A 144,179-nucleotide genomic window follows, 5' to 3' on the forward strand; every position below is an offset into this window, starting at 1 on the left:
CACTACGGTGGACAATAAAGTCTTTCTATTCTATTTTATTCTTCTTCGTTTAGACAACTTTCACATTAAAACCTTCTACACAGACAATAGAGACTTGGTTGCATGATCTAATGAGACGGCTCTATCAGCTCTTATTGGACGTGAGATCGTCACACTTGTTACGTCTCAAACCTCGGCCGTTATAAAACCTCGGTCGATTCGTTATAAAAGCCGTTTGTTGAGCAGAAATGAGATTTAATTAAACCTCCAGCTGCTAAGATGTCTTTAGTTTGAATCATATCTTGTATAAACTTTGAGTTTTTGAGCTGTTGGTCAAACATATGAATGATCTGAAGGTGTTGATATTGATCAGTTCTTCTGGTTCTTCCACAGGTTCCTCCAGCGTTCCCCTTTTTGTTTAGACAACTTTCACATTAAAACCTTCTACACAGACAATAGACACAAATCAATCTGTGATTGGACGAGTTGTCACACTGGTTACGTCTCAAACCTCGGGCGTGTTTGTTATGAAAGTTGTTTGTTGAGCAGAAATGAGAGTTAATTAAACCTCCAGCTGCTCAAATGTCTTTGATTTGAATCATATCTTATATAAACTTTGAGTTTTTGAGCTGTTGGTCAAACATATGAATGATCTGAAGGTGTTGATATTGATCAGTTCTTTGGAAGAATATTGGACAAATCATTCATTCATTCATTCAAACCTTTATTTACCCTCGAAAGGACATTGAGGTTTCACCCTCATTTGCAATGTCGTCGAGATCACAGCAATATTCAAAGCGAAACACAATGCACAGCACGAGTCACATATAGTTAGGATAAAACACAGTTACAAAAATTGAATACATCTGATTCATTTCAAGATTTAAAAACAGTTACAGACTGTGGTAAAGAGGTTTGAGATGATATTTTTGTAATGTTGATAGGATCAATCAGGATATCAGGGTTTGTTGTGTCTCAGAGACAAACTGCTGGAGACTGAAGTTGTGACATCGTGTGACAGGTTCCTCCAGCGTTCCTCTTCATTTAGAGAACACATCACATTAAAACGAACCTTCTACACATAATAGACACTGATTATCTGTGGTATCTTTCATTATCGATCTGCATGTGTTCGCTGGTTTCACCTCGGCAGCGCGTCCCTGGGGTTTAAACCCACAGGAATCCTCCACAGACCCGGGTCGGCCTCAGGTCCAGCAGGGTCGGGAGGATTTAAACTGGATTTGTGTCCATCTATGAGCAGGAACATTGTTACTACAATCCCCCCGCCCCCGCCCTCTGCCCCCCCACTGAGCAGAGAGTGATAATCCCCTCACATTCAGACCTGGATGCTTCACAGGTCTTTGAGATGATCTCCGACCGTCAGAGCAGGAATGTTGATCTGGTCTCAGACTTTGAAGGAACATCTAACAGGAGAAAAGATCAAATGGTTTTAACATTTTCTCCATTAATACGATGGTAAACTGAGGATCTGTGAGTTTTGGACTGTTGATACACTGTGAGAAAGGTGATAAATTCAGTGACTGTAAATTGCAAAACATTTAGAAGATCAGTGAACTGTGACACTTCAGGATGTTCAGATCCCATCATAAACACAGTCCTGCACTGTTTGCACAGTCAGAGAAGAAAATAAAGGACGAGCTCTTCTCCCAGAGAAATCTGGACTCTCTAAATGTTGCCCCGGGAGTTTTTCTTTTTTTCTTTTTTTTTTCTGCTGAACAAAATCTCATTTTGTATTTTCTGGGTATTGAAGTCCAGTTTCTCTCCTGCTGCTGCTCAGACCTGCTGAAGTCTATTGACTGTATGTAACTGTAAAGACATGGTTGGTTACTAGTCATTGATTTAAAGGGATAGTTCAACATTTTGGCAAATTGGCCCATTGCCATAATCCCTATAGTCATAGCAGTAGGTTCATTACCTTTAATTGTCGGTGCAAGCTATTTTTAGAACGGGCGGAGCAGAGCCGTGAGCTGCTCAGAGCTACGCTACAGAGGCTCGTGGGATTTCTTGGTTTCCCTCATCAAACTCATCAAATACACAATCCAACAACTCCACAACGCTCTGGTGGACAAGTTGTGACCTGCACATTCACCACGCTATGAGATAATAACACAACGTTACCACACAGAGTTGTGTTAGAGGGAAATTCAAGCAAAACCGCTGATGCACGTTGCCGTCGGAGGCAGTTTTTCATCAAGCAGTCTCTGCATTTCCCTCTAAAACAACTCTGTGTGGTAACGTTGTGTTATTATCTCATAGCGTGGTGAATGTGCAGGTCACAACTTGTCCACCAGAGCGTTGTGGAGTTGTTGGATTGTGTATTTGATGAGTTTGATGAGGGAAACCAAGAAATCCCATGAGCCTCCGTAGCGTAGCTCTGAGCAGCTCACGGCTCTGCTCCGCCGTTCTAAAAACAGCTTGCACCGACAATTAAAGGTAACGAACCTACTGCTATGACTATAGGGAGTATGGCAATGGGCCAATTTGCCAAAATGTTGAACTATCCCTTTAACCAGCATTACCACCACAAGTCATTGATTTAACCAGCACTAGGACTCTGGAGTAGAAATATAATGTAGAATAGTTCAGGTGAAAATCCTGCAGTTCCTCTTGAAATGATGATTTAGTTGCAGCTTATTGAGATATAGAAGAAGACATGAGTGAAGCATCTTGAAGCAGCTCATCCTGAGTTTGGTCATCTTTCCCTGTTTGTCTTTTCAAACCCCCCTCGGTTCCCAACCCCCCCCCCCCCGCGGAGCTGAGTAACACGCCCCCTTTTGTCCTGCTGAATGCCCTCCAGAAAGCTGAGGCTTTTAACACGGAGGTTGAGGCTGAGTTTTGAGTTTTGCCCCTCTGGTCTTTGTTGCGTCGCCCCTGCAGAGGCCTGAGGCCGACTCCTCTGCCCCTGGATGCTGATTTACATCCCTGAGCTGTTGGACTCAAAGACACAAACTCCCAGAGAGCAGAACGTAATGGTTTCATGCACATCAACTGATACAATGAGCTATTGACTGCACTGCAAAAACTCAAAATCTTACCAAGAATATTTGTCTCATTTCAAGTCAAAAATGTCATTTCTAGTCAAAACAAATCTCATTCTACTTAAAATAAGACTCATCACATAAAAAGTAGCTTGTTTTTAGACACTTTTTTACTTCTTTCAAGCAGATTTTCACTTGAAATAAGTAGAAAAATCTGATAGTGGAGCAAGTTTTTCTTTCTTATTACAAGCACAAAAAAACCTGCTTTCACTGGCAGATTTGTCTACTTATTTCAAGTGAAAATTAGTTTGAAACAAGTGAAAATTATCTCAAAACAAGTTAATTTTTAGGCGATGAGTCTTTTTTTAAGTGAAAAGAGTTGAGTTTTGACTAGAAATGAGACATTTTGACAAGCAGTGTGCAAAAAAGTGACAAAAAGACAATGTGTTTGATTTGATTCTATAGTTTGGTCGGTTTGAGTTTTTCATTCACTTTTTTTGCAGTTTAGATTCATTCACAGCTAAAATGCAGAACGGAAGAGTCAGAATGAACCTTTCAAAGACAGAAAAAAAACGCTGTGAAAGAAGTTTGTCTTTTTTTTGTCCGTCACATCAACAGGAGAAACAAAATGCCACAGTGTGAAACTTCTCCTGGTGGGAAAACAAATGTAGAAAAGGAGAATTTTTGATTCAATGAGTTGAGTGAGACAACTGTGTGAGGTTTCCAGACAAAATCAAAAGAGAGAGAAATCGTCCAAAAGGAGCGGAGGTTGACGTCCCAGAAGAGAGAGAAAGAAAAAAAAAAGAGGAAATGATGGAGATAGAAAACAGGGGTGGGCAAAGGGCAGCTTCCTGACACCACTCGGCTTTGTGGCGCTGCAGCTCCGTCCGTATGCAAATGAGCGTTATGCTAATGAGCTCTGCTCCGCGGCCGGTGGCTGTTAAAGGGCGCCATTCAAAAAGATCTGCTGGTTGAACTGGGCTCCGTTCATCTCAGCAGCTCCAACGGGCCATCAACGGGCCATCGGGGCAGACGGGGCAGAATAAAGAGGGCATTACAGCGGGGTATGAAAGCGCCCTCTTATTCCCTGCCCCCCCCCACCCCCCCCACCCCGACGCCCACTGAGGTTATAGGGTGAGAAGGCTCTTCTGTAAGTAATAATGGTATCTCAATGCCAAGTGTGTTTTTCGGTGGGGTTTGATTTGTTGCTGTCGTGCGGCGCATCTCCTGAATGAGTGGTATGCAGTTTGACGTGAAGTGATGGACGTCATCGGAGGATTTTTTTACGCACATATTTTGCATCTTTTGTTTCAGAGTTCTGGTGATGTGAGGACAAGAGACAAGTAGAAGCAGCAGCAGATACATGTGGCTCTGGAAGAGACTGATAATCAAGATGGTTGAGACCTAAACAAAGCTTAAAAGAAAGTAGAGATGTACCGAATCCAGATTTTTGGGGTTCGACTGAATACTGAATCCCCTGCTTAAAGTGATAGTTCAACATTTTGGCAAATTGGTCCATTGCCATAATCCAGTAGGCAGTAGGTTTGTTACCTTTAATTGTCGGTGCAAGCTATTTTTAGAACGGCGGAGCAGAGCCGTGAGCTGCTCAGAGCTACGCTACAGAGGCTCATGGGATTTCTTGGTTTCCCTCATCAAACTCATCAAATACACAATCCAACAACTCCAAAACGCTCTGGTGGACAAGTTGTGACCTGCACATTCACCACGCTATGAGATAATAACACAACGTTACCAGACAGAGTTGTTTTAGAGGGAAATTCATGCAAAACCGCTGATGCACGTTGCCTTCAGGGACAGTTTTTCATCAAGCAGTCTCTGTATTTACCTCTAAAACAACTCTGTCTGGTAACGTTGTGTTATTATCTCATAGCGTGGTGAATGTGCAGGTCACAACTTGTCCACCAGAGCGTTGTGGAGTTGTTGGATTGTGTATTTGATGAGTTTGATGAGGGAAACCAAGAAATCCCATTAGCCTCCGTAGCGTAGCTCTGAGCAGCTCACGGCTCTGCTCCGCTGTTCTAAAGACAGCTTGCACCGACAATTAAAGGTAACGAACCTACTGCTATGACTATAGGGATTATGGCAATGGACCAATTTGCCAGAATGTTGAACTATCCCTTTAAAGCTTCAGCTGAATCCTTGTCCCATCTTCGGCCTATACAATAAACATATTATAAATGCAGTGTGAGACTGCTTTGAGAGTTGATGCTCTATGGTAGGAACCAAACCCCATTGAAAAGCCCAAAATATGATCTAATCCGAAACCCAATCCTGGATGAGAAGTGAATATCGGTTTAAACTGTTTACCAACACACTCATCCACAGTGACCACGATCACACCACAGAAACCTGCTGGTGCTATGAATGCAAACACATGACGCTCTGAGCTGTCCAGAGTCCAGAATCAATCACCACAGCTGTGAAGGAAATTACACCTACATCAGATGATGATGATGATGGGATTTCATTGTGCGCTGGCGTGTTAGATTGTCAATACTGTTGTAATAGTGTTGTGAGAGCAGCCGACTGCACAGGAACACTGATAGAAATGTCCTGCGGAGCTGAAACATCCTGTCGATGCAGACTGAGGATCAGCAGCCGGTCGTTTTCCAGAGATGTTTTAGAATCAAAACGTCAACGTGATGATTTTTATTTGAACATGAAACCAGATCAATATGTTTTATTGGCTGCAGATATTTAACTTAACTACTGCAATGTTCATTATCAGTTATTTAAAGTAGTAGTTTTCCGTCTCCTCTCTTTCAGCTTCTCTCTGGAGCTCTAGTAACAACAGGTCTGTGACAGCCAATCAGAAGAGAAGAGGAGGCTCTGAGTCTCTCTTCTGATTGGCTGACTGTTTTCTGAAACCATCCAATAATAAAAACAGAGCAGATTTCAGAATAAAACACTCAGAGAAAGCAAAACATGCAAGTTGTTGGATGGTGGGTCCAGGTGGTGAGGGGGCGGGGCTTTGTTGTGACATCACAAAGTGACAGGAAGTCCTGACGGCTGGTTTTAAGGCTCAGTTTCTGAATACAGGCTGTGTGCATTTCTCTGTGGACTGAGGCTTTGATACTTTCACAGTATTAATATAGAACCTAGAGCTGCTTTATAATCACACTACACATGGACATCTACCTTTATACTGTATGGAGCTTTAACACAAACATCTACCATACTGTATGGAGCTTTAATACAAACATCTACCTTTATACTGTATGGAGCTTTAACACAAACATCTACCTTTATACTGTATGGAGCTTTAACACAAACATCTACCTTTATACTGTATGGAGCTTTAATACAAACATCTACCTTTATACTGTATGGAGCTTTAACACAAACATCTACCTTTATACTGTATGGAGCTTTAACACAAACATCTACCTTTATACTGTATGGAGCTTTAATACAAACATCTACCTTTATACTGTATGGAGCTTTAACACAAACATCTACCTTTATACTGTATGGAGCTTTAACACAAACATCTACCTTTATACTGTATGGAGCTTTAACACAAACATCTACCTTCAATATAAAACCAGTGAAAATGTTTTTCAGCCTGATCTTTTGTCTTAATTCCCATTACCCCCCTCCTCTGCCTCCAGATGCCTGACCAGTTCGACCAGACTGTGGTTCTGAACCAGCTCAGATACTCCGGCATGTTGGAAACGGTGAAGATTCGACGCACCGGCTTCCCCGTACGGAGACCGTTCCAGGACTTCTGCTCCAGGTTTGTCTCGACCATGATCCATCCCATAATAAACCAGGACACAAATCCTGCAAATTGTAATCTTCATCTGTCCTCACTTCCTTCTTCTTCATCTTCTCCTTCTTCTCCTCCTTCCTCTTCAGGTACAAGGTGTTGATGCGGGGTGTGTTGGTGCCAGATGAGCCCAGGGGGCGCTGCATCCAGCTGCTGCAGCACTACGACAGCGCAGACTGGCAGCTGGGCAAGACCAAGGTGAGGCCCAGATGTTTGACTGTATTCTGTCCTCACTCTTGCGTATCTGTACAAGGCTAGACAGATAGCGTACAAAAACTCAGCCAAACCGTCTTCAGTTGTATGGTTTTTTACTGATGCGGTTTCTGTAAAACTGAACAGTACAGAACAGAATTTACTTACATGCAATACATAAAGATACATAAAATACTGACACTGTAAACATGTGCAGAATCACTTTTTACAAACAATACTAACGGACAAATCTACTCCAAGGCTGAACGTAAAGGAAAACTCTGCACACTGCACACTGCTAGCTGCTAGCTTTTGACTGTAGCACATGGAGAGGGGGAAATGAAACTTAAGGAAAATTAAAGGGATAGTTCACCCTAGAATGATATTTCGCTCATTATCTACTCACCCTCATGTTGACTAAGGGCTGGAAGAAGTTTCAGAGTCCTCCGTCCCTTCTCTGAGTTACAGGGGGTCTTAGTGTAGCAGTGCATTTCAAGGCAACGGTTGTAAAGGGACACCAGAGCTCTTCGTAAAAAAACACACACAAAAAAACATCCAAATACCTCCATGATGCTCGTATGTAATGTCCGTCTTGTGCTGAAGCCCCAAATTGCGTAATTGTCCCGAAAAAAATTAAATAAGTCCACATTCCAAGCATGTTTGTAGCATTAGCTCTGTGTCTGTTGTCCGGTCTTCCGCTGCCAGCGCGCATGCGCAAGGTTCGCACTGAGACCGACTCGAGTCTCAGTCTGGTTGCGCATGCGCGCTGGCAGCGGAAGACCGGACAACAGACACAGAGCTAATGCTACAAACATGCTTGGAATGTGGACTTATTTAATTTTTTTCGGGACAATTACGCAATTTGGGGCTTCAGCACAAGACGGACATTACATACGAGCATCATGGAGGTATTTGGATGTTTTTTTGTGTGTGTTTTTTTACGAAGAGCTCTGGTGTCCCTTTACAACCGTTGCCTTGAAATGCACTGCTACACTAAGACCCCCTGTAACTCAGAGAAGGGACGGAGGACTCTGAGAATTCTTCCAGCCCTTAGTCAACATGAGGGTGAGTAGATAATGAGCGAAATATCATTCTAGGGTGAACTATCCCTTTAAACTTAAAGAAGTGACCAATACCAAAAATCACCAGTAGGTGGCAACAAGGTCAGGGGCTCAGCACAGACTGCGTCTCACCTTAGAGAAATCAACACTGAGGTGTTCAGTGGAGACCTGAACCAGGGCCTCGTCGTTATACATATTTTAACCAACCAGCAGAGAGCCGATGCAGATGTGCGTGGAGCCGAGGTGTTGTATAATTGGATGCTTCGCTGCAGCACCGACACGTTTCCTGTCAATCAGCCGTGAAGTGTTTCCTCTCCGCTTCAGGTCTCTGTGGTGTAATTGACTTTTTCCTGTCAAATCTTGAGCTCCTGAACGTCCCGCCGCCTCCGGCTCGCCACCGGTTGATCCTCGTTCTCCTCGTTGACATGGAATAAGATTGGATGTGGACTTACCAGGCCAATAATCCATTTAGACCGCTGCTCCCCTTCTCCCTCCAGCCTTCATTTGGCTCCTCGTGTCCCGCAAATCCTGCTCGATGAAACCGTTTCAGAGCCCAGGTACCTGTGTGACCGCAGGCCCCGGTGTGTGTGTGTGTGTGTGTGTGTGTGTGAGAACATGAATAATTGAAGTCCAGAGCACCTGAAGCCTGGAATCTGACAGTTATTGGATCTCATCTCCATCCTCTTCTCTCACTTCCACCACAACGGATCAGGAAGAATATACCTATAGTGTGTGTGTGTGTGTGTGTGTGTGTGTGTGTGTGTGTGTGTTTTCTGTGGGGAAATGACAGATGGTCAACACAGATCCCCAATCACAGCGTGACCGTGTGACGCTGCGGGAGCTGACAGCAGTGGAGGACGTGTGTGTGTGTGTGTGTGTGTTGTTGGATGAATGGTCATTAGTGTGTAGTGTATCTGTGTACCAATAGCACACAGAAAGCAAATGGAGACAAGATCAACCTCATTGATCCCAGGCTGGGAAATGACTGTTGCAGCTGCAGGCACAACAACACAACACACAATACAGATAGAAACAAAAGAGAAAGAATAAAATATACTTTTTAAAATATATATTACATTATGTAAATAATAGTATATACATATGATACATTATATGTTATATAAGTTATGTTGTAAGAGTGGGCGCAGCAGCACTGAGGTGGAATGAGCCTCAGGTTTCAATGGATTTGCATGTTAAGAAAAAACTCCCTGAATGGAAAAACAGGTGTTTGACCAAAAAAAGAAAAAAGAAAAAACCTTTAAATTTAAAATAGTAAACGAAAAATCTAATTGTTGTTGTAGCGACAAAAAGGGACATGAAACGTCCAGTGACCTGGTGATGACATGAACCAGGTAGTTAGTTATTTTATTGACACAAACTATTAAAAATAATATACAACAAATAGTATACAATAAACGCACCAATATTAAAAAGAAAAAGAAACATAATACGTGACATTTTACATTTTTTACATTTATTTGTTTACTTGAATGGGACAGTGCACATTGGACATAAGAACATGTAAATATACCAAATTATAGCAGGAGTCTAGGATGTTTCTTCTTCTCAGACAAATGTCTAAAGTGTTGGATGTCAGACGTCCAGCCCTTAGAGACCCCAGTCACACATGTATCTGTGTTGACTTAATGAGAAACTTAGATCTGTGAAGCACTTGACAGACGTTAAAAGAAAAACAACCCTAATGTAAGAAATCTTTTATGCAGACGACACTCAAATGTATTTATCCATAATAGTCCAGTCATTTTATGAGAAAAGGTTAAACAAATTGCAACAGAAGCAAACTCAACTGATTTTGTATCCTCAACATGTCCTGAGTGAGGGAAAAAAAGCCCCGAAGAATCCCATTAGGGGAAAGTTTCGAAAAACACCCGAACATATCCCATTTATACCCATATAAAAAAAAAATTTCACGTGTATAGGGTAAAATTTTTAACCTTTAGATATCTCCATGAAAATTACTGAGTTGATTACTTACATTAAGACGAACAAAAAATGTATTACAAGTTTTTTCAAATTCTTTGTTAACATGAGCAAATTTGCATAAATGTGTATAAATTTGCATAAATCCCACCGTTTTGACGGCACATGTATATGAAGTTGCTGTGGTGGTACCGGCATGAAAATTGGAATGAGTTGACTCCATCGGTCAACCGACAAGTTGACCACTTTAAATTTCAAGATGACTGCAGTTTTTCAAGACAGCCACATCCTTAGTATAGCAGGTATGACATGAGCCAACAGTGCATAATCCAATTACGTATGGCTAATTTGCATACATACAGCATCTGATCTAAACATTGGGTAGAGCAGGTGAAAATGTCTTGTTCAATCTTGTTAACATATAATATGTTAACAAGATTGAACAAGACATTTTTTAACTGTAATATGATATTACAGTTAAAAAAGGAATGGAACCAATTTAGGCCCATGAGCATTAATAGAGACGGAGCATGTCATACCTGCTCTACTAAGGATGTAGCTGTCTTGAAAAATTGCAGTCATCTTGAAATTTAAAGTGGTCAACTTGTAGGTTGACCGATGGAGTCAACTCATTCCAGTTTTCATGCCGGTACCACCACAGCAACTTCATATCAAAACGGTGGAATTTATGCAAATTTATACACATTTATGCAAATTTGCTCATGTTAACAAAGATTTCAAAAAACTTGTAATACATTTTTTGTTTGTCTTAATGTAAGTAATCAACTCAGTAATTTTCATGGAGATAGCTAAAGGTTAAAAATTTTACCCTATACACGTGAAAAAATTTTTTTATATGCGTATAAATGGGATATGTTCGGGTGTTTTTCGAAACTTTCCCCTAATGGGATTCTTCGGGGCTTTTTTTCCCTCACTCAGGACATGTTGAGGATACAAAATCAGTTGAGTTTGCTTCTGTTGCAATTTGTTTAACGTTGACCCCTTTTTTGGCCTAAAATTACTGGACTATAAATCCATCAGACCTGAACTCAGTCAGATGATCGGCTTAAGTTCTTCACAACCTCCTGCTGTGATAGAAACTTTTATTATTCATTGGTTTGAGCTTCACTCACAGATTTTTCTGAATTGTTCTTAAGAGCGTCCTGTATGGTCCCGACAGTGTCCCCCGATCCCGACAGTGTCCCCCGATCCTGACAGTGTCCCCATGCACCTCTGAGCCATAAACCTGCTGCTGCTGCACCTCTGAGCCATAAACCTGCTGCTGCTGCTGCAAAGCATTAAATCAATTCTATCTCCCTCACTGGGATTCACTGACTTTGTCCCGCTGCCTCCCGCGCTGAGATTTACACGGAGCGGCTCTCCGGCTCCTTTCAGGCAGCACATGTCCTCACTATTGTCTGGGACTTCTTTTTTTTTTACAGCCTCAAACTTAATTTCGTGGAAGTGATGTGGTTCTGCTCGCGTCTCCCTCCACGGGCCTGACCCGTCACAGCGGGCGGCGCTCCCAGAAGCAGGAATCAAAAGTGCACCGAGGCTTAACGGGACTTTTGTTGCGCTAATTAGCATAATGATTAAAGGGGGATTAGTTGTTGGGATTGTTTGGCGTGCAAATGTGTGCACTCGTACACAAGGCTGCACGTTTTGTGCGTGTGTGACTCGTGTGACGCTGGGCCTGTGTTGTGTGTGTGTGTTTGTGTGTGTGTGTGTGTGTGTGTTGCACAGTTGCAAACTTGGCTAGGCTTTATTTAAACTTCCTACACCAACAGGGATTCAGAGTCAGACACCAACACAACATTATAATGTGAGTTTGAACAGGGTGAAACATGCAGAACATTTCCATTTGATTTTACAATTATTCAAAAAAATCGAGTGGAGACAGAATGACTTATGTTGCTTTTTATCATTCAGCTTCCTCCTGTCATTCAGATTAAATGATCCCATTAAAACACATTTTCTCATATCAATCTTTCACTGTGTTTCTGTTTAATACGACTAATAATGATAATATAAGACGCTGCTCCTGTTCTTTAAATGTTGTTAGAGAAGCAGCTGAATCCAGGAGGAGAATGTTTCCATTAACCCCTATAAATGCACAAAACCTAAATATCACAATAAAAAACAGCTAATGAAACGCCTACATTTCGAAAAACCTCTAAAAAATACAGTTTTACTTTCTCATGAGGTGGTTTTTCAGACGTATCGATATAAAAGTGTAGCGCAAAAGTGTTATGGAAACACTTTGAGAACATCACACAGCTGAAATGTTGTCTCCATAGTTGGTCTGTGAAATCCTCGTTCACAGTCGTCTCCCAGAAATCCCTTATTTATGGCCACTGCCACACATAATATATATAATAAATAATATAATATTATATTATTTGCTGCCTTCGTCTTCTGTTAAAAACAATAACAGCAGCAGCTGAGATCACTGTCCCATCACCATTGAAACACAAGACGCTTACGTTACATTTTCCCCAAAGTGAAGTCTTGCTGGACGATATTTTAAAAGAATTATGGGATATCGCGAGACTAGACTTTACGAGAGTTACGGCTCATTCTATGAGGGGCCGTCAGGGACATAATTCAGAATTACCACTCACACACACATGTAAAACAAAACACATTCACACACAATAGTAAAAACTTCACACACTTACAAGTGAAATGCTTCCACACACACAACTGAAACGCTTTCACACACACAACTGAAATGCTGTGCTCTCATACACACAACTGAAACGCTCTCATACACACAACTGAAATGCTTCCACACACACAACTGAAACGCTTTCACACACACAACTGAAATGCTGTGCTCTCATACACACAACTGAAACGCTCTCATACACACAACTGAAATGCTTCCACACACACAACTGAAACGCTTTCACACACACACACAACTGAAACGCTTTCACACACACAACTGAAATGTTGTGCTCTCACACACACAACTGAAATGCTTTTATACACACAACTGAAATGTTGTGCTCTCATACACACAACTGAAATGCTTCCACACACACAACTGAAACGCTTTCACACACACAACTGAAATGTTGTGTTCTCACACACACAACTGAAATGCTTTTATACACACAACTGAAATGTTGTGCTCTCATACATACAACTGAAATGCTTCCACACACACAACTGAAACGCTTTCACACACACAACTGAAATGTTGTGCTCTCATACACACAACTGAAATGCTTCCACACACACAACTGAAACGCTTTCACACACACAACTGAAATGTTGTGCTCTCACACACACAACTGAAATGTTGTGCTCTCATACACACAACTGAAATGTTGTGCTCTCATACACACAACTGAAACGCTTTCACACACACAACTGAAATGTTGTGCTCTCACACACACAACTGAAATGTTGTGCTCTCATACACACAACTGAAATGCTTCCACACACACAACTGAAATGTTGTGCTCTCATACACACAACTGAAATGTTGTGCTCTCATACACACAACTGAAATGCTTTCACACACACAACTGAAATGCTCTCAAGATTTCAGTGTAACAGGAAGGCGTTTCAGTGTAACAGGAAGGCGTTTCACTGTAACAGGAAGGCAGCTAAAAAGAGGAAGTGTGGGCTATTTTTCTTCTTTGGAGCATTCTGAGGAGGCACATGCGGCCTACATGTAGCCTACCACGTTTACATGATGTTTTTTAATTCGGAATTAATTATTCTGAATGAAATAGTTCGGAATTAAAATATTCTCCTTCGAGTTTACATGGAAATAATAATTCCGAATTGGGGTTTACATGGAAAACACATTAAATCGCCTTTATTTAATTCTGCTTAACGTCTGGGGGTCGGGAAGCGTTCTGATTGGACAGGGGGTACACGTGTTTATTTTACGTCTACTGGAAGAAAACAAACTCCATTCTCAGTGTGTGAAGTGAACAGCTGCAGTCGCGAGCCGCTCCGCTGCTCCTAAACTTAACAACAACTTAGAAGCAGAAAGTTTCTCCACTGCCAGGATCGCCAAAGCTCACTGATCGCCAAAGCTCACTGATAGCCTTCCCCGCCTGGCCGCCCCCAGCGGCGGCGGCGGCCAGGCTCACACACCCTCACTGCCAGGATCGCCTGCCCCGGGTGTGTGAGCCTGGCCGCCGCCGCTGCTCCGGCGGGGATCCTGGCAGTGAGCTTCGCCTTCCCCGCCGGAGCAGCGGCAGCGGCGGCAGCCGGGCACCGGGGTCTGTGAAGCGGGTTTATGAAGCCTGGTTGTCCCGACATGACTCACTCACTGCGGCTGTAACGTTGTGTTGTAGCCGCCGCCACTGCTGCTGCTCCGGCGGGGAAGGCGAAGCTCACTGCCAGGATCCCCGCCGGAGCATGGCGGTGGCCAGGCTCACACACCGGGGAAGGCGATCCTGGCAGTTAAGAGGAGAAACTTTCTGCTTAAGTTGTTGTTAAGTTTAGGAGCAGCGGAGCGGCTCACGGCTGCAGCTCTCTGAGCTCGGTTCACTTCACACACTGAGAATGGAGTTTGTTTTCTTCCGGTAGACGTAAACAGGGTGCGATTTGCCGGGGGGGATGGTGGGGATTCCCCCCCCTCTGTTTTCGATGTCCCCCCCTCTGGTCATTTATTATTATCCCCGGTGGGGAAACGTGTTGTCCCCCCCTCTGGTCAGACAGAGCCTACTTTAGATCAAGTCTACATCATTTGAACCGTGAGCCTTCTCATCCCCCCTACAGTAGCGCACAGCGTCTCCCAGACCGTAACCCAGGCTACTGTCAATTCTGGAAAAGAAAAAAGGCGAGAGATGCCGGTTGCACTGGGTCGGGTCTGTCTCCAGGTTTGAGCAAATAAAAGCCGGTCTCAAGCCGGGTCGGTTCTCTATGCTTAATGTTTGGGTGCAACAAAGTCACTGTTAACAAAATCAACATAATCTGTCCCTTCAAAATAAAGTTAGTGACGTGTCTGTTTGGAGCAGCTACTGACAGATGGGCAGCTGACAGTGACAGTTTCCTCATCACTAAACCTGGGCCACCATCCGATCCTTCCTTGGGACAAAGTCTCTTGGACATATAGGCTATTGTTCTGTGTTTTTCCTCTCTTTAACCGTCTCATTTCAGTTTTTGTCGGTTGGCAAGCTGGTGCACCCGCTGTTTCTCTCCGCGCTCGCTCACTCACTCACTCACTCTCGATGCGCATATAAATGTTATAAAACAAAATAAAAAGGAAAAAAAACACAGATGCGCAAATTGAAATGACCTATAGGCTACTGTAGTCTATTCAATGACCAGCTGATCACCATGCTTGTTACGTCTCTATGAACACAACTACAGGCTTTCTTTTATTTAGGCCTATTTATTTTTGCCGTGGTCCGACCGCATCGGGTCCAGGGTCAACACGGTCGGACCTGGTCGGGTCTCTGCTCTTTTGCTCAAACTCGGAGCCAGACCCGGTCCACTAGGAGACCAGAGTCTGTTTGAGAACGGTAGTTGTCAGGTGCGGAGGTACGGGGGGGGGGGTGACTATAGTATAGTATAACCCCACCCACCGCAAACTATCCCCCCCTCTGTTTTTTTCACAAATCGCACCCTGGACGTAAATACATAAACACGTGTACCCTCTGTCCAATCAGAACGCTTCCCGACCCCCAGACGTTAGGCAGAATTAAATAAAGGCGATTTAATGTGTTTTCCATGTAAACCCCAATTCAGAACTAAAGCCGCAAGCGGCTATGACGCTCCACGCCACTCGGCGTCGCGCTCCCACGCCCCCGGTCCCCGCCACCCCCGGGGCGCTCTTCGAAACCCCACGCACCACCGGACGTGGGCAGCTAGTTAAGGGTCGTTCCCTCATCAAACACGTGAAGCTTCGAGCAAATCGGACAATGTACGATGGAGTTATGGCAAGTTTACGGTTCATCCACCAGGGGGCAGTAACGGGATGTGTGCCGTTGCGTTCAGGGTCGTTACCTCATCACACATGTGAAGTTTCGAGCAAATCGGACAATGTCGATGTAAAATATGGCATTTCCTGTGTCCACAAGGGGGCGACTTGAGCGAGCTTGCGTATGATCAAATGGAGGTCACGTACATAAATTCTGAAGCAGTTCGGACGAAGTACGTGGGAGATAGAGCAGCTCGTGTATGCATGGCGAGGCCTCAGAAATGGCGGCAGCCACAGTGGCCACGCCCTTTGACCGACCGACCTGCAGAGCACAAGCTGTAATCAGGGCGGTCTGAGGATGATGTGTAGCGAATATGAAGCCGATCGGGCGAAACCCCTAGGAGGAGTTCGTTTTCGATGGACCGCAATTCCTGTCGCCGCCACACGGGGGCCATTAGCCGTAGCCTCAAAGCGTTCGTAATGTAGCTTCACTGACTTGTTTTGCATGTATGAGAAGTGGAACGAAGTTGCTGGGGTGAACTATGTAGTATTAATTCATGTTAGCATAATTAATGTCGACTTCCTGTTACCACCGGGGGGCGCTATGAGTAAGGTCGGAAGTTAATAGGTCAGATTGTACAGGAAGGAGTCATCATCATGTCTAGCAAGTTTGAAGCGGCTACGATCAAGTATGTCGGCGTGAGAGCCGTTGAAGTGAAATGGCGCCGAACACGAAAGTCGCCAAAATGTGTGGCATCATAGCAGCCACGCCCTTTGACCTATAGACACGCAGAGCACAAGATAAGATCAGCATGGCTTCTACATGGTCCATAGCCAATTTGAAGTCAATCGGATGAAATCTCTAGGAGGAGTTCGTTCAAATAGGAAAAAACTACAAATCAAGATGGCGGACTTCCGGTTGGGTTTAGGGCATGGCTCCAAGAGGATTTCTTGTGTGTCTCCCCATGTTCTATAACCCCACCAGATTTCATGCATGTAGGTGAAACACAGAAGTGGGGCTCGCCGTTTCCAACTTTCTAGGGGGCGCTATTTAGCCATTTTGGCACGTCCATTTTTAACGACTTTATCAGACAAAACTTTTTGCGTATCTCATGTGCGTGCCAAAAATCGTCCGTTTTTGAGCATGTTCAGGGGTCCGTATTTCTCGTTGATTATTTTGGATTTCGAATTTCAATAGGGTCCTCCCTGTGACGTTGTCACTGGCTCGGGTCCTAATTATTATTTCCATGTAAACTCGAAGGAGAATATTTTAATTCCGAACTATTTCATTCAGAATAATTAATTCCGAATTAAAAAACATCATGTAAACGTGGTAGGCTACATGTAGGCCGCATGTGCCTCCTCAGAATGCTCCAAAGAAGAAAAATAGCCCACACTTCCTCTTTTTAGCTGCCTTCCTGTTACAGTGAAACGCCTTCCTGTTACACTGAAACGCCTTCCTGTTACACTGAAATCTTGAGAGCATTTCAGTTGTGTGTGTGAAAGCGTTTCAGTTGTGTGTGTGAGAGCACAACATTTCAGTTGTGTGTATGAGAGCACAACATTTCAGTTGTGTGTATGAGAGCACAACATTTCAGTTGTGTGTATGAGAGCACAACATTTCAGTTGTGTGTGTGGAAGCATTTCAGTTGTGTGTATGAGAGCACAACATTTCAGTTGTGTGTATGAGAGCACAACATTTCAGTTGTGTGTGTGAAAGCGTTTCAGTTGTGTGTGTGGAAGCATTTCAGTTGTGTGTATGAGAGCACAACATTTCAGTTGTGTGTGTGAAAGCGTTTCAGTTGTGTGTGTGGAAGCATTTCAGTTGTATGTATGAGAGCATAACATTTCAGTTGTGTGTATAAAAGCATTTCAGTTGTGTGTGTGAGAACACAACATTTCAGTTGTGTGTGTGAAAGCGTTTCAGTTGTGTGTGTGAAAGTGTTTCAGTTGTGTGTGTGGAAGCATTTCAGTTGTATGTATGAGAGCACAACATTTCAGTTGTGTGTATAAAAGCATTTCAGTTGTGTGTGTGAGAACACAACATTTCAATTGTGTGTGTGAAAGCGTTTCAGTTGTGTGTGTGGAAGCATTTCAGTTGTGTGTATGAGAGCACAACATTTCAGTTGTGTGTGTGGAAGCTTTTCAGTTGTGTGTGTGGAAGCATTTCAGTTGTGTGTGTGGAAGCATTTCAGTTGTGTGTGTGAGAGCACAACATTTCAGTTGTGTGTGTGAAAGCGTTTCAGTTGTGTATGTGAAAGTGTTTCAATTGTGTGTGTGGAAGCATTTCAGTTGTGTGTATGAGAGCACAACATTTCAGTTGTGTGTGTGAAAGTGTCTCAGTTGTGTTTATGAAAGCATTTCACTTGTAAGTGTGTGAAGTTTTTACTATTGTGTGTGAATGTGTTTTGTTTTACATGTGTGTGTGAGTGGTAATTCTGAATTATGTCCCTGACGGCCCCTCATATCATTCCAGGGTTCCTACGCAAGTATGGAAAGTATGGAAATGTATGGAATTTGATTTTATACATTTCCAGGTCTGAAAAAGTATGGGAAATGGAAATTATTGTATGGAAATATATTTATCTTAATACTTATCTGGGTTTGGCCTTATCTGAAGTTATCTGGGTTAATTATTTTTGTATGCGCTATTGTACCTACGGTATAGCTACAATCTCCTGGAAATGATTTGGTGACATAATGGCATACACATTCAGAATAATGAAAACAAATGATTAATTGCATGATTTTTTTTATATAATGCACAACTATTTACTCAAATGGCACAAATTATTTGCATTTTTTACGGAGAAGTCTGGAAATTCGCGTCTGTAAAAAGTATGGAATTTGGACATTTCAAATGTGTAGGAACCCTGTCATTCATAAAAACACCTTTCAATGTCAACACCTGCAAATAGCAATTGAACTTCTTTTAAATTTCAGAAATGTTGCTTTTATTTAGCTAAAACCTGTGATGGAAACACAGCTAGTGGGGGCTTTTGTCTTTTTTTTTTGTCTCTGTGTGTGTGTGTTTGTAGGTGCACGTGCCTGACTGTGCACTGCATGTTTCCCTGTTAATTAACCGACGTCCAAATCACCTCGACCAGTTTACATTTCCCCCTGAAAATCTCATTAGTGTTCACTGCTGAGGATTCAACACACACACACACACACACACACACACACACATACACACATATACGGTACATTATTCTGCTCCTGTCTCCATGCAGCACTGTGACATTTCCCCACTGTTCCTGTCGCCCGAGTCCACGTCCCATATCTAATTTTCCTCCCTCCCTAATCGGATTAACCCCCGCCGCTCCGCCCCGGCTCTCCGTCAATGGGCGACAGGCTGGCTGCAGCAGCAGCTGCACTAAGTGGCTGTAAAACGCCTCTTTTCACAGAGACATGTCCCTGAAATCAGCCGCTCCGCCGTAATCTGTGGCGTTTTAGCGGAGCGGGACAAAAGGGAGAGGAGGGTCCTGGGTTTGATTCCCTGTCGGCTGCTTTGTTCCTCTGTCTGTTAAAGTCTGATGTGGGACAGGAGACGACGCTTTGAGGCTTTTATTCATCATGTGTGTCTAACATGTAACGACCGTGCTGCGTTCGGCTGCAGCTGGGAGTTTACTGTGTCCCAGCGTTTTGTTCTTCACGTGCTACTGAAAAGTACAAAGAGAGTACAAATATCTGAAAGCAGGTGAAGCAGCTTTTACTTCCTCTGCTCTTCACCTGTGGGAGGAGCTTCCTGAACACTGAGACTCACAGTGAATCACACGTTGCATTGGTTTCATCTTGTGCATTAGTCTGTTGTCAATGTGTTTTATCACCAAATCACTGCTTTGTAATGGTATCCTCAGCTTCATGCCTCATCTTATACATTTAGATACATTTATTTCTATTTTCTGTTGTTTTAAAATGTTATTTTAATGTTGTCTTAATGCTCTAATTAAATATGTCATCATGGTTTTGTAACGCTCTGAATCAACAGACCTTCCTTACTGTACATTCCTGTGTGTGTTGATTGATTGATTGTTTTTATTTCGTATGAATGACAGACATACATACATACGAAAAGGATACGTAAGAAGCCAAAGGCTTATGAGGAACCTACCCCCTTGCAACTGTTACATTTACAATCAATCATGGTGTAGAGACAATATCACTAAGGTACTTACTTACATATAATACAGAGACAAGTTTGAAGACATGATTCAGTAAGCAAACATTGTTAAATAAGAAAATCAGACGATGAGTATGGGTTGCTCTTGCAAAATTCATACATAATTCATACCTCACACTTTATGAGAAATGAGGAATAGCTTTCTTATAACTTATTAAAGCAATTTCATAAACAAGGAAGAACAATGATTAACTTAATTTCACCGATTTCTATAATAACTGTGAATACAGTAAATTTACATGAACACATTTGATTCAATCATCATATACAAAACACACAAAGCCTTAAAGCTACGGGCCAACATCAAAACCTGTTCCCTTCACTGACAGCAGCTTTTCTAAATGTGGCGTCTCACAGCTCCCTCTAGTGGTCGCCTCGGGTTATTAAAGTTTTACACATTATATGAACATAAGAAATAATGACTTTCTGACCTGCAGCCTGTGTTTGAGACACTTTTATAACTTCACTCGACTCAACTCACAGTCTGAATTGTCAATAAATCGATCAGTCGATCCGTTAATTCAGGTCTTTTATTGACCCAGACTCTCAGGCCGTCTGGTTCCAGCTCCACAATGTGAAGAATTTCGGTAGTAGTTCGGAAGTACACACTATTAAGCATTAGTGAAATAATTGAATGTTTTATGTTGATGTTGTTTGACCCCTTTACCCTCCACCCAGGACTGTTTATGATGATGTAAACACTGACCCGTCCTCTCCTCCTCTCTCAGGTCTTTCTCCGAGAGTCTCTGGAGCATCGTCTGGAGAAGCAGAGGGAGGTGGAGGTGCTGAAAGCCGCCATGACCATCCAGGCTCACGTCATGGGCTACATGGCCAGGTACGACTCAAACACACACGCTCCGACATCACATCACGAAACCTGCTTACGCATACGCTTCAGTCTGACCGACACTCTTGTCCACTGGTGGATGCAGGAAGCAGTACAGGAAGCTGCTGCAGTGCATCGTGGTCATCCAGAAGAACTACCGGGCTTTCTACTGGAGGAGGAAGTTCCTGCTCCTCCGCTGGGCAGCGCTCACCTTCCAGAAACAGCTGCGGGGCCAGCTGGCCCGCCGGGCCTACGGCCAGCTGCTGGAGGAGAGGAGGATGAGGGAGAGGCAGAGGGAGAGGGAGAGGGAGGAGGAGGAGCAGCGCCGGAGGAGGGAGGAGGAGACAGAGAGGTGAGCTGATGGAGGAATCTGTGAATCATAATAGTCATAATTAGTTTGTAATATGAATAATGATAATTACAACGATTAATGAGGCAAAGACGCCACCGACAGAAACAGCGTCCACTCATAGTTAACATGTTTTCAGAATTAGAATCAGATTAACTGGCCATGTTGTGTACATACAAGGAATGCGACGCCGGTTTGCACATAAAGGACGTATAACAACAACAACTGATCAATAACATTTTGGCAAATTGGCCCATTGCCATAATCCCTATAGTCATAGCAGTAGGTTCATCACCTTTAATTGTCGGTGCAAGCTGTTTTTAGATCAGCGGGGCAGAGACGCAAGCTGCTCAGCTAACACAATGGAGGCGCACGGTACTTTCGCATTTCCCTCATCAAACTCATCAAATACACAATCCAACAACTCCACAACGCTCTGGTGGACAAGTTGTGACCTGCACATTCACCACGCTATGAAATAATCACGTATAATTTATGTAACATTACGACACATGAAGTAAATACTCTGAACTAGCCGTGTCTAGAATGTAGTTCCGGCTGTATTTCCCTCTAAAACAACTCTGTCTGGTAATGTTGTGTTATTATCTCATAGCGTGGTGAATGTGCAGGTCACAACTTGTCCACCAGAGCGTTTTGGAGTTGTTGGATTGTGTATTTGATGAGTTTGATGAGGGACAGGTGTGCAGAGCTCATGTCTCTGCCCCGCTGATCCAAAAACAGCTTGCACCGATAATTAAAGGTAATGAACCTACTCCTGAAACTATAGGGATTATGGCAATAGGCAAATTTGCCAAAATGTTGAACTATCCCTTTAAGAATAATAAGAATACAAAAAAAAATGTTAAACAAGATAAGATAAATAAGGTTAAGTGGTCAGATTGTACTGTACAGTCACATGTAGTGCAAATAGACAATGAGGTAGTTTTCTGATTCAGTCCTCCAACCCTAAACCCTTGGAAAGGGAAATGTACGTAGTGAGTGGAGTGAACACAGATTATAATCAGTGCAGTTACACCATCATACTCCTCTATATAAAAGCTTGATGTGTTTGTTTTTTTTCTGTTCTGGCTGATAATGTATATTTTCTGTCTGTTCCTGTGCATCTGCACGCTCTAAATGGCTGTAATGGGATTTTAATGCTGTGACGAGACGGGAAATGTAATTTCTCATGTGTTGGTAAATCCCGTCTCTTACCGTCTGTCTGTCTGTTTGTCCGTCTGTGTCTGTGCAGAGAGAGACGGAGGCTGGAGGCCGAGAGACTTGCCAGAGAGGTGAGATGATGGGTCCGGTCTCTGGTGGATTATTTAGACATAGTAGATGAAGTTTGGTTCCACCATAGTCCAGTCATTTTATGAAAAAAGGTTGAACAAATTGCAACAGAAGCAAACTCAACTGATTTTGTATCCTCAACATGTCCTGAGTGAGGGAAAAAAAGCCCAGAAGAATCCCATTAGGGGAAAGTTTAGAAAAAGACCCAAATATAGCCCATTCATACGCCTATTCATTATTTTTCTCACGTGAATAGGGTAACATTTTTAACCTTTAAATATCTCCATGAAAATTACTGAGTTGATTACTTACATTAAGACAAACAAAAAATGTATTACAAGTTTTTTGAAATTCTTTGTTAACATGAGCAGATTTGCATAAATTTGCATAAATTCCACCGTTTTGACGGCACATGTGTATATACGTATATAAAGGTGCTGTGGTGGTACCAGCTTGAAAATTGGAATGAGTTGACTCCAGAGGTTCATAAAGGGACCTGTGTATTGTCTTGAAATTTTGGACCAAGTCACGGAGTTTACTTTCACTTTCGTCAGCTTTATACCAACTGTAGCTTTAATGAGCTAGGGCGCTCAGGCTACCATGTAAAACGAGTGCTTCCCACAGCGACGGATTCTTGAAAAATTGCAGTCATCTTGAAATTTAAAGTGGTTTCTTGTCGGTTGACCGATGGAGTCAATACAATTTTCATTTTGGTACCAGCACAGCACCTTTTATATATATAAATGTGCCGTCAAAACGGTGGAATGTATGCAAATTTGCTCATGTTAACAAAGAATTTCAAAAAAACTTGTAATACATTTTTTGTTTGTCTTAATGTAATTAATCAACTCAGTAATTTTCATGGAGATATCTAAAGGTTAAAAATGTTACCCTATTCACGTGAGAAAAATAATGAATAGGCGTATGAATGGGCTATATTTGGGTCTTTTTCTAAACTTTCCCCTAATGGGATTCTTCTGGGCTTTTTTTCCCTCACTCAGGACATGTTGAGGATACAAAATCAGTTGAGTTTGCTTCTGTTGCAATTTGTTCAATGTTGACCCCTTTTTTGGCTTAAAATTACTGGACCACCAGTGTTTGGCAATGAATCCAAAGACAGTGTCCATTAGACAGTTAATAGTTTTTGTCTTCCTCCTGTCCTGTCCTCAGGCGGAGGAGAGCCGGCGGCGGCTGGAGGAGCTGCAGTCTGCCGAGGACTTCACCTCTCCGGTTCTGGCCGAGTCTCAGTCGGCCGTAGCGGTCGCAGCTCCGGCAGAAACACCGGATGAACCGGAGGAGTCGGAGGAGCCGGAGTCGGCGGAGGCTCTGGAGGAGGCGATGCGTCCTCACGAGGCGTCTCAGGTGGAGGAGATCCTGCGACTGGAGCGGGAGATCCAGGCGCTGCAGAGGCAGAAGGAGCGGCAGGAGCTCTCGCTGACCGAGGCCTCGCTCAACCGGCTGCAGCTGCTCCGGGACGCCGAGCTGCGGCGGCTGGAGGACGAGGCCTGCAAGGCCGCGCAGCAGTTCCTCGACTCGCTCAACTTCGACGAGATCGACGAGTGCGTGAGGAACATCGAGAGCTCGCTGGGGGTCTCCGAGGGCGAGGAGGAGAAGGACAAGGACAAGGACGGCCGGCGGAGGAGGGGCAACGACGAAGAGGAGGTGGACGAAGGGTTCGGGGCCGACGACGAGGCCTTCAAGGTTCGACACAGTATCCAACTTTCAAAGCAGAATTTAGGGCAGAGTTTTCAAAATCACTCTACACTTGGTTTGACAGGAGGAGAGTTTTTGCGTGCGTTGTTGTGATTCATTTATTAACAACCAGAGAGAGGAAAGATTAGTACAAAAGACAGCCACAGTCACTCACATTGAATCACAAAGAAGGGAAACAGACTGAAGCAAAGCTCAACTCAAATGATCTTGTTATTAAATCAAAATCAAAACCCCTTCCCACTCTCCCCAGCATTTTGTACAATGTTCATAACAGTCCCTAGTAGTAGTAGCACAAGCATTTCCCAATTTTCTTCCACATGTATTTAGTAAATATATTTTTTTTGTTCCTGTCCTACTCCATTTGACTCCCTGATGAAGGCTAGATGCCGAAACGCGTCAGAGTTTTCATTTCAATTGTTTAAATTTTCATTTCGACCATCCCATAATTCAATAAAGGCATTTTATAGTTAAGAGAGTGCCTTGGAATTTTTCTTTTGTTTTCCTACATCCTCGATCCCTTTCCAAAGAGCACCTCTATTTTAAACGAGTCTTTATTATATTTTTTTTGTATTTAGTAAATCTAATTTTTGGATTTCTATCAATGTTTAGCCTACATACAGCATATTATGAAGACACAATCACATTATAACCCAAATGTAACAGAAAAAACAGTCCAAAAACTCGAGATGCACATAGAACAGTTCATGACACCTTGCCCTTTATTGTTTCGTGCAAATGCTATGTTAAAGGTTGACCAGCAGATGTCGCCATGTTTAATTGTAACACATTGCTTCATATTGACTCAGTGGTTCAGATTACAGCTTCTGTTTCTCCATCCCTCCTCCCAGGACTCTCCCAACCCCAGCGAGCACGGCCACTCTGACGGCCAGCGCACCAGCGGGATCCGAACCAGCGACGACTCGTCCGAAGAAGACCCGTACGCCAACGACGGCGTGACCCCGCCCCCGGCGACCGCCCTGCTCCACCAGCCGCTGCCGTTGCCCCCGGCGCCCCCACCGCCGCTCTGCCACAGCGCCTCGTCCAGCGGCGACTCCTCGGCCTACCGCCGTCCTCCTCAGGCCGCGTCCGAGGCTCCGTCCGACGACCTGGTGGAGCTCATCCCCCCGGACGAGGACTCGGACTACGACCAGGACGACTACGACGAGGGCGCCATCGTGTCCAGCGGCAGCGTGGCCTTCTCCAACCCCCGCAGCGGGCAGTGGTCGCCCGACTACCGCGGCTCCGTGGGCACCTACAACAGCTCGGGGGCGTACCGCTTCAGCTCCGAGGGGGCGCAGTCCTCGGTGAGTATCAGGAATGATCAAGGTCTCCTACAGTAATCTGTTTGTTGCTATGGACAACAACGAGCTGAGCCGGTCCATTAGTCCTGCAGAACTCATTTGTCTTCAGACACTGTGACAGGACACGACGGGAATAAATCTTTTATCAGATTTGGTCAGTATGGGATGTACAGAAGTAGTTTAAAGGAATAGTTCACCGAAAATTGAAATTTCACTCATTATCTACTCACCCTCATGTGGACTAAGGGCTGGGAGAAGTTTCAGAGTCCTCCGTGGTTTCTCTGAGTTACGGGGGGGTCTCGGCGTAGCAGTGCATGTCCATATAACGGTTGCAAATGGATACCAACTGTCTTCGTAACAAAAAGACACACCAAAAAACATCCAAACACCTCCATGCTGCTTGTATGTAATGTCCGTCTTGAATTGAAGCCCCGAAATGCGAAATTGTCCCAAAAAAAATTAAATAAGTCTATTTTTCAAGCTTGTTTTGTAGCGGAAGCTTCTCTAAGTTCCTCTTCCCGGTTCGTCAAATTAGGAGCTTGAAATATAGACTTTTTTTTTTTTTTTTTTTTCACCCAAAAATTCAATTTTGGGTGAACTATCCCTTTAAAGCTTCAGTTGGTAACAATTATTCAGTCATATTAGCTGGAACTGTCATTATATTCTGATAGTCGGACATTAAATGGGTAATTTAGGACAAAATCCAACTCCTCTGGCTCCGCCTACAGCCTGTAATCATATTTGCCAAAATCCACCGACGATTCTCCACCAGTCAGGTGGGAGCAGGAGGAGCAGCCAATCGCAGCTCCTCGACTTGACGGAGTATTGTCTTGAAATTTCCGACCAAGTCGCGGACTTTACTTTCACTTTCGTCAACTTACCAACTGGAGCTTTAATGCTTCTCCAAAACACTTCAGCAGTCAGAAAAACAAGCTACTTAATCCTATAAATTCATCCAGTGTCCTCACTTCTTTATAAAACACCACAGTAAATGGTTCTTTATGTTTTCAGCCCCTGACAAACGTTGTTTTTATTCCAGTTCGAGGACAGCGAGGATGACTTTGACAGGTTCGACACCGACGACGAGCTGTCGTATCGGCGGGACTCGGTCTACAGCTGCGTCACCCTCCCATACTTCCACAGCTTCCTCTTCATCAAAGGTAACTCCTTCATCACAGCTTCTGTAAGAAGATCTGTGAACGGTCGGTCACAGATGTCCCAGGAAAAGTTGAGGACGTTTTCACCTCTCGTTCAAGACAATTCTAAAAATCTGTGAAGACAGTCATCTATATAGTAGTCAATAAATGATCTTCAACCATAAAGTTTTTCCTTAAAGGGATAGTTCAACATTTTGGCAAATTGGCCCATTGCCATAATCCCTATAGTCATAGCAGTAGGTTTGTTACCTGTAATTGTTGGTGCAAGATATTTTTAGAACGGTGGAGCAGAGCCGTGAGCTAAGCTACGGAGGCTCATGGGATTTCTTGGTTTCCCTCATCAAACTCATCAAATACACAATCCAACAACTCCACAACGCTCTGGTGGACAAGTTGTGACCTGCACATTCACCACGCTATGAGATAATAACACAACGTTACCAGACAGAGTTGTTTTAGAGGGAAATTCACGCAAAAACACTGATGCGCGTTGCCTTCAGGGACAGTTTTTCATCAAGCAGTCTCTGTATTTCCCTCTAAAACAACTCTGTCTGGTAACATTGTGTTATTATCTCATAGTGTGGTGAATGTGCAGGTCACAACTTGTCCACCAGAGCGTTGTGGAGTTGTTAGATTGTGTATTTGATGAGTTTGATGAGGGAAACCAAGAAATCCCGTGAGCCTCTGTAGCGTAGCTCTGAGCAGCTCACGGCTCTGCTCCGGCATTCTAAAAATAGCTTGCACCGACAATTAAAGGTAACGAACCTGCTGCTATGACTATAGGGATTATGGCAATGGGCCAATTTGCCAAAATGTTGAACTATCCCTTTAAATACAGATACAGGATAGTATCAAAGAACTACCCTACGCTCTTCTCCACTGTTTCCTTCCCAGCAAGTCTAAGAGATCTTATGCTAAGACAGCGATAGAATTAGGAAGTTCATAAATGTGCAGATATGATATCATTCTTAGAATAAATGAAGAATATTAGAACAAAGGAGTGTGTATAGTAACTGAATCATTGCCAACAGAGATGCAGGGTTTTTTCAAAATGGCAGCCTTTGTGTCAACCTCATTTGTGCTAATAGTCGGTTTCTGGCCTTAAGCATCGAACAGCCTTTGATAATCTCCCCTTCTTTCTCTGCAGGAGGTCTGATGAACACGTGGAAGCGGCGCTGGTGCGTCCTGAAGGACGAGACCTTCCTGTGGTTCCGGGCCAAGCAGGAGGCTCTGAAGCAGGGCTGGCTGCACAAGAAGGGCGGCGGCTCGTCCACGCTGTCCCGTCGCAACTGGAAACGCCGCTGGTTCGTGCTGCGGCAGAGCAAGCTCATGTACTTCGAGAACGACGGCGAGGAGAAGATGAAGGGGGTGCTGGACATGCACACCGCCAAGTAAGGACCAATCAGACGCAAGCAACCGCCTTTGGAGCGGCGGGGGCAATACATGTTTGAGCCGAATGAGAGCTAAAGGTGGTAGCATTTAAGCTAAAGGGGCAGTGAGGAGATGGAGCTTTAACCAGAGACACAGCGTTGGTGCACACTGACAAACCAGATTAAATGTTCAACACAGTGATGGGAAACAATTGCAATTGGACGCAAAGTTAGAGAGAGACATCCTCGAGTACAGAATGAGTCATCAAAGGCCTTAAAGGGATAGTTCACCCATAATTCAAATTTCATTCATTATCTACTCACCCTCATGGTGATCATCAACTAAGAGCTTTGAGAAGTTTCAGAGTCCTCCGTTCCTTCTCTGAGTTACGGGGGGGGGGGGGTCCGTGCAGCAGTATTTGTCCATATAATGGTTGTGAATGGATACCAACTTTCTTCGTCCAAAAAGACACACCAAAAAACATCCAAATACCTCCATGCTGCTCGTCTGTAATGTCCCTCTTGTATTGAAGCCCCGACATGAGAAATTGTTCCGAAAAAAATTAAATAAGTCTATATTTCAAGCTTGTTTGTAGTGGAAGCTCCCAGTGTCTCGATTCACTGCTCTTCCTGTGTCTGTGAAAATCTCGCGTGATTTGCACTGACCGGCGGAACAATTTCTCATGTCGGGGCTTCAATACAAGAGGGACATTACAGACGAGCAGCATGGAGGTATTTGAATGTTTTTTGGTGTGTCTTTTTGGACGAAGAAAGTTGGTATCCATTCACAACCATTATATGGACAAATACTGCTGCACGGACCCCCCCGTAACTCAGAGAAGGAACGGAGGACTCTGAAAATTCTCACAGCTCTTAGTCGACATGAGGGTGAGTAGATAATGAGTGAAATTTGAATTTTGGGTGAACTATCCCTTTAATAAACCATTTACAGAAACAGAAAATACATGGAATTGGATGGAAAAATACTTCAATAATGTATTTGGGACATGAATATGAGAAATATCACAAGTTAAAATGCACTTCTTGAGGCCGTTAAAGTGCCAATACAGCAACATGTTCATGTTCTCAATAATAAACCAGTTGCAGTTCCTATTAACTACCACTAGATGGCGGCAAAGATCTCAAGTCAGACATTTTCCTTTTCCAGGAAAGTTGTTGTTTTATCTTTTGTGTTTATAATCTGTATTTACATCATTTAGTCATGAGTTTTTTTTTTGTGTTGTGCAGAGAAATCATCGATAACACGGGGAAGGAGAATGGAATCGACATCGTGATGCCAGAGAGGACTTACCACCTGATCGCTGAGTCGGCCGAGGACGCCAGGTGAGTCACACCAACACATCATCAGTAGCTTTTTAATGAGACTGGAACATCAGTGACGTGTGCAGAGCGGCCACGATGATGTCAGTGAACACACCACTCGATGAACTCACTCACATGACATCGTGTTATAATTATTGGTAAATGAAATGAGACGTCGTTAATGCTGCTCCTGCAGACACACACACACACACACTTACACACACACACACTCACACATTGTCAGTCACAGACAGACAGTATATAATGAGGAGGAGGTATTGTCACTAGGGGGGTTGCTGTGCCGGTTGCCCCTAGCAACACATTGATTTCCACTCAGAGGGACAGTCCACTTCCTCCATATATCTGCCCTGACAGGAGGACGAAGTGTGTGTGTGTGTTGGCAGCAGGTTTACAGCTCCACAGAACTTCCCTCATCCCAAATGTTTAAGTCCTTCTGGGTCAAATTGACCCAATCTGTTCCCTTCCTCCATCCTCCCTTCTTTCTTACCTTCTTTCCACAATCCCTTACTTCTTCCTTCCTCTTTTGATCCAATTGACCTGATCTGTTCCCTCCCTCCATCTTTCTTTCCTTCCCCTTTCCCCTCCTTCTTTCCCTTCCTCCTTCCTTCTTTTTCCTTCATTGAACAAATCTGCTCCTTCCTTGTTCCCTTCCTTCTTTCCACAATCCTTTTTCCCTCCCTTCCTTCCTTTTTTCCCTTCTTCCTTCCTTCTTCTTATTCCTTCCTTGAACGAATCTGTTCCCTCCCTCCCTCCATCTGTCTTTCCTTTCTTTATCCCTTCCTTCTTTCTACAATCCTTTCCCCTCCCTTCCTTCCTTTTTGACCCAATTGGCCCAACCTGTTCCCTCCCTCCTTCTATCTTTCCTTCTTTTTTCCCTTCCTTCTTTCCTCCCATCATCGTTCCCTTTGTCCTTCTTTCCTTCCTTCCTTCCTTCCTTCCTTCCCTTCGTCCTTCCTTCCTTGACTCAGGAGGACAACAGGAGGGTTAAAGGCCTAAAATATAAAATATACAGGATAGTTTTTACCAATTTTACCAATTTACCATGATGATGATGCTGATGCTGATGCTGATGATGGTGTCTCCGTGGTTACAGCCAGTGGTTCAGTGTGCTGAGTCAGGTCCACGGCTCCACGGAGCAGGAGATCAGAGAGATGCACGACGAGCAGGCCAACCCCCAGAACGCCGTGGTGAGTTCACTGTCTGAGTCTGTATGTGGGAGATAACGATTGTTGTTTTCCACAACGCTGAAGAACGATGTCCCTGAACGCATCGTCTCCTTGTCTCTTCAGGGAACGTTGGACGTGGGGATGATCGACTCGGTGTGTGCGTCAGATAATCCAGAGAGGTGAGTGGAGACTGGGATTTAATAAAATAGAAATAAAAAGTTTTTGTTTTCAGCTTCAGCCACTAGAGGGTGCGTTTGTTTTAAAGGGATAGTATCATTTTTTTTAAAGTGGGGTTGTATGATCTACAAATAGCCCCTAAGTGCTTTAATTGCAGTAGAAGACTCTCTACACTCTTCCCGTTAGCAACGCCAGCCCATAATAGCCCTGCCCAGAGATTTACAACATACATTGTTGTGAATGGACCCAAAGAAACGGCCTATTTTCACGGCCTAAAAGAGGTTTTACGTGAAAAAAAATACACAGTTCCATTGTTCGCTATAATATAATTTTTTCCAGCCCCTCAAACTGTGTTTTTCCTGCACTGTGAAGGGCTGGAAAAAATTATATTATAGCAACAACACTGTACGTATGTATCTCTGGGCAGGGCTATGGGCTGGCGTTGCTAACTGGAGGAGTGCAGAGAGTTTTCTACTGCAATTAAAGTACTTAGGGGCTATTTGTAGATCATACAACCCCACTTTAAAAAAATGATACTATCCCTTTAAGCATCCTCAAAACTCAAGTAACATCTCGGATTAACATCCTGCTTCATTTCAGCCTCTAGTATAAAAATCAAAGTCGTGTTTATTCCCTCTGCTGTCGACCACGTGACTGATGCGTCTTCTCGTCTCCACTAACCCTCCCTGAACCTCCGCAGGCCGAACTCCTTCGTCATGATCACGGCGAACCGCGTGCTGCACTGCAACGCCGACACGCCCGAGGAGATGCACCACTGGATCACTCTGCTGCAGCGCTCCAAGGGAGACACGCGCGTCGACGGGCAGGAGTTCATCATCCGAGGTGAAGACACGACACGACACGCAATCACTTAACGTCCTGCAGCCAGCGGGCCGGAGTCTCTCCCAGAATGCATTTAGGCAGATAAAGGGAAACTCAATCAGAGGAGGCTGCAGATTCATTCTGAGCTTTTTGTTTTAACTTTTTTAGCCCTTCGGGGTCGCTTCATTTTGTGCACCTCCTGTGTCCCTGGGCACAAAAAAATGCTCTTTTCAAGATTGCAATATAAATGTTATGTTTAAAAGAAATCAAATTTTTTTCATTATGAACTTCCGTCCTCACCATACATAGCAAAAATTCATGAATTTTCTACATTTTTGACCCCTTAAATACCCGTTTTAGTGATTAAGATACCTCTTTTTTTTTAGAGAGAGAACAATTTTTTTGAAAAATTTCAAAACAAAACATGAAATTTTGAAGGGACTTTAACACCAGGGAATGAAAAGAGCTAAGTAATAAACTACTGAAGTAACTACTAAAAATCAAATTGCAATGGTAGTGTATTAAAAAAAATGAATTTTGAATGGGAGTCAATGGTGCAAAATACGCCGAAGGGACACAGAAGTTTGTGTTTAGGTTAAAAAGTTAAAGGAAAAAAGAACTTACAGTAAACTTAAAATTCAACCCAAAATACACAACCTGACCAAATTTTTAATCATTTACATCGACACAGCCAGAGTTATACACAAATAAATATTTTAAAAAGCACAAAAAATGCAGAGGGACCAGGAGGGTTCAACTTAGAAAGATTCAAGTAAGTGCAGATAAACTGGAGCCGTCAGCTCTCTAACAGCACCGTGTAATGAGGTGTGTGTGTGTGTGTGTGTTTCCTGTGTTGTCCTGCAGGCTGGCTGCACAAAGAGATGAAGAACAGCACCAAGGCCTCTCTGAAGCTGAAGAAGCGCTGGTTCCTGCTCACACACAACTCCCTGGACTACTACAAGAGCTCGGAGCGCAACGCCCTGAAGCTGGGAACGCTGGTGCTCAACAGCCTCTGCTCCGTGGTGCAGCCGGACGAGAAGATCTTCAAAGAGACGGGTGAGAGGAGGAGGAGGAGGAGGAGGAGGAGGAGGAGGAGCTGTGGGTTCTGTTGGGTTCAGCCCTGTTTGTCCTCTTGTGTCTGATCGTCTCTCTGTCTCTGTCTGTCTCAGGCTACTGGAACGTGATCGTGTACGGCCGTAAACACTCGTACCGTCTGTACTGTAAGCTGCTGAACGAGGCCACGCGCTGGGCCAACTCCATCCAGAACGTCATCGACACCAAGGCGCCCATCGACACGCCCACACAGCAGCTCATCCAGGACATCAAGGTGGGAAACCAGGAGTTGATTAATGAGTTAGATATGGCTTTTTTTCACAAAGGACAGATCATTTAAGGAGGAACTATGCAGGTCTGGTCACTTTTCTGCTGATTTGCTAACCTTAGTCCTGGCCATGTGCATTTGTTTACGACGAAGCCGGTGAGAAATCAATCCATGGAGCGGTGGATAACGTCATTTATCATCTACCATGTTACCATGTGTATATCTGTGTAGTCTTATCTACACAAGAGGGTTTTTCAGCCGAGAGACGCTAGGTGGAAGGCAGAGAGCCTCCATTCTCCCTGCAACTAGTTATAAGTCATTTATTAAACCATCACAATTACTCCGAAGCTGGTTAGTTAAAGGTATATTATGTAAGAATTCCTCCCATCTAGCGTTGTGGTTGTATATCGCAAGCAACTCAGTCGTATTTTTCATGCTGCATTCACCTGAAATTGGGCAGACGGCAGATGGACGACAGCCGCTGCACGTAACGGCATAAACAAGCCTCTATGTAAACAAGTGGTCCGTCAGCACGAGGCAAAACAATACACATACACACAATATGTTGTCATGGCGATGTCGTATTGTTGACCTGATCCACGTTTTACCTGCTTTCTCTGGACTTCTGTGACTAAAATGACATCTGGTTTGTTACCGACGGCCGTTTTTCCGACTGCACCTGAATGCAGCATTAACGTGCAGTCCTCACAGTCCTCACTGCGTTACCGCGGTGACTTTTCACAGACGCCACCTCGACCTGAGCCGACGGCTCCGATGTCTCCGCTGAGTTTCCGTGGTTTCCTACCGTCACGCTGCCACTGAACGTAAAAACATGGCGACACCACATGGCAGCAGCACCGAGCTTACCCGCTCCATGGAGATATGAATGATATGAACGGCTCATTCAGAGCTGAAAGGAACACTTCACTTTGTTGATGGGGGGATTACTGATCAATGAAAAACAGACTTTTGAATGAAATAATCGATTTTCGTGAATAGATAACAGGGGAAGTTACACAATGTCCCTTTAAGGTAAAAATGTAGCATAGTTAAACTACAAATCCTGCGTAGTTCCTCTTTAAAGGCAGCTTCAGTCTGAAACCACTGAGCGTTCCTCCCACGCTGACGTCAGACTGCTCTTCTCTCTGCAGGAGAACTGTCTCAACTCGGAGGTGGTGGAGCAGATCTACAAGAGGAACCCCATCCTCCGCTACAGCCACCACCCGCTGCACTCGCCGCTGCTGCCGCTGCCCTACGGAGACATCCACGCCAGCGGTGAGTCTCCTCCCACTGAGTCACAGCAGCAGGAAAACTCTGATTCTGACTGTTTGAGCTTCATTTCTTTATGCGTTACATGGATATTTATGTCAAAGTTTAGATTTTAGATTCAGTTTTCTTGTTGTTTTTAACAGTATCACCAGAGATCCACCTCTGTTTGAGCCTGGACCTTAATGCTTTTTCAACATTTCTCTGATTTGTGTCACATTAAATATCTTCTAACTTCTAGAACAGTGGTTCTCAACGTGGGGTCCGGGGACCCCCAAGGGTCCTTGAGAGGGTTCAAGGGGGTCCCCAACTTTTTCTCTGAATTTTACCCCTTTTTTTGTCTCTTTTTGGAGACATTTTACTACTTACTACTTTACTTTTACTCTACTACTTTTTTTTTCTTGACATTTTTAAACGTTTCTTTTTTTTTTTTTGAGAAATTGTATCACTTTTTTTAATAGAATTTTTACTTTTTTTTTTAATTTCATCATTTTTTCTAGACTTTTTAAAACTTTTTTGATAAATTACACCAGCTTTTTTTTTTTTTTTTTACTTTTTTTAAAGAGAAATTTTACCCTTTTTTTCTAGAATTTTTAAAACTTTTTTCGATAAATTTCACCAGCTTTTTATAATTTAAATATTTTAAAACTTTTTTAGAGAGAAATTTTACCATTTTTTTCTTTTTTCTTTTTTTTACTTTCTTTTTGAGAAATGTTACCACTTTTTTCCAGAAATTTCACTAAAATATATATTTTTTAAAAACCCGCAAATGGTCCTAATCTGAACGTACATTTACTAAGAAAGTAACATTATTCAGTCTCAGAACAAATATTTGTCTATTTCTGGTGTTTGTTTCAAAACTTTGTCCAATGGGGTCCATGGTCTTCAGTTTATAGGTCCTTGATATAAAAAGGTTTGAGAATCACTGTTCTGTTCTAGAAGATACAAATAGCATATTGTATATATTTTTAAAAAACATTTCATAAGTTACGTATCGTTTGCCAATAGCGAGGTAAAACAGACCGTCTCTAACCTCGTCTCCTCGTCCCGGTGCAGCTCAGAGACACCGGAGCTACACGACGCTGCAGGACGAAGCCCTGAAGGTGTTTGGCTCGCTGCAGCACCTGGAGGGCGTGGCCGACCCGGTGCCCATCATCCAGGGCATCCTGCAGACGGGCCAGGAGCTCAGACCGCTGCGGGACGAGCTCTACTGTCAGCTGGTCAAGCAGACGACACGGCCGCCGCAGCCGGGGAGCCCGGGGAACCTGTGCAGCTGGAAGATCCTGGCCTCCATGTCCTGCACCTTCGTCCCCACCAGGAGCGTCCTCAGATACCTCAAGTTCCACCTCAAGAGGTACAAACTCACCCTTTCTCCACAGAACCACCCCAGGGGCGTAACACCAAATTCTCGTAATCAGTCAGTGGGCCCCTATCCATGCCAGTGCACGAAGCGCAGAGTTGTTTTTGAGGTAAATTTATACAAAGCGCGTTTCTGTCGGGGGCAGTTTTTCGGCAAGCAATCTCTTTTCGGCACTATACCGGCTTTGCATTTATCTCGAAAACAACTTGTAACTTTCCGTTATTATGTCATATCATATCTCCGCCGATCTAAAAATAGCTTGACAATTAAAGGTAACAGATCTACTCCTAAAACTATAGGGATTATGGCATTGGGCCAATTTGCCAAAATGTTGAACTATCCCTTTAACAGTTGTTTCCCCTAATTCTGCCTTCTTTCTTTTTCTGATACCCCGATTTATGTTTTTTGGGTGGCATGATGAAAGCTAGCCTCATTCAATCTGGGCTTACTGACGTTACACTTGTCGCTGGCTGCTGTCTATGGGCGGACTAAACCATTTTACACCTCCAAGAGGGGGCCCCCAGAATGTCCAATATGTTGGGAGGACTTTGACACAGAGTTCATTCTCTTGTGATGTTATCAATATATTTGAAATAAATTATGACACCAATTAATTGGGGGGGCCAATTCATTCGAAATAAAAATATAAAAAAAATAGTAATTTCAGGATTTTCACCCACACATGTTTCATTTCATCGCATCTTGGGCTCTGACTCGGTCTCAACGCGCTCTCTCCTCTCCTCTCCTCTCCTCTCCTCTCCTCTCCTCTCCTCTCCTCTCCTCTCCTCTCCTCTCCTCTCCTCTCCTCAGGACTCGGGAGCTGTTCCCCGGCTCGGAGATGGACCGTTACGCTGCCTTCGCCCTGGACTCCCTGAGGAAGACTCGAGCCCGGGAGAACGTCCCGTCGCAGGAGGAGATCCGCTCCATCGTGGCGCGACAGGACATGAGCACCACGGTCCACTGCCACGGAGGAGGCTCCTGCAAGATCACCATCAACTCTCACACCACGGCCGGAGAGGTGGGAGCTCGCCGGGGCTGATGGGATACGGGAGGAGGGGGGAAGGGGGGGGGTTACCAGCAGTGTTGATTTTGACAACAAATTCTAATTTAGTTTGGTAACACTTTACTTGAATTGGTTATTCATAAGATTGACATAAAACTGTCATAACCATGACATGACACCTGTCATAAACATCAATGAATACTTATGACAGCTGTCGTTAAGTGTCATTCGCTAAGTTGTCACTTTTGATGCAAAGTTGACATTGTTTGAGATGTCCTTGTTATGAGAACTTGACATAATTTTTAAAGTTTGGCAATTAGGTCTGCTATGACAGTTTAAATTGTCTTTATGTCAAGTTGTCAGAACAAAAACATCTCAAATAATGTCAACTTTGCATTAAAAGTGACATAACTTACCGAATGACACTTAACAACAGCTGTCATAAGTATTCATTGGTGTTTATGACAGCTGTTATGTCAATCTTATGAATACCCATTCAAGTAAAGTGTTACCTTTAGTTTTAGTCTTAGTCTTTTGACTAAAATACTATTTAGTTTTAGTCATATTTTAGTCATCTCAAATATTTTAGTTTTAGTCGACGAAATATCTTTAGAGTTTTAGTCAGTTAAAATTACGGTGGACTTAGTCGACGAAATGTTTCTCCAGAATACCCGGTCACTGGAATTATCCATGGTATTAAGGTTTGAGTCTACAATACAGGCACGGAAACAGTTGTTATATGGTACATGCATTTTGTTTTATTTAACTTTCATTTGTTCATACTGAGTTTCAATCAAATTGCTGATTGGACCTCTTCTCCATTTGTCGCTCCCTAACATTTTCGTCTCATTTTTATTCGTTGACTAAATTGTTAATTATATTTGTCATCGTCTTCGTCATCATAGCTGACTTTTTATTTTGTTTTTATTTAGTTTTCGTCTGTGAAAAAGGTTCGTTGACGAATATTTTTCGTCATAGTCTTCGTCAACGAAATAAACACTGGTTACCAGCGACTCTTAAACTTATGGTTTAATGTGTGTGTGTGTGTGTGTCAGGTGGTGGAGAAGCTGATCCGAGGTCTGGCCATGGAGGACAGCAGGAACATGTTCGCTCTGTTTGAACACAACGACAGCACAGAGAAAGCCATCGAGAGCCGCATGGTGGTCGCCGACGTGCTCGCCAAGTTCGAAAAGTGAGTGTCGCTCCGTGTGTGTGACTGAATGTGTGTTTGTATAGGATTGCAAAGGGGCGGAAAATTTCCAGTAAATTTCCAGTTTTGGAAATATTCCAAATTGGAAACTTTCCATGGGAATTATGGGAATTTATAGGAATTATTGGGAATTTATGGGAATTAACTGGAAATTGGGGGTAATTTAAACAAACTGTATCATATCCAAACATAAATGTAAATTTTGTTTTGTCATAAGCAGACATCCATGCAAAATAATACAATTAAAAAAACATGACATTTCAACAGATTTCAAGTTTTAATTCTTGTATGAACAATCAATTCTTTTACTGAACAACAAAAACATGAATGTTGAGTAAAATATTACTAATTACTGGCCAACCTTCAATATTGTAAATTTCGGATTTATTGCCGTTTATTCCCATATATTCCTGTTAATTCCCATATATTCCCGTTAATTCCCATGGAAAGTTTCCAACTTTGAAAATTCCCGATATTTTGCAACCCTAGTGTTTGTGTATGTGTATGTTTATTGTGGGTGGTAACATGTGGCGCTCCGGCCTGCAGGCTCTCAGCCAGCCCAGACGAACACAACACCGGCTGGAAGTTTTACTTCAAGCTCTACTGCTTCCTGGACACGGACAACGTTCCCAAAGACAGCGTGGAGTTCGCCTTCATGTTCGAACAGGTGAGAAGGCTCGTGTTGCGTTGTTTAGTTACTAGTTACTTTAGTAAGTAGTTGTAACTGACATGTTAAAAACAATTAACTTTTTATAAAATGCTCAAATATGTATGTATATACTTCCTTGGACTTCCCTCCCTAACCGCCGTTTATCTGGACCCGCTGTATCACTCCACCACTGATCTAAACAGCTGATAGGCGGAGTGATACAGCGCGTCATGGAGCCTTCCCGTGTGCAGGAACACTAAGGGAGGTCCAGATAAATGGCATTTTTTCCGACCAGTTGATGAACTGAAAATAATTATATAATATTTTTTAACGGGACTTCCTGAGTCAACGAATGGCGTAACGGTGCATTTTATTGTAACGGGGGAAACAGTAACTTTTGTGATAACTCATTACTGAAAAAAGTAGTGCCATTAGTAACGCCGATATTACCATCACTGATTGTTTGTGATGCAAATAAACATAAATCATTATAAAAATCTGATTGTTCCTTATTTACGATACACGGTGACTGTAATTCAGCAGCGCTGTGTTAAGACAAGTAAAGAAACAATCAAGTTTGTTCGGTTCATTTCATGTAGTCATTTAAGCAATATATCACGACAGGCCGTGGTATATGCTCATTATACCACGGCTAAGAGGCGTTGTTCGGCCCAACGCGAAGCGGACTGGAGTGATATATTGCTTTTATAAAACGGTTATGACAATATGAAAGAGGGATACGCAATCAATTTCATGTAGTTTTATTCAACCAGAAATACATATTATCCAATAAAATAGCCTCACTGTGAAAAAAAATAGTCCCACCTCTCCAGACGTTAGCTACAAGTAGCTCTGCATGTCGTCTTTTCCTCGTCTTTTTTTTCAGGTGAAAGTCACTGCTCAGTCCCCTCTACCATTGTTAACCCTCTGGAGGTGAAAGTTCACCTTAAACATGTGAATTCAACTACTTTAGTCTATTTGTTAACATCGTAAAAACATCAACTGTCTTTTGCTACGGACTGCAACAGTCCGTTGTCATGGATACATGACAACAACTTCCATTCATACCAGTCATACGTGCCTGACGCGGAGTGATAGCCTACGCTGTGATAAGGTTTTAGAATAGTAGCCGTGGTATATGCTCATTATACCAACCAATCAGATCGCCGGATTTCACCTTTCCATTTTATATTGTCTCATTTATTTGTGTGTCTTCCGTCCACAGGCCCACGAGGCGGTGATCCGGGGTCAGTATCCGGCCCCTGAGGAGACGCTCCAGTTCCTGGCCGCCCTGAGGCTCCAGTACCTGCAGGGCGACCACAGCTCCCAGACCAGCAACCTCCCCGAGATGTCCCAGGTGTTCCCCATGGCGCGGTTACGGGCCCGGGTGCAGAACTCGGCCAAGACGTTCGCTCCGGGCTCCAGCTCCGGCTCTGGCTCGGTGGCGGAGCGCTCGGGAACGGCGGAGAGGAAGCGCTCGAGCTTCCTGGAGGGAACGCTGAGGCGGAGCTTCAGGAGCGGATCGCTGAGCCGGCAGAAGCTGGAGGAGGAGAACAGCCTGGAGGCGTGGATGAGGGAGGAGGCGGCGGCGGTGAAGACCAGCGTCATGGACAAGTGGAAGAAGCTGCAGGGGATGAACCAGGAGCAGGCCATGGTCAAGTACATGGCGCTGGTGAAGGAGTGGCAGGGATACGGATCCACGCTGTTCAACGTCGAGGTGAGGAAGCAGAGCGGCATTCACCTTACCTTAAAGGGATAGTTCAGCATTTTGGCAAATTGGCCCATTGCCATAATCCCTATAGTCATAGCAGTAGGTTTGTTACCTTTAATTGTCGGTGCAAGCTATTTTTAGAACGGCGGAGCAGAGCCGTGAGCTGCTCAGAGCTACGCTACGGAGGCTCATGGGATTTCTTGGTTTCTCTCATCAAACTCATCAAATACACAATCCAACAACTCCACAACGCTCTGGTGGACAAGTTGTGACCTGCACATTCACCACGCTATGAGATAATAACACAACGTTACCAGACAGAGTTGTTTTAGAGGGAAATTCATGCAAAACCGCTGATGCGTGTTGCCTTCAGGGACAGTTTTTCATCAAGCAGTCTCTGTATTTCCCTCTAAAACAACTCTGTCTGGTAACGTTGTGTTATTATCTCATAGCGTGGTGAATGTGCAGGTCACAACTTGTCCACCAGAGCGTTGTGGAGTTGTTGGATTGTGTATTTGATGAGTTTGATGAGGGAAACCAAGAAATCCCATGAGCCTCCGCGTAGCTCTGAGCAGCTCACGGCTCTGCTCCGCCGTTCTAAAAACAGCTTGCACCAACAATTAAAGGTAACAAACCTACTGCTATGACTATAGGGATTATGGCAATGGAGCAATTTGCCATAATGTTGAACTATCGCTTTATCCTTTTAGAGGTTATTTCATTTAATTCACAAACAGTGTTTTTGTATCCTAATGAAACAAACCGTGTCTTTGTCTCCTCAGTGTCGGGACGGGTCGTTCCCCTGCGAGCTGTGGCTGGGCGTGAGCCGCGAGGCCATATCTGTGTACAAGCGAGGGGAGCCGTGGCCCCTGGAGGTTTTCCCCTACGAGCAGATCCTCTCCTTCGGAGCGCCGCTGCCCAACTCCTACAAGATCGCCGTGGAGGGCCGAGAGCTGGTGTTCGAAACCCAAATGGTTCGTAACGCTCCTTTAAAACTGTCAAAAAACAAACTAAACCTTAAAGGGATAGTAGCATTTTTTTAAAGTGGGGTTGTATGATCTACAAATAGCCCCTAAGTACTTTAATTGCAGTAGCAGACTCTCTACACTCCTCCCGTTAGCAACGCCAGCCCATAGCCCTGCCCAGAGATTTACAACATACAGTGTTTTGAACAGACCCAAAGAAACGGCCTATTTTCACGGCCTAAAAGAGGTTTTACCTGAAAAATATACACAGTTCCATTGTTCACTATAATATAATTTTTTCCAGTCAAAACTCAGTTTTTATTTGGACCTAACCAACTGCTGATTGGCGGGCGCTAACCCTGGGCGGAGGGATACGTGAGTTGGTTAGGTCCAAATAAAAACTGAGTTGTGCAGGAAAAACTGAGGTTTTCCTGAAGGGCTGGAAACAATTATATTATAGCGAACAATGGAACTGTGTATTTTTTTAGGTCGTGAAAATAGGCCGTTTCTTTGGGTCTGTTCACAACAATGTATGTTGTAAATCTCTGGGCAGGGCTATGGGCTGGCGTTGCTAACGGGAGGAGTGCAGAGAGTCTTCTACTGCAATTAAAGTACTTAGGGGCTATTTGTAGATCATACAACCCCACTTTAAAAAAAAATGCTATTATCCCTTTAACCAACAAAACCTCAGCGTTGATATTTGTGTCAGTGACCAAACATCACCATGTGCTCCTCTTCCTCCCCCCTGCAGGTCATGGACATCGCCAAGCTGATGAAGGCCTACATCAGCATGATCGTCAAGAAGCGCTACAGCAACTGTCAGTCGGTCAGCAGCCACGGCAGCCAGTGCAGCGCCTGGTGAAGCCCCGCCCCCTTTTTACTTAGTGACCTTACGGCCGAGGAGTCGTCGTCGGGCGGCCGCTGTCCGTGCAGAGACGCCCGTCCTCAGCGCTGTGGACAGAGCAGCAGCTCCGACATCGGACTCTGTGAATGCTGGAGACAAAAACCAACCGCGACGCTCTTAATGTTAAAACTCAGATGATTCTTTTTATTCGTAGGACTGTTGTTTTGTTTTGTTTTGTTTTTTTGTTTTTTTTATCAAAACACAACACAGCCACAGCCAACAGTTAGTGCTCGCTTCAAACTGGAGCGAGTCGACACGGTGGAAACAGTGAGGGATCTGCTGCCATGACACAAAAGAAACAGCCCAAAAACACAAATTACTAATCAATCATCAAACGTCAGCATGCAAAACTTCAATCAAAATCATAGACAAACTTAGCTGACAGAGGAGACCTGCAACCTGCAGTACCTGGTCGCTGCCAACAGGGGGAAACAGTTTGATGGATAGTTCCTTTAAAGTGGTCGTTTGTGGCCTCGACGTCCTTTGGATGATTTATTCCCCCCAAAGAAGTTTATATCTTCATATAATTTAAAATGTGCAGCCATATTGCCTTATTTTCCCACATGACATTCCTGGTAAAACTTCAAATGAAGGTTTAGTGAAGTGAAAGTGACTAAACAGTCAAAACTGTCCCTTAAACACAACACTGTGTTGAATGAAATCCAGAGGCTTGTTGCACAAAACACCTCAAGTTTTCTACTTAAGACTGACACTTGAATGTCTCCTGAGCTCTTTATCCGTTTCCTTAGTTAAGAAGTAAAAAATGTCTGTTTCCATGGAGACAGATAATTCACTTCAGTTAGCACTTGTCATATCTGTTAAAGTGATATCTGTTATCACTACACTGCCCCTCCTTCCTGAACTTCACCATGGTGAACTTCTAAATCTTCTCAGGTGACTCTTGGAGTTTAAGACCCTAAGTCCAAGATTAAAACAGCAACAATAGTAATGATGAATCTTATTTATAGAGCACTTTTCATAGAGGAGATGAAGCTGAAAGTGTTTTATAGTTTTTTTTAAATATATACGAACGTAGATGAGATGAAAAGTACAAGAGACGCCAAGTTTAATCAACAGAGTGTCTCTTTAACTCTTGGCTCCACAGGTTGGAGCATGCTTTAAAAAAAAGCTGCAAGGATTATCAAATGAGTGTACCTGCAGTGTAGGTCGACACCGTAAAATTATCAACAAACTAAATCTAGAGAACCTTAAAAAGACGCCAAATGATGCAAGGGCACAGATTAATTCCAACCAATAGGTAATGAAATCTATAAAAATCCCCTGAAAAGGCACATTTTTCCTCCTGACGCCAAAATACAGAAATGCACCAACTGTTTCTCAGACCAAAGAAAATCAGCATCGTTTCCTCCTGACATGTGGTTGTGTTGTGTTGTGTTTTGGATAAGTTCATTTCTCCCCGACGCTAACGCGCTGCAGCGCTACAGGGACTGTTGTTACAGGATTAGTCGTGTTTGTCACTGAGGTTTTTTTGTTCATGTGTGTGTGTATATAAGAGAGAGAGTGTGTGTTTTTAGAGAGGTGTGTCCGAATGTGAGAAGATTAAATGAAAAAAAAAAAAAAAAGCAGAGGCGATGGAGAAGAGACACTGAGTGAGGACTTCCCGCCTTCTTCCCTCTCTGCTGTGATGAACTCTGGGACTGGACCGTCCTCCAGGATGATCTGTTCACTGTAAATAATGTGCAGCTGCGCTCGTCTCAAACATTTCAAGCGATTGGTCGTCTCGAGTCGTTCGCCGGCTAAAACGAAGGTCACACAAGTGCCTGTTCAAACTGCGGCAGGAAGGACGACGTCCAATCAGATCTCGTCGCATCAACGCCACTCCTCTTCTTCTTTCTGTGTAACCACAATCTGAAGGGAGGTCCCTCCATCCCTTTACCTTTAACTACCGACGCTCTTTGTTCACTGCAGCATCCGACCGGCGCAAATCATTCAAGCTCAGAGGTTGTTGTGACATCACAAAGTGACAGGAAGTCCTGACGGCTGGTTTTAAGGCTCAGTTTTCTGAATACAGGCTGTGTGCATTTCTCTGTGGACTGAGGCTTTGATTCTTTCACAGTATTAAAGGGATAGTTCACCCAAAATTCAAATTTCACTCATGATCTACTACCCCTCATGTGGACTAAGGGCTGGGAGAAGTTTCAGAGTCCTCCGTGGCTTCTCTGAGTTACAGGGGGTCTCGGCGTAGCAGTGCATGTCCATATAACGGTTGCAAATGGATACCAACTGACGTAACAAAAAGACACACCAAAAAACATCCAAATACCTCCATGCTGCTCGTATGTAATGTCCGTCTTGTATTGAAGCCCCGAAATGCAAAATTGTTCTGAAAAAAATTAAATAAGTCTATATTTCAAGCTTGTTTGAAGCGGAAGCTCGGAAGTTCGTCCAAATTGGACGGACCAGGAAGTGGAGCTTCCGTTACATACAAGCTTGAAATATAGACTTATTTAATTTTTTTCAGAACAATTTCGCATTTCGGGGCTTCAGTACAAGACGGACATTACATACGAGCAGCATGGAGGTATTTGGATGTTTTTTGGTGTGTCTTTTTGTTACGAAGACAGTTGGTATCCATTTGCAACCGTTATATGGGCATGCACTGCTACGCCGAGACTCCCTGTAACTCAGAGAAGCCACGGAGGACTCTGAAACTTCTCCCAGCCCTTAGTCCACATGAGGGTGAGTAGATGAGTGCAATTTGAATTTTGGGTGAACTATCCCTTTAATATAGTAGAACCTAGAGCTGCTTTATAATCACACTACACATGGACATCTATCTACCTTTAGACTGTGGGACCTTTAAAGTCACAGTGCTGTAGAGTTTTAAAAAAAAGTTTTAAAAGTTGGTTGCATCAGTTTCTGATTGAGGAACTGAGAGCAGACGACCACATTCACCAGATTGATGGGATTTATTGTACAGCTTTGAAATTTCATGCTGTTTTTCCCCTCCTCGGTGTTGAGCGTGTTATCTCTCTGCAGCAGCAGCGTAGCACTTAGAACAGACCATTGAATATGACGCGCGGACGTTTTTTTAACCGAGGTCAGTCACACAGCATCACATAGAGCGACTGGAGCTGCCGTCACCCAGACTCCTCTCTCTGTGGGTTAAAGGGTGGATTCTGGTGCAGTAACTAACTAACTCAGGTCTTGGTTTGAACGGTTGGTCCAGTCAGGCCGTTTGCAGTGTGACACCCCCCACTACTTTTCATTCATTCAGTGTAACATTTCACTGGAGCTCCGCGGGCGGCAGATCCATCCAAAGACGCGTGTGCAGGTTTCCTCTACAGTGCCTTGTTGTATATTATTGTACACTTAACTTTGTGTGGTTTCCATTTTTGATATTATGTGCAATGTTATATAAATATATATATATAAATATTATATATTATATAATCATGTGGCTGTACATTTTATACTGTAAGTCTCTGCCTTCTGTTGTTTTTCCTGAATGATGGTGATTTTTCTTAAGACAGAAATCTTGTATTTTTCTCTACGCAACCATCCAGCTGTCAGTGGATCTTCCACACAATACTGGTATCTGTTGGTTTTTTTTAATCTGTATTAGTTGTGTTATGTATTGAAAAGGATGATTCTAACAATAAACGGTGACACATTTGGTTTGCAGACACATTCACTGACATTTCTTTATTTAATGCTGGTTTTAAATAGTTTCTGCATGTTTTAGCCAGTTGCACTTTCTGGTAACTGACCTCAGTTTGTTTCTATATTTCCATCCACACAGACGTGGTCGGTTGTTGTGATGGCAGCGATTTCAATCTGGGAAAAGAATGTGACATCATGATAGTCTGTGACATCATTGTCTTTGATGTCAGATCACAGGTAGAAAAACATCTGAAGCATCCCAAAAAAAAAAAAAATCCATTTATAGTGAGAGTGATTGATTAATTTGCAACGTTATTTAAATATTATGGTGCTATTGATGATGTCACAGCTCCAGTTGGACAATCAGCGACATAATTGGAGGAGCTCGATGGTTCTTTAACAAGGTGGGCTCAAACATCAAAGGCATCAGGACCTTGTGAATTATCCGGACCAAAATTGCATCAGTCTCTGAGAATGGTTTACCCCCCCTGAGGTGGTAAACCACTCGGACCAATGCAGACAAAAAAAAAAAACAGACCAAAAGGTCCAAAAGAGCACAGGGAAAAGTAGGAAACAGGGCAAAGCAAGGAGGAAGGGAGAAAGGGAGAAGACGAGAGAGCTGGGAACCGAAGAAAATTTAGTCCCATCTCAAGGAGTTGAGACGGGTGTTACACTAAGTTACAATAAACATGTCATGCTACTACATGTTTACCTAATCTAAGGGGAGAACAAAATTTTAAGTAACAATAAACATGTCATGCTACTACATGTTTACCTAATCTAAGGGGAGAACTAAATTTTAAGAAACCGAAAGTCCGAACAAACATGAAAAGTATGTGCGTCTCGAGCTGTGGAGTGAATTTGTGGAACAGTCTGGGGACAGAAATAAAACAAAGTGCAAATATAAATCTGTTTAAAAAAAGGTACAAAAAATTTCTTTTACACAAGTATATGGAAGAGGAAGCATGTTAATAGAGGATGATAAGGGTTAAATTTATATACACTGTAGAATAGCATTGATTGATATATTGTAACTAACTTAGTATATGGTATAGAGGGTAAAGATTTAGTTATGGAGATAGCTTATATATTTATATTTATATTAATGATGATATGTATGTAGTATGTATTTATTTTGGTTATATAGATATTTATATAGAATATATTTTTGTAATTATATACTTATATGGATAATGATGTAGCATATATTTAATTTTGTAATTATATATTTATATAGATATTTATTAAGGTTACACATGGTATATACTTATATAGGTCTATTATGTACTGTAGTTAGGATGTATAGTTGCAAACCAAAGAGCAGATAAAAGGGGTGGGAAATTAAAATAAGTATTGTACTTCTTCCCACTTCCTTTTTCGAACAATGTGCGGTGTTTTGTTATGTCTTAGCTCTTTATTTTTAATATTTTGTTTGGTTTTTTCTCTTTTTTTTCTATCTATTGTATGTACAATAGTTACATACAATTTCTTTTATTTTTATTTTTATACATGTTCGAAAATAAAATACATTCATTCATTCATTACCGGGTTTCTAAGAAACAAAGCTCACAAAATAAAGGATCAAATACTGCGTTCCATGCAGGCTTTTGAACCCGTAAGTTACGACTTCAAGTCACGACTTACGACGTTGTAGCGTTCCAGGCAACCCGTAACTCGTGTTTTTCCGACTTGTTACCCGTGAAGGTGCACTATAACGGCAGTCAAACTCGTAACTTCCCACCTGTGAACTCGTACCAGATCGAACTGGTACGAGTTCACAGGTCGGAAAAACACAAGTTATGGGTTGCCTGGAACGCTACAAAGTCGTAAGTCGTGACTTGAAATACGGGTTCAAAAGCCTGACTGGAACGCACCAAAAGTCACAACTGACTGAAAAAAAACAAAAAAAAACAGCCCAAATAGTCCAAAGGACCACAGGCAAAGGTATCGAACAGGGCAAAGCAAGAACAGGGTGCTATAGACCTTTTCAGAGAGTATAAACAAATACAGGTGTTACCAAGGATACTAATTAAGGCTCCATTCCATTTAGTGTACCAGAGCGTTTTCTAATGAGCCACACCTGTCTTTGTTTATACTCTCTGAAAAGGTCTATTGATGATGTCACAGCTCCAGCTGGACAATCAACGACATAACTGGAGGAGCTTGATGGTTCTTTAACAAGGTGGGCTCAAACATCAAAGGCATTTTGAACCTGTAAGTTACGACTTCAAGTCACGACTTACGACGTTGTAGCGTTCCAGGCAACCCGTAACTCGTGTTTTTCCGACCTGTTACCCGTGAATTATCCAGACCAAAATTGCATCAGTCTCTGAAAATGGTTTACCCCCCCTGAGGTGGTAAACCACTCGGACCAATGCAGACCAAAAAAAAAAAAAAAAAACAGACCAAAAGGTCCAAAAGAGCACAGGGAAAAGTAGGAAACAGGGCAAAGCAAGGAGGAAGGGAGAAAGGGAGAAGACGAGAGAGCTGGGAACCGAAGAAAATTTAGTCCCGTCTCAAGGAGTTGAGACGGGTGTTACACTAAGTTACAATAAACATGTCATGCTACTACATGTTTACCGGGTTTCTAAGAAACAAAGCTCTTTGACGTGATGGGTCCTATTTACAAACTCTGTTTGCAAGGTAGTGATGTCACTGATGATGTCATAATTACACAGGAGAGTTGATGTGTCCGTGATGTCATCAAGGCTCCTGATGCTTTTGATGTTTGACTCTTCAGGTAGACGGTGTGATCTCAACACATGTGGTCGACCTTTAACTTAGCGGCGTGTTGCTGAGGACGTGAGGAGGTGCAGACCTCAAACCCCACAACAGACACGGAAGGTTGATCTGTCTGTTCCTGGTGGAGGACCAGAGGACGTTTGGTCTCAGCAGGGAGACCACATGAGCTGTGATGTCATCAGTGACATCACAAAATAAAGGATCAAATGCTGCGTTCCAGGCAGGCTTTTGAACCTGTAAGTTACGACTTCAAGTCACGACTTACGACGTTGTAGCGTTCCAGGCAACCCGTAACTCGTGTTTTTCGGACTTGTTACCCGTGAAGGTGCACTATAACGGCAGTTAAACTCGTAACTTCCCACCTGCGAACTCGTACCAGATCGAACTGGTATGACGTACGAGTTCACAGGTCGGAAAAACACAAGTTACGGGTTGCCTGGAACGCTACAAAGTCGTAAGTCGTGACTTGAAGTTGTAACTTACGGGTTCAAAAGCCTGCCTGGAATGCACCAAAAGTCACAACTGACTGAAAAAAAAACAGCCCAAATAGTCCAAAGGACCACAGGCAAAGGTATCGAACAGGGCAAATCAAGAACAGGGTGCTATTGATGATGTCACAGCTCCAGTTGGACAATCAACGACATAACTGGAGGAGCTTGATGGTGGAACAAGGTGGGCTCAAACATCAAAGGCATCAGGACCTTGTGAATTATCCAGACCAAAATTGCATCAGTCTCTGAAAATGGTTTACCCCCCCTGAGGTGGTAAACCACTCGGACCAATGCAGACCAAAAAAAAAAAAAAAAAAACAGACCAAAAGGTCCAAAAGAGCACAGGGAAAAGTAGGAAACAGGGCAAAGCAAGGAGGAAGGGAGAGAGGGAGAAGACGAGAGAGCTGGGAACCGAAGAAAATTTAGTCCCGTCTCAAGGAGTTGAGACGGGTGTTACACTAAGTTACAATAAACATGTCATGCTACTACATGTTTACCGGGTTTCTAAGAAACAAAGCTCTTTGACGTGATGGGTCCTATTTACAAACTCTGTTTGCAAGGTAGTGATGTCACTGATGATGTCATAATTACACAGGAGCGTTGATGTGTCCTTGATGTCATCAAGGCTCCTGATGCTTTTGATGTTTGACTCTTCAGGTGGACGGTGTGATCTCAACACATGTGGTCGACCTTTAACTTAGCGGCGTGTTGCTGAGGACGTGAGGAGGTGCAGACCTCAAACCCCACAACAGACACAGATCACATCTTCCACCACTGGAACCAAACATCAAAGGCACATCAACTCTCTCAGTAATTATGACATCATCAGTGACATCACAACCCTGCAAATAGAGTCTGTAAATAGGACCCATCACATCAAGAAACTTTGTTTCTTAAAAACCCAGTAAACATGTTTATTGTAGCTTAGTGTAACACCCGGTTAATCCTCGTTCATAGTGCGTTAGGGGTTAAGGTTAATGTACAACGGGGTCGACTTTGGCCAAATTTCTGAGAGGGACCTGTGTGCAGGGACATGGGCGCCGCCATTTGCCCAGCTGATCCATACCGGAAGTCACGACCGGAAGTTGCTCTTCTTCGTCTCTCTCTGGCCTGTCTAGCCTCTACCTGCTCTTTTTACTAAACTTAACCAACTCCTTTCTTCATTGCCTAACCCTAACCAAAGCACCCACCAACGACATTTCATTTATTTTTTCTCTCTCTCTCCTGGTCTGCTGCTGCTGTCAGCAGGAGCGGCGCTAGCCGTTAGCCGTTAGCCGCTAGCCTTTCGGCGCTAGCCGTTAGCCGTTAGCAGCGTTTTTTAAATAACTCAATAACTTAATAAACGATCCATGCAAAAAAATATTTTATAGCTCAATCATGTTGTAACTAAGATATCCGCTGGAAACAATATTTTATTATGGACCATTGAGTTACTGAGTTATTTTTTTTATCTACATAGAAATGATACACATGAAGAAGAGCAACTTCCGGTCGTGACTTCCGGTATGGATCTGGGCTAATGGCGGCGCCCATGTCCCTGCATACGGGTACTCTTGAAATTTCTTCATTCATAATGCGTTAGGGGTTAAGGTTAATGTACAACAGGTTCGACTTCAGTTAAATTTCTTCGTTCATACGCGTTAGGGGTTAAGATTAATGTACAACGGGCTCGACTTCGGTTAAATTTCTTCATTCATAATGTGTTGGAGGGTTAAGGGGGCTAAAGCCTGCCACACACATAAAGATAATCGGGCTGATTTTGCCCCGATTTTCCCCCTTCTGACCACGGACAGACATTGCCCGATTATCTTAAACTCTTAAGATTATCTTATAAGATTCTCTTGTAGTGTGTGGTGTGTTAAGAGTCAAAATTCCCCCGACAATCGGCTCGGAAAACGTTCGGCGCCGATAATCGTAAGTATTAAACATGTTCAATATTTACGATTATCGGGGCCGACAACCGTGGCCGTTTCAATCAAAAGTCATCTTGTGTGTGGAAAGCAGGTGTTGTGCGGAGAAGCGCCTGCTTGCCGAGCTCTGCTTGCTGAGCTCTGCATGCTGCTCGCAGCAACAAGCCACTTCTCCACACAGCACCGACAACCTCACAGAGAGCCACGGTGCAGCCCTGGTGTTACATGAGGTTCACACAGACATTCACGCATACACAGGAGGTTTCCTGATAGCCGATAGCAAAGACAGTAGCGCTCGTAGCCGGCAACAGCCGGCAATACAGCAGCCATGTTTAAACGATCATGTGACCGCTGCTCACAGCCCGTCATGTGACAGCGCACGGCTCCCTATTGGACAGCCGCTTGACTGCTCGGTGTCCGGAGCCACAGACACACAGACACACACAGATGGGATCGTTGTAAAGGCTGAAGTGTCCCGCTTTCATAAAAAAAAAAATTACGTCGCTCTCATTGTTCATTCCGGAAATAGACCCGAAAGAGTAGCTACAACGACACCCCTGGTATCGCTGGTGATGCTGCGGATCTCTTTCTGAGTTTTCTGACAGGAGGGTCAAGATTCTGAAAAATCTTCATGTGTGTGGTGAGCTGTGTTTGGAATATCGCAGGACACCACACACAATACGATCAAAACTGTTCAATCACAGATGTTTTATCTTCATGTGTGGGGTCTCTCACAGATAAAAAAGTCGGTTGAGATTTATAAAAGCCTGCCCAAATCACAGCTCCAGTTGGACAATCAACGACATAACTGGAGGAGCTTGATGGTGGAACAAGGTGGGCTCAAACATTAAAGGCGTCAAGAACTTGTGAATCATCCAGACCAAAATTGCATCAGTCTCTGAAAATGGTTTACCCCCCCTGAGGTGGTAAACCACTCGGACCAACGCAGACCAAAAAAAAAAAAAACAATCAGACCAAAAGGTCCAAAAGATCACAGGGAAAAGTAGGAAACAGGGCAAAGCAAGGAGGAAGGGAGAAAGGGAGAAGACGAGAGAGCTGGGAACCGAAGAAAATTTAGTCCCATCTCAAGGAGTTGAGACGGGTGTTACACTAAGTTACAATAAACATGTCATGCTACTACATGTTTACCGGGTTTCTAAGAAACAAAGCTCTTTGACGTGATGGGTCCTATTTACAAACTCTGTTTGCAAGGTAGTGATGTCACTGATGATGTCATAATTACACAGGAGAGTTGATGTGTCCGTGATGTCATCAAGGCTCCTGATGCTTTTGATGTTTGACTCTTCAGGTAGACGGTGTGATCTCAACACATGTGGTCGACCTTTAACTTAGCGGCGTGTTGCTGAGGACGTGAGGAGGTGCAGACCTCAAACCCCACAACAGACACGGAAGGTTGATCTGTCTGTTCCTGGTGGAGGACCAGAGGACGTTTGGTCTCAGCAGGGAGACCACATGAGCTGTGATGTCATCAGTGACATCACAAAATAAAGGATCAAATGCTGCGTTCCAGGCAGGCTTTTGAACCTGTAAGTTACGACTTCAAGTCACGACTTACGACGTTGTAGCGTTCCAGGCAACCCGTAACTCGTGTTTTTCCGACTTGTTACCCGTGAAGGTGCACTATAACGGCAGTCAAACTCGTAACTTCCCACCTGCGGACTCGTACCAGATCGAACTGGTATGACGTACGAGTTCACAGGTCGGAAAAACACAAGTTACGGGTTGCCTGGAACGCTACAAAGTCGTAAGTCGTGACTTGAAGTTGTAACTTATGGGTTCAAAAGCCTGCCTGGAACGCACCAAAAGTCACAACTGACTGAAAAAAAAACAGCCCAAATAGTCCAAAGGACCACAGGCAAAGGTATCGAACAGGGCAAATCAAGAACAGGGTGCTATTGATGATGTCACAGCTCCAGTTGGACAATCAACGACATAACTGGAGGAGCTTGATGGTGGAACAAGGTGGGCTCAAACATCAAAGGCATCAGGACCTTGTGAATTATCCAGACCAAAATTGCATCAGTCTCTGAAAATGGTTTACCCCCCTGAGGTGGTAAACCACTCGGACCAACGCAGACCAAAAAAAAAAAAAAACAATCAGACCAAAAGGTCCAAAAGAGCACAGGGAAAAGTAGGAAACAGGGCAAAGCAAGGAGGAAGGGAGAAAGGGAGAAGACGAGAGAGCTGGGAACCGAAGAAAATTTAGTCCCGTCTCAAGGAGTTGAGACGGGTGTTACACTAAGTTACAATAAACATGTCATGCTACTACATGTTTACCGGGTTTCTAAGAAACAAAGCTCTTTGACGTGATGGGTCCTATTTACAAACTCTGTTTGCAAGGTAGTGATGTCACTGATGATGTCATAATTACACAGGAGAGTTGATGTGTCCGTGATGTCATCAAGGCTCCTAATACTTTTGATGTTTGACTCTTCAGGTAGACGGTGTGATCTCAACACATGTGGTCGACCTTTAACTTAGCGGCGTGTTGCTGAGGACGTGAGGAGGTGCAGACCTCAAACCCCACAACAGACACGGAAGGTTGATCTGTCTGTTCCTGGTGGAGGACCAGAGGACGTTTGGTCTCAGCAGGGAGACCACATGAGCTGTGATGTCATCAGTGACATCACAAAATAAAGGATCAAATGCTGCGTTCCAGGCAGGCTTTTGAACCTGTAAGTTACGACTTCAAGTCACGACTTACGACGTTGTAGCGTTCCAGGCAACCCGTAACTCGTGTTTTTCGGACTTGTTACCCGTGAAGGTGCACTATAACGGCAGTTAAACTCGTAACTTCCCACCTGCGAACTCGTACCAGATCGAACTGGTATGACGTACGAGTTCACAGGTCGGAAAAACACAAGTTACGGGTTGCCTGGAACGCTACAAAGTCGTAAGGCGTGACTTGAAGTTGTAACTTACGGGTTCAAAAGCCTGCCTGGAACGCACCAAAAGTCACAACTGATTGAAAAAAAAACAGCCCAAATAGTCCAAAGGACCACAGGCAAAGGTATCGAACAGGGCAAAGCAAGAACAGGGTGCTATTGATGATGTCACAGCTCCAGTTGGACAATCAACGACATAACTGGAGGAGCTCGATGGTGGAACAAGGTTGGCTCAAACATCAAAGGCATCAGGACCTTGTGAATTATCCAGACCAAAACTGCATCAGTCTCTGAGAATGGTTTACCCCCCTGAGGTGGTAAACCACTCGGACCAATGCAGACCAAAAAAAAAAAAAAAAAAACAGACCAAAAGGTCCAAAAGAGCACAGGGAAAAGTAGGAAACAGGGCAAAGCAAGGAGGAAGGGAGAGAGGGAGAAGACGAGAGAGCTGGGAACCGAAGGAAATTTAGCCCCGTCTCAAGGAGTTGAGACGGGTGTTACACTAAGTTACAATAAACATGTCATGCTACTACATGTTTACCGGGTTTCTAAGAAACAAAGCTCTTTGACGTGATGGGTCCTATTTACAAACTCTGTTTGCAAGGTAGTGATGTCACTGATGATGTCATAATTACACAGGAGCGTTGATGTGTCCGTGATGTCATCAACGCTCCTGGTGCTTTTGATGTTTGACTCTTCAGGTGGACGGTGTGATCTCAACACATGTGGTCGACCTTTAACTTAGCGGCGTGTTGCTGAGGACGTGAGGAGGTGCAGACCTCAAACCCCACAACAGACACAGATCACAATCTTCCACCACTGGAACCAAACATCAAAGGCACATCAACTCTCTCAGTAATTATGACATCATCAGTGACATCACAACCCTGCAAACAGAGTCTGTAAATAGGACCCATCACATCAAGAAACTTTGTTTCTTAAAAACCCAGTAAACATGTTTATTGTAGCGTAGTGTAACACCCGGTTAATCCTCGTTCATAGTGCGTTAGGGGTTAAGGTTAATGTACAACGGGGTCGACTTTGGCCAAATTTCTTCATTCATAATGCGTTAGGGGTTAAGGTTAATGTACAACAGGTTCGACTTCGGTTAAATTTCTTCGTTCATACGCGTTAGGGGTTAAGGTTAAAGCGGAACTATGCAGGATTTGGGCTGTAATTATTGTGGCTCAGAGTCACTGTGATGGTAGAGCGACCTGTTATGAAGTGAATGGGGTCTAGGCCAATGCGCTCACCCCCCCCACTGGCTGAAAACCGCACTTGCAAGATCAGTCGTCCGTCTCGGTGTTACAAATCTCGTCAATGGATAGAAGTATCGCGAGAAACTGCCTTACGGCAGTACGAGATAAGAACGCATATGACGTCATGCATGTCACGAATCGTGATTGGTTTGAGTTCGGAAAGTCGGAGGAAACCATGGAAACATGAAATGTTTGTACTGAGGAAGTTCAGCTTGTGGCTAACGGGGAGCTAATGCTAACACAGACACACACACCATGGGTCTTTTATAAGATAATGTAATACATCATGACACACACACACACACCTTCGCGTTTTGGAACCTTTATTCATGTGTGTGTATGTCTGTGTCTTTGTGTCTGTGTGTGGCCCTATTAGCGTTAGCTCTGTGCTAGCGTTAGCTCCGTGTTAGCATTAGCTCCGTTAGCTCCGTGTTAGCATTAGCTCGGTGTTAGCAGGGCTTAGCAAACAGCAGTAAACACAAGCACGTGTAGGGGGCGGAGGTGGTGGAGGCGAGTTTTTTTTTTTTTTTTACGACAGTGACATGTGCCTACCAGAACTGTGGGGGAGCTCCGGAGAGGGAAAAAAAGAGAAACCAACGAAGGAGCGAGCTATTTCCGGCCGACTTGCAAAGTTCTGCTTTAATGTACAACGGGCTCGACTTCGGTTAAATTTCTTCATTCATAATGTGTTGGAGGGTTAAGGGGGCTAAAGCCTGCCACACACATAAAGATAATCGGGCTGATTTTGCCCCGATTTTCCCCCTTCTGACCACGGACAGACATCGCCCGATTATCTTAAACTCTTAAGATTATCTTATAAGATTCTCTTGTAGTGTGTGGTGTGTTAAGAGTCAAAATTCCCCCGACAATCGGCTCGGAAAACGTTCGGCGCCGATAATCGTAAGTATTAAACATGTTCAATATTTACGATTATCGGGGCCGACAACCGTGGCCGTTTCAATCAAAAGTCATCTTGTGTGTGGAAAGCAGGTGTTGTGCGGAGAAGCGCCTGCTTGCCGAGCTCTGCTTGCTGAGCTCTGCATGCTGCTCGCAGCAACAAGCCACTTCTCCACACAGCACCGACAACCTCACAGAGAGCCACAGTGCAGCCCTGGTGTTACATGAGGTTCACACAGACATTCACGCATACACAGGAGATTTCCTGAAGCCGATAGCAAAGACAGTAGCTCTCGTAGCCGGCAACAGCCGGCAATACAGCAGCCATGTTTAAACGATCATGTGACCGCTGCTCACAGCCCGTCATGTGACAGCGCACGGCTCCCTATTGGACAGCCGCTTGACTGCTCGGTGTCCAGAGCCACAGACACACAGACACACACAGATGGGATCGTTGTAAAGGCTGAAGTGTCCCGCTTTCATAAAAAAAAAAATTACGTCGCTCTCATTGTCCATTCCGGAAATAGACCCGAAAGAGTAGCTACAACGACACCCCTGGTATCGCTGGTGATGCTGCGGATCTCTTTCTGAGTTTTCTGACAGGAGGGTCAAGATTCTGAAGAATCTTCATGTGTGTGGTGTGCTGTGTTTGGAATATCGCAGGACACCACACACAATACGATCAAAACTGTTCAGTCACAGATGTTTTATCTTCATGTGTGGGGTCTCTCACAGATAAAAAAGTCGGTTGAGATTTATAAAAGCCTGCCCAAATCACAGCTTCAGTTGGACAATCAACGACATAACTGGAGGAGCTTGATGGTGGAACAAGGTGGGCTCAAACATCAAAGGCATCAAGAACTTGTGAATCATCCAGACCAAAATTGCATCAGTCTCTGAAAATGGTTTACCCCCCTGAGGTGGTAAACCACTCGGACCAATGCAGACCAAAAAAAAAAAAAACAATCAGACCAAAAGGTCCAAAAGAGCACAGGGAAAAGTAGGAAACAGGGCAAAGCAAGGAAGAAGGGAGAAAGGGAGAAGACGAGAGAGCTGGGAACCGAAGAAAATTTAGCCCCGTCTCAAGGAGTTGAGACGGGTGTTACACTAAGTTACAATAAACATGTCATGCTACTACATGTTTACCGGGTTTCTAAGAAACAAAGCTCTTTGACGTGATGGGTCCTATTTACAAACTCTGTTTGCAAGGTAGTGATGTCACTGATGATGTCATAATTACACAGGAGCGTTGATGTGTCCGTGATGTCATCAAGGCTCCTGATGCTTTTGATGTTTGACTCTTCAGGTGGACGATGTGATCTCAACACGTGTGGTCGACCTTTAACTTAGCGGCGTGTTGCTGAGGACGTGAGGAGGTGCAGACCTCAAACCCCACAACAGACACAGATCACAATCTTCCACCACTGGAACCAAACATCAAAGGCACATCAACTCTCTCAGTAATTATGACATCATCAGTGACATCACAACCCTGCAAACAGAGTCTGTAAATAGGACCCATCACATCAAGAAACTTTGTTTCTTAAAAACCCAGTAAACATGTTTATTGTAGCGTAGTGTAACACCCGGTTAATCCTCGTTCATAGTGCGTTAGGGGTTAAGGTTAATGTACAACGGGGTCGACTTTGGCCAAATTTCTTCATTCATAATGCGTTAGGGGTTAAGGTTAATGTACAACAGGTTCGACTTCGGTTAAATTTCTTCGTTCATACGCGTTAGGGGTTAAGATTAATGTACAACGGGCTCGACTTCGGTTAAATTTCTTCATTCATAATGTGTTGGAGGGTTAAGGGGGCTAAAGCCTGCCACACACATAAAGATAATCGGGCTGATTTTGCCCCGATTTTCCCCCTTCTGACCACGGACAGACATCGCCCGATTATCTTGAACTCTTAAGATTATCTTATAAGATTCTCTTGTAGTGTGTGGTGTGTTAAGAGTCAAAATTCCCCCGACAATCGGCTCGGAAAACGTTCGGCGCCGATAATCGTAAGTATTAAACATGTTCAATATTTACGATTATCGGGGCCGACAACCGTGGCCGTTTCAATCAAAAGTCATCTTGTGTGTGGAAAGCAGGTGTTGTGCGGAGAAGCGCCTGCTTGCCGAGCTCTGCTGGCCGAGCTCTGCTTGCTGCTCGCAGCAACAAGCCACTTCTCCACACAGCACCGACAACCTCACAGAGAGCCACGGTGCAGCCCTGGTGTTACATGAGGTTCACACAGACATTCACGCATACACAGGAGGTTTCCTGAAGCCGATAGCAAAGACAGTAGCTCTCGTAGCCGGCAACAGCCGGCAATACAGCAGCCATGTTTAAACGATCATGTGACCGCTGCTCACAGCCCGTCATGTGACAGCGCACGGCTCCCTATTGGACAGCCGCTTGACTGCTCGGCGTCCAGAGCCACAGACACACAGAGACACACAGATGGGATCGTTGTAAAGGCTTAAGTGTCCCGCTTTTATTAAAAAAAAAATTACGTCGCTCTCATTGTCCATTCCGGAAATAGACCCGAAAGAGTAGCTACAACGACACCCCTGGTATCGCTGGTGATGCTGCGGATCTCTTTCTGAGTTTTCTGACAGGAGGGTCAAGATTCTGAAGAATCTTCATGTGTGTGGTGTGCTGTGTTTGGAATATCGCAGGACACCACACACAATACGATCAAAACTGTTCAGTCACAGATGTTTTATCTTCATGTGTGGGGTCTCTCACAGATAAAAAAGTCGGTTGAGATTTATAAAAGCCTGCCCAAATCACAGCTTCAGTTGGACAATCAACGACATAACTGGAGGAGCTCGATGGTGGAACAAGGTGGGCTCAAACATCAAAGGCATCAAGAACTTGTGAATCATCCAGACCAAAATTGCATCAGTCTCTGAAAATGGTTTACCCCCCTGAGGTGGTAAACCACTCGGACCAATGCAGACCAAAAAAAAAAAAAACAATCAGACCAAAAGGTCCAAAAGAGCACAGGGAAAAGTAGGAAACAGGGCAAAGCAAGGAGGAAGGGAGAAAGGGAGAAGACGAGAGAGCTGGGAACCGAAGAAAATTTAGTCCCGTCTCAAGGAGTTGAGACGGGTGTTACACTAAGTTACAATAAACATGTCATGCTACTACATGTTTACCGGGTTTCTAAGAAACAAAGCTCTTTGACGTGATGGGTCCTATTTACAAACTCTGTTTGCAAGGTAGTGATGTCACTGATGATGTCATAATTACAAGGGAGAGTTGATGTGTCCTTGATGTCATCAAGGCTCCTGATGCTTTTGATGTTTGACTCTTCAGGTGGACGATGTGATCTCAACACATGTGGTCGACCTTTAACTTAGCGGCGTGTTGCTGAGGACGTGAGGAGGTGCAGACCTCAAACCCCACAACAGACACAGATCACATCTTCCACCACTGGAACCAAACATCAAAGGCACATCAACTCTCTCAGTAATTATGACATCATCAGTGACATCACAACCCTGCAAACAGAGTCTGTAAATAGGACCCATCACATCAAGAAACTTTGTTTCTTAAAAACCCAGTAAACATGTTTATTGTAGCTTAGTGTAACACCCGGTTAATCCTCGTTCATAGTGCGTTAGGGGTTAAGGTTAATGTACAACGGGGTCGACTTTGGCCAAATTTCTTCATTCATAATGCGTTAGGGGTTAAGGTTAATGTACAACGGGGTCGACTTCGGTTAAATTTCTTCGTTTATAACGCGTTAGGGGTTAAGGTTAATATACAGCGGGCTCGACTTCGGCCAAATTTCCACGTTCATAGTGCGTTAGGGGTTAAGGTTAATCTATTAAACTGCGTTCACACCGGACCTTTTTGACAAGTGACGAGTTTACATGTTAAGTCAATGCAAAAGAGCGATTGAGCGTTTAATCGCCCAGGCGAAAAAACGCTGGGGCTCGGAGCGACAGCGACGGAGCGTTTTTTCGCTCTGTTGCTCGAGATGAGAAATCCCAACTCTCCGGCAGTCAGTCGCTCGTCGCTCAGCGCTGATTGGCTGCCGTAATCCCCGTGGTGCCGGTGTAAACAGAGACACATGGCAGTGGGCATGACGTCATCAAAGCGAAAATGCGAGTCTGTGGCTCTGTGCCAAATTGACGAGCAAATGCAGCTGAGCGACGGAGTGTTTTTTTCTGAGCGATACGACTAGCGACAGCGACAAAAATAAAAGGTCCTGTGTGAACGCACCTTAAAGCAGAAGTAAGCGATCCGGTCGTTTTGGCTAATGCTGCGTTCCAGGCAGGCTTTTGAAACCGTAAATTACAGCTTCAAGTCACAACTTACGACTTTGTAGCGTTCCAGGCAACCCACTCGTGTTTTTCCGACCTGTTTTACCTGTGAAAGTCACTATAACGGCCTCTCGTAACTTCTGACCCGTGAACTTGTACCAGATCGAACTGGTACGACTTCACAGGTCGGAAAAACACGAGTTACGGGCTGCCGTGAACGCACCATAACAGTCCTCGTCCCTACGTCACCACATTCACGCGCCCTTCCCTTGGCTGCACACACAGCCCTGCATGCCGTTCTCTCTCCTCATTGGATAAAAACTGTAGGATACGAGAAAAGTTTTCTCCTCGGCTCAGAGCAGAGCAGAGTGACTGACAGACCCGTGTTTCAGACCAAACACTCTATGTAAGTGATTGCTGTCGGAAGATATAACTATTTAAGACTTATATTAACACAAATATATCACTTACTTCTGCTTTAATACACAAGGGCTCGACCTCGGTTAAATTTCTTCGTTCATAATGTGTTGGGGGATTAGGGTTAGAGTTAACGTTAGGGTTAGTTCAGTGCCAAATTTAAATTTAAAGGGATAGTTCAACATTTTGGCAAATTGAACCATTGCCATAATCCCTATAGTCAGAGCAGTAGGTTAATTACCTTAAACTGTTAGTGCAAGCTGTTTTTAAATGGGTGGGGCAGAAAAACGAACTGCACAGTATTTCCACGTTTCCCTCATCAAATTCATCAAATACACAATCCATTAACTCCAAGATGCTCCCGTGGACAAGTTGTGATCTGCACATTCACCACGCCATGAAATAATAATGTAACGTTAACAGACAGAGTTGTTTTCAAGGCAAATACGTAACCGGAACTACATTCCTGACACGGCTGCTGGGCGGAGTGATTTCAAAACCAAGTAGTTCTGAGTATTTGCTTCATGTGTCGTAATGTTACATAATTATACGTTATCTCATAGCGTGGTGAATGTGCAGGTCACAACTTGTCCATCAGAGTGTTTTGGAGTTGTTGGATTGTGTGTTTAGTTTGATATGGGAAACGTGGAAATACTGTGCAGCATGGAGACCAAATGATAGAAAGTGATAACTGACTGAAAAAAAAAACAAGGTGGGCTCAAACATCAAAGGCACCAGGACCTTGTGAATTATCCAGACCAAAATTGCATCAGTCTCTGAAAATGGTTTACCCCCCCTGAGGTGGTAAACCACTCGGACCAATGCAGACCAAAAAAAAAAAAAAAAAACAGACCAAAAGGTCCAAAAGAGCACAGGGAAAAGAGGGAAAGAGCAGGGTGAAGAATAAGAGAGCTGGGAACCGAGGAAAACCGAACTGGGGGGAAACAGGAAGAGGAAACGGGTGTTACACTAAGTTACAATAAACATGTCATGCTACCACATGTTTACCGGGTTTCTAAGAAACAAAGCTTCTTGATGTGATGGGTCCTATTTACAAACTCTGTTTGCAAGGTAGTGATGTCACTGATGATGTCATCAAGACTCGATGCCTTTGATGTTTGACTCTTCAGGTGGACGAAGGTCGGAACCTTTGGAACCAAACATCAAAGGCATCAGGACCTTCGATGACATCACAGACACATCAACACTCCCACTGATTATGACATCATCAGTGACATCACAACCTTGCAAACAGAGTTTGTAAATAGGACCCATCACATCAAAGACCTTAGTTTCTGACAATGCCACGCAGACGCAGACGTTCCTCTCGCCCAGTCCGCAGACGCAGGAGACCTCGCAGGTCTCCAGCGCGCAGACGCAGGAGGGTGGTCCGCCGCAGACGCTAGGCAGCTCAGCTAACCCAGTAAACATGTAGTAGCATCATATGTTTACTGTAACAACAACTTGTCAAAAAAAACAAAAAAAAAGAAGACGTCCAGTTGGCTTCAACTGGACTTCTTGGTCCTTCTGTCCTCCTCCTTGAAGCTGTAATTTACGGTGGGGGCTTGACTTCAGTTAAATTTCCTCGTTCATAACGCGTTACGGGTTAAGGTTAATGTACAACGGGTTCGACTTCGGTTAAATTTCCTCGTTCATAATGCGTTACGGGTTAAGGTTAATCTATTAGTGGTAATACAACAGCCTCAACTTTAGTTAAATTTCTTTGTTCATAATGAGTTAGGGGGTTAAGGGGGCTAAGGTTAGGGTTAGTCCAGTGCCAGATTAAAATTTAAAGGGATAGTTTAACATTTTGGCAAATTCGCCTATTGTTTTAGGAGTAGGTTCATTACATTTAATTGTCTACTCCTTAATTGTCTACGGATTCTCCTAAAACTGTAGGGATTATGCATGGATGTATTATAAAACCATGGGATTATGGCAAAAGGCGAATTTGCCAAAATGTCGAAACATTAAGATTTGTAACATCACTACTGTGTAACCCCTCAAATAAAATGAAATAGAATAAATCAATAATATGGTGGGCCCACACATACTCACACAAACAAACACTTGTTCAAAAGAACAAATAGTCAACACTGCACTTTCTCTGGTCGTCGTCATCACACACACCAAGTGTGAGGTGGATCAGGTGAAGCTCACTGCTCCTGGTGGAGGACCAGAGGACGTTTGGTCTCAGCAGGGAGACCACATGAGCTAAAATGAAGGATCAAAGTCATAACTGACTGAAAAAAACATGCCCAAAGAGTCCAAAAGACCAGAGGCAAAAGTACCAAACAGGGCAAGGCAAGAGCAGGGTGAAAAATACGAACAAGAGGTCAAACACAGAGATACATAGGCTGTGTTCGAAATCACCCCCTATCACGGATGTAGTGCACTATATAGGTGTGTTCGCCATTTTGTAGTGTTGTTCGAATTCTCCGCGATTAATTTCATCCACTATGTAGTGGATGACAAAACACCCACAATGCACCGCGAAATTGAGTGAACCATCGATGTACACTACTTTCTACTCCCGTATCCCACAATGCAATGCGGTCGTGTTTTGCCAGAGAAGAAGAGGAAGCTAATTAGCATGTTAGCTACGATTTATTTAGGCAATTTACCAAAAAAACTCCTCAGACGTATTTGCCTTCGCTCCGTTTGCCTCGCCCGGGGAGCAGGAGTTTGGCAGCAGCATCCCAACATTAACAGGCAGCATTACATCAATCTAATGTAGCCTGGCTAAATTGAACCAGCACAGGACACAAAAATATCTTCTGGGGTCTTTAATTCTGAACAGAAGAATATGGTGTTCAAATAAAATAAATGATGCAAGTTTAAAACTCAACTGGCTGATAGTCTTCAGCTATATCTACAGTACTAGTAGAAACAAAAATCAGCGACACCACACTGTGCCTGGCACACGGGACGCTTACTGTAACTCTGTCTAGTCTGCTATAATCACTGGACAATGTCCATAAACCTTATTAAGTAATTATCCTATTACAAAAGAGTACGAAAGTAAACAATGTAGACTAGCACCAAAGAGTACAAAACGTGTCTTCTTAAGGTTCAGTACAAATGAAATAAAAATACTAAATCTACAAACTGCTATCAGAGTGTACGAAAATGTCCCTATAAGCAACAATAGAGTGCAAAGAATTAACTACAGTGGCTCGACCCTATAACACAAAGAGCCCACAAATTCACATTAAACACTCATACATTCACAGGTCAAAACATCACAACGAATGTGTAGTATTGTAATACATAACGCTACTGACTTGTGCATTTTTTCCGTAGGCCTAGCACAAACAGCACTGCCGACGGCCTGCTACACGACAACCATTGGGTTTCTCTCGTCGTCCGTTTACCTGCCAACCACTAACACATACGCCCACATTAACAATAAACATTTAAGCCTGTAAACATGCATTACTCTTAAACATATCCCTTAGATACTTCATGTAAACAGACACATTTATATCATATTTACCCTCATTAACCTCGGAAAACCGTAGTGTGGTCGCACCGCTGCGGGCAAGATGGCGACCTCCGGTATCTTTTTACCTGCTCTACAACCAGTTCACCAAACTGAGAAAGCGCCCTCTGCTGGCGTTAGTAAGCAGTTGCACTACATTTTCCCACCCGGCTACACTAATAAAGAAACTGTAGTAGAATATGTAGTAAATACGATCTAACGAGCTAAGCTAATAGCCACAGAGCCGCTAACGGCTCACGGTCGGGACACACAACAGTAGTTTACCAAACCAAACTTCCAATATTTCAACAGTTTATTGTCCGAGTAACACAACCACACAGAATCACATCCTAAAATGTGTCTGGTTTTTATTACTTTATTTTTATGTGTCCGGTTTGTTTCATACATGTTTGTTTACATGATTCTCGGCGCGTCTGCTTCAAGGGGGCAGTTGTCGGTCTGTGAAGCTCACTTCCGCGTTCAAAAAGCTGCAATCCCCTCGGCTGTCGCTGGGGGCTGGCTCCAGAAGGGAGCAACTCCAATTGAGCCCCATGTTAAAATAGCCGATTTTACAGCTTAAAAAAACATATTTACAGCCTGGTACATTTCATTTTTTTGGTCTCAATCGATAGTTTCTACCCCCGCACACACTCTGAGGGGGGTGAATTTTTTTTAAACTCTACTGTTTTACTATTATTAGGTTTAAAGTTCTGGCCAATTAGGGCGCGGAACCGTTGAGTGACAGGTCCGGTGACCGCTGCTACGAGGCCAGTGGGCGGGCTCTCGGCCGGCCAACGGCTGCACCGCTCCAAATATGGCAAGTAGAATCCAACATGGCGCGGCTCAAACCCCCGTAGTAGCGGCACAAAACAGACTCCCCCAAACCAATGGGTGACGTCACGGACGCTACGTCCATTCTTTTTACAGTCTATGGTCTGCTTCCGTCACAGCAACACCTGGCGCATCAGCTGACGCAACCACGTCCAGAAAATTACCGTCTAGTGTCCGAATTCTCCTCCCGTCATTCCCTACATCGTGTACATGATGTAGTCCACTATATCATATAGCCTACATGATGTAGTGGATAGGGAGTGAGTGAGTGAGTGAGTGGATGATTTCGAACACAGCCATAGAGTGGGAGAAAGCAAGAGAGCTGGGAACCGAGGAAGATTGAACTGGTGGGAAACTAAACAGGAAGTGGACTAAACAGGGAGTTGAGACGGGTGTTACACTAAGGCTGTGTTCGAAATCACCCACTCACTCACTCACTCCCTATCCACTACATCATGTATATGATATAGTGGACTACATCATGTACACGATGTAGGGAACGACGGGAGGAGAATTCGGACACTAGACGGTAATTTTCTGGGCGTGGTTGCGTCAGCTGATGCGCCAGGTGTTGCTGTGACGGAAGCAGACGCGCCGAGAATCATGTAAACAAACCATGGATGTATGAAACAAACCGGACACATAAAAAATAAAATAATAAAAACCAGACCCTTGCGGGAACATTTTAGGATGTGATTCTGTGTGGTTGTGTTACTCGGACAATAAACTGTTGAAATATCGGAAGTTTGGTTTGGTAAACTACTGTTGTGTGTCCCGACCGTGAGCCGTTAGCGGCTCTGTGGCTATTAGCTTAGCTCGTCAGATCGTATTTAATACATATTCTATTACAGTTTCTTTATTAGATTGATTTAATGCTGCCTGTTAATGTTCGGATGCTGCTGCCCAACTCCTCCTCCTCGGGCGAGGCAAACGGAGCGAAGGCAAATACGTCTGAGGAGTTTTTTTGGTAAATTGCCTAAATAAATCGTAGCTAACATGCTAATTAGCTTCCTCTTCTTCTCTGGCAAAACACGACCGCATTGCATTGTGGGATACGGGAGTAGAAAGTAGTGTACATCGATGGTTCACTCAATTGTGGATGAAATTAATCGCGGAGAATTCGAACAACACTACAAAATGGCGAACACACTATATAGTGCACTACATCCGTGATAGGGGGTGATTTCGAACACAGCCTAAGTTACAATAAACATGTCATGCTACCACATGTTTACCGGGTTTCTCAGAAACAAAGCTGATGCTTTTGATGTTTGACTCGTCAGGTGGAAGAAGTTTGGAACCTTTGGAACCAAACATCAAAGGCATCAGGAGCCTTGATGACATCAAAGGCACATCAACACTCCCACTGATTATGACATCATCAGTGACATCACAACCTTGCAATCAGAGTTTGTAAATAGGACCCATCACATCAAAGACCTTAGTTTCTGACAATGCCACGCAGACGCAGACGTTCCTCTCGCCCAGTCCGCAGACGCAGGAGACCTCGCAGGTCTCCAGCGCGCAGACGCAGGAGGGTGGTCCGCCGCAGACGCTAGGCAGCTCAGCTAACCCAGTAAACATGTAGTAGCATCATATGTTTACTGTAACAAACACTTGTCAAAAAAAAAAACAAAAAAAAAAAACATACCTGATGGAGGACAAGGCGACGTGCAGTCCAGTGAGTGGTTGCGGTCATGTTGGGGCCCTTCTTCACAGTCTATCTGGGGCCACCTTGGAGGTGGTCCTGGGAGCTGGTAACCTACCCATCATGTGGGTTGTTTGGGTCATGTTGGGGCCCTTCACAGTCAAATGCCAAAACACAGAAGAACAAGCTCAGACAACAACTCATCTATGAGTCATACCATGGCATAGGGGCTGGTTCTTCTGTGTTATGGACCATTGTCTGGGTTGTTTCTGCAGGTGGTCGATGTGATCAAGGAGGAACTAACACGTGTGGTCGAACTTCAACTTAGTGGCGTGTTGCTGAGGACGTGAGGAGGTGAAGACCTCAAATCCCACAAACAATTATGGATGTCTGTCTTTATCAGCGCCACCGATGGCACAGTCTGAGGGTGGACTGGCCCCCATTCATACCTCGTTCCATGTGATGACCCACACAATGGTTACAACGGCTTTCTGGGTCACCCCCAGGGTGTCAGCCCCACCTGGGAGAGCTGAAACGTCCTGAGGAACTGAGGAGAAACCCAGTTGGTTTCAACTTCAGCACTTAATGACTTTGATCTTTAGGGTTAGTGATGACATCACATTTATGACTTTGATCCTTCCATTGTGATGGCATTGATGACATCACAGCTCATGTGGTCCCCCAGTTGAGACCACACGACCGGTCCAGAAGGTGCAGTTTTGACTTTTTTTTTTTTTGACAAGTTGTTACAGTAAACATATGATGCTACTACATGTTTACTGGGTTAGCTGAGATGCCTAGCGTCTGCGGCGGACCACCCTCCTGCGTCTGCGAGCTGGAGACCTGCGAGGTCTCCTGCGTCTGCGGACTGGGCGAGAGGCTCTTCTGCGTCTGCGTGGCATTGTCAGAAACTAAGGTCTTTGATGTGATGGCTCCTATTTACAAACTCTGTTTGCAGGGGGTTGTGATGTCACTGATGATGTCATAATTACACGGGCAAGTTGATGCGCCTTCGATGACATCAAGGGCACATCAGCCCTCCTATGTGATTATGACATCATCAGTGACATCAAAGGCATCAGGACCCTTGATGACATCAAAGGCACATCAACTTTCCCAATAATTATGACATCATCAGTGACATCACAACCTTGCAAACAGAGTCTGCAAATAGGACCCATCACATCAAAGACCTTAGTTTCTGACAATGCCACGCAGACGCAGAAGAGCCTCTCGCCCAGTCCGCAGACGCAGGAGACCTCGCAGGTCTCCAGCTCGCAGACGCAGGAGGGTGGTCCGCCGCAGACGCTAGGCAGCTCAGCTAACCCAGTAAACATGTAGTACCATCATATGTTTACTGTAACAAACACCCATTAAAAAAAAACAAAAAAAAAACATACCTGATGGAGGACCAGATGTGCAGTCCATTAGGGTCATGTTGGGCCTGTGCATGCACAGACCGGCCGCCATCTTAGACAGCTGCCTACGGCAACTCCACTTGGACAAACTTCATTTGGGCACTGCCCGATTTGCGTACAGGCGGAAGTCTGCTTAAAGTTCTGCAAATTTAAAGCAGAAGTAAGCGATATATTTGTGTTAATATAAGGGCCTAATTTTCAGTGACAACAAAAGTTAGAAATTAGGGAACATAGGGCTGAGGGAACATAGGGCTGTGGGAACATAGGAATGACCCCGTGGAGAGGGAGTGAGTGAGTGAGTGAGTGGATGATTTCGAACACAGCCATAGAGTGGGAGAAAGCAAGAGAGCTGGGAACCGAGGAAGATTGAACTGGTGGGAAACTAAACAGGAAGTGGACTAAACAGGGAGTTGAGACGGGTGTTACACTAAGGCTGTGTTCGAAATCACCCACTCACTCACTCACTCCCTATCCACTACATCATGTAGGCTATATGATATAGTGGACTACATCATGTACACGATGTAGGGAACGACGGGAGGAGAATTCGGACACTAGACGGTAATTTTCTGGACGTGGTTGCGTCAGCTGATGCGCCAGGTGTTGCTGTGACGGAAGCAGACGCGCCGAGAATCATGTAAACAAACCATGGATGTATGAAACAAACCGGACACATAAAAAATAAAATAAGAAAAACCAGACCCTTGCGGGAACATTTTAGGATGTGATTCTGTGTGGTTGTGTTACTCGGACAATAAACTGTTGAAATATCGGAAGTTTGGTTTGGTAAACTACTGTTGTGTGATAGGTAGAGAGAGTCCAGAGGGAACATAGGGCTGAGGGAACATAGGGCTGTGGGAACATAGGCACGCTCCCAGTGAACAGGGCCCCTTCTCAGCTGAATGGTAAAACAGAGAGAACAACTCATCAATGAGTCATAGCTGGTTCTTCTGTGTTGTGAGCCGATGTCTGAGCAGCTTCCTCTGTGGCTCTTGAGTCCCCTAACGACCCACATGATGGGTCGGTTAACAGCTGAGAAGAAGTCCAGTTGAAGCCAACTGGACTTGCACTCCAAGATGCTTCCACGGGAGCATCTTGGAGTTAATGGATTGTGTATTTGATGAGTTGCAAGCCAACTGTACGTCATGTGGTCCTCCATCACATAGACATGTGTATGTCTGTGCTCCGTCAGGTGTGTTTTTTTTGTGTGTTTATTTTTTTTCATGAGTTGTTGTTACAGTAAACATACGATGCTACTACATGTTTACTGGGTTAGCTGAGCTGCCTAGCGTCTGCGGCGGACCACCCTCCTGCGTCTGCGAGCTGGAGACCTGCGAGGTCTCCTGCGTCTGCGGACTGGGCGAGAGGAACGTCTGCGTCTGCGTGGCATTGTCAGAAACTAAGGTCTTTGATGTGATGGGTCCTATTTACAAACTCTGTTTGCAAGGTTGTGATGTCACTGATGATGTCATAATTACACGGGCAAGTTGATGCGCCTTTGATGTCATCAAGGCTTTGATGTTTGGTTCCAAAGGTTCCTGTTGATGCAAAGCGGCTACAGCCACCACCCAAAACTCCAGCGCTCCGCCCTCGGAGAGGCGCCACCTCCAGCTCCCCCACAGGAAACAGACAGTGTAGCTGCCCGGCACCGTGAAGCCAAGTCCAACATAAGGTTTCAATAAATAGAACAATAATTTAGCAGCAAACAAATTCAGCACATCCAAAAGGTTTTTACCTGCTCCATCAGTGTCATTAGTGCGGCCTGTAGAAGTCGAAGGCTGAATCTCCTTCCCAGTCCCCACAAACTTGAATTTACTCCTTCTCAATCTTGTTAACTTGACGTCTGTTTTCATTGATACAGAACCAGGCAAAATGGAGAGATTGCATGTGGAGTTGAGACATTGGTGCATGCTGACCCTTGGTGGACGCATGCTCATGCAACTCCCACTTGAAGTGGCCACACCCCTAAATTATGCAGCAGTTTAACTTCCTGATAAATATTTGAACGAGTGAGTTAAGTTTTTTTTTTTTTAATCACCCTGGAACAGTTGTCATGACATTTTCTGTAGAGACCAAAATTGTTTTTGTATTTTTATTTCTGCTGTGAAGATTTGGGACTGACTCACTGCCAGAGACTCCCTCTAGTGGCCATTTGAAGAACTGTAGTTTTTGGCGTTTCCATGTTGGCTTCATGTTTCAGCCTTGGATGTTGTCCAGAGGCGTGTGACTGATGAAACATTTGTTTTGGTGCGAGATGCCGGTGTTCTAGTGCACAAACTAGAGGCAGCGACAATCATCTACACAGGATCTTTAAAGTCAAACTGCCATCAGGCAAATAACCCACACTGCTCTCTGCGTATATAAATATTCTTTATACATTACATCCATGTTACATTCAAAAGAAATAGAAATACAGCCAACAGCAAAAGTCACATTCAAGTTATTTCTGTGCTGCACATTGCAATGTCGTCACCCAGCCTCCTAAGGCACCAAAAAAATCAAATGACCCTAAGTCGAGAAACAGAACCCCCAAAACCCGTCCACAACCCAAACACCACAGGGCCTCTGGAAGGTCAACAGAATGGCATACACACAGATCAAAACCACAATTTTCAATACAGTTGTATTTATACTGGCACAAACCATCTGAGGATCCGTCCTTTTGATGGCAGCCAGCAAACTCTCTGGACAGATGTCGCTATGCCAACACACACACACACACTAAGATAACAAAGTTAAAGTGACATTCAAAAATGTCCATAATATTTGCTGCTTTCATCTTTGTGTGGGAAAACCTCCAAAGCTTTCTGACATCAGTGTTTTTTTTGTTTAGTTTGTGCTCATTTGAAATCTGTCTAAACTGCTGATTCATGCATCCTCTTCCTCGGTCGCTTCCTGGGAGATACGAGCTCTGTGAAAGTAAAACAGCATGAAGTATGAAGGTTAATGATTTATTCATTGTGTATGTGTGTGTGTGTGTGTTTTGTGCCACAGCTCTAGGAACCCTTTGTACAGAACAAAGCAGATTTATCCCCACAAAAACACAATGATAACAGTGACACAGCGCGCTCTCTCTGCCTCATTCTCGATGTGGTTCAGCAGTTTTGGAAAAAGCTCCGGTTTGAAACTCTAAGATACAGTAGAGCATAAATGGAAGAACAGTAACTTCCTGGTTCTGTTCCTCAAGCAAGAAAACCATCATTCAGAATCTCATCTGTAGTTTCACTGATAACTAAAACTCTCGTGTGCTGTGGTTTACATCGATCAGTTTCCACTGTGTCAATTTCAATGGGCACAGAAACTCTGGTAGCAGCTGCTCATGTCTTTAAGAAACCAAAGAAATATGGCATTTCTATCAGTCCATCAACCACTAACCTGCCTGAAAAAGCTCTAACAGGTCGTCATGAGATCAGAAATTAGCAGAAGTTCCAGTTGTTTCATTAATTCTCCCTCCGTGTCTCTCGAGGTAAACTCCAACAACAAGGAGATGTTGTCATGGTCCAATAGAGAATCAAATGATATGCTGACGATGATGTGTAGTGTGATTATAAAGCAGCTCTAGGTTCTATATTAAGTATCACAGAGAAATGCACACAGCCTCAAATCAAAAACTGAGCCTTAAAACCAGCCGTCAGGACTTCCTGTCACTTTGTGATGTCACAACAAAGCCCCGCCCCCTCACCACCTGGACAACACCATCCAAAGACTTGCAGGATTTGGTTTCTCTGAGTGTTTTGTTCTGAAATCTGCTCTGTCTTTATTGGAACACTTTAGAAAACAGACAGCCAATCAGAAGGGAGTCTCAGAGCCTCCTCCTCTGTTCTGATTGGCTGGCACAGACCTGTTGTTACTACAGCTCCAGATAGAAGCTGAGAGAGGAGATGGAGACTACACTGAGATGGGTTTTTTTGGTTTTTTTGGTTTTTATGACCTCACCTCTTCTAACACAGACACGTTTAAGCTTCAGTTTTCACCACTGAGTCTCTACACACCTTTAACACCTTGATTAGATGAATAAAAGTTGTTGTTTTTTTGCACCACAGGCATCTAGGAATGGAAGGTTTCACTGCCTTTTACTAAGTGTTTGCTAATGTGTGACTGATGAGCATTACATCTGCATTTGAATGCAACCTTTTGTTTTGTATTTGGTACAAACTACACAGAGAAAGTTACAGGTTGTTGATTTCAAGAAGAGTTTTCCATGAAGTCCCTGATCTGTTTGAACCCACAGAAACCTAAAGGTAAAGGTAAAGCTTCATTCATTATCAGTCTATTTGTAGAAATTGGAAATTGTGCAGTTACATATCAGTACCGTTCAATTAAATTATAGGAAACTTATGGCACTGGAAAAGAAATCGTTACCAAAATATCCAAAGATATTTTCAAGGTACTTTGTGTCAGCACACATCAACCTTAATGCTGCATTCATGTCATGTGGTAACTTCTGCAATCACCAGTCAACATCCCAGTCAGGATTATAGGAAACTCTGAATCTCCACAAATTCAACCTGAATTTTACTCAAAAATAACTGCAGAAGCCATAAATCAGCTAAAGTCCATCAATTACTGTCAAATAAACCATCGTGAAATGGGATTATCACATTACCAGCGCCTGTAAATCTGGTTATCTTCCACTTCTATCACTTCCCTCAGTCCCACATGACATGAGTGCTGCACCTTGGTGTGGGAAACAGGGGAGCACCAACACCACATGTGAGCTGATTTTTAACCGTTGCACTGCGAAAACTCAAAATCTTACTTATCTCTTGTCTTATTTGTAGTCAAACAAATCTCATTCTACTTAAAATAAGACTCATCACATTAAAAAGCAGCTTGTTTTTAGACACTTTTTATGTCTTTCAAGCATATTTTCACTTAAAATAATCTGATAGTGGAGCAAGTTTTTCTTTCTTATTTCAAGCACAAAAAAAATTCCTTTCACTGGCAGATTTTTCTACATATTTCAAGTGAAAATTATCTAAAAACAAGTAAATTTTTAGGTGATGAGTCTTATTTTAAGTGGAAAGAGATTTGTTTTGACTAGAAATGAGACATTTTGATATGAAATAAGACAAATATTCTTGGAAAGATTTTGAGTTTTTGCAGTGTGGGATTGTTTTGAGGACCGGCCTCAGAGCAGAAAAACAACTGTATTTTTTAAATTTATTTTCTTAGGAAAATCGTAGTAGGAAGAGAAAAATCTGCAAAGAAACACAAAGAGATTGTGTATAATCCCAGCGAAGCTCAGGTTGTTGTGCCACCGAGTACAAACCATCAGATGTTTTATTCCTGCATAAATACCAGCCCCACCCTCAAGCCCCGCCCCCGCTCGGCGTTTAGACCGATGTCACACGAATGACGACCTCTCCTGAGTCACTGTCCTGGCTGAGGTTGTTCCGGGCCAGCAGGCCGGGGCAGAACGGGGCCAGACACAGGCAGCTCCACGGCCGCGGGCCCAGCTGCGTGGACTGCAGGGGGCTGCTGGGGCCGAAGGTAACCAGGGGCAACCAAAGCGTCCTGGGGGCCAACGAGGAGTGGCCGGTGCTCGTCTCCTCCATGTCCTTGGCCTTGTCGTAGCTCTGAACGTCCCAGTGGAGGTTGACGGCCCGCCAGCGCATGAAGACTTTGTAAACCGCCGCCCCCTCGTGGACAATCAAGCCTGTTACAACCAGAACAGACAGACATCAATAATGAGAGCGAGAGCGTGAGTCAGCTGCCCCATGCATGTGTCCTTACACTGCAAAAACTCAAATATCTTACCAATAATATTTGTCTTATTTCTAGTCAAAATGTCATTTCTAGTCAAAACAAATCTCATTCTACTTAAAATAAGACTCATCACATAAAAAGGTAGCTTGTTTTTTGGCAATTTTTACTCCTTTCAAGCATATTTTCACTTGAAATAAGTAGAAAAATCTGATAGTGCAGCAAGTTTTTCTTTCTTATTACAAGCACAAAAAACGTGCTTTCACTGGCAGATTTTTCTACTTATTTCAAGTGAAAATACGTTTGAAACAAATGAAAATGATATAAAAACGAATACATTTTGAGGTGATGAGTCTTATTTTATGTGAAAAGAGATGAGTTTTGACTAGAAATGAGACATTTTGACAAGAAATGAGACAAATATTCTTGGAAAGATTTTGAGTTTTTGCAGTGTAGGGGGCGTTTACAGCAGATCCACATCAGGCAAGTTGTCTTTTCAAAATAAGAGTAGTGACAGATATAATGACGTTAGCTGAGAGTATCAGAGAGGCAGAGCAGAAGTTTTATAACCAGATGGATCAAAAAGTAAGAGAGATATTCTGTCATTTATAATGATCACTTTAACACAGTGGTTCAAAACCTTTTTTAACTCGTGACCCCATTTTAACATCACAAATTTCTGGCGACCCCCCGTCAATCAACATGCGCCAGCTCCGATATTTTTCTACGCTGCTTTTTATTTGAACTCAATTTATATTTGAGAAAGTGAAAGTATAGAATACAGTTTTTTAAGAATGTGTGTAGTGTTTTTAATCATAATTTCAGAAAGAATAATAATAAGTTAAAAAAAATTTTTTATCAGTAGGGGAGAGTGGGGTAATTTGTGCCATGGGGCAAGTAGTTCCACCCCTGTTATCTAGAAAACTATAGAAGAAGTTGGTCATGTGACCACATATTTTTGAAGAGGCATCCATTTCACTCATCCTATCAAGAAGGGAGACACATGGCTTGAGAGGAAAGCACATTTATGTTCAAAAAACAAGTTTTTGCCCTCCAAAGTAAAATTTCTATGATCAAGGTTTTTTGATTGCCGTGTTTGAACAATTATAGATAACTTTGAAAACAGTTCACACATGTTTTAGTGCTTTATTAAGCTACACCATGAGTCTATGCAGTTAGCATGATGCCAGCTCAAAACAGCTGGGGAATCCTTTTTTCTCAAAATGCTGGGCTTGGGGTAATTCGTGCCAAAGGGCCTGGGTTAAGTTGTGCCAGTGGCAGTGCTGTCTGTGTATAGGAGAAACATGGCAGTGGGCACGGATTTGCTTGAAACTTAACATGTGTGATGAGGGACCGCCCCTGAACACACCTGCCCAGTCTGGTTGTGCTCGTAGCCTAGTGGATGAACAAAACATTGCGTTTCTTTGCGCCACAGCCCCCAGCGTGCCTCAGGCCTCCACGACTGCATGGGGACAAGCGAGGGCCCGATCATCGCTGCTTCTGGCTTTAATTTTGTATTGAACGTCTTGCTTTTATATAGCATTAACATTTGTGAGATTAAAATCATCTGTTTTACTTCAATTATCAATGGCACAATTTACCCCAGTGAATTCTCTCTAATGGCACAACTTACCCCGCACCGGGGGCAAGTTGTGCCAGATTTTTTTTTTTTTTTCTAAAGCTATATTTCTGAAACAGTTGATTTAAGATTCAAAGTGATTGTTCCCAGGGATGCACAACATCCTAAACTATATGTGCATATATTAGTTGGGGGCATTATTATAATCCCCTTGCTTTAAAGGCAATTTAAGTAAAAATTGGCACTACTTACCCCGCTCTCCCCTATCTATTTCATTTTTATCAATTACTAGACATTTCAAGCAACCCCATTTGAACTACAGGCGACCCCACAGGGCTTCCTGACCCCAATTTTCCACGATGGTGGACAATAAAGTTTTATTGTATTGTCTTGTCCTGGTTATAAAATTACAATCTCAACAACAGCGACTGTTGATTGATAACACGCCATCCTTGTTTCACTCACTGTTGGAATAACTAACCTGAAACTAAAGAAAAATGACCAAAATCTAAACATTTTGATTCCAAATGTTCAAATTTATAGAAAATTTAAAACACAGTTTATAAAGAACAATATTTCAGTAAGTGTCAGTGTCAACGACAGTGATTCTCAGCACAGAAAAGTTTCTGCAGAGATGGTAAAGGAAGGTAAACAGGAGCTGCTGGTAGCAAATTCATCAGAGGTTTACTGTCACCATTTTGCTAAAAAAGTGACAAAAAGCTAAATAAAAACAGGGCTCAGGTTGTGCAGTAGCTCGCGGGAGAATCTGCTCATTAAACCATCCTTCATGTATAATTGTCCTCAGGGGACAGGAGGACGGTGTGTGGTGTTTTTTATCCGTCCTCACCTACACACACCAGGTCCATGAAGCCGTACATGCCGTAGCAGATCTGGAAGAGGATGTCGCGGCGCTGCCACACGGCCTGCGGGCTCAGAGCCGACCACAGCAGCCACGAGATGCTGGCCACCAGGAAGAGAGAGCCCAGGAACACGGCGATGATCTGCACCTTCTCCACCAGGGTGATGGTGATGGACTGCCACTGCAGGAGACCAGACAGGACAACAAGTGAGCTGAAGAACATACGTGAATTTTATCGGGGTCATCCCTATGTTCCCCGGGTCCTATGTTCCCCGCTGTGTCCGGACCGGGGAACATAGGACTTTATTTTAGAAAAAGGGTCCTATGTTCCCTGCTTTTCCCCAAAAGGACCAGGGGACCATGCAGTTTTTGTACCCATACCTGGAAGTGGAGTTGTGACTTTGCAGATTTTTGCCTATTTTTGAATGAGAAGTTGAGTTGTGACTTTGAGTGAGAAGTGTAATTGTCCCATTGGCTGGGTTTAGGCAATGAAGAAAGGAGTTGGTTAAGTTTAGTAAAAAGACCAGGTAGAGGCTAGACAGGCCAGATAGATAGAGAGAGTCTAGAAGTAGAGAGAGTCAATCAACCGGCAACAGCGGGGAACATAGGACCCGTTTTTTGAAAAAAGGTCCTATGTTCCCCGGTAACAGTGGGGAACATAGGACCCTTTTTCAAAAAGAGGGTCCTATATTCCCCTATAGGGGAACATAGGTACGCTCCCAATTTATCTTGATGCCATCAGGTCGACGTTACATGCAGCCTCTCAGGAAGACCAGTCGCTATTCTAGGTCTTTTGTGCCTTCTGCCATTAGTTTGTTGAATGCTCAGCTGGCTTCAATTCGATTCAAATTCAAAAGTACTTTATTATTCCGTTAGGAACTTCGATTGCGGAAGGACATCAAAAGTGCAGGAGCAGCAATACAACGATCCACATCCCAATTCCTAACATACCACAGACATACCCAACACAATAATAACACACATTCCTACAACCACACATAAGTACAAATACTTGCAGGAAAGGTTAAAAAAGACACATACAAAGATAAAAATTAGTTAAAAAGGCTTGAAGCTGTAGTTAGTGACAATGTGTTTTTATGTATATTGCCCTACTTATGTATGTATTATACTTATTGTACTTTTATCTTACCTGATCTCAATTTTGCACTGTCTTGCACTTTCCTCCTAAATTGTATGTATGCTTGTGTACGTGATGCGGTTGTCAGCTGTAGAAACAGAATTGCCCTATGGGATAAATAAAGAAATCTCAACTCAACTCAACTCAATACATGAGTCCATTACTTATGTCTTTCTTTCCTGAGCTAAATGTCTCTATTTTTTTTTGCTTATTTATGTATTTAATCATTTCCATATTTATGTCAGTGTTTGTCCTCTGTATTTCGCCGCTGTACCATCTTGTGATGAGCCTCAGTCTTGTTCTGTTCACTTCCTGAGTATCAGCTGAGGTGAGGAGATGAAGCCTGATGTGGGCGGGGCTCGGGGTGATTGACACACAGACTGTAGAGTTCACCTCAGCTCTTTCAGCTCTTTGTTTCGGGTTTTACCGCCCACAGGTTACAGTGATAGGTAACACTTTAATTAACGTTAGTTCGTACATTATTAAGCATTAATACATACATTATTATGTATTACTTAGGATTAGGAAACACATTAATTAATGTAGCCTATTAGTAAGCAGTTAATTAATGTTAACTACTCAAAGTTAGTTAACAAATGTAAAAGTTGAATTCAAGATTCAAGAAGTATATTTGTACATACATTGTGAAAATCTTGAGTTGGGTGGGTGCTCCACAATATGCATAATAAATTAAAAAGAGACAATAAATAAATGACAATACTAAAACCTATAAGGTTTAAAGGGAAGTTAAAAGAATCCAGACCAGCTTACAAGGCCACAACAAGAATCCATCGTCCATTTGGATTGATTGTTATAGGTTGTTTTATTTAGTAGTCTGGCAGCTTGGGGGAAAAAACGTTTTTTCAGCCTGCTTGTGCTATAATGTAATTAGTTATCATTATGTATGCATTACTCAGCTTTAATTAAGACATTAGTTTATATATTAATGCTTAATAATGTACTAACTAACGTTAATTAAGGGACCCTTATTGTAAAGTGTTACCCTGTTATATTCACAAACCTGGTCAACAAACCCAGTGCATTTCTCTTTAGTCTTTGCTTACAGTAAATAAGCCATGCTACTGGCCCTATAGGCAGCCAGCAGTCTGACCACAGCTGGAAAAAACCTCATCAGCCACAACAGGACAGAGAAGCTGCTGCAGCTCGACATGATCTCCAAAAAAAAAGATAAAGGTGGCAAAGAAGAGGAAGAAGATGAAGAAGTGGGAAGACGCTGGAAGAGAAGAGGGAGGAGGAAACACGTGTTTGTCGAGATTAAATCAATAAGAAGAGAAAACAGGAAATGGAAGAGGAAGGCAGAAGAAGGGAGAGTAGAGAATCGGCTTGATGAAATAACTTGGAAACAGGAAACGATGGTGATAAAGAAGGAGAAGATGAAGATGATGATGGTGATGCTGGTTTTCAGACTGTGTGGACCGAAGGCAGAGCCTCAGCTGTGTGTTTGCTCAGTCTGCCAATGACTCAAGTCCCATCTGGAGCAAACAGATCTGAAAAAGGGGTCCAAATGTTCTGCTGCCACAGAGACGACGACGACGATCCAAGGACGGAGATATTTATAACGAGCCTCGGTCTGTTTCGGCTTCGCAGGAACCCGACGAATCCAAACCGGGACGGTCCAACGCCTCGTTATCTGTGAACACTGTGGAGAAGACTCGGTGCTGCTCCGACACAAAGATGGAGGACGATTGAGAAAATCAGAGCACAGGAGGAAGACATTCAAAAATCTATAGTCAGTAATGAGGCTGATGGAGTCTGACTCTTCCCACAATGCATCCTGTCTGTGTCTTTCACTGGTTTAGGTCATCGCTTGAGACTTTTCCACAATAAAATGTCTAAAAACAACCCGAGTGCTGTTCCTCCATCAGCTCTCAAACCAGAGGAATCTGTGGGTTTATAATCGTGGTGATGCTGTGTTTCATTGGTCGCCTGTCGATGATGTAATTACCTGTAAAATGAGCATGAGTCTGATAAAAGAAGTCACATTTTTAAAGGAATAGTTCAACATTTTGGCAAATTGGTCCATTGCCATAATCTCTATAGTCATAGCAGTAGGTTCGTTACCTTTAATTGTCGGTGCAAGCTGTTTTTAGAACGGCGGAGCAGAGCCGCAAGCTGCTCAGAGCTATACGGTACGGAGGCTAATGGGATTTCTTGGTTTCCCTCATCAAACTCATCAAATACACAATCCAACAACTCCACAACGCTCTGGTGGACAAGTTGTGACCTGCACATTCACCACGCTATGAGATAATAACACAACGTTACCAGACAGAGTTGTTTTAGAGGGAAATTCATGCAAAACAGCTGATGCGCGTTGCCTTCAGGGACAGTTTTTCAGCAGCAGTCTCTGTATTTCCCTCTAAAACAACTCTTCTAAAAATAGCTTGCACCGACAATTAAAGGTAACGAACCTACTGCTATGACTATAGGGATTATGGCAATTTGCCAAAATGATGAACTATCCCTTTAAGGATTCACCTTTCTGCACTTCACTCGTTTTCAGGGGTTTTCAAAAGTAATCTAAGGATTTTACTTGCAGCAGGGCACTCATTGGATGATTCAGCTGCAGGTGAAAAAACCCTCCTGAACATCTGGATCATCAGTTAAACGATCTGAACAAAGGTTCAACAGCTGCTTCAGATCCAAATCACTCTGTTTCCTGTTTTAAGTGAGATTATGTTAGTGTGTGCACAGGTTTGGTTTTCTCCTTCCTCCTTAAGTTCAGCTGTTATTCTGGCAACACCTCCGCTTGTGTTAAAACTTGAATCACATTTACAAAGGTCAGTGTGTATTTGGGTGTGTGTGTCTGTGTGTGTATCAGGGGCAGATTTGTCCACTTATTCCTACATTGTAAAGCCATAAGTCATTCATTAAAAAAACAATCATTCACAGGGGCTGAGCAGAAGGAGATAAATGGAGATAATCATCACAGAGATATTCACATCAATATTGGGGGTTTTGAAGCTGATTTCCTGAAGTGATCCGTTCTGCAGGATCCGTCCTCTGACAGATGCAGGTGGGTTTATGTTGTTGTCAGTTTGCCCAGAGAACTGCTTTTATCACCACTTCAGCTCCATGCGGCTGAGCTGAGAAAAAGCTGTGAATATTTCTGAACATCAGTTTTCAGCGGTGGAGTCGATGACAACTCTCTAGACTCATGTTTACTCCGTCTACAGGACAGAGACTCTGTTGGACATCTTCTAGGGTGAACTACGCTACATCTCTTTTCACAGCTGCACAAAGTGTTTCTAGAAAACGCTGCAAACAGAGACTTCAAGATGTCACCAGATAATGATTAGTCATCATCAAACAGGCCTGAGGGACCTCAGAGTCCGTCAGTGGCCCTCATCAAGATGACTCTGATGATCTTGAGGCGTCATCTTTGAAAAGACTGATGATCCATGTACACCAGCTGATGATCTGTAAACTGTCAAAGTCAGGACACAATCTGTTTGTGTTAAAGCTCCATACAGTATAAAGGTAGATGTTTGTGTTAAAGCTCCATACAGTATAAAGGTAGATGTTTGTGTTAAAGCTCCATACAGTATAAAGGTAGATGTTTGTATTAAAGCTCCATACAGTATAAAGGTAGATGTTTGTGTTAAAGCTCCATACAGTATAAAGGTAGATGTTTGTATTAAAGCTCCATACAGTATAAAGGTAGATGTTTGTGTTAAAGCTCCATACAGTATAAAGGTAGATGTCCATGTGTAGTGTGATTATAAAGCAGCTCTAGGTTCTATATTAATACTGTGAAAGTATCAAAGCCTCAGTCCACAGAGAAATGCACACAGCCTGTATTCAGAAACTGAGCCTTAAAACCAGCCGTCAGGACTTCCTGTCACTTTGTGATGTCACAACTAAGCCCCGCCCCCTCACCACCTGGACAACACCATCCATAAACTTTGCAGGATTTGGTTTCTCTGAGTGTTTTATTCTGAAATCTGCTCTGTTTTTTTTATTGAATCACTCAAAAATGTGCTGTTGCAGCTCCAAAACTATGGAACGATCTCCCTCAAAACATTAGACTGGCCTCTTCTCTGCCGGTTTTTAAATCTCTTCTTAAACCCTACCTCTTCTCCTTTTGTTCCCTAGTAAGACGTTGGCTTGATTTGATTTGATTTTTTTTATCGTATTTTATTGTTTTTTATTGCATGGCTATTATTTTACCCATTTTATATGCCTTTTAGATTATTTTATCTGTTTTTATATGTAATTTTATGTCTGCTGTGTCTTTATTCCTGATACTATTATTTATTACCCTGTACAGCACTTTGGTCCTCTGTGGATGTTTTAAAGTGCTCAACAAATAAAGTTTGATTGGATTGGATTGAAAAAATAGTCAGTCAATCAGAAGAGAGCCTCCTCGCCTCCTCGCCTCCTCTTCTCTTCTGATTGGCTGTCATTGACCAGTTGTTACACTCCAGAGAGAAGATGGAAAACTACACTGAGATGTTTTTTTTCTAGATCTTCTCATGGATCAACTCTTCAAAATCAAACAAATAAGAAGAGATCAAATGTATTGATGAATCTTCTATAAATCCAAGCCGATGTCTGTTTTACCTGCCACGGTCTCTTCATGTTGATGGCGATGACGTGGAAGCGATAGCAGCAGAGCTCACAGGTCCAGCAGCCGCGCTCGCTGATCCACTTCAGCAGACAGTGTTGGTGGGTGTAACGCACCGAGCCGTCGCACCGACACGGGTTCAACAGGTCGCCCTGGAGACCAGACAGAGGGTTAGGGTCAAGATGGAAGCTAATTAAAAGCCATTAAACTGTAGAACAACAACAACACCAGGAATTTGACTTTCCTATTGTCAAACAGTGTTATCTACTTAATGATCTGTGTTTTTATATTGTTTTACTGCTGGTTTCTGATTGGGTTTTTACTTTTATTGTTAAGTCCGAGCAGGTTTGTGTTCATTTCATCCACCGAACAGCTGAAGAGAAGATTTCCCTGCACTGTCCTTCTGCAAATACCCAACTATTTAACCTGGACACCTGCAGAAAGCAAAGCTACGACTTTGTGCTATATGCTAGCTAGCTAGGATAACAGCTAGCTACCACCAGGGACTTGATATTCACATCTGGTCTCGTTTTTCTCTGATTTGGACCACTCCCTGTGGCGGATCAGATCAAATCAGACCTCAGGATTTTTTAGGAATAAAGACCAAAACTATCTGCCTTTGGATCAATATCAGAAATGTCTCTGTGGTATTAATCATCCATATGTTTTCAAGGTCTATGTGTCAAATTTCCCATCATCTCAAACCTCTGTGTTCAGGGCTCAGTTTGGCCTTTTTTTTTTCTTTTCTTCCTTCCAGCAGGTCGGTCGTACATCAAAGAAAATACACGACTTGTTGGCCACAGGGCTTTTGCCAGCACCGCTCAGATCAATGATCATTTCTCAAAGCTACAGTGCTCACGGATATTAACGGCCGGATGCAGCACGACATTAATCATTACAGCCATATATTTGCTTTTTCTTCCTGGAGGCATTCCTCGAGCAGCCATTACTGCAGCGTTGACCCGCCGGCTGGGCCATGAGTGGCATATTAATAGTATATTAAGGTCAGTGGTCAGCGAGCTCGTTTTTCATCATGTCATATTAACCTTGTGGGTTTAAAAGGACCTGGGAGGCTTTCGCTTGAACGAACTGACACAGGTCAGCTACGCACAAAGGCTGTGATTGATAAAAACCAACATCAAGGACTATTTTAGTACATTTCTGATTTCTCTGAGGCGACACTGACCGAAACGTCCCACAAATTAAAGAACCGCAAAAGGTCGGTGGATTCCTGAGTCTATACAGGACGGACGGCGAGGCCTCGGCTGAAGGACGGAGTGAAAACTGTGTCATCTGCATCTGTTTCTTTGTGACACGGCCGAGATACGGGAACCACAGGGAGTGAGATACAGCAATAAAAACACAATAATGATCTGTTATTAACTCTATCTGTCACTGGGTTGACGGAGATTTCTACCACATCTTCTGGTCTGGACAGACGGAAAGACCACAGAACTGGTCTACAAATCGTGAAACGGAGCTTAATAATAAATGAGTTAATAAAAAGGCTTCAGCTCAAGGTGTCCTTACATATGGAAGCGTATTGCATTCACTTGAATAATTTAAAAAAATCCTGTTTTTCTGAGTAATTTATTTTTTGGTTGGTTTTTTGTTTTTTTTTATCCTGTTTTTCTGACAAATTTTTTTCTGTTTTTCGTGGTATTTTCTGATTTCAAAATAAAGGTGCTACATCAGACTGTTCTGATATTTTCTGAGTGATGTACACTCTGGTGGAGGTGGAGTCCTGTAATAACAGGTCGTTTCCTTTCAATATAAATCTGAATTTACAGGGAACACAGTGAAAATAAGAGAAATGAGTAGGGTTTTCCTTTGAAAATCGACAATAGCTCGACTGTATTTCTTGTGGAGCATATCCATGGATGTATCTCATGGATCTAAGATGTAATAGATCCGTGATGAAGTGGAGGCTTGACTGCAGGAGGCTTGACTGCAGCGGTTAAAAACGTTACTTGCAGGTGGGAGCTTCTCACGGGATTTTGAAATTTCGTAAAGTCAGAAATAAAATTACTTTTACAAACAGGAGGAAAAAAAGAGTCAGAAAAACAGAAAGAAATTAAAAAAAAAAATAATAATAATAATTACTCAGAAAAACTGAAATAATTACCCCGAAAAACAAACCAAAAAATTACTTACTCAAGTGAATGCAATACGCTTCCGTACTTATATGCATATTTAAGAGCTTTCAACAGAAAAGCTCAGAAGTAAGGAATCGTCAGGAACTGCAAAACAATCTACCGAACTTATTGGAGCTTAGCCGAAGAGGACTGTGAGGTGTGTGGTTGAAAGCTCCAGAAAAGCCTAAAAGGTGAGTTCATTTCAGATTTCACTTGCAAACAAAGTCATCTTCTTAAAGAGTTGAATATAACCTGCTGCAGCCTCCGAGGAGAAGCTATAGAGCTCAGAGCGTTTGGGTTTTGTGGTTAACAATGATCTGTCACGTTCAAGTAAAATTCAACGGTTAATCAAACGGCACCAGTTTCTGAAGGGACGGGGTGATCTGATTTGATTTGGATCCCCATTAGCTGGTGCAATACACATCAACTATTATTTCTGGGGTCAAAACCTTCCACTGATGCTGATCTTTAAAGGGATAGTTCAACATTTTGGCAAATTGGCCAATTGCCATAATCCCTATAGTCATAGCAGTAGGTTTGTTACCTTTAATTGTCGGTGCAAGCTATTTTTAGAGCGGCAGAGTGGAGCGGCGAGCTGCTCAGAGCTACACTACTGAGGCTCATGGGATTTCTTTGTTTCCCTCATCAAACTCATCAAATACACAATCCAACAACTCCACAACGCTCTGGTGGACAAGTTGTGACCTGCACATTCACCACGCTATGAGATAATAACACAACGTTACCAGACAGAGTTGATTTTCAGGGACAGTTATTCATCAACAGTCTCTGTATTTCCCTCTAAAACAACTCTGTCTGGTAACGTTGTGTTATTATCTCATAGCGTGGTGAATGTGCAGGTCACAACTTGTCCACCAGAGCGTTTTGGAGTTGTTGGATTGTGTATTTGATGAGTTTGATGAGGGAAACCAAGAAATCCCATGAGCCTCTGTAGCGTAGCTCTGAGCAGCTCACGACTCTGCTCCACCGTTCTTTTTTTTTAAAGGTAACGAACCTACTGCTATGACTATAGCGATTATAGCAATGGGCCGATTTGCCAAAATGTTGAACTATCCCTTTAATAAAAGCCTCGTTCTCACTCCATCAGCTCAGACGAGAATATTCAAAGTGTCAGATTTCTGCTTGGCAGTTTTTCTGATCACTTGGTGAGCCCTGTGGCCTCGTATCAAAATCAAATATCAGTCTGGACCCGGAGGCAGAGCTATTAGATTAACTCTGCTAATCGGCTGTAGCCCACGTTCAGGAGACAGGATATTCACTTAGGCCTTTACCGCCCTGACTCCTTCTCTTTCCTTTGAGCTCTGCTGGGGGTGGGGGGATGAATCGGCCGCACTGTCACGGACCAAACAGGCCTGCCTGCGGGGTGTCAGGTTTCAGACACGGTTGGACAGAGCGTCCATTTGTCCCTGCTGGTCCACACGGGTGTCCACCCAGCTCCAGGAAGACGTGCAGACAGCGAGACTGAGACTGACGCATCGCTTCTTCGGTTGGATGCTTAATGCACAGAGATTATGAGTCAGCCGTGACACTGTGGATGGAGTCTATGAAGAGCTGAGCTTGACTCTGGTCACACGTCGTGAACTCTGACAATACAACATGTAACAGATGGATTGGATGAATATTGTTTTTTTTAAATCCAAATTTGGGTTGGAATTTATCTAGATTTATTAAAGTTGCTGTTAAAGGTCCAGTATTGTAGAAAATGTGATGCTCTACCTGTCATCTTATTTAATTAAGTCGTCAGTGTTCAAGGTGGTTCATGCATATTTAAAAAGAAAATGCACACAGTCTGCTTTAAGAAAACTGAGCCTTTAAACCAGCTTTCAGGACTTCCTGTGACTTTGTGATGTCACAACAAAGCAGTCGCTGCCTCTCTTCTGATTGGCTCACCCACAGAAGCTTGAGAGAGCATCTGTAAAACTGCACTGAAATGATTTCAAATATATCTTCTTATGGTTAATGAAACAAAAAATACTAGTAAAGTGTAAAACATTGTTTATTAAAATATAAAAATATAAAATTGAGCTTGCTGGTACGCTATTCTAATGTGTAATCCTTTTTTTATTGTAATAGTTGTTATTATTAGCATGACTCTGCGTGAATCTTTCTGCTGTGTATTTTACTGTTGTTTATGTCTTGTTGTCTTTTTAATATCTTTTCAAAGTAACACTGCATTAAAGAGTATACTTAAATTTTAGTTTTTGTACTTGTGCAATGACAGTAAAGGTTTTCTGATTGTGGAAAATGCTAAAATCTCACATTTTCAGAAAGACTTTAGAAATGTTCTTGATGCTCTTATGAAAAGCTCCAACCGAGGAGCTGATGACACAGCTGGCAGCTCTTTAAACCGCAGCACTGCCTTTGATTTACTACTGAATTTGCAAACCACAGCTAAGCAGAGAAGTGAATTTACACTGAAAAGTGGTTGCGATGCTTTACAGAGTATCAGCATCTGCTGCTCTGATCTGATCTGATTGGTGGCATCTCATCATCAGCTGTAAAAAGCATAAAACCTGCAGTTTAAAGAGTTTTAAACCCCCACAGAGCGGTGCAGCAGCAGATAGTTCTGCTCCTCTGCACTTTAACATCATCATCGCTGGGTTTTACAGCTGTCAGGACAGAGACACTGATCCTGAATGGAAATGAAGAAGCTACTCAGAAAAATATTACATTTTCACAAAGATAGTGACTCATTATTTCCCTCAGAAGTCATCCGGTGTGGTTCCCGGTGATAGCCTACTGCCGCCTCCCACTAATAGCTGCGTTTTCATGAATCACCGACACGTGACACCTGTTTACAACTGACTGGAAAAGACAGGAACAGGAAGGAGGAGGAGGCCGGTATTGAATTTGTGGTTTTGCTAAAACAGAAAAATATCTACGTCACCACACCGCCACACAGCTGAAATGTTTGCTCTTCCTCTAGAGTGCATGAGGCTACAAAAGGTTCAAGTGTGAATTCCCAAACAACAAATGACAAAAAAAGCAATTAGAGACTGAGTTTAACCTGCTTTGAACTAATGAAACATGTTGGTTGTTGATCCAGTGGAGAGAAGTGAACATTTATCTTATTTTAACCAACTCACCCATGACCCAGTGAAATCCAACTCTGCACGTCTAACAAGTGTCACCCTGACAGTTTATAGGAAGTCGTTGGCCTGGTTAGCAGTCACACTCCCTCTGTACTGGCTAGTTGTGGTTTCAACTTTACTGATATTGCACGGTGTGTCAGTTCATTAGAGGACGGTGCACGAGCAGTGGTGGACAGTAACGGAGTAAATTTACTTGAGTAGTGTACTTAAAGTGAAATTCCGGCGTAAGTGTAAACCATGGTCAAACACACCGTAACACCGAGTTAGACCCCCCCTCGAGAGATCAATTTGCCCGACCGCTACATTCACGAGATCCACCAACTTCAGCAAATACCGCAATATCGCCACACACGGCGCTGTCCGGATCCACTGTCTGACCGCAACCAAAACGCCACCATTTGCCCAAAATAATGCTCAGAACTGCACCAAATGTCATCAATAGTACACACAGAGTCCCAGCACGTAGTACGAGTTGTCAAACATCTGCTAGCTTTGCCTGTTTTCTTTAGCAAGGAGATGCAACTCAACTCACCTACTTCTCCTCCGGGAGCCGCTTGTTGGTGAGGAAGCCCTGACGAGTCGATCACCGAGTGCACCGGAGTTCCGCAGCTCAATCAACAATTACCTCATGGAAATACAATCAGAGTTTTTTTTTTTTTTATATCTTGCATATCACTTTATAACTATTATTATCGAGTGCTGGCCACGATATAGGCGCAAATGAGCATTTTTAAGAGCTGCGGAACTCCGGTGCACTCGGTGATCAACTCGTCAGGGCTTCCTCACCAACGAGCGGCTCCCGGAGGAGAAGTAGGTGAGTTGAGTTGCATCTCCTTGCTAAAGAAAACAGGCAAAGCTAGCAGATGTTTGACAACTCGTACTACGTGCTGGGACCCTGTGTGTACTATTGATGACATTTGGTGCAGTTCTGAGCATTATTTTGGGCAAATGGTGGCGTTTTGGTTGCGGTCAGACAGTGGATCCGGACAGCGCCGTGTGTGGCGATATTGCGGTATTTGCTGAAGTTGGTGGATCTCGTGAATGTAGCGGTCGGGCAAATTGATCTCTCGAGGGGGGGTCTAACTCGGTGTTACGGTGTGTTTGACCATGGTTTACACTTACGCCGGAATTTCACTTTAAGTACATATCCAGAGGATTTGTAGCCTGCTGCTCCGCTCCGCCGTTCTAAAAACAGCTTACACCGACAATTAAAGGTAACGAACCTACTGCTATGACTATAGAGATTATGGCAATGGGCCAATTTGCCAAAATGTTGAACTATCCCTTTAAGTACATATCCAGGGGATTTGTACTTTACTTGAGTATTAGATTTCTTTGGTACTTTGGTATTTCTCTTACTTGAATCCATTTCCAAGACAAATATTTTTACTTTTACTCGAGTTAATTTCTAGGAAGGCTGAAAAGTACTTGTTACTTTCAGGTCTGCTCTTTATTTTATTTTTTTTTCTAAAATCCTATTGGACACAAGCTGTGTTTGTCAAAGAAGGAAACCCTGACCCCTAAAAGCAGCACATCAGTGCAGCTGCTTTCAAAGAGTTCATTCTCAGAAACAAGAGTTAAAAGGTCCTTACATTCATTTAGAAAAAATTATAGTAATTCATTGATGTGAAAAATAAGAAATTTACTCTTACTCTCACTTAAAGTAAATTTAAAAGCATGTACTTTTGGATACTTAAGTACCTTTAAAAGCAAGTACTTTTTTTTACTCTTACTCGAGTAACATGTCGACTGAGCTACTTTTACTTGTAACGTAAGTAAATTTTGACCAGTAGTATTTGTACTCTTACTCAAGTACTGGGGTGGAGTAGCCTACTCTGTCCTTCTCTGTGCACGAGTCAGGAGAACTTGGTGCCAGCTGCCCTATATGCCTGTGAGTGAGACCAGACCATAATGAATGAATGAATGCATGATTTTACAAAGTGTAGTAGTGGTGTGACTTGGTGTTTTGTGATGGTGAACTGTTCCTCTCAAGGACCCATGAAGGTTTTCCTGCTCAGCTGCTGTGTCGCTGTCGCTGTCCGTGGTGCTGAAGCCACTGCACCAAGGTCAGGCCTTATGGAAATGTGACTTTTTCCCCTTCTTTTTACACTTTCATAGCTTTTTTTTCTGGTGTTTTGATTTTAGTTCGTCAAACATAAGAGTCCAGGTTTGTTCTGGAGCTGACTCTGATTGGCTCTCCTCGCTAAACAAGGTATCATCTTGAAATCAAGAAGTCCAATCAGGCCAGTTTCAGAGTGTGACCTGTGAAGCCTCCACTCAGCAGGTTTACCTCATTTTAATTAGATGGTGTTGCTGCTGTCAGCCAATCACAGTGCAGCACTGGTGAGGACTGTTCCCTCACTTCCATCCAATTTAAATGCCTATACCCTAACATGCAATATTATCCCCTTTTATTTTATTATAATTAGCAAGAAATGTGAATATCTTTTAACTCTGCTGTGTATTTGTTCATGTCTTGTTGTCTTTTTAGTATCTTTTCAAAGTAACACTGCATTTAAGAGTCTCTACTTCAAGTTTTTGTACTTGTGAAGGTTTTCTGATTAGCATGTGACCTGTGAAGCCTCCACTCAGCAGGTTTACCTCATTTTAATTAGGTGTTGTTGCTGCTGTCAGCCAATCACAGTAGCTACATCACTTCCATTCAATTTAAATGCGACGATTCACAAAACAAAGAAAGAAAAAAAACAGATGTGAGAGCAGCTTCAACCTGCATGTCAGGGAACATGTTACCTGCTCTGCGCCCTGGAAGCAGATCCTGCAGCTGGGAGTGGGGATGCAGGTTTCGCTGCTGCAGTTTGAATGCATCGCCGGCTGCTGCGTCTTGCAGGATGACGAGCCCCCGACCGCCCCGTCCTCACCGGAATAATCCCCCCCGTTGTCCTCCTCCTCCTCTCCATTGAATGTCTCCGCGGTGCATGAGTCTCCTCCGTCCTCCTCCTCCTGCTCCTGCTGTCTCCGCTCCGTCTCGTCCTCATGGTCGGGATGCGGAGGAGGAGGAGGATGAGGATGTCCTTGGGAGCCGTGCGGTTCTTCGCCTCCTCCTTCCTCCTCCTGCTCCCAGGTGTGGCGGATGGTGGCAGTGCCTCCACAAGCTGGACCCGCCTCTCCCTCCTCTGTGCTCATAATACAATGAAAAGTCGAAATAAAATTGCATAGATGCCCAGTGCAGCACAGTATCCACCACCCAACCCACAGCCAGTAGCTACCACCGTGATGTGATGTGATGTGATGTGATGCTGCCTCCAGGCTCCCAGATCACGGTCGCTCGCTGTCGGGAGAAGAAAAAGCCGATGATCCGTTCCCGCGGATACCGAACCGAGCCGTGCTGCTGTAGTAGCCGGATCGGACCTACAGAGAGGCAGCAGCAGCAGCAGCAGCAGGCCGGCAGAGCTGCGGATCAGCCGCCTCGGTGCTGCTGCGTGTCCATGCAGCCTCCATGCATCGCAGCAGCGCAGCGGGGATCGACCGTCCTGAAGCGCCGCGGATTCCCCTTCCTCTCCTCCTCTTCCCTTCCTTCCCTTCCTCCCTCTCCGCCTCCGCCTCTTTAGTCCCCACCGAGGAAGCCGTGAGCTGCACAGGGTAAAACCTTCTGAACGGGACAACCCCCCCCCCTGCCCCTTCCACTTCTTCCCCCCTGACCGGGTATAGTCGCCCTGCTGAAGGGCTCTTGAGCAAGAATCCTCCAAGTCAGCAGCAGCAAGTTCTCAATCTCAGATGAAGTCCTCCTCTCATGCAGGAAGCAGAAAAGACCATTTCCCCTGAGAGATGACCAATCAATCACATTATTATCCCATTAATATGATGGAGGAGATAACTTTCCAGACCCGTGCACAGCACAGCACAGCACAGCACAGCACAGCACAGCACTGGTTCTTCACAGCACAGCACACAGCCGCCTGGAGGAGAGAGATGAGCTGCATCACATCCACATCCAGCAGCATCAAGAGGAGGAGGAGGAGGAGGATGGTCAGTCCTCCTACAGGTCACAGGGTTTCCGTAGAGATCACCAGGTCCTGGGAGGAGTCACAGTGTTTCCCTTTCTTAACCTCTTCAGGTGGTTTTGGTGGGAGCGTAGTAGCGTACCTATGTTCCCCGGGTTCTAAGATCCCTCTTTTTGAAAATGGGTCCTATGTTCCCCGTTTTTACCAAAAAGGGTCCTATGTTCCCCGGTTGCAATACATACTGGGGAACACCCTTTTTCTGAAAAAAGGGTCCTAAGTTGTGACCTGCACATTCACCACGCTATGAGATAATAACACAACGTTACCAGACAGAGTTGTTTTAGAGGGAAATACATGCAAAACCGCTGATGCGCGTTGCCTTCAGGGACAGTTTTTCATCAATAGTCTCTGAATTTCCCTCTAAAACAACTCTGTCTGGTAACGTTGTGTTATTATCTCATAGTGTGGTGAATGTGCAGGTCACAACTTGTCCACCAGAGCGTTGTGGAGTTGTTGGATTGTGTATTTGAAGAGTTTGATGAGGGAAACCAAGAAATCCCATTAGCCTCCGTACCCTAGCTCTGAGCAGCTCACGGCTCTGCTCTGCAGTTCTAAAAACAGCTTGCACCGACAATTAAAGGTAACGAACCTACTGCTATGACTATAGGGATTATGGCAATGGGCCAATTTGCCAAAATGTTGAACTATCCCTTTAAGGAGGAGGTTGCAATCGAAGCGTATCAGAATTTTCTGACTATTCTGTCTTCCAGATATCCACTAGGCCGACCGTCGAGTAAGAGGGGTGAGGAGTTTGTACCAGCGATGGGAAAGTTGCCAGTTAAAATCCCCAGACTGCATCAATGAGTAATGATTTTGCCGAGCATCACAAACGTTTGATGAAGGGGAGATGAGGAGGAAACTCAGGCCTCAAATTAACTGGACCAATGTTTTCCTCAGTTTGACACCTTTAGAGAAGTCCTTAAAAAAAAAAAAACACCTCAAAATATCTCAGTTATTGCTACGACCTGCTTTGTTGTTGCCACGTATTTCATTATCAACCTCCAAATGGAGCTGATAATGAAGTTCGAGGAGCTGGCTGAATCATTGTGTTGGAGGACACTGCTTTTCCAAGAAGAATCTTCTCTCTCTCTCTCTCTTTTTTTTTTTTTTTCTTTTGGGCGATGTCTATCGCTTTCCGGGGAGTGGGCCAGTAATGGACTCTAATGCAGCAAAGGAAATTATCCACTCATGTCCAATCACTACCTACGAGGCACCGATCAATACCAGGTCCCCAGGGCTCGGAGGGAGACCGGGCTCGTGCTGAGAGCAGCGAGGGCCGGCCGGCTCAACTGCTGCTACAGCACTGGTTTGGTTTGGGAGGCGGCGTCCCGGACAGGTCATGTGACGTTAAATAGGAAACTTAGGGTTGCCAGGTTGGGAAAAATCCCTTTTGGTAAGAAACAGTATTCAGTATCCGTCACCTGTTTATTTTGATAAACTTCATATTTCAGCGTGTTTCTTTGTCATTTATGATAAAAATCTTCTGAGTTTGAAACCGTTGGACCGATAAAACCAGCTAAATAACACATTTCCCAGGGCAGCAGGAATTATAACAGCAAATATAACAAGATTTCTTTCAAGCACAGCTGTTTAATGCGGCCTCCTGATGATTTAATGAGTTAAAAAGGTCATGTACCAGGCAGCCACTGAGTGATGTTATGACTTTTAACCCTCCTGCTGTCCTCCTGGGTCAAGGAAGGACGAAAGGAAGTTAGTTAGGAAGGAAGGACAAAGGGAAGGAAGGAAGGAAGGAAGGAAGGAAGGAAGGACGAAGGGAAATAAAGAAGGAAGGAAGGATAAAGGGATAGAAGGAAGGAAGGAAGGCAGAAAGGACAAAGGGAATGATGGGAGGAAAGAAGGAAGGGAAAAAGCTAGGGAAAATAGATGGAGGGAGGAAACAGATTGGGTCAAAAAAGACGGAAGAAGGAAGGAAGGAAGGAAGGAAGGAAGGAAAAAAGGAAGGAAGGAAGGACAAAGGGAAAGAAGGAAGGAAGGACGAAGGGAAAGAAGGAAGGAAGGAAGGATAAAGGGATAGAAGGAAGGAAGGAAGGAAAGAAGGACAAAGGGAAAGAAGGAAGGACAAAGGGAAAGAAGGAAGGAAGGACGAAGGGAAAGAAGGAAGGAAGGAAGGATAAAGGGATAGAAGGAAGGAAGGCCGAAGGGAAATAAAAGGTGCGTTCGAGATGAGCCAGGCGTGCGCAGAATCGATCGCCGGTGACCAGCGCACAATGCATGCCGGTTAGATTTGTGTCCGACTTGATCCCGACTTGCTCTGACGTCATGCACGCGCCTGCAACGATAACCTCACGAGATCAAGGCGGCCGCAGTTTTTAGAGCCAGGCGCCGCAGTTGCTCTCCACCATAGACTGTAAAAAGAATGGACGTAGCGTCCGTGACGTCACCCATTGGTTTGGGGGAGTCTGTTTTGTGCCGCTACTACGGGGGTTTGAACCGCGCCATGTTGGATTCTACTTGCCATATTTGGAGCGGTGCGGCCGTTGGCCGGCCGAGGGCCCGCCCACTGGCCTCGAAGCAGCGGTCGCCGGACCTGTCACTCAACGGTTCTGCGCCCTAATTGGCCAGAACTTTAAACCTAATAACAGTAAAACGGTAGAGTTTAAAAAAAATTCACCCCCCTCAGAGTGTGTGCGGGGGTAGAAACTATCGGTTGAGACCAAAAAAATGAAATGTACCAGGCTGTAAATATGTTTTTTTAAGCTGTAAAATCGGCTATTTTAACATGGGGCTCAATTGGAGTTGCTCCCTTCTGGAGCCAGCCCCCAGCGACAGCCGAGGGGATTGCAGTTTTTTGAACGCGGAAGTGAGCTTCACTTCTCAGACCGACAACTGCCCCCTTGCTCTCCACCGACTGCTACCGCCTGCAGCCTGCAGGGCATGATGGGAAACGCACCGGATCACGAGCTGATTGGCTCTTAGTTAGGACTGCAAACACTACGTGTTGTTGTATAATGCTAGATTATATGAATTTCATGTTGTAGGCCTATACTGCTTAAAAAAATATTCACACTGAATCAAACTTATATCCTGGGAAATATATTGGTTATTTATTGGACAATTGCAGTACAGCATAAGAAATATATACTTTGGTGACTTCCTGTTTGTATTGACGGCGGCTGGAAACTGTCCGACTTGACTGCAGCTTTCTGTCACCACCCCCTGCTGCTGCCGCCTGCTCTTGCCGACCGTCCAGGCGAGGCGCAGTTCATCTCGAACGAGCCTACTGAAGGAAGGAAGGCAGGAAGGACAAAGGGAATGATGGGAGGAAAGAAGGAAGGGAAAAAGCTAGGAAAGATAGATGGAGGGAGGGAACAGATTGGGTCAAAAAAGAAGGAAGGAAGGAAGGAAGGACGAAGGGAAAGAAGGAAGGATAAAGGGATAGAAGGAAGGAAGGAAGGACGAAGGGGAATAAAGAAGGAAGGAAGGCAGGAAGGACAAAGGGAAAGAAGGAAGGACAAAGGGAAAGAAGGAAGGAAGGACGAAGGGAAAGAAGGAAGGAAGGATAAAGGGATAGAAGGAAGGAAGGAAGGACAAAGGGAACGATGGGAGGAAAGAAGGAAGGGAAAGGGAAGGAAAGAAAGATGGAGGGAGGGAACAGACCAGGTGAACTGGATCAAAAAGAGGAAGGAAGAAGAAGTAAGGACGAAGGGAAGAAAGAAGAAGATTGTGGAAAGAAGGAAGGAAAGAAGCAAGGGAAAAAGGAAGGATGGAGGAAGTGAACAGATTGGGTCAACAGGAGGGTTAACCCAACAGTTTGTCTTATAATTAGCGTGTACAGCTGTAATAAGTTACATAGGAAGCATTAATTCAGCCCAGACTTGGTCCTGATTGGCTGCAATGACTCACAGTTTCACCCCCCTCCCCTCTGGAAGCTTCACAGGAGCATTATGGGAGCTGCTGATTTCTGCCACTTCAGCCCTGTGAGAATTAAATTACAAAGTATCTTGTAGCTTTATAAATAATATAAATACAGGAGCTGTGGAGAATAAATAAATGAAGACGTTGTATCAGACATGGTGCGTGTCTGTCGGCCTTGTGGAACCGGTACACTGCAAAAACTCAAAATCTATCCAAAAATTTTTGTCCTTTTGCTTGTCAAAATGTCTAATTTCTAGTCAAAACTCAACTCTTTCCACTTAAAATAAGATTCATCACCTAAAAATTAACTTGTTTTTACATCATTTTCACTTGTTTCAAACAAATTTTCACTTGAAATAAGTAGAAAAATCTGCCAGTGAAAGCAAGTTTTTTGTGCTCGTAATAAGGAAGAAAAACTTGCTCCACTGTCAGATTTTTCTACTTATTTCAAGTGAAAATCTGCTTGAAAGAAGTAAAAAGTGTCTAAAAACAAACTACTTTTTAATGTGATGTTTCTTATTTTAGGTATAATGAGATTTGTTTTGACTAGAAATTAGACAAATATTCTTAGTAAGATATTTGAGTTTTTGCAGTGTACTGGTCGTCAGACTGTGGAGCTATTTAAAGGGATAGTTCACCCAAAATTCAAATTTCACTCATTATCTACTCACCCTCATGTCGACTAAGAGCTGTGAGAATTTTCAGAGTCCTCCGTTCCTTCTCTGAGTTACGGGGGGGTCCGCGCAGCAGTATTTGTCCCATATAATGGTTGTCAATGGATACCAACTTTCTTCGTCCAAAAAGACACACCAAAAAACATCCAAATACCTCCATACTGCTCGTCTGTAATGTCCCTCTTGTATTGAAGCCCCGACATGAGAAATTGTTCCAAAATTTTTTTTATAAGTCTATATTTCAAGCTTGTTTGTAGCAGAAGCTCCCAGTGTCTCGGTTCACTGCTCTTCCTGTGTCAGTGCAAATGGCCGGTGGAACAATTTCTCACGTCGGGGCTTCAATACAAGAGGGACATTACAGACGAGCAGTATGGAGGTATTTAGATGTTTTTTGGTGTGTCTTTTTGGACGAAGAAAGTTGGTATCCATTCACAACCATTATATGGACAAATACTGCTGCGCGGACCCCCCCGTAACTCAGAGAAGGAACTGAGGACTCTGAAAATTCTCACAGCTCTTAGTCGACATGAGGGTGAGTAGATAATGAGTGAAATTTGAATTTTGGGTGAACTATCCCTTTAAAAGAATGGCCTCCTCCCATGACTTCCACACAGGGCTAATGCCTCTCAGCCACTTGGCCTGCTTCTCTCCCCACGTCGTCCTGATCAATTAGTCTCCTCCTCGCCGTCGGCCTGTCTGCAGAGCCCCTCCTCCTCCTCCTCCTCCTCCTCCTCCTCCTCCTCCGTTTGTTCCTGTCAACTCTGTGCATACGGCGACGTGCCGGCCGGACGGGGGCAAGAGCGCCCTAAACCCCTGAAACCATCGCGCCGCCGCAAACACTACTCTCTCCCAGCCTGCGAACAGGAAGTGGAAAGAGTCTGCACAAAGATAGAGAGAGAGTGGAGGACCACAAACAAATGGGAGTAGGAGTAGCTGAGCTCATTAGAGGGGAGGGCCGGTGTGGTGGGTCAGCAGCATCCTGCTCAAGCACCGATCAGCTTTCCATGACATCATCATCATCATCATCTGCACGAGGCCCCGCGGCCACCGAGCAAGACTGACGTGTCTGAAGAGAACGGGAGCGACCAGGGCATAAACACTCTATGCGGTTGTTTAGGGCCACAGTCGTTAGGTGGGGGGCCACATGATCAGAAAGGTACCGGGGTTCATCAAGTCATTTAAACATCCTGAAGTCTGCATGCACGCTATGAGCTTTATATGTAATGTGAAGTCAATATTCAGCTTCTTTTATCTCACATTTGAGACATTTTGTGAAAACAGAACGGCAGAATGACAACATTTGTGCTCAAAAAGCAATCTTACAAAATGTCATTTTAGACTTGTTTTCTACACGTATCTATTACTGTATTCATATCCTATTTCAAGCACCAAAACAGTTCATTCTCATGATTGAAGGTGTGTTTTCACAAGGGATTTGAATTTTTTCAAAAAGCAGACCTCAAATTTCCAGCATTTGGCCTAAATTATTTCTTTCTACAGTGTTCTAGGACAAATTGGCCTCAGTGTGCTTACAGCAGAGGTTCTAATATTTAGACATAAAACACTTGAGTATTGTTACATCTGCAAGTATCTTAAAAAGATACATTTAAGAAAATATGTAAAAGTCGAGAAAATGGCCTCAAACCTCAGAGGGCATAAACATGTCTGTATTCAGTTTGAAGCAGTGATTTGGTGTTTGCGCTTGTTTAGGGGGCCACCAAAATCCTAGGGCCGGCCCTGGGAGCGACGATGAGCATCATTTCAGACCTGCAGCACCAGACCACGCCAAAGGTTTAAATATGTTAAAGTTACATATTTAAAGGGACAACGAGGAGTTTGTATTTGGTTATAAAGAGTCTCATATTAATGTGGATGAATCTACGTTACCACTTGTTAATGGCACCATTTTCAATATCGTTTTGTCTTTAGTTATATTGATATTATTATTTAGCGGTCGGCTCACCCAGCATTTCCTGGTTTCGGTTTCGTGGACGCTGCCCAGCGGGTCATGGGAATAATGCCGCCGAATCGTGGTTTATGGAACGACGACGGTATCTGATCGTCTTCGAACCTCCGACTTTCATTCTTGATCAATGAAAACATTCTTGGCAAATGTTTTCACTTTCGTCCGTCTTGCGCTGGTCCAAGAATTTCAACGTGTGCGCAGAGGCTCATGGGAAATGTAGTGTGAAAAACACTTTGCTTTCCAAAACCTCCGTTGTTCCTTTAAAGGTCCAGTGTGTAACAATTAACAAGGTTTATTGTTAAAATATGAATATACTACCCAATATATTTGTGTAAGCGTATAATCGCTATAAAATAAAGTTTGTTTGGTTTTCGTAGTCTTATCATTCTTCTTTTATAATTACATATAACAAGGGTCTTGCTTTAGAGAGTGTCGCCATCTTGCACCGCCATGTTTGTACGGCAACCTGAAGGGAAAATCCAGCCAATCAGAGAGCAGATTTCAAGAGTTTCACATACATAAATAAACTAAAATAGACTAAATATCTAAATAGACTATAATAGACTATAACTATATCTGATTCTGGGGCTTTTAAAGTTTGGTTGTTTGGGATGTTCGTCACCAAACCAGAGTTGATAACTGTTTAAGACACAGCTGTGAACTGAATTTAATGCTAAGGTGACAGTTTTATAATGTGTCATCCTTCAGAAGAGCAGCGATTAAAAACTACTCTGAAAATAGATTCAATTAAAAAAATAAAAATAATGATGATGACACCACCTGGTGCTGAAGGACGTCTTGACAGGTATTTATCTCTGTCTTCTGATGTTTCATGAAAATAATTAATAGTGGCAGTCCCAATACGCTTAAGTGTTATTATGCTAAAAAGCCAACTAATGAGCAGCTGTGTTAAATCCCATAATTAAAATAATGCAACTTCACAAGCTAACTAAAAAAAGTGCTAAGACGCCAATGAAATGTAAATACTGAACTTCAGAAGCGAATATGTAAAAAAAAGTGTTGTTGTTAATTAAATATCAATATTAGCTAACATAATATTGTCAATACAAAAAATCCTTACATTTTTAATTATATTTCATCATCTAGTTTAGCTGCCGTCAGACAAACTAAAGAATTAATGACCACAGACATTTCTTCACTGCAGAGTTTTAGTACTGAACGAGATTCTCCCACCTGAAAACAGCAATAATAATAATTATAATAAAAAAAATAATGATCCAATATCCAATAAATATAAAACACATTTATTTAGTTGGGTGTATTTCAAGAGCAAACTGAATCATAAAGATGAAATGTTGTAATTAGTCTGTAAAAAGAGTAAGAGCAGCTCCTAAATATTGATGCAGCTTTTACATGATCTGAATCTTTTCAAAATCATCTTGTAAAATGTGACCAAGGCTTTTTATTTTATCTGTGGCTGTTTTCAGTTAACGAGATGTTTAGTTAATGAGCTTCCACCTGGATTTATATCACACGACTCAGTTTCAAGCACATTTACAGATGTAAAGTGGAAGATGGAAAACAAACACATTGCACCTGCTTCACGTCTGTGAGCTGTTAGTTCTAGGTGAAGACGTTCAGGTCGATGACTGCAGTCACCAAAACCTCTAATCAGGTCCGACCTGCGCTGACATACAGGTTCGATACCACAGCTTGTGCATCGGTACTTGTACTCTGTCTCGTTGCCGGGGGAACGGGGCAGAGATGTGATCGGTCCATGTCGTTTCCTCCTCCTCCTCCTGCTGCTGCTGCAGACTGAGTTTAGAACATGACCTGGCATCTGAAGTGTTTCTGTTTGGTGGAGTTGTGGCTCATGCCCATCTTCAGCATCCACTTGGACTTCATCATCTGTACGTACTGCATGTCCCTCTGCTTCTGGTAGAGGGCGCCGCAGCCTGAGAGACGGAGAGAAGGGCACAGCGTTATCTTATGCTGCTTTGGGAAAACTGGAAGGAAAACACAATGTGGACTCGGGTTCGGGCTGGTTAATGGCTCCAATTTCCCTATTCGATTATGAATATTGAGGTCTCGATTCGATTACCAACCAATTTTTGAATATTAATGGGGACATTTATTTAGAGCTTAATGCTGGCCTGTGGAGTTTATACATATAAAACAATGTCCGTTACATTGCAGTTACATTGAACGCATCTCCACCACACAACAGTCCCTGGTTTACCCAGGAGCGCAATTGCCTCTGAGGAGCGACTTTCCCGCGCTGTCGCACAGGGAATTACGTTTGCATTACGCATGCAACGCAACACGTTCGGATTTGACGTAGGGTTTAGAGCGCTGGTAAACAGAAGAGAAGAAGAACATGTTATCTTATTTTTGTCTAGTCTGATATGCAGCCGGTGGAAGCACTGACACTGCAGCCACCGGAGCGGAGGAGACCCGACGGCGGATTCGTCCCGCCCGCCTCCCCCCCGACACGCACCGCACCGTAACTGGAGAGATCCGCCCGGTGAGCGTTCAGAGTCGACCACCGTACCCCCCCCCTCGCTGACCTCCGCGGTCCTGGACCGCACAGGTACCAGGAGACCAAGACCCCCTGTCATGTCGGTCCTCCACCCTCTCTGATCCGCCGCTAGTTGCAAGAGCCCCGCGGAGCCCAGTCTCTCCCTCCTCTCCCACACTTCAGCACCTGTCCTGGGCTACAGCTTGGCTCGCTCCACTGTCCTTTACTTTTGAAGTAGCTATAACTAATAATAATGCAACGTATAGCCTGCCTAACTATACACGCGTATGAGTGATCAGAACAGTAAATTGTTTACACTACTTTTAAAAGGAATAAAGTCATTTAAAACGAGGAGCGAGCCGAGCCGAGCCGACACGGAGCAGTCTATGGGTGCAGCCCAGGACAGGTGCTGAAGTGCGGATGAGAGGAGTGGACAGACCGGGCAGGAGCAACCAGCCCAGAGGCGTCTCGTCAGTCCTCGGCCGTCTTTAATGTCCCGAGACACCTCTTTCAATCCGTTTAAGGTTATTTGTTTGTGTTTAGGGAGGCTATATTTGCTTAGAATATTTTTTGGCAACCAGAAAAGCAATGTTTGACCCGGCGTGGCGGCGCCATCACACTCGCTCGCAAAAAAAAAAAGACAAGAAAAAAGGAAAGAAAAAACGCACTTACACACATTTTGGAGGAGGGAAGCGCGTCACAGCATCATTTTTATTAAATCATAGTTTTCTCTAAATTAAGACAGTGTGCGGGACTATTTTTCACCCAGCCCCCCCAAAATGTAGGCCTATGTATAAAAATATGAAAATAAATTGCGTGTAGGCCTAGGTATCGTTTAGGGATTTTTTTTACTAAACGTTTACAGTTTCATTCCGTGTAAACGTTTACACATGTACAAGGTCACACCCCTAAATAAATGCCAAAGCTGAATGAACACAACTTTTTTTTCTCTTCCTACTTCGCCAGTCACCTGGTTGCCTGGTTACCTGCACTTACCGTTCGGGGAGGGAGGGGGGGAAGGGGGGGAAGGGGGGGTTACAGCGTCATCGAACGGCGCAGACTGACTGTTGCAGTAGCCTACTCGAAAAAAAACACGGCTGATGGCTCGTAATGAGCAAAACTCCACAGGGCAGCTTTAAACAAGAGTTTAAATTAGAAAAGTACCTATTGTGTCCAAATCCAAAGTTTAGACAGGCCATCTGCTGCTTTAGAGTGAATAATACCAGAATACCAAAAGTCATAGGAAGGTATAGAGGCCTACATAGAAGTCAGAGGTTTTGTAACCTTTGTGATGATAACTGTCTTGGTGATGAGTTTCATATTTTATTTGAGTGCAACAACACAAGAAAAATATCTCCCAAAGTATTATGTTAGTCGTCCATCTTTGTTTAAACTAATTTTGTTACTACGGTCTGATAAAGCAAAAGTTATTTATAAGTTAGGTGCCTTTCTGAAGAGCATCCTTCCTTTGTTTAAGTGATATTTTTATTACATTTATTTATTTATCTAGGCCTATCTATTTTTTTCCTGTTTCTTTTTCCTCCAATTGTCAGAGATGGAAAACATGTACAGCCCTGCTACTTGCTACGCATGATTACTGATGTTGTCTAATGTTTGTGCTCCATACCATCATGTACTGGGTCGAGAGTTAATAATTAAAAAGGGAAGTTATTCTATTTCGATTATTCATTTTCTATTGATCAGTAACCCAAAATAAACCACAAACTTATTGCACCATTAACAAAAAAAGAAGTCAGTTGCTGAATTACTGAACTTCTCTTTCATTGAGTTAGATCTCAGAGCACCTTCAATATTGTATATGTAGTTGTAACTTCCAGATTATTATTATTTTAACTTTTGTTTTAGATGTAGTCTTTCACATGAATATTTCATATGAATATGCACTAATGCCTCCCAGAAACAACAGGTATGCCAGGTCATTTGTTCCCGATCTTTTTTATTCTTATCGTTAGTGGTGGTGAAAAAAGTAGATTTTTCCCAATCGTATCAGCCACACGTCATCGGTCCTAAAGCTAAAGCTTACAGGACGTTATGGATGTAGAAAAAATAAAAGTGCAACACCGCAACATTCTATGATACAAGTTAACACTTCTGTTCTCCAGAAACAAAAACAGAAAGTGAAGAAAATCACGGAGTAATGTTGAACAGCACATCATCCTCAGAGAGGCAAAGTGATGTGTTTTCGTCTCACTTTTTACATAAAACTGTTCATTTGATTAAATCTGTTTTGGTTTTGTTCTATCTGATCGTTTTCCAGGATTTTGTGATGATCCGACAGACGAACTGAAGGAATTCCAGGTTTTCCAGGACCTGTGTGAGGTACAGACGGTGCTTCTGTACCTACTGAGAAATATAAAGGACGAAAAGAGGAAGCCGGTGGAACTGATAAAAGGAAATAACTTCATCAATAAAACCAACAAAGTGCCAAAAAGCCGCCGTCCGCACAAAACAGAACAGAATTAAAGTTCACGCTCGCCTCGTCACAACGCAGCGAGGACGACGACACGAGTGAACGCACCAAGGCGAAGTGTTAAAGTGATAAGAGATCGTTCAGTAAACACAATAAATCAGAGCTGCAGGGTCGGGATCATCAGATGAACCCAGGAGGGGAAAACGCGGCGGCTCCGAGCTCCTGCAGCTTCTCTGTGCGGAGCGTCGCCAGTCGCCACGGCTACGACACAAAGTGATGGAGGTTCTCATAACGTGACGACGTCTCCACCTACATTCGTTTCACAAGACAACAAACGGCCTGCTGCTGGTTCATAGAGGGAGTTATTAGCACATCCTTCAGTAGCGTCGGCTCCCGACAGGAGGAAACGTTAAACCAGACACAGAATAAACTCATCCGACGCTGAGCACAGATAAAAAAAAACAAAAAAACAATCACAACAAAGTCTCATTTTAGCCAGAAGGAAAACACTCAGAGTATCTCCACTACAAGGTCACAACGTTATCGCTTCAATTCAATATGTGGTGAATAAAAAGTCCTACAGGAGGAAAACCTGCACATTTTTTGCACATTTCACTTTTCAACCTTCATATAATGTTTTCAGAACTTTTGTGATGGTGCATCGACTTGGAACAGGTTGAATGACACCTCTAGGGGTGGGAATCTTTTCAGGGTATATACACAAATCTTTGAGTCAATTTACTACCATTTAATACCTTTTTTCACTACCTTCAGATTTTTTTTAATACCACCACGACATCGAGTTGCACCAAGTATCAATCAGAAAGATTTTATGACATGTACATAGATTTTATCATCCAACACTTACTTACATCATTACCATTACCCAGGAGACTCGGTAGCACAACAGGGCATCATCCATAAGTCATCAGGAACATTTGATCAAAAATAAAATATCTTATCATGCCTTTCTCAATCACCAGCCTCTCTCCCCTGATCCCACCCTCACCTGCCCCCCCCCCCTCACTCACTCACCTCACTCCACCTCCCTCCCTCCCTCCCTCCCTCCCTCCCTCACCCAGTTTGCCTCGCTCCGTCTTCCTTCCTCACCTCCCTCCCTCCCTCACCCAACTCAACTCACTAACTCTTTAAATAAATACCTGGTTCTGTCTCTACCGTCACAGAACACAGTGGTAGGCCATATATATGTTTTTTTTTTTTTTACATCAGTGTGAAAAGTTTCAACAATGTCCGCACATCTGCACCGCCGGTCTGTGTCTCACGTGCGTTCCATCTGACCTCAGCTCTCAGTAGAAGCTGCAGCTGCTGCAGGTGTCTGTATCTGTAGCGCTTCGGGGCTTCCTGCCCTTTCAAACGGAGCAGACCCGGACCCGGTCCGACTAAACACCGGGCTGGCGGTAGAAGGTTCATGGAGCTGTGAGCCGCGAATGCATGAAAAAAGAGCACATCGGATGTGCGGCGCGTGACGTGCAGCTACATTGACACACACATAGGCTACATCAAGGCGCCTGTCATCTCAATTTAAGTCTTCTGCAAACTTGCATTTTCCCATATTCGAAACGTTTTGCCACACGCTAAAATCCGAAGAGATTCACTAGCACTTCTATCCGCCTGACAACTATGCGCGCGAAGACGATTTTAGATTTCTAGCGGCCAATGAATTGATATGACGTCAATATCACTCCTTTTTTTTTTGAAGTAGCGGCGCAAGGCAAGCAAGTAATGCTTTATTTATTTTATTACGCCTATTTCATCAAAATAAAACCAGTCATTGTCCAAAAGAAAAAAAATAATACCTATTCTTTAAAATTAATACCTTTGGACCAAATTTATCACTTTTTAAGGCCATTAAATTTTGCTTTTTTGATTTATCACTTTTTAATACTTTTTAAAACCCCGCGGACACCCTGCTTTTACTATCTAACGATTAGATTAGATTATGATTTTTGGGGTTATACGATGCGATTCAAAATCGATTTTTGATTCAAAACGATTTGATTCCTAATGATTTCTGCTTCAGTCTATCGGTGTGCAAAGGATCCTCATGATCTACTCCAGTCTGCTTTGCAAGACAGAATGACTAAAGTGTCTTTTTCACATTTATTGAGTTTTAAACATTTATCCATGCTTAGATAGAATTGTTGAAAGTGTTGCGTAAAAGCAATATCACATATTGCCTAAGTAGCAAAATTAAAAGTGCCTCTTTATTAAAAAATAGTGCAGTTAAACAGCTGCTTTTTAAATTCTAAGGAAACGGAGGCCGACAGCCAGCAGATTTGTTTCATTTTATTATTTTTTTAAATCGATTTTGGGACATTTTATATCGATTCTGAATCATATTAAATGAGAATTGCGATTCTTATGTGAATCGATTTTTTGGCACACCCTTAGTAGGAACCCCTCCACACACAAAAAAAAAACTACAGATGTGCTGACTGCTTTACGGCATACGTCACTTCCCCCTTTCCCCATTCGTTAAAAAGACAGAAGTCAATGCAAACGTCTATGTGGGAGGATTACCACTATCATCAAGTTTTGTCTGAGGAGACTAAAAAACGAGAGAGGGAGTAAATTCCACTGGATGCGGAGCTGATACGTTACTATTATAATCTATTTCTACTGGACGCCAGAGCACGGCGCATAAATTCAGCACAGATCAGCTCGTGTGGGACAGGAAGTCGTGTACGTCCGTTCTTACCTCCGTCTCCTCCCCAGCCCAGGGCTTTGTACTGCCGGAGGACTCGGCCCACAGCGTTCCTGTTGTGGCTCAGAGCCACGGCTCGCTCCGTTCCAAACCTCTGTTTGTAGTATCTCATGAGGGAGCGGTGGCCGATCTTAGCGCCTGCAGACACACAAGACACACAGCAACGAGGCGTTAACAGCACAAACCCAGAGTCACACACAACACAAACATCTGCTGGAATCAAAAAGTGGAATTTTAGTCCAGTTAGAAAATTATTCACCTTTTATATTTATATTTTTAATTCTAAAGTTGCAGATTATTTAAACCAGGTGTTGCTTATACGACAATTCAACTTTCCATTTAGGATATTTCATGTCTACAGAACTTCAACACCTTCTAGTAACTTCCTCAGATCTGACGACTGCACAAAACAAGTTTTAGCCGTAACTCAAACAAAATGATGAACATTTAATATGATTGAATAAAATAATAAACAGGGATGTAACCTAAAACTGTCTGAGCAGGTGTGGAGGAGCAACTCTAATTTTTTTGTTTTAGCGATTTATTTAATGTTTAGTCAAAAAAAGAGAGACAATTGTTAAAACTTTTTCTCACTATTTCTCAAATCTTCACGTTGTCTGTTTGATTTATTTACTGGTTCAAATATCTGCAAATATTTAGTTAAAAAATGAACGAAAAGAAAGCAATGGACTGTAAAGGAGGTTTTCTTACCCGAGGGCAGCGTCAGCTCCAGCGTGTCGTCGTCGTACTCCAGGTTCTTGTCGTCGGGCAGCTCCTCCTCGTTCATCTCACAGTCCTCTCCCTCTTTTCTGTCGGGGTAGCTGCTCCTGGAGGGGAAATAGAAAAGTAAACCAAGTCAGAACCAGGCGTGTCACCAAACACAGCAGCTCACTGATTGGTTGAAAATCACTACACTACCTGATAGGGGTGGGAGAAAAAATCGATTCACATAAATATATAATATATATATATATATATATATATATATATAAAACGCGATATCTTTTTTGACGATTTTTTTGAATTTTGTTAAATATTGTGCATTGTTAGCCTTTTTTACATACAGAGAGTACAGGTTTTGAAAAGGGTTTAAATTCACTTTATAATGGAGTATGTTAATTTATAGGCTCCTACAGTATTTGTGTGCAGATAAATGTTAAAAACGCAGACTAAATATTGAGAGAATCTGCAATATCGCAGAATCGCAATTTAAATCGAATCGCCATCCAAAAAATCGTAGAAGAATCGAATCGGGAGAAAAGCATATCGTCCCAGCCCTACTACCTGAAGTCGTAGAAATCTGCGAACTCCAGAGCGGTGTCTCCGTCAGCAAAGAGTTTACAGTGGCTTTTGTCCGTCATGTGACTCTGCACCGCTTCTGTCGAGTAAAACGAGCGCCCCTTCTCGTTGCACCACAGACACACGTTCCCCGCGCCGACCTTTTCTCCTGTGGGAAGAAAAACAACAAAAGCATCGGTTTAGTGTCAGGATCCGACTCTGGGTTCTCGCTGCAGTCCGGCTGAGGAAAACGGTTAAAGCAGATATCAGTGGAATGTTTTTGTTAATATAAGTCCTAAATAGTCCTATTTTCCGTCAGCAATCACTTACATGAAGTATTTCAGCCTAAACACGAGTCTCTCCGTCACTCTGCTCTGCTGTAACCCGAGGAGAAAATTTTCCTTGTGGGATACAAGTGTTATCCAATGAGGAGAGAGAACGGCATGAAGGGCTGTGTGTGCAGCCAAGGGATGCGCGTGAATGTGGTGACGTAGCACGAGGACCAATTGATGCCTGACAAGGGCGGGGGCTGCTAACTCATGGTGCGTTCAAGGAAACTCGTACTTTGTGTTTTTCCTTCCTGTGAAGTCATACCAGTTCGATCTGGTACGAGTTCACGGGTCGGAAGTTACGAGTGGCCGTTATAGGGAACTTTCACAGACAACAGGACGGTAAAAACACGAGCTACGGGTTACCTGGAACGCTACCAAGTCGTAGTTGTGACTTGAAGCTGTAACTTACGGTTTCAAAAGCCTGCCTTGAACACAGCATTAGCCGAAACGGCCGTGCCGCTGTTATCTGCTTTAAAGGGATACTCCGGCGTAAGTTTACCCCATTGGTCTAATGCACTGTGAGACTGAGTAGAACCCACCGTCCAGAGATCAAGTTTGCCGACAGCAAACTTCTCTAGTTAGAGCAACTTTAACACAGACAGCCTGATAGTAAAACACTGCTGTCTATGGAGCCACGAGCCACCCGCAAACAAAAAGCCGCTTGTAGCCACAAATGATGCTCAGAACAGCAGCAAACTTCATCAACAGTACAAACAGGGTCCCAGCCCATAAGACGAGGCATCAAACACCTGCTAGCTTTGACTGGTTTCTATTGAAAAGAGATAAAAACACAACTCACCCACTCTCCTCCAGCCGCTTCCTACTAATGCAGAAGTCGATTATCGAGTGCAGTAGAAAAGTAAAGAGTCCAGTGACATTTAGTTTCAATAATGCAGCAGCTTTGATGACTGTGATAGTTTGAACAACTCAACTCCGTTCATTTCTCTGTCAACACTCGCTAGTTATTAGGGAAGTCCCGATACCACTTTTTCACTTCCGATACAATACCGATATTACAGCCTTCAATATCGGCCCGATACCGATATTGATCCGATATTAGGGGTGGCGAAAAAAAACGATTTATATTTTTCAAATTCTAATACAAAGGAGAGTACTCCTGTTGCTGACTGACAGGCTGCCGCTGTCATGTTCTTCTATGGGACAGACAGTTTTGAACTGTAAAATATTAAAAAATAAACCTAATTTACAACTGTTATTGAATTACTGTATGTAGCCTACATCAATGTCAAACAAAAGGCAAAATCTTCTTGCTTCAAGGTTTTATTTGTCACTCCAAATTGAAGATTATAGCCTGCCCTACAGTAAAAATGGCATACATAAAATAAAAAGAGAGTAAAGCAATATATTAAGCAGCAATATTTAAGCATCAAAGATGTTTAATCAAACCCACATAGTTTGAAACAACGTTCAAAACACACAGCCAGTGTCACAACTAAGCATAAAGCCCGCTAGCTTAATGCTAACGTATAATGTAAAACGCCATAGACGGGCTAACAGAAATTAGCATTGATAATTTAATTCTGGCTTTAGCTCTGTTAACACGGCACAACATGTGGACCAGCTGGTCTTTGACCACCGCCCCGTCAGTAGTTAATTAGAACTGTACATTTAGAGCAATATAGCGCATTTACCGTTTATTAGCGGGCAAGCCCGACCTGTCCATGCACCCGTGTCTGTGTGTAGTAGTCTACGTGCCACACAGCCGACATCACTTCTCCCTGCTACAATTGCACCATGGATGAATCGCACACACGCTGTTGTTGTTGTGATCATGTGATCTCTGCATGCTGGAGCCGGCCGCTCTTCTTCTCTGGCGGCGGCGCACCAACATTAAGGTGCATTACCGCCACCTACTGTGTTGGAGTGTGAACGAGAGTCACCTATTCATATGGGACAGAAGTGCTGGAGCGGAATAATGGACTGCTTTTATCGGAGCGTTTATATCGGAGATTTTAGATGCAGTCCGATATAATCCGATATTCGTTTTTTGGGCTGATATCGGACATAAATCCGATATCAATATCGGATCGGGACATCCCGACTAGTTATTGTCAGAAACAGATAGAAACACTGATGCACTTGGTAATCAACTCATCAGGGCTTCTGCATTAGTAGCAAGCAGTTGGAGGAGAGTGGGTGAGTTGTGTTTTTGTCTCTTTTCAATAGAAACCAGGCAAAGCTAGCAGGTGTTTGATGCCTCGTACTATGGGCTGGGACCCTGTTTGTACTGTTGATGAGGTTTGGTGCTGTTCTGAGCATCATTTGTGGCTGTGAGCGGCTTTTTTTGATGGCGGTCGGCTTGTGGCTCCATAGACAGCAGTGTTTTTCTATCTGGCTGTCTGTGCTGAAGTCGCTACAACTGGAGAAGTTTGCGGTCGGTAAACTTGATCTCTGGACAGGGGGGTTCTACTGGGTCTGACGGTGTGTTATATTTATGCTGCAATATTCCTTTAAAGACATAAAAGCCAAACAGGATGATTTCCTTTGCAGTATCCTGGTTTCTTAGTTTATTAAGATTTCCATCAGCACCCACCTGCAAAGCACTGACTATTCTCTCCACATCCCATCTGAATACAAAACAGCTCGTCATATCACGTTACCACAGAGTTCAGACAGAAGAGAAACCTTCCTCTCCAGAGTCGCTCCCAGGAAAACTAACTTTAAAGGCAGCTGTCTGTGTCTGTGGGATGATCTCATCATCAGCATTAAGACGCTGCAGTGGGAGGATTTCCTCCGCTCATTAACCCCTATTTTATTTTCCTCCTCAACACTCAGTACGTTTACATGCAGAGCTTAATCGAGCTATGCTCAAAATTCGATTTTGGCGTCAAGTCGGACTTCTGTCCTTGTCTCAATATACATGCAACTGAGAAAATCGAATAACTGACGGGGTCCGCCCCCTCATGCGCCGTCACCCGTTGTTTCAGCGGGTTAATACGCTCCCCTGTCCTGTTGACTTTTCTGTGACCTCGTAAAAAACTGAATATAAACAACTTAGTAGCTTAATAATAAATTCTCAACTGCAGTTCCCGACCAGACGCACCAGTCTGGGCCGGATTCGCGCTGAGAATAGGATACGGGCTTCCTTTTTTTCCTCTCTCTCTCTCTCTCTCTAATAAAACAATCTCGCTGGTTGCGCTGTGTATGTGTGAAATGCATTGAATCTGCGCTGACGTTGGTTTTTTTCTCTTTACTTTGCGGGGTTCGGGCGGCTTCTCTGCTCCACTTGGTGCCGTCTCTACGGTTGTGGAGCATGCGCACATGCGTTGTCCAGTTATACTCCGACTAAGGTGTATACATGACGGAGAAAATCGAATTCCAATCGCATTATCTGGGTGTCTTAATCGGAGTTCTCAACTCCGATTTCAGTCGGACTAAGGTGTTTACATGCACTTCAGTTATCCAGTTATAGTCGGATTAAGGCAATAATTCGTTTTTTTCAAGTGTCATGTAAACGTACTGACTGAGCTCCCTCCTGATCCCTGTTCAGATGTATACAAATTAAAGGACAATTCAGGGCAAATTCAATTCATGGCTGTATTTTCCTAACATTTTAGGTCTAAAAGAAGGAATCTGAAGATTTTCAGTTTAATGGAAGAAAAATGTACACTTCAAGCAAGTCAAGAGTTGATATTCCTGTGTTTATGACACAAACAGGAGCTTCCGACTGCACGTGAACACACTGAGCATGTGCAACTTCTCGCGCGAGACTTTGAATTGGATCTAGTTTTACAAACATGTCGACTTGCTTGAAGTAAATAAACTTCTCGGTGCATGTTTGAGTCGCCATCTGACGCTGTCTGTGGAAAAAAATTACGGCTTTGAGGGATGTAAACAGGAACTTCCATCCGCTCCCATTCATTGCTGCCGTGGCGATGCGGGGACAGACACAACTACCGCAAAACAGGAGCAATTAAACAGAAAATCTTCAGATTCCCTCTTTTAGACCTAAAATGTTAGGAAAATACAGCCCTGAGTTGAATTTGCCCAGAATTGTCCTTTAACATCGCTCATCCTGTCTGCCAGAGCGCCACCTGGAGGTACCTCACACTCACCGAGGTAACGGACGAGGCCCTTGAGGTCGATGAGGAACTCCACGTCGGGGATGAAGAAGCTGTGAGCTTTGGTCATGTGAGCCACGTTCTTCATGAGCGACTTGGAGTGGTGGGGGCAGAAGAGGCAGTCGGTGACGGGGATGGAGCCGGGCAGAGCAGACGGGTGGGGGTCGGGCAGAGAGGCCGAGTCTCCCTCCTCCTGGTCCATCGTCTCCTCTTCTTCATCCTCCTCCTCTTCCATCTCATCATCATCATCACCATCCTCCTCCTCATCGACGTCCTCCCACTCTTCTGAAAGATTGTTGATGGGAAGATTTTAACATCACAAAAAAGTTAAACTACAAGAACATGACACGTGCACAAACATTCATCTGACAAAAGTAAATAACCATTACAGAAGTCAAAAAAGCGTCTGGGAGAAAAAAAACACACATGCATTGAGGTTTGTGTTTTTTAAACTACAGAAGTGTATTTCATTCACTTGAAAAAGAAAAAAAAACTATTAAACTATACATTTATTTTTTTGACTAATTTTTTTCCCTGTTTTTCAGAGTAATTTTTTTTTGCTTTAGCACCTTTATTTTGAAATCGGTCCTTATGTTACTTGCAGGTGGGAGCTTCCTGTGGGATTTTGAAATCTCAATAAGTCAGAAAAAGAATCCAAAAAACTGGAAGAAAAAAATGAGTGAGAAAACCAGAAAAAAGAATTACTCAGAAAAACGTAAAAAAAAAAAAATTCAAAGAAACAAACCAAAAAATTAATTACTTCGAAAGTTTTTTTTCAAGTGAATGCAATAAGCTTCCATATTAAAACCCCTCATTCAACACTCAATAACTATGAGTAGTCCTGGGCCTGTCTGAGATTTTGACCCTGTGTTTGCGGATCACTTCCTACCACAAAGAAAAAAAAATGGCAGTATGACATATTAAACAGTTTGTGGGTCATTTTTAAAAGATTGATGTCCTCAGCAGGAGCCGATGTACTGAGGGTTGGTTATAAAGAACTGAACACCGTGTTGGGGCTGTTCGTGGTACAACACCGCGTCCTGACATACAGCGACGCGAGCGAGCCCCGAAACACTTCTTACTGGTTGAAAAGTACACGCTGCTTCCTGTTGACAAGCTCGTTAGCAGAGACAGGAAAATATGAGAGAAATAGAATTTAAAAAAATACTCCAAGATGTGAAAAACAGCAACCAGGAAATGCCAGGAATCTAAAAAATAGCGCCAGAAGTTTGTTTACGTCCCTCGATAATTTGATGGATTGGATTATGAACCAATCAAGAATATACTCGCGTCAAAATCGTCACGCTGCATATCAGGACACCCTCGCATGAGATATCGTCGCCGTTTTGCTCGCTCGCTGTATGTCAGGATGCGGTGTAATGATAACGACGATTTGGGGTCGTTTGTAATTGATGCAGTTCAGAACAAGGGGTTGGATCGGACTACACGCAGGCGTAGCTCACAGTCGGCCATATTTGAACGGGCAAATTGCTCCGACTCTGGCTGCAGTTACAGTGCAGTAGATAGGTGATCCACTCATCTTCACTAAAAAAACGATTCATAACTCTGTGAAAAATAAATCAGTATGTAGCTATTACTTTAACTATTTGCATAATGTTACTTTTACAAAAAAAAGTACATGATTAAACTGATCCGTGATTTTAAGTATGCTAAATCATAACTGCATAAACATTCATAAAAAAATCAAAGCGTTTTGAAATCGGACAAAAACTGAGCAAGTTGTGGTCATTATAGCAGAACATGCAGCATAGGCTTAAAGCGATAGTTCACCCAAGATTGAAATTTCACTCATTATCTACTCACCCTCATGTTGACTAAGGGCTGGGAGAAGTTTCAGAGTCCTCCGTGGCTTCTCTGAGTTACAGGGGGTCTCGGCGTAGCAGTGCATGTCAATATAACGGTTGCAAATGGATACCAACTGTCTTCGTGACAAAAAGACACACCAAAAAACATCCAAATACCTCCATGCTGCTCGTATGTAATGTCCGCCTTGTATTGAAGCCCCGAAATGCGAAATTGTCCCGAAAAAAATTTAATAAGTCAATTTTTCAAGCTTGTTTATAGCGGAAGCTTCTCGAAGCTCCTCTAGGAGCTTTGAGAAGCAAAACAGGCTTGAAAAATAGACTTATTAAATTTTTTCCGGGACAATTTCGCATTTCGGGGCTTCAATACAAGACGGACATTACATACGAGCAGCATGGAGGTATTTGGATGTAACTCAGAGAAGCCACGGAGGACTCTGAAACTTCTCCCAGCCCTTAGTCGACATGAGGGCGAGTAGATAATGAGTGCAATTTCAATTTTGGGTGAACTATCCCTTTAATGCTCTGAGGGAGAGCGTTGCCCGTCCCAAGATGGCCACCGTACTGGCTATGCCGTGTCATTGGGCAGCAGCGGCGGGTGAGTCATCTAGTCTTCTTATATATATCTATGGTTCAGAAGAAGTGAAGTCAGTCATGTGATGTCCACAGTGGGTCCTTGTCTCCTCCTTACCTTCCTCCACCGTGGCTCCGTCTTCTCTCTCCCGCCTCTTGGCCTGCTCCTCCAGCCACATCATCCTGGGCGGTATGTCCGGTTTGTCCGGTTTGTCCGTCTTCTGCTGGGCCTTCCCCTGCTTGGCCACGGCCACGGCCGGCCTCTGCTGCTCCTTCAGCGCTTGCTGCAGCGCCTCGTTCCGGGCGTCGTGGTCCACCTTCTCGTCGCCGAGCCCCTTCTCCCGGTTCTTCTCGTTCATCTTGTCCACCTTCCTCTGGGCGGCCAGCAGCGCCTGCTTCTCGGCCTGCTGGTGCTTGTGGGACTGCAGGTGGTTCTGGTAGGCGTTGGCGCTGGAGAACTTCTTGCTGCAGGTGGCGCAGCCCTCGGTGGCCGACGCCTCGCTCAGCTGCTGCTCGGCGGCCGTCCGCTGGGCCAGGACGCGCTCCTGGAAGTTCTCGGCGGTGACGGGAGGCATGTCGGCCACTTTGCGCTTCAGGTTGTAGCGGTGCCAGTCCGTCTTGTAGTGAGCTCGCTGCACCTCGCCGTCCACAAAAGCCACTCGGCAGCTGATGCAGGTGTAGGACGCCATGACGACTTGGAAATAGAAGAAGAATAAGAATAACTTTATTCATTCCAAAAGGGAAATTCATGTTCAAGAGGAAAGACATTAAAAACATATGACATTAAACAATATCCAGGTGGTAACAACTGTATTCTTTACAATAATGGCCTATTCTGTGCGTTGCCTGGTTATGTTTTGTTCATTTATATACGGTATGTTAATTTTTGATGGTGTATGTGTATTGGTGCTTGTCTTTAACAAACTATGGAAATTAATTTACCCTCTGGGACAATAAATTATGAATATAAATCTAACAAAAACATCAGCAAAAAATCACATGTGCCTGGTATTTGTCTGGTAACTGAATAATTAGCTTATTTATTCAGTTATTCAAATTGCAAATAAAACAAATGGCAAAACCTGACTTGAAGATGTAAAATTAGGTACATTAAAGCAGAAGTGAGTGATCCGGTCGTTTTCGCTAATGCTGCGTTGCAGGCAGGCTTTTGAAATCATAAATTACAGCTTCAAGTCACAACTTACGACTTTGTAGCGTTCCAGGCATCCCACTCGTGTTTTTCCGACCTGTTTTACCGGTGAAAGTGCACTATAACGGCCACTCGTAACTTCCGACCCGTGAAATCGTACCAGTACGTCTTTTTGTACAGTCTATGTACCAGATCGAACTGGTACGACTTCACAGGTCGGAAAAAAACGAGTTTCCTTGAACGCACCATAACAGTCCTCGTCCCTACGTCGCCACATTCACGGCGTTCCTTGGCTGCACACACAGCCCTGCATGCCGTTCTCTCTCCTCATTGGATAAAAACTGTAGGATACGATAAATGTTTTCTCCTCGGCTCAGAGCAGAGCAGAGGGACTGACAGACCCGTGTTTCAGACCAAACACAATATGTAAGTGATTGCTGTCGGAAGATATACCTATTTAAGACTTATATTAACACAAATATATCACTTACTTCTGCTTTAATAGTAGGAAAATCTGTATTTTAGGTAACAATGATGTGAAAAAAGGTAATCAAATAGAAAAAGTAATTACTGAAATCAATGCTGGGAATGGTTTACGTGTTCTGAGGACAAAAATTAGTAAAATGTTGTTTTAATAAATGGAGGCATATTGAAATTGAGTTTGTTGCACTGTCTTAGCCTATAAAACTGTGACTGAAATGATTATTAATCATCAACTTTGGTGAACATATTTAAAGTGTTTTTTATAGATCAGATTATCTGGATTATTCTGGACAATTCCCCAAAAACAAAATTATATTAGCCTAAATATAATCATCATTTGCAGCTCTACATGTGGATGTGAAGCCTTCCTAATTTACAGGATAAGAAAACAAAGGTTCAGTACAATATGAAAAAGTTCAACTTCACCACAAACTACAGTCTCCAAAATGACCATAATTTAACAATAATAAGCTTATTACAGGACCTTTTTTTTTTTTTTTTTAACATATTTTGATCTTTGTTTCTATTGTCTTATCTATTTCCTTTCTCTTTTTTTTTTTTATCTTCGCTGTTTTCTTCATTTTTTGCCTTAATTGCTTTTTTATCTCAATTATATTGTATTTTGTGAAACACCTTGTAACCCTGGTTTAGAGAGGTGCTTTAGAAATAAAGTTTATTATTATAATATTATTGAGTCATACAGTGCTGGTTTAATTCTACCTGACTTGTAGTTTGTCACGGTTTTATACATTCAATAAACAGACATGTAACTAATCTACAAACACAGTAACTACGGTATAAAGACATTTATTCCGCTGTTACCTGTTTCATAACGTCAAGATAATCTAACAGCCGTTCAGCTTGTGTAAGGTGGGTTAGCATAGTTAGCATCACTAGCCGCATAGTAACTTGTTAACCAGTCGTCTGTGTAAAAGCCACGGGGTTATAAAGCTGAAAACGACACCGGACGACCAGATATCTGACTTGGTTAAGTTTTCATGACTGAAACATAAGCTGTTAAACTGGGAAACTCTGTAGGTCCGAGGCTAACCATGCTAACGCCATGCTAACTAAACTTCTAGCCCCCCGATGTAAACATTTGGTTTAAACGGCTAAAACATACAAACACTGGTTGTAACTTTAACAGCGACGGACGGAGGACACAGCAGACGGTGTTTACTTACTTCTTACACGAGCTGTCTCCTCTGAAAAAAACGTGTTTTTAACCTTTTTTATTGAAAAACGTGTCGCTGTCTTTTCACAGTAACTTAGCTCAACCAACACCACACGAGGGTAAAAACCAAACTCACGTTGAACGTCGTCTTCTTCGTGACGTCGTCTACCGGAAGTTACGTAGCGGTGGTCAGACTCAACATCGCCATCTACTGTCCCAAGGTGAGTAGGGGAGACCGGGGACATGTCATTTTTCTCCAATCAGGAACAACCTCGTCTAGAGTGATGATACTCACACTGCACATGCTTGGATTCCCCCCCTTGCAGAGAAAAATCAGTTGAATTCAAAAGATGCTCCAGGATTTATTGCAAAAAAAAAACTGTTTTTGAGGTATGAAAGTATTTTTTTTCTTGAGCTTTGTTTTTGTTAAAACTTTGTCACTCTTTTTGTGATTCTGCTCAAACTTATATGGTTTAAAGGAGTGATATGTTAACTTTAAGCTGATATAATTAGCATGTATCAAGAGCACTTTGTTTACTTAGCACATGGGGTTTAATCAGCCCCCCTGTAATCCTCTCAGCAGGCACGCCGATTTTTCCCAGTGGCCACCCGTGGTACTGCAACAAAAAATCCCATGCGGCCCAGAAAGGATTTTTCCCATAGACCGCAATAGTAAAAGAGAAGCCTGTAAAACTGTTCACAGGACACTTCCAGCTGTAACCTCTGTTAATTACTAATCTTTGTATTCTATATTTTTAAGTCATGGACTTTTTATCCGTCAAAATGTTTTCTAACGGCCAGAAAAGCCACAGAGAAGTCTCATTTCTGGCCGTGACGTCACGGCTGTGTCCGTGCACCAGCAGTGCGCGGTCGTGTGTGTCTCGGGACCGAGGATGCCTGAAACTAATGAGACTCTGTCCGGTGCTAAAATCACTCAGAAAAGTGGAAAACACGGCTCAAAGGTGAGTTTTTGTTTGGTCACATCGAGTTAATTAGTGTGACTGCTGAAGCAGTCACACTATTGTTCTTCTGTTTGGCCATTTTCTTCCGCCTTTTTACGGTCTTCTTCTAGTCCTTCATACTTTGTGCTATTTCAACAATTCATATATCAAAACGTGCAGCTTTTTTTGAACTTTATCGGCATTACTTTTCTCTTTTTAACTATTTATACTTTTTCAAATATTTAACTTTTTCACAAAAAATCTCACATTCATCAAAGTCTCAACCTCTCTTCTTCACAACTCCGCTGTAGTGTAGGGGGTAGGGTAACTGCTTGCCAACCCTAAGGTCACTGGTTCGAATCCAAGGGAAGAACTCTTGTTATGTTATGTTGAATTCTGCTCTCCTCCCCCGCCTTCAATTGGTTACAGGTGTTTGTTATCTCCTTGATTACTCATACCAGTTTGCAGCACATCATCACATTACAATGAATGACAACAGTCTTGAAAGCAGTGTGCTCTCTGTAGCCGAGTGGCAGAGTAAAGGTTTAGTGATCATATGGTCATGGGTTCGATTCCTGCCTCAGTCTTTTCACTTCATTGCTTGACTTTTGATTCCAACTAGAAAAAGCATTTCCAAGAATGGAAATGGTGTGACTGCTGATAGCAACTGAACGCTGTTGCAGAATTAGCAAATAGTGCAAGCAGTGATCACCATACAAATGTTTGACCAAGGTCGGAATCGAACTCACATCCTCATGGTCATTAGACTTCCACTCTGCCTCTAGGCCACAGTGCACACGCAGTTGAGGAGACTGTTGTCTGTTAATGATCTGCACACTGTCAACATCAAGAAAGCTTGAGAGTCAAGCTTGAATGACTTAGAATGAAAATTTCTGTGAATTTCAGGCTGAGAGCAGCAGTTTCAACATGAAGCAAGTTATCAGAAGTCAACAGAGGACAACTGGGAAAATAATTCACTATAATTGTTGTTGAGGCAAGATTTGAACCAGCAACCTTCAGGTCTCCAGACCAGCAAGCTAACCACTAGGCTACAGACAGAGACAGTATGTGGGGGGTAAAGAAAACCTTTGACAAGAGGATCACTGGCTTCTGCTTAAAGACCCACTCCCGTGAAAATCGTGTTTTCTGAGCTTTTCACATGTTCCTGTGGCATTTTTCTTGTGTTAGAGCACTTATCAGCAGAGAAGGAAGTGCAAAATTGCATTTCAGAGTTTTTCTGCCTTCAAACTGCTGTGAACCAATGGCAGACGCGAACTGGCAGTTTCAGGAAGACTGGAGTTGAGGGTGTCACAGCTCCAGGGGAGGGCACTAGTGCTACAAGCTCCCGCCCCGCTCTGCATCTGGCTCAGAGGTGAAAGCCTTCACAGCTCGGTGTAGCTGTCTAGGTATAATAGGTATAGCTCACCTGGTAGAGCAGCTTGCACCATGAGCAAGGACTATGTTCCAGTGTGGGATCGAATCCCAGTGTGGAGTTTTACGCTAAACGCGCTGAATCTGTAATTGTACAATGTCCAGCTGTCAGCAAGCGGGGGGGTGGGGTGCGAGGAGGTGGCTGGGCGGGTGCAGAGCAGCGCAGTCTCCGCCCACCCCCCAGAGGTACATTGCTAATGTGCATGGCTAATGAGCTGGTTTTTAAAATGGCCGAAAAGGGTCGCGGGAGTGGGACTTTAAAAAAAAAAGTAAGGAATCAAACCCATGACCTCATGATCAATAAACCTTTACTCTGCCACTTCGCCACAGAGAGCACAGACATAAGCATGTTTCAGACAGAGTTGTGGAGAATTCTCAGCATTGGGCTGAATGAGAGCAGAGAGCTCCCTGGCTGCATTTAAAAAATATTTAAAATTATTATCTAAGTCTCTTTGCATTTTTGACCAGAATTTTAGCCAGAAGACAAGTGTGGCTACAAAACTGGAGAAAATAATTTGTCTAGAGTTTAATTTGCAGAAAAAGTTAAATATTTTAAAAAGTATAAATAGTTAAAAAGAGAAAAGTAACGCCGATAAAGTTCAAAAAAAGCTGCACGTTTTGATATATGAATTGTTGAAATAGCACAACACCTAACACACTAACCATATGGCCACAGAGAACCTGAGTTACAATGAGCTTTATACTATGAGGAATCAAAGACTGTCCAATGACAGCTGAATAATTGGAATCAAAAGTCAAGCAATGATGTGAAATGACTGAGGCAGGAATCGAACCCGTGACCATATGATCACTAAACCTTTACTCTGCCACTCGGCTACAGAGAGCACACTGCTTTCAAGACTGTTGTCATTCATTGTAATGTGATGATGTGCTGCAAACTGGTACGAATAATCAAGGAGATAACAAACACCTGTAACCAATTGAAGGCGGGGGAGGAGAGCAGAATTCAACATAACATAACAAGAATTCTTCCCTTGGATTCGAACCAGTGACCTTAGGGTTGGCAGGCAGTTACCCTAACCCCTACACTACAGAGGAGTTGTCAAGAAGAGAGGTTGAGACTTTGATGAATGTGAGATTTTTTGTGAAAATGATTCAATGATGCTTAAAACAAAAATAAATTAATATAAATTAGCCACACCAAGTAAGAAGAGGACTTTTTTGTGACCTGTGACTATTTTTTGGTGAATTCAAATGAATTAAAAAGCACTTAACAGCAAGTTACAAAGTTGAGCTCCTTCTCCTGCTGATGTGAAAAAAATGCATTGAGCTTAATGAGAGCAGAGAGCTCCCTGGCTGCATTTAAAAAATATTTAAAATTATTATCTAAGTCTCTTTGCATTTTTGACCAGAATTTTAGCCAGAAGACAAGTGTGGCTACAAAACTGGAGAAAATAATTTGTCTAGAGTTTAATTTGTGGCCATGCTGACAGTTTAGCCAGAAAAACTCTAGAATGTTTTTTTGCCTCTCTCCACTCTGACACCACTCTGGCTCTGCTCGTTAGACGCAATACACACACATTATAAAGCTGAAAAAAATCAGAAAAAGTTAAATATTTGAAAAAGTATAAATAGTTAAAAAGAGAAAATTAATGCCGATAAAGTTCAAAAGAAGCTGCACGTTTTGATATATGAATTGTTGAAATAGCACAAAGTATGAAGGACTAGAAGAAGACCGTAAAAAGGCGGAAGAAAATGGCCAAACAGAAGAACAGCAGTCACACTAATTATTCAGCTGTCATTGGACAGTCTTTGATTCCTCATAGTATAAAGCTCATTGTAACTCAGGTTCTCTGTGGCCATATGGTTAGTGCTCAGCCTGAAATTCACAGACATTTTCATTCTAAGTCATTCAAGCTTGACTCTCAAGCTTTCTTGATGTTGACAGTGTGCAGATCATTAACAGACAACAGTCTCTGCAACTGTGTGTGCACTGTGGCCTAGAGGCAGAGTGGAAGTCTAATGACCATGAGGATGTGGGTTCGATTCTGACCTTGGTCAAACATTTGTATGGTGATCACTGCTTGCACTATTTGCTAATTCTGCAACAGCGTTCAGTTGCTGTCAGCAGTCACACCATTTCCATTCTTGGAAATGCTTTTTCTAGTTTAACTTTATGATAGTTAATGTCTGTTATTAGTCTCTTGTCAACTCGTATTCTTAAACGTAACGTTTTAATTGATGAGATCGCCTCGTAGTGACTGCATTTACTGACGTGAAACCGGACTGTTTTACATTACTTTCCCTGTAAAACTCATATTTTTCAGTAATTTTAGCTTGATAAGTCATTTATGCTGTATGTGTTTGTGTGTGTCAACAGTGTCTCATCGCGGCTGATGTTCTACACCTGTTGCTCCGTTCACGTCAATTTATTTTACGGCTTAATTAATGCCACGGTGGTAAAATGTAAACCGAGACTTCTCCAGACTCCCCCATGGTCGGTGTGTCGTGTGTGTGTCCTGACGGTGCAGCTGCTCCCCGTCTTCACCGGGGCCGGAGGAAGAACCGTGGACGTCCTCCTCATCCTCCTCCTCCTCCTCACCGTCGTCAGTGTGTGTTTGTTCAGTGTCAGTATGCTAAATGATCACTTAAACTCATCATCATATTATTAAATTGTTCGGAAAAAAACAAACATGCTTGTGACTTTTTTCTGCTTCTACCAAATCCAACATCAACTGTGTCTGAGGCATCGTGTTTAATTAAAATGTCTGGTTCTGTAACAGCTGTATTTAGTGGACACTGATATTCTGTGTGTTGTGGAAATATTGTAAGGTTAAACTGTTGAATTACAAAGAGTCTCATCCACCTGAAGGCTTAATGATGATGATGAAACTATGAACACAGCCAGTACAGACAATTATTAAAAGGAAGATGCATTTGCCAAAGAGTTCTAATTTTCTTTAATCACAGCTGTGGTTGATAAAAACAAAACACGTGTGACTATACTCCACCAACATCCTGTAAATACAACTGGTGAACTGTGCAGCAAGTTAAATATACTATTGAATATAAAAAAAGGTAAGAGTAAAGCCTCATTACATTATTTGAGGTGTTCTGTGGTCATCTCTGTCATGTTTAACAAAAATACAGTTAATTATGATTTATTTTCCATTGTGATTTAAGCTTACAGGTTCGGACTAACTCGTTTTCAGTGTAACATCGTATATTAATTAACTGTCAAAACGATTTAACGATCATATAAACGACCGTAGTAAACCTACGATCGGCCGTCTTACTTTTTAAATCATTATCTTTGTTTTAAAGTCCGTGTGAGTCCTGTAAAAGTCTTAATACTCATTCCTTAAATCCACAAGTAACACATACATGAACGCGCAGCGCCAAAACTAGAACGGCGGTTGCTCGTTCTCATTGCCCCAGGCCATGATGGGAGACCGCAGAGCATTATGGGGGGTGACTCAACTGCGCATGCTCTATGGGCCGCATAACGCGGAAGTAAACCCGGAAGTCAGAAACTTTTTCGGCGTATGCGCCAGGCGAGCAACTTTCATTGAAATGAACGGCGGCCATTTTCCGGTCCGGTATCCAGTTAATATAATACATCCATGGGTTTAATCCTAATCATGGCTGACCGGACCGGGACAGTTGCAACTGTCCCCGGGCAATATATGAATATAAAAGCAGACCACAAAACAGTAGCCTATACTGACATTACTTTTTTTTTTTTTTTTTTTACCGTTTTATTGCTAATGTTAAAATGATGAGAAAATAAATGACAATGGCAAAATAAAAGTTATTCCCTCACAAATTGTTCCATTCATCCTATGTCACTGAAAGTCTTTTTTTTTTTTTTATTTGAATATTTGACATCTGCACATACAGTAAGGCCTCCTCATCTAGACAAATCTATACTGTAAATGTAAATAACACTGTAATATTATTAGAACTTACATTTTTGATAATAATCCTTTTACTAGACATGAAATATATTGTATTTATAACATGTTGCAACCATCCCCAAACAATGTTGCAACTGTCCCCGGGCCCGGGGTCAGTTGCAACATCTGACTCCTTACACTCAAATGCAAATTGTGAAGAATGTGGACACTGTAATCATCTTTAAATTGTGTTGACAGACAAATGTAAGTTTATTGTATAAAAATTTGGTTTCCAAACCGTCTCTGAGTAACAGAGCCAAATGCAAAAAGTGTTGCAACTGTCCCCACTCCCCGGTCTCCCCTATTGCGTCCTGCAGATGAGTGGTGAGATAGATACAGCGCCAACAGTAACAAATTGAAATCTGTCAGATAGGTATGATTCAAACCATCGAAGGGCAGATCTTTTGATCCCAATTTCATGGTCTATGTAATCTCTGCAGTAAAATGCTGTGATTAATGGTTTCAAATCCAGCAGAAGTAGCCTACAAAGACATGACCTCTATCGGAAGCTTTAAGGATGTCTTTAGAAACTTTAACCAGTGCGGTTTCGGTGCTATGATGTTCTCTAAATAGATAGGAAAGCTTCAAAAAGCTTGTTACTGTGCAGATGTTTAGATTGATTTAACTTTATTAATCATTCATTTCCCATTCCCCTTCCCCTCAACATCCGGGGTCTGTAGGTTGACCGACTAGTGGTTCTCAACTGGTGGGTCGGGACACAAAAGTGGGTCGCGGACCCGTTCTGGATGGGTCGTGGACAGCTGGTCAAAAAAGTAAATAATATTTAATGCACAGGACATGTCTTTTATTTTGAAAAATAACTTATTTTGAAAGGCACAGGAGACACGTGAACACATGCAGTTGTAATGGTCCTCCTCAGTTTCTTATTATTTGCTCCATTTGCTCTGAATGCAAAGATATCAGTTTCTTATTAATGTGGCCTGAATGGAGTGAAAATACCTTGTTTTGTGGGTCTTTATTTTGTGCAATTTGATATTTATTAACTTTTGTGAATATGCTCTGGAGATGCATTATAAATCAAACATATCATTTTGTTGGTCTACATTTTGTTCAGTTTGATATTTTTTTATTCACTTTTACACACTTTTTATTCACCCACATGCAGTTGTCATCCTCCTCAGTTTCATTCATGTGCCCTGAAATGCACTTTGCTTAATAAAGAGCAAAATGAGTTTTTAAAGGCTTTAAACAAAAATCTTGGTTTGAATTCTATAAAAGTGGGTCGCGACTTAATGACCATGAGAAAATGTGGGTCCCAGAGTGAGACTAGTTGAGAACCCCTGGACTAGAGGGCTGCACGGGCTCCATGTGTAACCATTAGGTTACTGGAGTGCAATCCTCAACTCCGCCAGAGGGTGGCGCATACGCACCGGGGGATTTTCTAGAAGCTTCTACTTTTCTCATCTTCTGGTGGAGACGTTGCCAGAAAGCATCAAGGACTGGTAGGGAAATATCCTCTGAGGGATAGAAATTCATAAAATCTCACACCATCTATTGAAATATTGTCTGTTCATTAGGATGAAAGCAGTGCTAGCTCCATTATGCCGTGAAATATTGTTCTTTTTTAAAACCAATCGGAGTTGTGACACTGATACTTGGTGTTTGATATCACATAGACACAGATTCAGATTGTTTTATGTTGTTGAAATATCGCTAATTGCGCTAGCCGCGAGCTAATCGCTAGCATTTAAATGTGAGTCTGTTTGGATTTTAGCTCGGTTGCTAGCTCAGCTTAGCTAGTCAACACTGTGGCAGATCTTTGATTACACCGCTAAAAGTGCCTTTATACTCTGTTTTGTTGACTTAGAAGTCATTTGATTGTTTATCCTCTATTTTATTTTATTATTTATGTAAAATAAGGGTGATTTAGTTCATTTAATTGCCAATATACATGTTTGATATGGATATGAGAAACAGAAGTTCATCTCAACTGTTAAAAGAATGAATATATTAAAATGTTTGATTAAAATGTGATGTTTAAAATGCTATTAAGATGCTAAATAGATTTTAAAGGTTAAAAATATAAATATCTGGTTTCAGAAATGTCATGATTTTATTTCTATGCTGTGAGATGGAAGTACATTATTGATTAATTGATTGCTCATTGGAACTGACCTATCTTATGTGGTGTGATGGGTATCTATTCATTTACATAATGATTAGAGTATTTATAACCTTTACAATTGGTTATATTTGATTAGACTTTCGAATAATGGAGATAAGTTGATCAGATTTAAACAGAAATGAGACAATAGTAACTAATGCATTCTGTACTGTGTGCATAGGTTTTTTGATGAGAGAGAGATCATCTGAACCTGACCCTGGCGGTCAGTGGCGAGCCAACCGCAGAAGTCGACAGTGAACGGACCAAGAGCCTGGTGTGGCCGGCCGTGGCGTCTTGGAACCATCATCATCCTGCTCCTTCATTTGAGATACAGATAAGACCACACGTAAACCTACCCGGGTAGTGAAAAGAACATACATACTTCAAGAAACACACACACACACCAAGAACTTCATGGACTCCAAACGAAGCAACTTTATTTTCTTAAAATCTGCGGAGGAATCTCACAAAGGGACACTTTCTTTTAAGTTATTTATTTTGGGGCCCCTTTATTGTGCACCTGTGCATAGGAAGCCGGCTTAGATAGGCAGGGACTGTGAATTATTAAAATTTTGTACAATACATTTTTCAAACCTACCTGTTTTGTGTTGTCTGTTCTCTGCTGACCTTTTACTACTGAAGGCTCTGTAGTCGTACCTAGAGTTTCCTGATATGAGCCCAGCTTTAATTCATAGATAATCAGTTACTATTACCTTGAAATAAGCTTTACATCAGCTTCCATATGCTTCCTCTCCACAACCTGGACTTATAGGGCTCTGCCTAGTTGCGCTAAAAATGGACCCGAAGTGGAATCATTATCATCAGAATGAGCCGTGCAGCGGTCAGAGATGATATCATCTAGGTCAGAGGTCAGTAGGTCAACCTACGTACAACCTACACAACCTGTTGATAACAGGTAACCCCGGATCCAGAGGGGACTAGCACTAGTGTATCATAACTAAATATTGGTGAAATGAACAAGTTTCGCAGCAGATAATGTGTTATTTAGAGGCTGCATTCCGCTGCCCCGTATACTTGCATTATATGGATACGCGGCTCTCGGCTGGATCTAATTTCGTCGGAAGGACTCGAATGACACCAAAGTTATCTGGTGAGTAAATGATCGTTTCTTATGCTATATAAGGTCCAGATTGTAAAAAAAACAAACAGAAATTCTCCTTTAACTAAGGGAAAGTTGCTTGAGCAGTCATGTTGGGACTGGGTCAAGCAGACATGTAGCTAATTTAGAAGAGGTAATTGCAGAAGTTAAATCTGACAGGTCAATGGGGGAGAAGCTGTATGCACTAAGTTTGGAAGGTGCTTCTAGAAAGACGGTGGTCTGTTACTGACAATCCTTCCTCTAATATTTGCAATCTTTTCAGTAAAGAAGGCTAGGAAATCTCTTGAGAGTCGTAGGGACGCATGGCTCAACAGCACTGTGGTTCTTAGTCAGCCTGGCCACAGTGTTAAAGAGGAACCTAGGATTGTTCTTTTTTTCTATTGAAGATGGATACTATGCATGTCTGGCAATACACAGTTCTTTTTAGTAAACTATCTTAAGAGAATTGATGGTCTTCTTCACATTGGCTGGAATGTGTTTTCCTTTCCAGCAGTCAAAAGAAATAGCTTCATACTGTTACGTTGTGTGACCTTTGACCTCTCTGATCTGATACCTCAAGCCAAGTGACGACCGCAGACCAAACCAACCGTGTGATCAACCGTTCATCTGCCATTTAAGGAATTAATCTGCTTCTAAACTGCACTGTCAGCATAGACTTGGATCATGTGAACTTCATTTCTAACCTGTATGTTTAATATGTCACATAAGTTTGGGTAGAGAAAATCAGCGTAGGTACTTTCAATTCTTCAGAAATATGTTGAGTCACAGATTTAAAATGTATTGTTGGTGAAAAAACAACAGTTCAAACTGGTCTCTCTCTCTGATGTAGCTTGTTTTATTAATAAATGACTCACTGGGTACGTTACATGGACAGTTTCAAACGGTTTCAGAAAGGTTTGGTTTAAATCAATCTGTTTGAAGATGTCAGCTTGGGTGTTTACATGCACCGACGAAACAAACGCTTCGAATGTGCCCGCAGCCGTGAGTGATTGCGTTCCTATGGTTACAACAGTATTGATTATGGAAGTGCTACAGCTGTGCAGCAGGGATCAACCCGTTTCAAGTGTCTGAGGTGTTTACATGAAGCATTTTCAATCAGTTTGGTCTCCCAAACCTTTCTGAAACCGATTTAAACTGTCCATGTAAACGTACCCACTGTTAATATTTCCTGACTGAGACATTGAAGACATATTCATGATCTATTGAACAAAAATACCTTGAATCCAAAGGTGGAATTTGGAAACTAATCAATAAGCTTTAAAACAAGATCATTAATCTCATAATTCCAGATCTCAGCTTTGAATCAGATCCTGGAACAAAGACACAAGAAAAGCTTGGATTGATTCTTTGGTTAAAACAGTTTTATTGATGATGTGAAGCTTCAGTTTGTTCACACATTGATCAGTAAAGTCTGTTCAATGACTCTTGATTTCATGAACACACGTCAATCATCTCTTCATTGATTATTATTATGATATTTACACTTTAATTAAAGCTCATAGACCTTGTCAGTGAGTGGATTTAACAGCATTTGATCTAACAAACACATCAATATGATCTACAGTGAGAACAAAGCTCAGTGATAAAGGAAGGTTTTGGTGATTTCTCTGTTAAGGCCCAAACAGCAACAACACACCAACACATCATTCAAGACAAATATGCAACAACCATTTAGAGCTCAGAGAAGTTTCTGTTTTCATGTGAAGAAACGTGAGTTGCAATGCAGAGACACAACAGCAATGAGTTTTTAACAACAAACATGGAGACTAAAGAAAGTGTCAAACTAAAATACAGATTTTAACCAACTGCACCTTCAATGATTTTTGTCTATTTGAGTTTACACAACTCTGTTATGTCTCCAATACAGCTAAGACCAACTCCAGCATGTAGAGGCTGAGTGAATGTGGTCTGGACTCTGTAGAGGAGAGTCATGGTTTCAGAGACGCTGTAGAAGGACAGAATACCTGCTCTGTGATCCAGGTACACTCCTACTCTGGAGGACTGAGGACCTGAGACTGGAGTCTCGATGTTGTTGAACCAAAATGTGAAACTGTTGTTGGAACAATATAACGCCCAAGATTTGTCATTGAATCCAAACAAACTTTCCCTCCTTGTTCTGCTGATATTCTTGTACGCAACTGCTACATAAACTCCTTCTCCTCTCCACTCCACCTCCCAGTAACAACGTCCAGTCAGACTCTCTCTACTCAGGACCTGAGGATATGTAGTGAATCTGTCTGGGTGACGAGAATAAGACTGAGCTAGACCTCGTGTCACTTTTCTGTTTCCCTCAGATAATAACAGACGTGTAGCTGTGTTTGGATCCAGTGTGATTTCCTGTGAACATCGTAAGATTCCAGCTCTGGTCCTGGGCTCTGGTGGTGACAGTAAAACATCCACTTCAGTCACTGTCAGTGAGATGTTTGTCCATGTGTCTCTCAGAAGGTCCTGTAGTATATCTCTGAGCTCTGACACAGCTGCTGTCACATCCTCAAAGTGTCTGAGAGGACGGATATTGATGCTGGATGAGTGTGTAGATGGACTGAGTGCTGACAGTGAGGGGTAGTTGTGTAGAAACTGGGTGTGATCCTCTGTGTGTGACAGCAGCTTCAGCTCAGCGTCTTTCCTCTTCAGCTCAGTGATCTCCTGCTCCAGCTTCTTCTGAAGCTCTTTGACTCCACTCACTTGAGTTTCCTGCTGGGATCTGATCTGCTGCTTCAGCTCAGAGCTTCTTTTCTTCATGAGACGGATCAGCTGAGTGAAGATCTTCTCACTGTCCTCCTCTGCTTTATCAGCAGAGCCATTGATGGCCTCCACCTCCTGTTGAAGCACCTTCAAATCTTTCTCTCTGTCCTGGATTCTCTGCTGAATTTTTTGTTGACTCAGCTCCAGCTCTCTCTGCCTCTCAGTCCTTTCTGCTGCAGCTGAGACTGTGTCGTGGCCTTTATGTTCATCCAGGCAGAGGTGACAGATACACTGCTGATCAGTGCGGCAGAACATCTTCATCACCTCATCATGATGAGAGCAGATGTTCTCCTGGAGCTTCATGGAGGGCTCCACCAGCTTGTGTTTCTTAAATGGAGCTGCTTCATAATGAGGCTGCAGGTGTTTCTCACAGTAGGAGGCCGGACACGTCAAACAGGACTTGACAGCTTTGAGTTTTCTCCCAGTGCAGACATCACAGGCCACATCTTCAGGTCCAGCATAGCAGTGATCAGCAGGAGCAGCTTGGAGTCCAGTCTTCTTCAGCTCCTCCACTAAAGTTGCTAACATGGTGTTTTTGACCAGGACAGGTCTTGGTATGAAGTTCTTCCTACACTGGGGGCATCTGTAGATTTTCTTCCCATCCTCTCCATCCCAGTGGGTTTTAATACAGTTGAAGCAGTAGCTGTGTCCACAGGGAATAGCCACTGGATCCTTCAGTAGATCCAGACAGATGGAACAAGAGAAGGTCTCCTGGTCCAGATGAACTCCTTTCTGCGCCATTTCACCTCTCGCAGACGACGACTGTCTGAGTTTCACTTGTTCAGAAGTGGAACTAGTTTGAGGTCTGATTTAAACAAGATTGATTTGGTTCAGTATATAAGCGTTAACTAAAGGGAAGTTCCGAGTTCCAGACCAAGTGACGACTGGAGACCAAACCAACCATGTGATCAACAATTCATCTGCCCTATAAGGAATTAATCTGCTTCTAAACTGCACTGTCAGCATAGACTTGGATCGTGGGAACTTGTGCTTCATTTTTTTCCTAACCAACAGGAAGGGTATATTTAATATGTCACATAAGTTTGAGTTGAGAAAATCAGCGTACTTTCAATTCTTGGTTCAGAAACACTTTGAGTGACAGATTTAAAATGTATTGTTGGTGAAAAAACAACAGATCAACAGGTCTCTCTCTCTCTCTGATGTAGCTTGTTTTATTAATAAATGACTCTAATATTTCCTGACTGGCTGAGACACTGAAGACATATTCATGATCTATCTAAAAAATACCTTCAACCTAGAGATAGGAACTAATCAATAACTTTTAAAACAAGTAGAGAATCTTTATTGTCATTATACTAGATAATGAAATTGTCTTCGGACCCACGGCTTAAAAACACAGACATACAGTACAGTAATAAATAGAATAGAAGAAAAAGAAGATACAATTTAATTAAAAAAGGAAAAAAAAGAGACGCGACAGCGATGTTTGCACAACTATGTAGGGTGGCTGGGGACGAGGGAGTAAAGTGCATTAGTGCAAGTCTGAGTGTGTCTGGAGGGAGAGTACATGTGAGTGTGAGTGTGTGCGCGTGTGTGCCACTACAAGGGGGCGATTGCCTTCACAGCTCTGGGAAAAAAAACTGTTCTTAAGCCTTGTAGTGGGTGCTTTGATGTACCTGTACCGCTTGCCAGACAGCAGCGGTACAAACAGTTCGCTGCCCGGGTGGATGGGGTCTGGTGATGCATCTAGCCCTCTTCTGGACTCGAGAGGTGTAAACAGAGTCCAGATCAGGCAGACGACAGCCCACGATCCCCTGTGCAGTTCTCACTACCCGGGCCAGGTCCTTCTTGTCCCCTGCCGTACAGCTGCCGTACCACACTGTCACACTGAGGCACAGGATGCTCTCTAGTGTAGCTCTATAGAAGTCTGCAAGATGACACACAAGATGATTGATCTCATATTTCCAGATCTAAGCTCTCACATTAGTTTCACATTTCTCCATCAACTTTGAATCAGATCCTGGAACAAAGACACAAGAAAAGATTGGATTGATTCTTTGGTTAAAACAGTTTTATTGATGATGTGAAGCTTCAGTTTATTCACACATTGATCAGTAAAGTCTGTTCAATGACTCTTGTTCAGTGATTTCATTAACACACGTATTAGTCAATCATCTCTTCATTGATTATTATCATGATATTTACACTCTGATTAATGCTCATAGACTTTGTCATTGAGTGGATTTGGACAACAACAACATTTGATCTTACAAACACATCATTGTGATTGTAGATTTCTTAGTTTCCACAGTGAGAACAAAGCTCAGTGATAAAGGAAGGTTTTGGTGATTTATCTGTTAAGGCCCAAACAACAACAACACACTAACAGATCAAGACAAATATGCAACAAACATTTAGAGCTCCTAGAAGTTTCTGTTTTCATGTGAAGAAATGTGAGTTACAGTGCAGAGACACAACAGCAATGAGTTTTTAGCAACAAACATGGAGACTAAAGAAAATGTTGAACTAAAATACAGATTTTAACCAACTGCACCTTCAATGATCTTTGTCTATTTGAGTTTACACAACTCTGCTGTGGCTCCATAAAAAACATAAACTCCAGCATGTAGAGGCTGAGTGAATGTGGTCTGGACTCTGTGGAGGAGAGTCATGGTTTCAGAGACGCTGTAGAAGGACAGAATACCTGCTCTGTGATCCAGGTACACTCCTACTCTGGAGGACTGAGGACCTGAGACTGGAGTCTGGATGTTGTTGAACCTAAATGTGAAACCGTTGTTGGAGCAATCTAACACCCAAGATTTGTCATTACGACCAAACAAACTGTCATCCCCTGCTCTGCTGATATTCTTGTATGTGACTGCTACATCAACTCTTCCTCCCCACTCCACCTCCCAGTAACAACGTCCAGTCAGACTCTCTCTACTCAGGACCTGAAAACAGGAAGTGAATCTGTCTGGGTGACGAGAATAAGACTGATCTTTACTCATAAATGTTGCTTTCCTGTTTCCTTCAGATAATAACAGTTGTCTGTGTGCTGTGTTTGGATCCAGTGTGATTTTCCGTGAATATCTTAAGAAGTCAGCTCTGGTCCTGGGCCCTGGTGGTGACAGTAAAACATCCACTTGAGTCTCTGGCACTGAGATGTTTGTCCATGTGTCTCTCAGAAGGTCCTGTAGTTTATCTCTGAGCTGTGACACAGCTGCTGTCACATCCTCAAAGTGTCTGAGAGGACGGATATTGATGCTGGATGAGTGTGTAGATGGACTGAGTGCTGACAGTGAGGGGTAGTTGTGTAGAAACTGGGTGTGATCCTCTGTGTGTGACAGCAGCTTCAGCTCAGCGTCTTTTCTCTTTAGCTCAGTGATCTCCTGCTCCAGCTTCTTCTGAAGCTCTTTGACTCCACTCACTTGAGTTTCCTGCTGGGATCTGATCTGCTGCTTCAGCTCAGAGCTTCTTTTCTCCATGAGACGGATCAGCTGAGTGAAGATCTTCTCACTGTCCTCCACTGCTTTATCAGCAGAGCCATTGATGGCCTCCACCTCCTGTTGAATCACCTTCACATCTTTCTCTCTATCCTGGATTCTCTGCCGGATTTTTTGTCGATTTAGCTCCAGCTCTCTCTGCCTCTCAGTCCTTTCTGCTGCAGCTGAGACTGTGTCGTGGCCTTTATGTTCATCCAGAAGACAGACAAGACATAAACACTTCTTATCATTGTGGCAGAAAATCTTCAACACCTCACCATGACGAGAGCAGATGTTCTCCTGGAGCTTCTTGGAGGGCTCCACCAGTTTGTGTTTCTTTAATGGAGCTGCTTCATAATGAGGCTGCAGGTGTTTCTCACAGTAGGAGGCCGGACACGTCAAACAGGACTTGACAGCTTTGAGTTTTCTCCCAGTGCAGACATCACAGGCCACATCTTCAGGTCCAGCATAGCAGTGATCAGCAGGAGCAGCTTGGAGTCCAGTCTTCTTCAGCTCCTCCACTAAAGCTGCTAACATGATGTTTTTCACCAGGTCAGGTCTTGGTGTGAAGTTCTTCCTACACTGAGGACAGCTGTAGATTTTCTTCCCATCCTCTTCATCCCAGTGGGTTTTAATACAGCTGAAGCAGTAGCTGTGTCCACAGGGAATAGTCACTGGATCCTTCAGTAGATCCAGACAGATGGAGCAAGAGAAGGTCTCCTGGTCCAGATGAACTCCTTTCTGCGCCATTTCACCTCTCACAGACGACGACTGTCTGAGTTTCTGTTGCTCAGTCAGAAGTGAAACTTGTTTGAGGTCTGATCTAAACCAGATTGATCTGGTTCCGTAAGTGTTAACTAAAGGGAAGTCCCTTGAGCAGGTTCGGAAATCACTATTACTGCTGAGAGTCGGAGTGACGCATGGCTCAACAGCACTGTGGTTCTTAGTCAGCCTGGCCACATTGTTAAAGAGGAACCTGGGATTGTTGTTCTTTTCTATTGAAGATGGATACTATGCACGTCTGGCAATATGAATTTCTTTTTAGTAAACTATCTTAAGAGAATCGGTGGTCTTCTCCACATTGGCTGGAATGTGTTTTCCTTTCCAGCTGTCAAAATAAATAACTTCATACTGTTACATTGTGTGACCCTTGACCCTTGATCTAATACCTCAGGCCAAATGAAGACCAGAGACTAAACCAACTGTGTGATCAACAATTCATCTGCCATATAAGGAATTAATCTGCTTCTAAACTGCACTGTCAGCATAGACTTGGATCGTGGGAACTTGTGCTTCATTTTTTTCCCTAACCAACAGGAAGGGTAGTTAATATGTCACATAAATTTGAGTAGAGAAAATCAGCGTACTTTCAATTCTTGGTTCAGAAACACGTTGAATCACAGATTTAAAATGTGTTGTTGGGGAAAGAACAACAGTTCAGACTGGTCTCTCTCTCTGGTGTAGCTTGTTTTATTAAAAAAATAATATTTCCTGACTGGCTGAGACATTAAAGACATAATGATCTATTGACGAAAAATACCCTGAATCCAAAGACGGAAACTCATCAATAACTTTTAAAACAAGATGATTAATCTCATATTTCCAGATCTCATCTTTGAATCAGATCCTGGAACAAAGACACAAGAAAAGATTGGATTGATTCTTTGGTTAAAACAGTTTTATTGATGATGTGAAGCTTCAGTTTGTTCACACATTGATCAGTAAGTCTGTTCAATGACTCATGTTCAGCGATTTCATTAACACACGTAGTCAATCATCTCTTAATTGATTATTATCATGATATTTACACTCTGATTAAAGCAGAAGTAAGCGATCCGGTCGTTTTGGCTATCTTCTTGTCAGCCGATGGAGTTAGCAGCCCCCACCCTCGTCATGGATCTATTGGTCCTCGTCCCTACGTCACCACATTCAGGCGCATCCCTTGGCTGCACACACAGTTCACACTTCATGCCGTTCTCTCTCCTCATTGGATAAAGCTTGTAGGATACAAGGAAGTATACAAGATGTTTTCTCCTCGGCTTACAGCAGAGCCGAGTGACTGACAGACCCGTGTTTCGGACCAAACACTCTATGTAAGTGATTGCCGTCGGAAGATATAACTATTTAAGACTTATATTAACACAAATATTCCGCTTACTTCTGCTTTAAAGCTCATAGACCTGATTAGTGCGTGGACTTGGACAACTACGTTTGATCTTACAAACACATCAATGTAAATGTGATTCTAGGTTTTTTCAGTATACAATGAAAATAAAATAGCCCATGCAATGGAAGATAAACAATAACACACAAATACATCAACAGAAATACCCAACAAACATTTAGAGCTCAGAGAAGTTTCTATTTTCATGTGGAGAAATGTGAGTTTAGGTAAAGAAACATCATCATGAGCAGTGATCTCCTCCACGGCTCCAGCTCCACCTCAACAAACTCAAACATCAACACAACAAGAAATGACAAGAGGTCAAAGTCCCGCCCACAATGTTTGATTGACAGGTGATCTCTGTGCAGTGCAGAGACACAACAGCAATGAGCTTTTAGCAACAAACATGGAGACTAAAGAAAGTGTCAAACTAAAATACAGATTTTAACCAACTGCACCTTCAATGATCTTTGTCTATTTGGGTTTACACAACTCTGCTCTGGATTGAGAACAAAGACAAACTCCAGCATGTAGAGGCTGAGTGAATGTGGTCTGGACTCTGTGGAGGAGAGTCATGGTTTCAGAGACGCTGTAGAAGGACAGAATACCTGCTCTGTGATCCAGGTACACTCCTACTCTGGAGGACAGAGGACCTGTGACTGGAGTCTTGATCTTGTTGAAACAAAATGTGAAACTGTTGCTCGAACAATCTAACGACCAAGATTTGTCATTACCTCCAAACCCACTTTCTCTCCCTGCTCTGCTGATATTCTTGTATGCGACTGCTACATCAACTCCTCCTCCCCACTCCACCTCCCAATAACAACGTCCAGTCAGACTCTCTCTACTCAGGACCTGAGAAAAGTAAGTGAATCTGCCTGGGTGACTAGAATAAGACTGATCCTCACCTCGTGTTACTTTTCTATTTCCCTTAGATAATAACAGATATTTGTTTGCTGTGTTTGGATCCAGTGTGATTTCCTGTGAATATCTTAAGAAGTCAGCTCTGGTCCTGGGCTCTGCTGATGACAGTAAAACATCCACTGTGTTGCGGCCTTTATGTTCATCCACAGGGCAGAAACACTGCTGATCAGTGCTGCAGAACATCTTCATCACCTCATCATGATGAGAGCAGATGTTCTCCTGGAGCTTGGAGGGCTCCACCAGCTTGTGTTTCTTTAATGAAGGAGATTCATAATGAGGCTTCAGGTGTTTTTCGCAATAAGAGAGCAGACATTGCAGACAGGACTTGACAGCTTTGAGTTTTCTCCCAGTGCAGACATCACAGGCCACATCTTCAGGTCCAGCATAGCAGTGATCAGCAGGAGCAGCTTGCAGTCCAGTCTTCTTTAGCTCCTCCACTAAACCTGATAACGTGGTATTTTTCACCAGGTCAGGTCTTGGTGTGAAGTTCTCTCTACACTCAGGGCAGCTGTAGATTTTCCTCCGATCCTCTCCATCCCAGTGGGCTTTGATACAGTTGAAGCAGTAGCTGTGTCCACAGGGAATAGTCACTGGATCCTTCAGTGGATCCAGACAGATGTAACAAGAGAAGATCTCCTGGTCCAGGAGAACTTTCTGCGCCATTTCACCTCCCAAGAGTGTCTGTTTGACTTTGTCTGAACAGAAACAGTCTCTGTCTCTGAATGACAACTGATCTCTGCTGCTTCACCACTGCACTGAGACTCATTATGTGCTGCAGTTCACTATGTTGTCTCCACCCGTCTTCATACTTGCATATCTGTGACGGGAGGGAATGAGGAAATACATTGGCAGGATGACATTTGAGAGTTGAAGCCTGACCAGAGTGATGGTTTTTCAGGTTTTACTACATTTCAACATGAGGATCAGTTTGTGAGAGACAGAGTGTGTTGACTGTTCACTGTCCTTAACAACATGCAGTAAGAATTATGAGCCAGGTCAAAGAGTTTCAGGTGATATTATTGACATTTCCAACATGTACAGCAAAGTAAAAGAAAAACAGATCAGAGTAGAGCAGTGTGTGTTTTATCTGATGTCCAGTTATTTGTATGTTATTCAGAAAAGAGCAGAGTGCTGAGCAGCTTCATGCAGCTGTATCAATCTAAAGCTCTTTATTCATATTTTAAACGAGGTTCAGGAGACACAGGAAAGGCTTGCAGCATTTAATTGGTTCTTTGTCTTCTACATGTAAATATCTGTGGGCCGTGTGAATCTTAAGGGACGAGATAGATGAAGAAGACGGAGGAGACAAACAGTCTTACAGAGGACACACTCCACCCCAGAGGCATCGCTGTCACATCCACCAGCTCACTTCTGCTTTAAATGGTGCTTGTGGTGCAAACGGAAAAAAACAAAAATGTAATTTTACTTCCAGCACTGTAAAAATACTTCCTGTTTTGTTTTGACGGTCTGGATCCTGATGATCCTGCGACATTTTTTGTGAGTGTGAACCAGGAAGTATTTATGATCCGGTCTGACGTGGACTTGGTGGGAACTGAATCCCATCATCAGCATTGAACTCCCTGTGATATGGCGCCATCTACAGCACAGCAGAGGTGTTGTCGATCTGTTCACAGATGCATCATATGTAACTAGTTCATATTAAATGATCATGCTTTTCCCCACACTAATCAATCACAGAAATGGAAAGCCAGCAGAGCACTTAAAGAAGCAGAGGAGGATTTGCCACATGCAGACATCACAGGGACATTGCCCCATTGGAGGTTGGGCCTGGGAATCATCACCTGAGCAAGCTGGAAGGAGGCTAAAGGAAAGGACTGTCAGGGCAGTGGAGGAAGTGGCCAGGCAGGCCAGGGCAGTAGCCATGGGTCAGCAGCGTAGCTGGACCCGGTGGGACAGTGTCTGGGGAAGATCACACAGTTGGAAGGACACCTGGAATATGGAAGGGTATCGGATAAAGTTCCTTCTTAGCTCAGTTTGTGATGTTCTGTCAACATGTGTTCTTAATGCATTCACGGCAGCTTCATAAGGCATAACTCAGCATTTATACGTCATGCTCTGAGCATTCTGTTGCAATGGTTAATTCATGAAGGCCTCATTGAACAGTCATAAGTGTAGTAGTGTGTTACCCAGATGTTTCATCAAAGTCACTTCATGTTGCCCAGACACCAATTTAGTGGGTAGTTATGAATCCTTCACCACCTGTATAGTAAAGTGACATGCAAAGTAACATTCATAAACCACCCATAAAATATTTACAAATAACTCCTAGCATTTATGAAGCCTTCAGTGAATGATATACAAAATAACATAACATATGGGAGTATTCATGTACTAATCAGAACAATTGAATTTCCCTTCCAGGGTGCCAGTCGATATAGGTTTGGTGAACAAGCTGAAGGTCAATTTATTTTGAAGAAAAATTCTCAGTTCATTATTCCGTAATGTAACCCGATGTGAGGACTTCCGGTTCCGGCCATGCCCGAGTCAGACGCATAAGCAGATCGCTCTGCCCGATTTCAGTTTAAATTAGCCTGAAAACAAACCATATCCCACGTGCAACTTTAAAATGACCACAAAAACGCCAAACTCAAGCCAAAAACAGACTAAAATGGACACCAGAATGGGGAAAAATGATGACCCGAAGACGAAACAAAAGCAGCTAACGCTCAATGCTAACTTAACCAACAATGAGTCTGGAGCTGAACAGTTAATGCTAAAAGAGCTCCGGAGATTCAGACAAGAGTCCGGGGAGGCACAACGACAAATTAAAGACTCTCAGACACGGATGGAGACGTCAATGGTCGAAATTAAACAACAGATAGACACACTGGAGGAGAGGCTGACCACTACCGAAACCAGAGTGAGTGACACTGAAGACCGGGGCCTACGGCAAGAAAGAGCGCTAGCCTACCTGCTAAGTAAGGATGCTAAGCTAACCGCTAGACTGGATGACATGGAAAACAGGCTCCGCAGGAACAACATCAGAGTGTATGGAATACCTGAGGGCGCAGAGGGTAAAGAGATGATTCCGTTCATAACCAATCTCTTTAAGTCAAATCTGAAACTGCAGGAAGATATGAACATATGCTTGGAGAGGGCTCACAGGGCCATAACGCCGAAGCCGAAGCCGACAGCGCCGCCGAGATCAATAATAGTGCGGTTTTTGGACTTTAAAGTTAAACAGACGGTGCTCCAACAAGCCTGGGCCCAGCGAGATGTGGAGTTTCAGGGGAAAAAAGTTTATTTTGACCAAGACTACTCCCAGGATGTTCAGAGAAAGAGAAAGCAAGTGCGCGAAGTCATTAAAAAGCTCAGGGAACGCAACATCAGAGCTCAAGCACCATACCCGGCGCAGCTAAGAGTATTTTTGGACACCGGGGTCAAAACCTTCCCCTCTCTTTGTGAAGCTCAACCAACTCTGCAGGAGTTAGGAGTGGACGTGGACGTGGATGAACGGGACCTCCTGGAGAGGGAGCTACTACAGGACGGATGGCTGACCCAGGGCAGACAGGGGAAAATGGGTCTGACCCTGACTCCCAAGGAAATCAAGATCATCATGAACAGTGCAGATCACCATGGAAACGACTGACGACATGGACTCCACAAAAGCTAGGAATGGAAATAGACGTGAAATGAGTGGGACATCTTAGAGAGAGAGAGCTACTACACAGATCGACACTGAAAGGTTTGACAATGAGAAAGTAGATATCTAACTTTTTTTTTTTTTTTTTTTTTTTTCATAAAAGATAAAATGGTAAAGGTAACATGAGTGTAGTAAAAGCATATTAAACTCTAAATGTTTACAGGCTTGAGAAAATTAAAATTAAGAGCTCGGGCAAGAGGATACGTAAGGGTTTTCCCTTCTTTTCTTTTTTTTTCTCCACCTTTTTTTTTTTTATTACAGACTGATTTGGGCACTTAATGCAGCAGAGTGTGGACATTGCGCGGACTGCTGCTCACACATTTTGTGTACCCCTCCCAGGGAGTCTCATCTCCCTGCCCGGACTAGGTTTACATCAGGGGTGGGTTATACATGGACTGTTAACCATATGTCTCTTTAATGAGGGTAACCCATGGTCTCATTGGAAGTTCTATCAAGTTACCAGTTGGTTTTGGAATTTCATATGTTCTCTGTTTTACGGCAAGGTGACCCTATGCACTATTTTCGTTTGTAAATGTACCAAGACAGTTAAGAGAGAGAGAAATGGTGAATTATGTTATCTTTTTTTTTTTCTTCTTCCCACATAGTAAAAAATGACCACTCTGAAATGTGTTAGTTACAATGTAAACGGACTAAATCACCCTATAAAGAGAAAAAAAATATTGGCACAATTAAAAAGGTTGGATTGTTCAATAGGGTTATTGCAAGAAACCCATTTAAATGAGGAAGAACATGCTAAGTTAAAAAGGGGGTGGGTGGGGCAGGCATTTAGTGCATCATATGAAAATCATAAGAAAAGGGGAGTAACGATTCTCTGCCATAAATCCTTATGTTTGGTCCCAGAGAAGGTTCTCCAGGACAAAAAAGGTCGTTGGGTAATAGTCATAGGTTCCATTGGAGAACTTGTATTGACAATTATGAATATCTATGCACCCAATGAGGACGATCCAGGGTTCTTTAAGGAGGTGGCTCAACTTTTGGCAGGGAACTCAAAAGGAATAATAATATTAGGGGGTGATTTTAATTGCGTGATAAACAAAAACATAGATAAATTTCCATTTGAACAAAAATATCAAATATCCAAATCCAAAGCAGTGTGTAATATGCTAGATGAGCTCGGACTGGTTGACATTTGGCGTGTAAAAAACCCCAAGACCAGAGATTACACTCACTTCTCGAGAGTTCATAAGAGTCACTCAAGAATTGATTATTTCTGTATTTCAAAACAAGAAGCCCATAGAGTGGATGAATGCAACATTGAGCCCCAAACCCTTTCAGATCATGGCCCAGTGGTTATGTCATTATGTATGGACCAAAATAAGACTCGGAAACTATGGAGATTAAATGTGTCACTTTTAAATAACCTGGAGGTGGTTCAAGATATAAAAAACGAATTTAAAAATTTTCTTGACATAAATGATAATAATGAAGTCTCCCCTTCCACCTTGTGGGACACAGCGAAAGCAGTGTTAAGGGGCAAAATTATATCATTATCCTCTAAATTGAAAAAGGAACGCGAAAAAGATCAAAGGTTATTAGAAGAACAAATTAAGAAATTAGAGACGGAACACAAAAAAACAAATAAGGACACTATTTTCATAGAACTAAGTAAATGTAGACAGCAATTAAATGATTTATTAACATACAAAGCAGAGGGGGCCTTACGCTTCACTAATCAAAAGTATTACGAACAAGGGAATAAAGCAAGTAGGCTGCTCGCTTTCCAATTAAGAAAAGCACAAGCAAGCCGAACGATACAAAAAGTTACTTGCCCAAACTCAAAAAAATTGGTGTCTCATCCCAAAGAAATAGCCAACGCCTTTTCTAATTATTATGAACAACTTTATGATTCAACAACCTCCCCCAATAAATCAGAAAAAATTAAACAACTTCTCCAACAAATTAACCTTACCAAACTGGACCAAAATGAATCTAAAGCTATGATGGAAACTATCACTGAAGAAGAAATAAAAAACACTATTAAAAAGCTCAAAAATAACAAATCGCCAGGCCCGGACGGGTTTCCCGGGGAGTTTTATAAATGTTTTCAAGCCGAGATAATTCCCCTTCTACATAGAGTATATAACTATGCGCTGAATGCGAGAGACCCACCTAGAACATGGGGAGAAGCGGTTATCTCGGTCATACACAAAGAAGGGAAAGATCCCACACATTGTGCCTCATATAGGCCAATAAGTTTGTTATGCAATGACGTTAAGATATTGAGCGCTATAATAGCAAAAAGACTCCAGAAGATCATCAACAAGTTGATTAACCCAGATCAGACCGGCTTTATACCTGGAAGACTGGGAATAAACAACATTAGGCGCACGCTTAACGTAATATCAACTGCCCAATCACAGTCTCACCCATCAATGCTTCTCGGGCTTGATGCCGAGAAGGCATTTGATCGGGTGGACTGGCTATTTCTGGAGCATGTCCTAAGTAAAATGGGATTTGATGAAACATTTATTGAGTGGTTCGAAGTCCTATATAAAAACCCCACTTCCAGAGTCCGTGTCAACGGTCATATCTCAGATAGTTTTCCATTAAAAAGAGGAACACGTCAAGGTTGCTGCCTGTCCCCAATTTTGTTCGCTATAAGTATTGAACCCTTAGCAGAACTAATTAGAAGTAACCCATTAATTCTTGGTATATCAGACAAGACAAAGGATCACAAATTATCATTATACGCGGATGATGTCATTTTGTACATTAGAGATCCCAGCACTTCTATACCTGAACTTTTAAAAGTTTTGAAAGACTTTGGTGTGGCCTCAGGCTATAAAGTCAACGAATCGAAATCTGAAGCCTTGATGTTAAATGGGTGCTGGCCATCAGAACTATCTGATAAGGTCAAATTTAACTGGTCACCTCAGGGATTTCGATACTTGGGAATAATTATTTCCCCGGATGCATCTCAACTGTACAATTTGAATTATGCGAAATTAATAGAACAGATACAAAAAGACCTGGAAAGATGGGAATTATTGCCACTATCCTTCTTTGGTAGGATTGAGACAGTTAGAACAAACATTCTGCCCAGACTGTTATACTTGTTTCTGTCTCTTCCTATTTGGATTTCAGCAGCTAAATTCAAAAAGTTACAAAAAATGATTTCTTCTTTTATTTGGCAGAAAAAGAAACCCAGAATCAAATTTACGCACTTGACCAGCAGTAAAGCACGTGGTGGTCTAAATGTACCAAATTTGAAATTATATTACTGGGCTGCACAATTACACGGGGCAGTAGAATGGTTAAAACAAAACAAAGAAACAACATGGCTATCTCTAGAGCAAAATTCGTGCCCTGGAGTCTCACTACAAGCATTACCATTCTGCTCAAATGAGATATGGACAAAGTATAAAATTTCAAATATCTGGATGAAGTGCACACATAAGGTTTTAAATTCTGTAAAAAAAATAATAAATGCACCACAGTCTATATCTAGGGCAATGAAAATTTCCGAGATAATAGATTTCAAACCTAGACATTTTGATTCAAGATTTAAAGAATGGGAAAATAAGGGGCTTATTTTTATTGAGGACTTATTTGATGGTGATACCCTGAAGTCATTTAACCAATTACAGGAAAAATTTGGCTTGATATCCACAGATTTCTACAGATTTTTGCAATTGAGAAGCTACCTGACTTCACATAAAGAATGGCAATCTCTTACATCACAGCCTTCTGATTTAGAAGTTTTCTTCATCAAGATGATAAAGAAAGGGGATGGTAAAAAAATTGTTTCACATCTATACAAATTACTACAGACAATTGTAGCGGGGAGCTCTCTTGGAATAAAGGAAAAGTGGGAACTAGAAATGAATGTTGTGATTGAGGACCAAATTTGGGAACAAGTGTGTGAGAATGGTCATAAACTGACCAGCAGCCCCACATGGAAAGAATTTATATGGAAAGTGAATCTCCGCTTTTTCAAAACTCCATTTATTATCTCCAAATTTGACAAAACAAAGACAAATCTTTGCTGGAGACAATGCGGACAAATTGGAGATCACACACACATTTTCTGGGATTGTCCTAAACTGAAAATGTACTGGGAGGGGATCCAGGCGGAAATTCCTAACATTTTACAAACTAGTATAAGGAATGACCCGCTGATCTTTGTTCTTGGAGTGCTTCCCTGTGACTTTTTATGTAGAGAAAAAATGTATCTATTCAAAGTAATCATAATGGTGGCAAGAAAGATGATAACTATGTCCTGGTGTAAGCCATTACCCCCGACTGTTGATCAATGGAAAGAAAGACTTCTTAGGGTATACACAATGGAAAAAATAACAGCAAAGCTCAACCTTGACATGGCCTTATTCAAGAGGAGGTGGAATCCATTAATTACTTACTTTGGACTAACATTACAGGACACCTAGATGATTCAGCATAGACACCTACAGGCCTGGACCCTCAAAAGTAAAAGGGTGTATTTCTGTTTTTATTATTTCATTTCATGAGTATCAATCACCATGGAAATTCTACTCAATTTGATTTTTACATAATTATCAATATTCTTATTATCTATTCAACCATTTATTTTAACTTTCAGACCTCTGACACTGTCATAAAAATATGGAATAACCTTGCCGATAGGTTCTCTGTTCATGCTGTTCCTATTTTTGGCGTTTTCTACTTTTTTACTCAGATACGGAACAAAAAAAAAAAAGTAAAGCTTTTAACAAGAATAATTCTGTAAGTGTGTTTAAGTATGTAAAGCTTGAAATATCAATAAAAACATTTGTTCAAAAAAAAAAAAAAAAAAAAAAAAAAGTAACCCGATGTATGAATGCTGAGTCATGCCTTATGAAGCCATTGTGATGATGAGACAGATCTCGCTCTCTCTGATGTAGCTTGTTTTATTGATAAATGAGTCAGTTTGAATATTTCCTGATTGAGACATTAAAGATACATTTATAATCAATTAAAGAAAAATACCCTTAATCCAAAAATGGAAACTAATCAATAACTTTTTAAAACAAGATGACTGATCTCATATTTCCAGATCTAAGCTCTCACATTAGTTTCACATCTTTCCATCAGCTTTCAGATCCTGGAACAAAGACACAAGAAAAGACTGGATTGATTCTTTGGTTAAAACATTTTTATTGATGATGTGAAGCTTCAATTTATTCACACATTGATCAGTAAAGTCTCTTGTTCAGTGATATCATTAACACACGTATCAGTCAATCATCTCTATTGATTATTATCATGATAATACACTTTGATTAAAGCTCAAAGACCTTGTTAGTGAGTGGATTTGAACAACAACATTTGATTTGAAAAACACATCAATGTAAATGTGATTCTAAGTTTTGTTCATTAATACAATGGAAATAAAATAACTCATGCAAATGGAAGATTAACAACAACACACAACAACATCAACACAAATATCCAACAAACATTTAGAGCTCAGAGAAGTTTCTATTTTCATGTGGAGAAATGTGAGTTTAGGTAAAGAAACATCATCATGAGCAGTGATCTCCTCCACGGCTCCAGCTCCACCTCAACAAACTCAAACATCAACACAACAAGAAATGACAAGGGAGTCAAAGTCCCGCCCACAATTATGTTTGATTGACAGGTGATCTCTGTGCAGTGCAGAGACACAACAGCAATGAGCTTTTAGCAGAGACTAAAGAAAGTGATGAACTAAA

General features: G+C 42.9%; 5 protein-coding genes and 2 long non-coding RNA genes across 10 annotated transcripts in view; 3 read left to right on the forward strand and 4 right to left on the reverse strand.

Moving 5' to 3' along the window:
• Positions 1-43,522, forward strand: part of myo10 (myosin X) — a 60,504-nt gene extending 16,982 nt beyond the window's left edge. The window contains exons 13-36 of one of the 2 annotated variants that reach the window (XR_015038090.1): positions 6,611-6,735; positions 6,858-6,966; positions 20,764-20,870; positions 20,968-21,213; positions 22,463-22,502; positions 23,671-24,201; positions 25,062-25,517; positions 26,554-26,674; positions 27,819-28,062; positions 29,290-29,385; positions 30,479-30,572; positions 30,675-30,730; positions 31,429-31,571; positions 32,415-32,606; positions 32,720-32,877; positions 34,023-34,146; positions 35,194-35,491; positions 36,308-36,515; positions 37,556-37,692; positions 38,257-38,377; positions 39,585-40,076; positions 40,853-41,044; positions 41,787-42,548; positions 42,606-43,522. Coding sequence is in view for 1 of the 2 variants with exons in the window: in XM_085805376.1 (XP_085661502.1) it covers positions 6,611-6,735; positions 6,858-6,966; positions 20,764-20,870; positions 20,968-21,213; positions 22,463-22,502; positions 23,671-24,201; positions 25,062-25,517; positions 26,554-26,674; positions 27,819-28,062; positions 29,290-29,385; positions 30,479-30,572; positions 30,675-30,730; positions 31,429-31,571; positions 32,415-32,606; positions 32,720-32,877; positions 34,023-34,146; positions 35,194-35,491; positions 36,308-36,515; positions 37,556-37,692; positions 38,257-38,377; positions 39,585-40,076; positions 40,853-41,044; positions 41,787-41,897 (4,401 nt within the window). In the remaining variant the exon portion in view is untranslated. Of the gene's footprint in view, positions 1-6,610; positions 6,736-6,857; positions 6,967-20,763; positions 20,871-20,967; positions 21,214-22,462; positions 22,503-23,670; positions 24,202-25,061; positions 25,518-26,553; positions 26,675-27,818; positions 28,063-29,289; positions 29,386-30,478; positions 30,573-30,674; positions 30,731-31,428; positions 31,572-32,414; positions 32,607-32,719; positions 32,878-34,022; positions 34,147-35,193; positions 35,492-36,307; positions 36,516-37,555; positions 37,693-38,256; positions 38,378-39,584; positions 40,077-40,852; positions 41,045-41,786 lie in introns of both variants that reach the window. The other variant, XM_085805376.1, reaches the window with a different exon arrangement.
• Positions 43,523-54,601: 11,079 nt separating this feature from the next.
• Positions 54,602-57,565, forward strand: LOC146969853 (uncharacterized). The gene is made up of 2 exons (XR_015038024.1): positions 54,602-54,693; positions 57,392-57,565. It is a non-coding gene; the product is annotated as an uncharacterized LOC146969853 (long non-coding RNA).
• A 1,777-nt stretch (positions 57,566-59,342) lies between these two features.
• LOC146969854 (uncharacterized) lies at positions 59,343-62,152 on the forward strand. Of its 2 annotated transcripts, none has more exons than XR_015038013.1 (2): positions 59,343-59,586; positions 62,126-62,152. It is a non-coding gene; the product is annotated as an uncharacterized LOC146969854 (long non-coding RNA). The 2 variants fall into 2 exon arrangements; XR_015038012.1 differs by having other exon boundaries at positions 62,063-62,138.
• Positions 62,153-72,985: 10,833 nt separating this feature from the next.
• On the reverse strand, positions 72,986-90,091 carry marchf11 (membrane-associated ring finger (C3HC4) 11). The gene is made up of 4 exons (XM_085804157.1): positions 89,699-90,091; positions 81,696-81,851; positions 75,962-76,154; positions 72,986-73,488 (listed from the first exon to the last, which is right to left on the reverse strand). Exons 1-4 carry the CDS (start codon positions 90,089-90,091, stop codon positions 73,166-73,168), a joined length of 1,065 nt encoding a protein of 354 aa, XP_085660283.1. The 3' UTR covers positions 72,986-73,165.
• Positions 90,092-98,729: 8,638 nt separating this feature from the next.
• znf622 (zinc finger protein 622) lies at positions 98,730-116,161 on the reverse strand. The gene is made up of 7 exons (XM_085805420.1): positions 116,026-116,161; positions 113,327-113,902; positions 110,807-111,097; positions 106,405-106,567; positions 105,832-105,947; positions 105,115-105,258; positions 98,730-99,401 (listed from the first exon to the last, which is right to left on the reverse strand). The coding sequence occupies exons 2-7, from the start codon at positions 113,895-113,897 to the stop codon at positions 99,268-99,270; spliced, it is 1,419 nt and encodes a 472-aa protein (XP_085661546.1). The 5' UTR covers positions 113,898-113,902; positions 116,026-116,161; the 3' UTR covers positions 98,730-99,267.
• Positions 116,162-127,376: 11,215 nt separating this feature from the next.
• On the reverse strand, positions 127,377-129,065 carry LOC146969857 (tripartite motif-containing protein 16-like). The gene has a single exon (XM_085804070.1). It carries the CDS (start codon positions 129,033-129,035, stop codon positions 127,377-127,379), a length of 1,659 nt encoding a protein of 552 aa, XP_085660196.1. The 5' UTR covers positions 129,036-129,065.
• A 1,591-nt stretch (positions 129,066-130,656) lies between these two features.
• On the reverse strand, positions 130,657-132,491 carry LOC146969858 (E3 ubiquitin/ISG15 ligase TRIM25-like). 2 transcript variants are annotated; one of them, XM_085804072.1, is made up of 2 exons: positions 131,810-132,491; positions 130,657-131,776 (listed from the first exon to the last, which is right to left on the reverse strand). In XM_085804072.1, the coding sequence occupies exons 1-2, from the start codon at positions 132,485-132,487 to the stop codon at positions 130,826-130,828; spliced, it is 1,629 nt and encodes a 542-aa protein (XP_085660198.1). In that variant the 5' UTR covers positions 132,488-132,491; the 3' UTR covers positions 130,657-130,825. The 2 variants fall into 2 exon arrangements, with proteins under 2 accessions (XP_085660198.1, XP_085660197.1); XM_085804071.1 differs by having other exon boundaries at positions 130,657-132,491.
• Between the last annotated feature and the right edge of the window lie 11,688 nt (positions 132,492-144,179).

The sequence above is a fragment of the Trachurus japonicus genome, chromosome 17 (genome assembly GCF_045865225.1).
Source record: "Trachurus japonicus isolate A0001 chromosome 17, Traja_1.0".
Lineage (NCBI taxonomy): Eukaryota > Metazoa > Chordata > Actinopteri > Carangiformes > Carangidae > Trachurus > Trachurus japonicus.

Coding starts and splice junctions, on each gene's coding strand:
- marchf11 (XM_085804157.1), bottom strand. CDS start 90,091: ATGAGCACAGAGGAGGGAGAGGCGGGTCCAGCTTGTGGAGGCACTGCC. Junction 81,852..89,698: donor GCTTCCAGGGCGCAGAGCAG/GTAACATGTTCC, acceptor TCTGGTCTCCAG/GGCGACCTGTTGAACCCGTG. Junction 76,155..81,695: donor ACATGAAGAGACCGTGGCAG/GTAAAACAGACA, acceptor GGTCTCCTGCAG/TGGCAGTCCATCACCATCAC.
- znf622 (XM_085805420.1), bottom strand. CDS start 113,897: ATGGCGTCCTACACCTGCATCAGCTGCCGAGTGGCTTTTGTGGACGGC. Junction 106,568..110,806: donor GGGCCTCGTCCGTTACCTCG/GTGAGTGTGAGG, acceptor TTCTTCCCACAG/GAGAAAAGGTCGGCGCGGGG. Junction 105,948..106,404: donor GCAGATTTCTACGACTTCAG/GTAGTAGGGCTG, acceptor TTTCCCCTCCAG/GAGCAGCTACCCCGACAGAA.
- LOC146969857 (XM_085804070.1), bottom strand. CDS start 129,035: ATGGCGCAGAAAGGAGTTCATCTGGACCAGGAGACCTTCTCTTGTTCC.
- LOC146969858 (XM_085804071.1), bottom strand. CDS start 132,487: ATGGCGCAGAAAGGAGTTCATCTGGACCAGGAGACCTTCTCTTGCTCC.